Source organism: Chanodichthys erythropterus, chromosome 16 (assembly GCF_024489055.1).
Source record: "Chanodichthys erythropterus isolate Z2021 chromosome 16, ASM2448905v1, whole genome shotgun sequence".
Classification (NCBI taxonomy): domain Eukaryota; kingdom Metazoa; phylum Chordata; class Actinopteri; order Cypriniformes; family Xenocyprididae; genus Chanodichthys; species Chanodichthys erythropterus.
Genome location: NC_090236.1, coordinates 39,736,322 through 39,840,524, shown reverse-complemented (window position 1 = coordinate 39,840,524; position 104,203 = coordinate 39,736,322). Strand labels below are relative to the sequence as shown.

General features: G+C 39.3%; 5 protein-coding genes across 10 annotated transcripts; 3 read left to right on the top strand and 2 right to left on the bottom strand.

The window, feature by feature from the left end:
* Window positions 1-16,217: 16,217 nt before the first annotated feature.
* LOC137003681 (uncharacterized) lies at window positions 16,218-19,037 on the top strand. Of its 2 annotated transcripts, none has more exons than XM_067363919.1 (7): window positions 16,218-16,292; window positions 16,422-16,534; window positions 16,714-16,828; window positions 16,926-17,246; window positions 17,358-17,456; window positions 18,240-18,383; window positions 18,532-19,037. In XM_067363919.1, the coding sequence occupies exons 2-7, from the start codon at window positions 16,477-16,479 to the stop codon at window positions 18,710-18,712; spliced, it is 918 nt and encodes a 305-aa protein (XP_067220020.1). In that variant the 5' UTR covers window positions 16,218-16,292; window positions 16,422-16,476; the 3' UTR covers window positions 18,713-19,037. The 2 variants fall into 2 exon arrangements, with proteins under 2 accessions (XP_067220020.1, XP_067220021.1); XM_067363920.1 differs by having other exon boundaries at window positions 16,219-16,292; window positions 16,387-16,534.
* A 10,315-nt stretch (window positions 19,038-29,352) lies between these two features.
* On the top strand, window positions 29,353-49,976 carry LOC137002986 (NLR family CARD domain-containing protein 3-like). Of its 2 annotated transcripts, XM_067362979.1 has the most exons (9): window positions 29,353-29,546; window positions 30,149-30,262; window positions 30,487-30,548; window positions 32,468-32,558; window positions 32,661-34,451; window positions 34,993-35,166; window positions 36,494-36,667; window positions 42,768-42,814; window positions 49,282-49,976. In XM_067362979.1, the coding sequence occupies exons 1-9, from the start codon at window positions 29,497-29,499 to the stop codon at window positions 49,806-49,808; spliced, it is 3,030 nt and encodes a 1,009-aa protein (XP_067219080.1). In that variant the 5' UTR covers window positions 29,353-29,496; the 3' UTR covers window positions 49,809-49,976. The 2 variants fall into 2 exon arrangements, with proteins under 2 accessions (XP_067219080.1, XP_067219081.1); XM_067362980.1 differs by lacking the exons at window positions 29,353-29,546; window positions 30,487-30,548 and having other exon boundaries at window positions 30,174-30,262.
* A 190-nt stretch (window positions 49,977-50,166) lies between these two features.
* On the bottom strand, window positions 50,167-51,279 carry si:ch211-122l24.6 (uncharacterized protein LOC557261 homolog). Its single transcript, XM_067364100.1, has 3 exons — window positions 51,270-51,279; window positions 50,993-51,149; window positions 50,167-50,899 (listed from the first exon to the last, which is right to left on the bottom strand). The coding sequence occupies exons 1-3, from the start codon at window positions 51,277-51,279 to the stop codon at window positions 50,644-50,646; spliced, it is 423 nt and encodes a 140-aa protein (XP_067220201.1). The 3' UTR covers window positions 50,167-50,643.
* A 771-nt stretch (window positions 51,280-52,050) lies between these two features.
* Window positions 52,051-95,186, bottom strand: LOC137002987 (phosphatase and actin regulator 1). Of its 4 annotated transcripts, none has more exons than XM_067362983.1 (13): window positions 94,939-95,186; window positions 67,185-67,334; window positions 64,096-64,251; window positions 63,901-64,005; window positions 63,240-63,437; window positions 61,179-61,377; window positions 58,756-58,934; window positions 58,199-58,355; window positions 58,059-58,114; window positions 56,003-56,064; window positions 55,768-55,908; window positions 55,003-55,079; window positions 52,051-53,410 (listed from the first exon to the last, which is right to left on the bottom strand). In XM_067362983.1, exons 1-13 carry the CDS (start codon window positions 95,171-95,173, stop codon window positions 53,395-53,397), a joined length of 1,731 nt encoding a protein of 576 aa, XP_067219084.1. In that variant the 5' UTR covers window positions 95,174-95,186; the 3' UTR covers window positions 52,051-53,394. The 4 variants fall into 4 exon arrangements, with proteins under 4 accessions (XP_067219084.1, XP_067219082.1, XP_067219085.1 ...); XM_067362981.1 differs by lacking the exon at window positions 94,939-95,186 and adding an exon at window positions 69,513-69,777; XM_067362984.1 differs by lacking the exon at window positions 94,939-95,186 and adding an exon at window positions 69,513-69,777 and having other exon boundaries at window positions 64,096-64,176.
* Window positions 95,187-96,392: 1,206 nt separating this feature from the next.
* On the top strand, window positions 96,393-102,934 carry LOC137002902 (NAD-dependent protein deacylase sirtuin-5, mitochondrial). Its single transcript, XM_067362838.1, has 9 exons — window positions 96,393-96,491; window positions 96,867-96,969; window positions 97,300-97,433; window positions 98,836-99,061; window positions 99,232-99,319; window positions 99,472-99,525; window positions 100,878-101,001; window positions 101,113-101,228; window positions 102,447-102,934. The coding sequence occupies exons 2-9, from the start codon at window positions 96,882-96,884 to the stop codon at window positions 102,517-102,519; spliced, it is 903 nt and encodes a 300-aa protein (XP_067218939.1). The 5' UTR covers window positions 96,393-96,491; window positions 96,867-96,881; the 3' UTR covers window positions 102,520-102,934.
* Window positions 102,935-104,203: the final 1,269 nt, after the last annotated feature.

Here is a 104,203-nt window from a genome sequence, read left to right as displayed (position 1 = left end):
TTGACGTGAAAATCTCTTCTGGTTAATTTCTTCAGTTCAAGTTCAGACATGAGTAAAAACATGAACACAGTGCGAAGCTGCTTTATTGTTGAAATTAAAGTTATAATTGAAATACATATTCCTGAGATTGATGAACTCTGGCACAATTATGCTGTTTTTCCAGTTTTGCTGTTTTGAAGCAATAAAAAGCACTATATCATTAAATGAGACTTGAAGATAGGGTCAAATCTGCAGATCTGTTGCATATCCATATCTCTATTATGCTCCTTTATCATCTTAGATCTAGTTAGATCTAGTTTCTAGAGTACATTTGACGTAGACGATAACATGAAAGAGCAAAAGAATACTGAAAAGATATGGGTGCCTCTAAATTCAAAGAATATTATATAAAATAAAGGAATATATATTACACTAATTACTTTTCTACCTACCGGCAATGGGGGTTGTTGTTTTAAAGGAATTAAATAATTATTAAGTATTAAAGGGATTAAGGGAATAAATAAAAGTAAATTATAAGTTCTACTTCAGTTGTGTAGGCCTAATCAATTTAAACTATTTGCAAATATGGTTTTAAAATATGCACGTTCACTCCTACTGATATCTGATCTGTCGCAAACGCAAAAGGTTTCTTGTCTCGTCACATTTAGTTACGAGTTACAAATCAAATGTAAATGATATCATATTTTACATTCAAAACGGTGACATTTTTTTTAAAAAAGTTGAGTTGCCTGCATCCCTGGATATTACTGTCGGTCATTCAGCATTTCTCTCGTAAAACAGTTAAATATTAAAGTCTGCGTGAACCGGAAGTTGCAAACAACTTTTCTCCAGTGACGTATTTCCAAGTGAAACAGAATATTGAATAAAGGGCAGAGTTTAGCACTCCTTCTCTCCATCTCTCGCTCATAGCAGACGAACGGTTGGAGAGGAGTGGTTTATGCGTTTTCAACCCAAGCCGTCAAACTGACGTTATCAGAGAAGGAACGCCATTCCAGACCGGAAGTAACTTTTCAGATTTTGATTAAAGATTACCGCGTCTGTGTTTTAACTTGCACGGATTAATTGTTTACCACAAGACAAGTAATATGCACTAATACTGCCACGCCTCTTTCACAGACAAAACTAAAGCGTTGTGCTGGAATTCATACTCGTCTTCTGTTAGACCCGCCTTCTTTGATTTGATTGGCCATCTCACTAGTGCTGACAGAGCGACAAGCATCATAATCTGAAAACCACGCCCACCAGGGGGGAAAAACAATCCAACAGTCTCCATTGACTTTATATAGCGTGAGGCTGCCTCTTTGTAATTTCTGACTTATAACAAAAAACAGAACAATGTCTAAAAGCTGCTATGTGACATGGTGTGCAAAAAAACAAGCTAAAAAACCCCAGAACTAAGTTTTTATTAGCTGTCGACCCCCAAAAAAACTAATGTTTAAGGACACAAAAGTGGATAGTGAGACAGCACAACGGGTCATATTACTATATGAACTACATTGGAGCGGGACGTATTCAGCAACAGGTGAAATGATTATTTGACAGTTAAAAATAATGAATGTTTTTTTTCTTTGTTTGTTTAGCATAACCTTATGTTCCCCTCCAATGTAGTTCTTAAAGTAATAGGACCCGTTGCGCTGTCTCACTGCCTGTATCCACTTTGGTGCAGCCCCGGTGTGGGTGTGGCCTATTGAAACAGAGCAACCTAAAAACTTCTGAAACTTTTTGTCCTCCAGATTACAAACAGAGCTGCACGTAACGAAAAATATCAAATATTGAGGGACATTTTGGCAATTTTTAATTTTTGGGGAGACTTTGAGGAGTTCCTTTAAATGTCTATGGTGGCTATATATCTAACATATACTCTACATTTCATAAAAGATATGCATCATATGTTCTACATTTAAAATTTATAATAAACAACTACTATACACAGTGTAAAAAAACAGGCCTAACTTAGTTTAACATTTAGTTAGCCTGCTATTTAGCACAAGCATAAACTATAGTGGGAACAGAGCGAGAAGTCTCGCGTACCACCGTGATATGATTCATGAGTTGGGACTTGGGAGAGAATGGGTTTCTTGTTTTTTAGTATAGTACTTATAAATTATTTAGCCCTAATTTACTCATTATACTCACTAAAATAATAGGATAAGACAAATAAAATGAGAAAATATAAATTCTATAATTTATTTGTATTTTATGGTTATACTTCATTGCATTTGGTTGTCACAAAGAAATTAATAATACCAAAAAGCAAATTTTATTCTGGGGTCCTAAAGGATGGTTCTAAACATGACAGGCGTCCATTACTCAAAAAAGGTTGAGATTCACTGCCATCTAATGTCAGAGGAGTGAATTTGCACGTTTACTCGGCTCATCGCCAGTGAAAATCGCTTGGGTAGGAACACAAAAAACGCCGCGATAAACGTGTGCGATATTCGTCCCGGTGTGTACAGGCCTTTAGAATACTGATCCTTCATTAATGAATAACAACACAGGAACAAATGAGTAATGCATTATTAAAACTGTAGTAACTACTATTAACTAACAAGAAACTCTGATGAATGAATTAGTAAGTAATAGTGCTCAGTTGAAGGTAGCTCACTATTAGTTAATCAGTAACTACTGTTTTTTCATTCCTCAGAGAACTACTAATAACTACTATATACAGGTACTGTCACGGTAGGAAATCCATTGTTTCCTCCGTGTCATGTTTTGTGTTGTTGTTGTACTCACGTAGTCTCCATGTGCTCGTTTGGTTGATTGTTGTCACCTGTGTGTTGATTGTCTCGCTCCAGCTGATCCTCATCTCCACTCAGCTACATATACTCACTCATCTCTCTGTCTGTTGTCAGATCCACATTCATGTCTCCACTGCCTAGTTGGTTTACCGTCTTCCGTGTTCGTGTGCTGGATTGTATTCGTGTTGTCGTCTTCGTGTCAGTGTTCCGGTCTGTTCCTGGTTTCATCCATTGACCGTCTTCACCTTCACCTGCGACTTCACCATCCAGCTCTTCTCACGCCACCGTAGACCTTCGTTGCCATTGCCTACATTCTGGACTCTGATTTCAATAAACTTCTTCTGATTGCCTGCAATTGCTTCCTCCTCTTTTACCAGCCGTCACAGTAGGATCTGACCATCATGGAAGCAGCAGGCGATCGCTCCCCATCTCATCTAGAGGAGTTTTTGCAGAGAGCCGTTGATCGCATGGATCACCAAGACAAGGCGATAGATGAGATGGGTCGAGCTTTCCAAGCAATGGTGACGAAGGTGTCCGAGCTCGCTCTCCAGGCTCAGCGACAACAACAACCGCCACCCGCTGCGCCTCCCACGCCACCCACACCGCCGATCGTCTCCGGAGGGATTTCCCAGTCCGAACCACGCCTCCCCATCCCTGAGAAATATGCGGGTGAGCCAAAGTTTTGTCGATCATTTCTGTCTCATTGTTCTCTGCACTTCGCCCTGCAGCCCCGCACGTTTCACACCGAGGAAATGAAGGTGGCATTCGTCTTGTCACTACTGACGGGGAGGGCTGCCCTCTGGGGGACGGCGGTGTGGGAAAACCAAGACAGCTGCTGTGCCTCGTTCCACGCCCTTTCGGAGGAGATGAGACGGGTCTTCGACCGCTCCGTCGCCGGGAGGGAGGCGGCTAGACTTCTCACGGACCTACGTCAGGAAGACAGGTCCGTAGCCGACTATTCTATTGAGTTCCGCACCCTGGCGGCGGAGTGTAAGTGGAACGAAGAGGCGCAGTGGGATCACTTCCTGCATGGGTTGGCTGACCGCATCCAACAGGAGATCCGCGCCGTCGAGCTCCCCACTTCTCTCAATGGCCTGATCGACCTCACCATCAGAGTAGACAACCGACTCGACCAAGCCGCCAGACGGAGGGGGAGAGCAGTTCTCGCGACCAGACCGGAGGCTCAGCGTCAGCGCTCAGAGGTTGCGGTCAGCCCACCGGGAGATCTTGAACCCATGCAGGTGGGGCGAGCTCGGCTCTCCCGGGAGGAGAGGATCAGGCGGAGATCCCTGGGACTATGTTTATACTGCGGCAGCCAAGAACATCACATCCAGCGCTGTCCGGTAAAAGACCAAGCCCGATAGTAAAACGGAGGCTACTATCGGGTGGGATCTCTGCCAGGAAGACCTCATCTACATCGACACTCCTTCCGGTGAGTCTACGGTGGTCCACCCACGCACTTGATCATCACGCTTTGTTGGATTCTGGGGCAGAGGGTAGTTTTATGGACTGTAAGTTGGCTACTAAACTCAACATTCCTCTCACCTCCCTCAAACACCCCATTGCACCTTTTGCACTCAACGGACACAGACTGCAAGTCATCACACAGACCACTGTACCGGTTTCTTTCATCACATCTGGCAACCATACGGAGGAGATTTCATTTTACATCACGGACTCACCTCAATCCCCCATTGTTCTAGGTCACACCTGGCTCCAGAAACACAACCCCAGGATCGATTGGCGCCTCGGATCGGTGGTTAGCTGGAGCGAGGAGTGTCATTTGTCTTGTCTTTTGTCTGCTGGTGTTAATGTTTCTGAGTCTGTGTTTCAGGGGGAAGCAGTGGATTTGGCTAACGTGCCCGCGGAGTACCACGACCTGAAGGAGGTGTTCAGTAAGTCTCGGGCTGATTCTCTTCCTCCTCATCGTCCCTATGACTGTGCGATAGAGTTATTGCCAGGAACTTCTCCGCCTAAGGGCAAGTTATATTCTTTGTCTATTCCAGAGACGGCGGCCATGGAGAAATATATATCCAGTTCTCTAGCAACGGGGTTCATCCGCCCTTCTTCTTCTCCAGCGGGGGCGGGGTTCTTTTTTGTGGGAAAGAAGGACGGATCCTTGCGACCTTGCATTGACTACCGAGGGCTGAACAACATAACGGTAAAGAATACCTATCCTTTGCCGCTTATGTCTTCAGCTTTATGTCTTCAGCTTTTGAGAGGTTGCAGGGAGCGTCCGTTTTCACTAAATTGGACTTACGTAATGCTTATCATTTGGTCCGTATCAGGGAGGGGGATGAGTGGAAGACTGCCTTTAACACCCCTAGAGGCCATTTTGAGTACTGCGTGATGCCTTTCGGGCTAACGAACTCGCCGGCAGTCTTCCAAGCACTCGTCAATGACGTGTTGCGAGACATGGTCGATCTGTTCATATATGTTTACCTGGATGACATATTGATTTTTTCTTCGTCTCTCCAGGAACACGTGCAACACGTACGACGAGTGCTTCTGCGGTTGCTAGAGAATGGATTGTTTGTCAAGGCGGAGAAATGCGTTTTTCATGCACAGTCTGTTTCCTTTCTAGGACACATCATTTCGACTGAGGGTGTTCGCATGGATCCTGAGAAGGTTAAGGCTGTGGTAGATTGGCCATCCCCAGAGTCTCGCAAGGCCCTGCAGAGATTTCTGGGGTTCGCCAATTTTTACCGGCGTTTCATTCGCAATTTCAGCCAACTAGCCGCTCCTCTGACCGCCTTGACCTCCCCTAGTTTGACGTTCAGGTGGTCAAGCGCAGCCGAGGCTGCGTTTGCCAAACTGAAAAGCTGCTTTGTTTCAGCTCCCATTCTCGTCACCCCTGATCGCTCACATCAATTCATAGTGGAGGTCGACGCATCAGAGGTGGGGGTAGGAGCAGTGTTGTCCCAACGCGCATCCTCAGACGGAAAGGTGCATCCTTGCGCGTATTATTCTCACCGTTTATCTCCTGCAGAGGTTAATTATGACATTGGCAATCGAGAGTTGTTGGCAGTCAAACTTGCACTGGAAGAATGGCGTCACTGGCTTGAAGGGTCGGGTGTACCTTTCATTGTATGGACGGACCATAAGAATCTCGAATACATCAGAACCGCCAAAAGACTTAACTCCAGGCAGGCTCGGTGGGCATTGTTTTTCGGTCGTTTCGATTTTACACTTTCTTACCGGCCGGGTTCCAAAAACATCAAACCCGATGCTTTATCCCGTCTTTTTGAGCGTTCCGATCGTACTGCTACTCCCGAGCCCATTTTACCGGGGACCATCATTATCTCCGCGCTCAGATGGGAGGTCGAATCGAAGGTGTTGACTGCCTTAGAAGGGGTAACGCCCCCGACTCGTTGCCCACCGAACCGATTGTTTGTGCCGGAGGGGTTACGGTCAGACGTTCTCCAGTGGGGTCATTGTTCCAGTGTTGCTTGTCACCCAGGGGTTAGTAGAACTAGGTTTCTAGTCAAGCAACGATTTTGGTGGCCTGGTATGGCTCGTGACGTCCACGACTTCGTCTTGGCTTGTTCAGTTTGCGCTATTGGTAAGACTTCCAATCGACCTCCAGATGGGTTACTCTTACCGCTGTCTGTCCCTTCGAGACCCTGGTCCCACATTTCGCTAGATTTCATTACCGCCCTCCCGCCCTCTAAGGGCAATACGGTGATTTTAACCGTAGTGGACCGGTTCTCGAAGGCGACTCATTTTATTCCCTTGCCCAAATTACCTTCAGCCAAGGAAACAGCGGTAGCTGTCATTGACCACGTCTTCCGTATACATGGCCTTCCGACAGACGTGGTTTCTGACAGGGGTCCCCAATTTGTGTCCAAATTTTGGCGAGAATTTTGTAAATTGTTAGGAGCGACTGTTAGTCTTTCTTCCGGGTTCCATCCCCAGAGCAATGGTCAAACCGAGCGAGCCAATCAGGATGTCGAAAGGGTTTTGCGATGTTTGGCTTCCAATAATCCTTCGTCCTGGTGTCAGCAACTCTCAATTGTGGAGTACGCACACAATTCTTTACCAGTGTCATCTACGGGCATGTCTCCATTTAAGTGTAGTTTAGGGTACCAACCACCTAATTTTGTCAGTACGGAATCCGAGGTTTCGGTCCCCTCCGCACACGCACTAGTCCAGAGGTGTCACCGCACATGGACCAGAGCTCGCAGAGCTCTGCTCCAGGCTAGGTCGCGCACCAAGGCTAAGGCCGATCGCCACCGGTCGAAGCCTCCCCGTTACGTCGTCGGTCAAAGAGTGTGGCTTTCTACCCAGAATATTCAGATGCGTTCCGTTTCGAATAAGCTTGCTCCCAAATTTATTGGCCCGTTTTCTGTTACCAAAATCATTAATCCGGTAACAGTGCGTCTTAGCCTTCCTCCGGCGTACAGGAGGGTTCATCCCGTGTTCCATGTGTCCAAAATTAAACCGGTGATTTTTTCCCGTCTTAACCCGCCTGCCCCGGTTCCCCCCCCGCCTCGTATCGTTAATGGGGAAACCACATATTTGGTTAATCGTATTCTGGACTCTAGACGGAGGGGACGCGGATTTCAGTACTTGGTGGATTGGGAAGGTTACGGTCCGGAGGAGAGAAGGTGGGTTCCTGCTCGGGACATACTGGATCACCGCCTTATTGATGATTACAATCTACAGGTAAAGCAGGCTGGGAACGTCAGGTGACGTCCTAGGGGAGGGGGTACTGTCACGGTAGGAAATCCATTGTTTCCTCCGTGTCATGTTTTGTGTTGTTGTTGTACTCACGTAGTCTCCATGTGCTCGTTTGGTTGATTGTTGTCACCTGTGTGTTGATTGTCTCGCTCCAGCTGATCCTCATCTCCACTCAGCTACATATACTCACTCATCTCTCTGTCTGTTGTCAGATCCACATTCATGTCTCCACTGCCTAGTTGGTTTACCGTCTTCCGTGTTCGTGTGCTGGATTGTATTCGTGTTGTCGTCTTCGTGTCAGTGTTCCGGTCTGTTCCTGGTTTCATCCATTGACCGTCTTCACCTTCACCTGCGACTTCACCATCCAGCTCTTCTCACGCCACCGTAGACCTTCGTTGCCATTGCCTACATTCTGGACTCTGATTTCAATAAACTTCTTCTGATTGCCTGCAATTGCTTCCTCCTCTTTTACCAGCCGTCACAGGTTCATAATTAACATGAATGATGCATAATGTATAATTAAATAAAACTAATTATCTGGATCAGTATTCTAAAGTGAAGATCATGGTAAAACAATAGCAATTACTTGAGTGTTACCAAATACATCAGAAGGAATTACTGTACAAAACTGTACAAAAACCTCCAAAGTAGGCCAAGACACCTGGGCCAAAGAAAGTAACCTGGGCGGAACGGAGCAAAACTGATCCTAAAAGTATAAATATGTCTGCTGGACCCTGAATAGTTGCCTAAAACAAACCGCAAAATCAACAGTGAAGCCCTTCGCCGAGCCACACACTACAAAACCGGTGTTTTACAACACCTGGAGAGTATGTGAGAAATACTCTACCAACACCTCCAGAGCCTGCTGGACCCACGTTCTGGTCAGACCTGGTCCAGATGGTGAAGAACTGTCTGAAGGCAAGTAAAGACAAGTTTGAGAAGCTTCTCCACCCAGAGGTCTCTGAGGATCATGCTGAGCCACAGGTCAAAAGGGAGCATTGACCAGACACTAGATATACACACCTGCGTTATGTGGAGATGAGCTGGAGAGAGAGGCTCAAGATGGTAGAGAGGAGAAGAAAAGACAGGTGAGAAGTTTAGCTTATTAAGCCTGGACCCGATTACAAGATAAGGGCTATAACGTAGATCAAAACATGGGTCCTACAACTGCAAACCCTGCTGCGCTGCCCTTCAAGAGCTGCCTGAAGAAACAGAACGATGATGAGGCTGAACCCTCAACGTCACATGATACATGAACACAGTCTCGCTTAAACTGGCTTTGTGAAACATTTGTGAAGAAAAGGAAATGCAAACTTTGCACAAAGTTGAAAAGGTGCAGGTGTGAAGAAAAAGTGCTTTAAAAAGAAAAAAAAGCTGTGATCACATTTACAAAAATACTTTCCTTTCTGTTAACCCCCCTCCCCCCAACAATAAAAAATAAAGTAAAAACAAAAATTGTGTTTTCCAAAGAGATACATTTTAAATCCTGTTTTATTTGCATTCTTTACTGTATTTTTATGAAGTAAATTTCAAGACACTTCTTTATAAACTAATTTTCTAAGTAAATACAGTCGTTTTCATTACAGTATGAACAACTGAACATTTTGAGGAAAAAGCTGAACTGAGACGTTTACAGTCATTTCCATATTTGCAGTACGTTTGTCTACGACGTCCTTTTGTTTTTGATTTTCATGAAACAAGGAAGTTCACATGATCAATCGATGTTTGTTTTTTGTGACTTAATGTTCAAACTCAGTCCTAATCCTGTAGGATTCCCACAACTAATAGGATAATCTGGACTCAATCCTGATGCAGTTATAATAGGCTAAATAACATGAAGCATATAAAGCATTTTAAACAGGTTAACTGTTTCAGACAGATCTTAATCCGTCTAAGCATCTTTTTAAGGGGACAGGATGACAGTGCTGTTCATCTTCTGCTGTCTGAGAAAAAGAGAACAAATAATGTTGAACAATCTCTGCTCTTTCTGATAGGCTTATACATTTAAATCAGTCTTTGTTATCATTTTTAATAGGCTACTGTTGCATTGATTTTTCAGTCTTACCGTTGAAGTTTCGTGAGCTTCTTGACCTTTTCACTCACCCAGTAGAGGCCAGCGTGAACGCACAACTCACCCTCAGTTGTGTTGAAACTGTGCCAAGACAGGTTTAGAAACAGCATTAAAAATGCATATAAGACAACAACATAGATTTTTTACATTTTTATCTAACATATACTTACATGACTGCTGTGACACAAGGAAGATTTTGTTTTTGAAATCTGAATCCTGTTATAGGTACCCTGATTTTCTTGGTGGAGACAGATCTGCAGCATTCAAAAGGGCTTTCTCCATCTAATAAATAGAGGAGTTTGATTAGATTTCTGTAAGTCAGACACCACACAGATTCATTTACAAGTTCAGCATCTTAAATACTCACTCATCTCCATGATCATCACTGACATAATGACAGCAATGGCAGCGAGACTCTTCATCATCTTCTGGTTGAGCTGCAAAGTACAAATACCCCAAGTCAGTGAGGAAATATTGTACTGCAGGTTTTGCTTATTCTTGCCTTATTCTTGCCTTGGTGTACCAGTAAAAAGTCAGGAAATCAGTCAATCACAGTTCTTTCCTTTGATGATGTTACTGTAGCACAGAAGCATGGAGTATGTGTGTGTACTGTTCATATCATAAGCTTTTCAAAGAATACGGAAAGCGGAACCACTTGGAAGGCGACCATTTGTTTATATAAAGCATATACATTTATATTTGTTTAGAAAATGACCGATTGTTTACTAGATAAGACTTTTATTCCTCGTCTGGTATCGTTTAAAGCTCTTTGAAGCTGCACTGAAACTGACATTTGGACCTCCAACCGTTTGGAGTCCATTGAAGACCAATATATGGAGAATAATCCTGGAATGTTTTCATCAAAAACCTTAATTTATTTTTGACTGAAGAAAGAAAGACATGAACATCTTGGATGACATGGAGGTGAGTAAATTATCAGGAAATTTTTATTTGAAAGTGAACTAATCCTTTAATTTACCACACATCTGTGGTGTAGTAGATTGTCTGCTTTGGATGGACATAAACGGCTGGTGGATTGGTCATTTATCTCCATCCAAAATGGACAAACTATGCCAAAGATGTGTGGTAAGTTAACTATTTAACTTTAGTTTACTTGGGTTACTCCACTGTAAAAAAATAAAAATAAATAAATCTGGTAAGTTGCTGGCAAGTGACAACAGCTACAATGCCACAGGTTACAAGGCAACATTTTTGTTAGGTTCACTAATAAAGAGCCCATGAGGCTGAACTTCTTGTCTCTGTTGCCACGGATTTGTAAAGTAACTGTCTGGCTCTGAGACAATTTACACCAACCATTTTGTGAAGCTCGACTGTACAGAGACTTTCTAATGCTGACCTAGAGGCAAGAGAAATTAATATTGTTTTCGATATTATTATTTGTAGCTATAAAACTTGCTATTTACTACAGACATCCGAAACAAAACAACAATCAATCTCAACGCAAGAGAACAAGCAATGCTTTAATCTGTATATAAACGTGCATGTAAAGAGCGCTAGTTAAACAAGCTCAGTCATTTGAACTTTACCAAAACTTCAGTTGCATGCAGGAATTTAACTCTATCCTAAATGTATATTAGCAACAATAACTCACTTTATTGGATGCACGCGCACTTACATTGCAACGGAGATCGGCTCGCATCTCTTCTTCACACTTTCACTTTACTGCGTCATTTCAAAGGGCAACAAGTCTTAAAGGGGCCGTACATGTTTGGAGTTAGATTTGATGCATTATCCCAATTAAAAAAAGATTGAGATTCACAAATAACCATAAAGAGATCCACAAAAATTAATCAAATTAACAAATAATTATCAGTTTAACTGGTTTATGTCACACACACACAACTCCTGGCATTCATTTGTGAATCACTTCTGTGCATTTGTAGATCCCAAAATGAGGATTTTATATGGGAGTTTGTTTCTGCCACTAAATAAAAAAATAAAAAAGGTAATTGCAACTTTTTATCTCACAATTCTGACTTCTTTTCTTATAATTACGAGATATGAACTTGCAATACTGACTTTCTCAAAATTGTGAGATTTCTGATTTTAACACGCAAGTGCGACATTAAATATCTCACAATTTTGACTTTAGAGCTCAAAATTGCAAGTTTATCTCACATAGTAAAGTCAGAATTGTGAGATATTTAATGTCGCAATTGCGTGTTAAAATCAGAAATCTCACAATTATACCTTTTTTATTTTTTATTCAGTGGCAGAAACAAGCTTCCATAATTTTGAAACATTTCTAGCATTAAGACAAGCGACAAATCCACAAATAATAAACTCCACCCACCGTCTACTTTAGCCAATCAGATAAAAGTCATCATGGCACACTCTTGTTCCAACTATTTGCTTTACAATCAGGGTCTTGCCCTGGAATAACTTTGCTCATTGATCTGCATTGGCTACAATAAGAAGTATAATGCCCATAAAACTGGTACAGAAAACGAAAAGCATCAATATGTAGCTGACTAATGAATAATTGGATTCAATCTTGTGATAAACTTTGTGAGTTTGTGTAATATGTGAATTTACTGTCACTGCCGTGGCACACATTCGTTTATTATTTCTTAGCACCATCTTGTGGCAGTTTGGTGTAACAACAAAGAATATTGGCTGCGTTTATACTTGGCATTAACATGCGATCTGCTGTTGGAAAATCCAGGATGCAAATATATTTTTGTGTTACCCACAGATATTGTGTCTGGGGTTGTTTCCTAAATCTATTCTAACATTTTCTCTATATATATTATATATTTGTCAGATCTAGTGGATATCTGATGCTTCCTCTCACAGTATAAACATCTCATTTCTGGGGCTTATAAAGCCTGATCAAGATTGATGTTTGAACTGAGCTTTAAAGGTTTGGGTCACAATGACAGTTTGACCAAACAAGTGTTAAAAGATAGGAAATGTGGTTTAAACAAAAGCTTCCCCTTTCACCACCCCATCAGCCCACATTTCTCGTGTCTCATATGCATCACGATCTAAGGGTTGGCCACAAAAAAAAAAAAAAAAAAAAAAAACATTTGCATGCAAAAGGATGCCGCAAACAGTCACTATTAGTTATTTAACTGATTTGCTATTATTTCCATCTTCCTTTTTTTTTTTTCTTTTTTTTTTCCCCCGTTTTCACCCAGATTCTTCTGTTTGGAAAACCCATTAACTTAAAATATTTACAAAATATTTTATAAAATTATTACAAGATTATTTATAACAATGTTTGGTTTGTTTTTCCTCAAACATTTTAAACATCTTGTAAAAACTAACTTATCTAAAAAGTCAAATAAAAAGATGTGCTGCATTCAAAGCAGAAACAGTTCGAGATAAACAGACACTTTCTTATGAACCTTTGAGCCACAGAGATCTGATATATACTGTACGTATCTGCTGTGAAACTGCAAAAGACCCTCAGATTGTGGTTGGAGAAAAAGAGCAGGACTCCATGACCTAGAAAATCAGGAAATACAGCGAGCAAATTCGTTCGTAAAGATGCTGTTAACACATTTGAAGTGTTGATTGTGTTTGATATCCTCCTTTCCAACTCTGATATCTAATTGTAATATAGTTTCTTTAGTACGGGTTAAATTTCACAATCACTGTGGTGCATCGATGAGAAGGCACAAAGTTCCATTATTTGCTTTTATTCAATGGTCAACATGTGGCTCAAAGTGTGTGGTTACTATAAAAGAACAACAATATTGACATCAGTAACAAGTATAAAACCTTCAAACACTAATACATTGCTGCATATAACAAGCAGGTTTCAACAATCCGGCTCTCTGATCGAGGTAAAGGATGTCAGTTGAAGTAGAACTTACTAGACCACAAGATGTTCCCTTTGATACCTCCTTTCCTCGGCTCATCCGAACACTCGAATACTTCCACTTGTATCTATAATTCATATTCCAGTCAATCTGCAAAATCTAGAAGGGATGGTACTCCTCTCTTTAAGGGGTAGAGATATGAAAGTCATATGGGAACATGTTTGCTAACTTGTGACCACAATAAAGTTCAACATGGCCTTCATCACCCAGTTGCTCTAACATCCCAACCAATGCTCGTACTCTCAATGTGAATTTATAAGATTAAGGACTTAAACCAATTTAGTGCAGTATCAGAAACACAAATACAGTCTCTAAATGGATGATTAAAAGAGATTGATCTACAGTCAAAAGTGGCACTGAGGTCAAGAAGAATCAAAATGGAAAGACAGCCAGAATCAGTGATTTACAAGTTATTGATGTCCTTAACTAAAGCTGTTTCAGTGCTGTGGAGTTTACAGAAGCCAGTTTGAATGGGTTCAAAAAGATTTTTTGCAGTAAGATGAGAGTGCCATTGAGAAGCAACAATTTGCTCTAAAAGTTTAGCAAGGAAGGAAAGAATTGAAATGGGACAGAAGTTATGAAGGTTATCAAAGTCCATGTGAGTTTTTTTTTTTTTTTTTTTTTTGGTACTGGGGTGTCAGGCTTGGTAGGAGAAAGAGAAATAGGAGAAAGAGGTACCAGAAAAAAAAAAATGTAAAGGAGAAACAGATGGAGTAGTAGTGATAATGCACTTACGAATATACTCAGTCTTGGTGTGAAGAAATTAAGACATTTATAACTACAAATGTGAACACATCCTAAGACAAAAAATGGTTATTTTAAGAATATTCACTGGAAGGTTCTTTGGGAAACCGCTGAGCAAATGTGACTGCTTATTAAAGCCTAACCAAAAGAAAATTAGTCCATTAAAACATACAAAACGATTGACATCGACAGAGAAAAAAAAAAAAAACATTAAACGCCAATGAAATGAGGATGAAGCAACAACCCATAAATTAATCATTTTTATGAATGATGATTTGCAGTCTCAGGTTGGGCATCTATTTCTGACCAGTGGAGATTATTATTATCACTGGAGATTATTATTATCTCAGCTTTTACTCCAGTCTGTGAATAAATAACAGCTCAGTCATGTCTTCCATGTCACCAGAAGTGTGAAGCAGGTAGGCGGTTTCCTCCTCGTTTATGAATACTATCGTCCAGGACGGTCAGATCAGTTCGGCCAGTCGACATGAGCAAGACCATGCTGATTTTCACAGTTGGTGATTGTAGGGTCTGTGGGCCTCATTTATTATGCGTACGCACAGATTTGATCTTAGAGTGTGTGTGTGTACGCTTAAATCCACGCCAACGCTCATATTTATACAAACGGTCTTTGACGTGGAAAAGTGCTTAGAGCCACGTCAGGGTCTGAGCAGACATACGCACTTTTCATTGTCAGATTACTGCAGGTTTTTAGAAATCTAAGCTATTCTTGCTGCTCATCATTCTAAATTAAACAATTCGGACAATGACTGAAACCATTCAGCTGCACACAAGTTCAAAATCATTTGTGATTTATAGATCTCACATCTGAAAGAGAGGATGACGCTCGTTTTCTGTGTGTATGTTCGTTCTATGAATCACACATCTGAGAAATGATCGTAAGATCAAGATTTCTTTGCAATCTTTTATAAATGAGGCCCCTTCAGTGTGCCCCAAGTCTCAGTGAATGAGGTTGTATGACGTGTGCTGTGGTGTGAAATAAAGTGAGAGAAAAGTTCAAGCGTGCAAATGTGGTTTTGGAGCTTCACCCTGTAGCTCTGCCACAGAACCGAGTGGTTTTGTGTTCATGTTGCCTTGTGTGAGAATGAAAAAAGAAAACTGAAATATTCAGTCAACGTAAAGGACTGTATCCCTTAAAAACAGTTGTATAAGTAAATGACAGATGCAAGTCTGTAAAAGGACAAAACATATTTATCACAAGAAAGACCTGCCTGATACAAATACAGGTTAAACTTTACTTTGACATTCTAGTAACTATACAGTAAGTAACTTGGCAATTACATGTCAGCTAGCAGTTATTAGAGGTTTAGACATTAAAAGTGGTAATTGAGGCCCACTCAGTCAAACCATTCACCTCTATTACAGTTCAGGCACATTATGTTTTCTGTTGTAAAACTAACTTTTTGCTATACTCTAAAAACAGCTCTCTATATTACACACATCATTCAAAACTAACAGGTCTTGTGTTTAATTTGGGAAACACTGCAATTTAAATGCCAATTAATGTTAATGCTTTTATTGCTTTACTTTTTGGCATAAACCCTTTTTAATTCCTGACAGCAAGAATATATACTGGTTGATTAATCACATACAAATAAATGTAATACGCAGATTATGTATATATGTTTTGAAAAATTATTTTGCAGTTTTTTCCATGGACCCTCTGTGGTACCTTCAACCTGCAGTACCACAAACCCCTGTATGAAAACCCTTGTAACCTAGCCAAAAGTTAGAAGAGTGGACGACAACCATTTTTAACATAAGTGACATGGCATCTGGCACACAGAATGGGCACCAACAACATTAGCATTACATTTAACATTCAGTGGTACATGCCACTCAGTTACAGATGTGCCACAAACTGATATTTTAAAAAAAAAAAAAAAAATTATATATATATATATATATATATATATATATATATATATATATACATTTATCTTTATTATTTTAATGTTTGCAGATGTGCTGTTTTTGTTTGTTTTTTATTTTGATGAAACAATGACTGTATTTTTCCATCATAAAGTCTGTACTGACCGATAGGAAGGAAGTGCTATTCTCATGCTGCACTTGAAAAAAAAAAACCCTCATATTATCACAATAACAAGTACACACAGTTCACACCCAGACAAGTAGAGCATCATCCACAACAGCAAAAGTTGCTTCTCTATATGTCTACTTCTGCAAGTAAGTTTCACTTTTTTAATTATGGAATTTATTTATTATTTTTCATTTCAGTTGACATTAATGTAATATAATGCTTTATTTGTGTGTGCCGCAGTTCTTTAACTGAATGTGCTGATGCTCTTCTGACAGATCTCCCTCAACACAGACCCTTCAGCTCAGCAGAGCTTCATTAGAAGAGAACAAGATGAAATTTACTCTGTTTACTGCGTTTCTTTTCTCTGTATGGATGAACGCTGCAGATGGTGAGATTTGACCATTTCAATTCATAATAAATATTGTGGTTTGACCTCAGTAACTTTCACTCGACTGAAAGCAGAAGTTGAGCTGATATTGTGTCTTTATGAGAGAGAACATGTGTGTTCATCTTACACTGAGAAAGTCATGATTATTTACTGAATATAATGATGTGCTTCTCCCATAGGTGATGTTCGTCCACCAGACTGCTGTCTTACTGTGTTAAACACCAGAGTACCATTTAAAATCATTGTGGATTATACCATACAAGAGCCACCAATATGTCCTATCAGAGCTGTAAGGCAAGTTCAAAATTAAAATAATCTATCATCTATATAAATGTGACATTTTTTTGGGATAATGAAATGAACATCAAGTATTATTTTGTTCCACATTCAGATTCTACACCAGGACAGGCTATTTTATTTGTTCAGATCCAGATAACTTCATGGTTAAGAAAGCAATGGCGATATTAAATAAGAGAATGACAAAAAAAACTTCCAAAAAATCTACTATAAACCTCTCTTATAAAAAAAAGTACAACAAAATTGATCACAGCTACAACTACAACACACAAAACACTGGACCAGAGACTGAGACCAGCGAATCAACCACGGATCATCCAGACTGCTGTCTCACTGTGACAAACACCAGAACAGAGGAAGATATCGTGGATTATCACATACAAGATTCATCTCTGTGTCCGATCAGAGCTGTGAGGCAAGATCAGAGTTATTATAATAGATCTCAATATGAAGTGTTACACAGATGCTGTAATAAACGGGTGGATAAATAAACAATGAGTTATTTATTTATTTATTTATTTTACAGGTTCCACACCATAAAAAATGAAATTATTTGTTCAGATCCAAGTGACAGCTGGGCAATACGTGTTATGAAGGCACTGACAAACGGAGCTTCCACTGAAAGGTTTGTGTTTCTTGCAACAACAACAAAGATGATCTCAACTATACAGTACTTACAACAATCACAACAACAGAGACTGAGACCAGCACAAGAGAAATCAAATCAATCTCAACTACAGCTAATCAAGTAATAAGAGATGTGGATGGAAAGAGTTCATTTTTAATTTATCATGTAACTTTTAATTATTTGAACTCTTCAGATATACTCAAACTGTTGGCTTGGTGTAACTTAACCTTCATTTCAGTGGAGATGATATTATAGCTTTATGAAAGAGTGTACATGTGTTTTCAGACTACAAAATAAGATTACTGATGTGCTTCGATAGAGGACGAACCTCCATTAAGATGCTGTAAACATGGACAGACAACAAAATACCAATAAATATGTATTATTGCATAATTATGTTCAGGCAAATTATGTTCTATCAAAGCTGTATAAGTTCACAGTTTCACAATATGAAGTTTTAAATATTGAATAAGATACTGAAAGGGTTTCATTAATTCCTCAACCTCATGCCGTTCCACACCTGTTAGACCTTCATTCATCTTCAGAACACAAATTAAGATATTTTTGATGAAATCCGACAGGTGTATGTCTCGTCCATAGACAGCAATATAATCAACACTTTCAAGGTCCAGAAAGGTACTAAAGACATTGTTAAACAGTCATGTGACTGCAGTGGTTCAACATTAATGAACCTTATGAAGAGACGAGAATACTTTTTGTGCGCCTTTATTCAACAATATCTTTTCTTTTGTGTCATTCTCCTATGCTGTTTATTTTTAGCTCTTTAGAGCAACATCTACGCTTGAAAGCAACATCTACAGCCAAAGACTGCTGCTCAACAGTAACGAAAAACAAACCAGCGTTTCATGAAATTGTGGACTACAGAGTTCAAGAAACACCGCTTTGCTCTGTCACAGCAGTACTGTAAGTTCAGGACTACAATTCCTGTTTACTTGGCCATAATATTTCAACCATTATCTGATAGCATTATCTATTTTTCTATTTGGACTCTTATTAAAATGTATGTTTTAAACTGCAATAAAACAATTTATACTCATTTGCTTATTTACAGATTCATAACTGCGGAGAACAACACAATCTGCTCTTCTCCGACAGAAGAATGGGTCCAGGATTACATACAGAACCTGAACAGAAGAAAAACACATGAACAAACAGACAAGAGAGAGTTTGCCATTAATAACTTTTGCGATCTTAAGGAACAAGTTGAAAATTTTTGTATCAAACAGCCTTAAAACTTTTTCTGCTTGAAAAGAACTGCTTTTTATGCCTGTATGATAATCCCAGGATGACTGAATGACTTCTCAGTCTAATAAATGAATAGGTTGATGGTAGTCAAAAAAATTAATCCATGCTTAACTAATGCAGATAATCATGTGTTAATGTATGACTCATGAAGAACTAAACCACTAATTAATGATTACTGCATCAGCAACTAATAAAGACTCTATATGATTAATAGATTATGTAATATATAAATTGTTATTAATTAATTGTGATTGTGTCATAATGTATTAATTCCTTAATAACATATTTTATTAACTAACAGTGTAAGTTGTATTAAATACCACAGTGGGTTACTTCAACTTCCAGTTGTCTGCTTTAATTAATCATTAACTAATGATTTGAAAATATATCATTATGTTATGACTTTACTTGTTGAGGCACATGACTATTAACTAACTGTTAAGTAATATGTCATTATGGTTTTGACATCTACACTAAGCCATGGATTTCAATTTCCAACTATCTACAACTGGATGTACAAAGCGAAGGAGAATGACACAGAAGAGAAGATATTGTTGAACAAAGTCGCTATTTCTCTTTTTTTTTTTCTTTGCGCACAAAAAGTATTCTCATTGCTTCATAACATTAAGGTTGAACCACTGCAGTCACATGACTGTTTTAACAATGTCTTTAATACTTTTCTGGACTACGGAGCCCCGGACATGACATGCAGGAAAAAAATAGTAGGCTAAATCGTGCTCACGATTTACTAATTCATTCCCTGGATTTACTAAAATGTGCACACTATTTACTATTAACTAGTAATCATGCACATGTTTTAGTAAATCGAGGGAACGAATTAGTAAATCGTGTGCACAATTTGAATTTTTTTCTTGCATGTCAGTACTGGACCTTGAAAGTGATGATTATATTGCTGTCTATGGAGGAGTCATTGATTTCATCAAAAATATCTTAATTTGTGTTCTGAAGATGAACGAAGGTCTTACAGGTGTGGAACGACGTGAGGGTGAGTAATTAATGACAGAAATTTAATTTTTTAATTTTTATTTTTATTTTTTTAGTTTCAGTTCTCTCTCTCTCTCTTTCTCTCTCTCACTCACTCACACACACACACACACACACACACACACACACACACACACACACACACACACACACAGTTTTATTGCTAAAATCGTGCTGACACTGACAGCTGTGCCAACAACATTTGATGCCATAACGCTCAAACTATTTATTTAATATATAAAAAAAATATCTAACATTTAAATGTTATGTTTTTTGTTACTCTGTCTCCTACTTTGTCTTTTCCTTATAGCATGGTCAGATTTGTCTGTAAGCATATTTTGGCATCTTTGTTTAGTCTCACCCAACACAAATGGATTTTAAAAAACTTGAGAGGTTAGTTTGTTACAACAAGGCTGCATAGGTCAACTGGAACCGGGAACACTTTCCATAACACTCGATGTACCCGATTTGGTTGCGAGTGCAGTGTGCTTTTTTGTGATAAAATATTGTGATAATTGATGGTTTTTCGCAGTGATTGGATTTTATAAATTTCTGAGCTTTGAATAGTTTGTCTGGATATGCCTGATGAAGGTCATGGGACCAAAATATTGTGATTAATAAAAATGTTTTGATACTTTTGTAAGCAATGATAATGTGCAGGACTTTCTTTTGATTTTAAATTATTTATCCTTTAAAAAATATCACTGGCAGGATGGAACATTACCTGAGAGGTAACAGGAAAATGCATCCAGTAAAACATCAAGATTAAGAATTAGGGTTATTTGCAGTATTAAGATGTAAAATGATGAAGAATTATTAAATGAAAAATATGAAGATAAAAATGAACACTAAATCCTTAAAACCTCAAACAGAGGTGTGTGATTGTACTTTGATGATATCATATACGAATCAGCTGTTTGAACGAATCGAATTAATGAATGAATGAATTTATGAATTAATGACTCAAAAAGTTATTCTTTCAGACATTTACCACCACCTACTGGCAGTTTTAGTTTCGTTTTTAGAGTATAATTTCATATTTCCATAGTAATAATAATAATAATAAAAAAACATTAAATGTATAGTTCACCCATGAAAATTCAGTCATCATTAACTCACCATCATGGTCCAAAAGATTGTGTAATAAATTCTAAATTCTATGTTGAACCAAATAAAATATTTTTTTGTAATATCTATTTGATGCTTTACACAATAATGACTTAAAATGATCTTTTGGGGATAATTTATCAGCCAAATGTGATTTGTGATTAATTGCCACATCAAGTAATTAATTAGATTAAACAATTTAATCGTGTTATAGGATAGTATTAATGGGTCAAGTATTGATGAAAAAGACACATGTTCAAGACTCGGCAGATCGGGTAAAGTTAGGCAGGTCATTCCACCAGCAGGGATATCTTGTGCATGTATGAATTGAAAAGTGACCTTATTTAAAAGTATTGTCATTAAATATTGAATATACTGATCCAATCAAAATCAATGTGAAACAGCTCATATGTGATAAAGGAGGATGACATGTAAGACTGAATGAGCTTCGGTTCTGCTGCTGTTCCCTGTGACTCCAGCACTGCCATCAAACACACACCTTTGAGCTCACGTTTATCATATTTCATGTGCACAAGATGGAGGAAATAATCTTCAAAAATGCAATGAGTACTTTTCAAGTACAAATAAAATTAAGCCGTAAATGTAGAGATTTTTCTTCAGAAATGTTATTAAATAAAAGTACAAGTATTGAGTTTCCATTGTACTTGAGTAAAGTACAACTACCCCACAATAACACTTAAAGCTACAGTTATGTTTATAGTTGTCCATTTTACAACAACCATAAACATAACTGCTCTGAAAGCATACAGCGCACACATGCAGAAACTGACTAGCTGAGGAAGTAAAACAAAAACACTGGAGGAACAGTGATCAGCTAAACCTAATACAGAAACAATACCCAAAAATAACCACAATGCTTATATTTATTTTAATCCAATTAAAATAATAAACTCAAAACACTTACAAACACTATTTAAAATGCTCTACAATTACCTGCAACACAGCCATCAGCCCCGGACTAATTTCTGAGATCAAATATCTACGTACATCTACTATCCACTATTATCTACATATACTTAGCCTTCCTGCTCACCCAGACCATGTCTGTGCACTAGCAAATGGACTGCAGGGTTCGGCCAAGACCAAAATATCAAACAAAACTGAGTCCCAAAGAAAATATACTACCCTAACAAATAAAGTCTAAACAAGAATAAAGGGACTGAACTGACTCCTTAACTAACCCAAAACAAAAGAAAATTAAGTAAAAGAAAATGAAGAAAAAAAAGTGACACCCAACCCATACGACTTCCTTTCTTGTCAAACAAATAGCCATTTTCGCTTTTCCAATAACAAAGTTAATAAGTTGTCCTTTCTTTTTCTTTTTTCCCCAAACTTAAAACCAAAAATGAAACCAACCTTAGAAAAAATAACCTTAAAATGCACAAACATATAATTAAGTATCAAAAATAGGCTTTAAGCCTATCACAGTGTACAAAACAATGAAAAATGGTTTCCCTCTGTACACAAAAATGACTTTTACTTTCAACAGCTGAATTAATTATGCTAACAAATTAGGGTGACCAGACGTCCCGTTTTTCCCGGGACAGTCCCGTATTTCAGCCCTATTTTTAGTGTCCCGACTTATTAAGAAAAAAATAATGTTTTGTCCCGTATTTCATCTTTCAACTGGGTGATGGAGTTCTGTCACACAAGAACAGCCTAATCAATTCGTCATAGAACAAAGTTACCATTCAATCACAATTCGTTATCGATTAGTGAAGGCGGGATAGGCGGAATCACGCTGAATAACACAGACCAGAAGCCTCTCTCTCACGCACTCTCTCTCTCTCTTTCGCGCGATCAGTTCTCCTTGCACCCGAATGGTCAAATGCACACATAGTTTTTCAAAATGTCCATCGTGTGGAGTATCTCACGTAAATACAGTCGGTTAAGTGGACGTAAACAGGTGGGTAAAAACAGGAAATGTGTCAGTAGCCTATATTACATCCATGGATTCGGTCTTAAAGGGACAGTAGCCTAATTAAATATTTGTCAGTATATTCAAATGTGAAAAAACAAGTTTAATCTCTGTCGTATTTGTTGTATTGTTTGTAACTTGTTTGTAAATTTCTTTTTATATAAAAATATATAACAAATATTTATATCTACACTGCCCTCCAAAAGTTTAGAAACGCCCTAGAAAAGTGGGGTTTTGGACAATATTGGCATGAATCCTTTTTAATTTGTGATAATTTTGCACAGGTAAGGGACAACACAAATTATAAAAACACATTTTATTACATAAACAGTCTATACATAGAAAAAAACTTAAATTTTTGATTCATCAAAATATCCAGCATTAGCAGCTATCTGACCTAAACTGGGTTCTAATTATTTCATTGTATTCTAAACTTAATTGGCAATCAATTGTTGAAGCTATTAAGGTGTGCTGACCCAAAAATCTTTTACAAACCTGGGCCAAGTTTAAACCAGTAACCAGGCATCACAGCTGGCAAAGGGGCATGTCTGACTTTGAATGAACACATGAAAATTATTATTGCTGGATAATGTCAAGTTACTGTAATGTATTTGCACCAAAAAATTATAAGGATTTATGCTGATATCGTCCAAAACCAGACTTTTCCAGGGGTGTTTTCAAACTCTTGGAGGGCAGTGTATATATATATATATAATATAGTGAAATAAAATTTCTTATATCATGGTCATATTGCGCACTCGTCCCGTATTCCACCATGAGAAATCTGGTCACCCTATAACAAATGCATTTACAGCAATAATACCGTGCAGTATCCTCCACTGCAAATCCCCATTTGATTTGGTCAATGGTAGCTTGTACAAACTTCACACAGGTTTACAATTAGTTTCAACCCCAAAATGAGCAGCCCATGGCGTTTCTACCCGCACTTTCAATTTTTCTTTGTTTAATACTTTAACACATAATTCATACAACTTTTTTTCCATTTATAGAACAAAAATCCAACCCCTCTAACCCTTTAGATGCCAGTAATTCATGAGAATGTTCCTCTTCTGTAAATGCTGGTAATATGTCCATACTTGGAAAAATGTCAGTCTCTTCAGGTTCAAAACGTCCACTATCAAAGTTCCTAATTAAAAATTTGTCTTCATCATTCAAAACTTCTTTTATATGGTCCAGAAAAAAAGTCACCATTCTCTGTGATGTGAGTGCCAAACACTGTGCCACAGCACTGACATTTTAAAACCCAATTCCAACCACATCCAGCAATTGTCTCAAAGTAATCATTTTTGCTGTTATTAGGATTTTTGTCATTGCAGGCATTATCTATCCAGTAACATCCAGCCTTGCACATTTAATTAAAGGTTCTTCAAATAACCAATGAAGTGATAGCATAGACATAGTCCTTATAGTTCTTACGAATGACCATGCCTTGAGGACACTGCGGTAGTACAAGAGAAGTCCATTTATGTCTCCTGTTTCATATTTAATCCAAAACAGATTTTTATTAAGTCCCAAACCTCCTGCTTTTTCCAAAATAAGACTTATTCCTGCTGTCCATGCATTACTTTTACCATACCAGAATTTTTGAATAAACTGTAATCTAAAAGCTGTTTTATGACTTTCTAGATGCATAAGACCCTGCCCACCCTCATCTCTTGTTAGATATAAAACATGTTGTGGTACCTAGTGCATCTTATTCCAAAAGAAGTTGACAATTAAGATTTGAATTCTTGATAAAAGACCCGCAGGTGGCTCAAGTACTGCCAGGCGATGCCATAAAGTTGCTGCTTCTAAATTGTTAATAATTAAGATACGTCCTCTATGACATTCTTGGCAAAAGCCACTTCCATTTTTGGAATTTTCCTTCAACCATCTCTAAAACCCCTTCCCAATTCTTCATAACAAAATGTTCCTTGCCTAAAAAAAATATATCCATAATATATCCATGTATTCATGGAACATTTGTTGAAGGCTTATATCTATATCAAGGTGGTACTGTGGATATTGCCACAGTGGGGCTTACTTGGAGCTGGCTGAGACTTGTATTTTGTGCTTTTGCATTTCCTATCATCCAAAACTGTAGTAATTAGTTTTACTATGTTTTGAACAGTCTTGTAAGATGGCCTTTGTGGGATGTACCCCACTATGCCCTTGCAGATTTATCCAATACGCCATGATGTTGACCCTAATACGTAAAGGTATCTCTCCTGTCTCAACCTGTAATGCAGATACTGGTGATGATTTAAAGGCTTAGTTCACCCAAAAATGAAAATTCTGTCATTACAGTTTTTTCCAATTGCTAACACACTAAAATGACATGCACAGCACAATTATTTAAACTGACACACAGAGAGCAAAACTTCTTCTCAAGTCTCCAAAAGTCTAAACACCTTTTCTGTTTTACACACATTTTGCATTTCAAAATAGCACTTTTTAAATTCACTAAATACAGTTCTCTGCATAAGACACAACAATCTGACATAAAGTCACATGTTTGCCATTTCAAAACACTGCCATTCAAAATGACACTACATGAGCTAATTGGCCAATTACATGTGCCACCTGGACAAACACCTCAGTGGTTAATTGTTAACACTTCAATCAGGATGTAAGCACTATGAAAAGACCACAGGTGAGAACCTTTTTTTTTTACAACAACAATGGAAGACATTGCAGAGAGAGGAAGAGGAAGAGGAAGAGGAAGAGGGAGGTTGAGAATAAGAGGGGGAGGAAGAGTGAGAGGTAGGGGTAGAGCAGGTAAAGGAGTTCATGGCCAAAGAAGACAAACACTTTCAAATGAAATCAGAGCAACCTTAGTAGATCATGTCATCAACCATGGGTTGACAATGCGTGAGGCTGGACAGAGAGTGCAGCCAAACTTGAGCCGTTTTACTGTCGCCTCTGTCATCCGGACCTTTAGACTGGAGAACAGGTATGGAACCAAAATTTCATGTAGTACACATGTAGTATACCCCATGTCATAGTGTATCAGTTGGGTGACACCTGTTTACTTAGTGTATGACATCAGCCATTCATGAACTGTACAAGTTTCCTGTACAATGTACTCTACTGTGGGGGAAAATATTTAGGCTGCATTGTCCAAGCCCTATATATATTTTTATTTTATTTTTTCTAAAGGACTGCGAGACGACACCATGGTGGAGGAAGGGGCCAAATGTTCACCGGGGTACAGGAAGCTGCCATTGTAAACTTGGTTTTGGAAAATAATGAAATCAGATTACGAGAAATTCAAAGCCACATCATCCAAGACAACACCTTATTCAACAACATTCAACGAGTTAGTCTGTCCACATTGGCTCGCATTATCAAGCGAAACCAAATCAGAATGAAACAACTTTATAAGGTGCCGTTTGAGAGAAACTCTCAAAGAAACAAAGATTTCAGACGAGCATATGTGGATGTAAGTACTATATTGACTGCAGTACACTACACACAACATTGTTTCCCAGTGTACTGGATAACACCATATTGAGTGATTTTTGTTCTTTGTTTTCAGGGAGTACTGGAAATGGATGCTCATGCAATCCCACATGAGTTCATCTTTATAGATGAGGCTGGGTTCAACCTAGCAAAGACCAGAAGAAGAGGGAGAAACCTCATTGGCCACAGAGCCATTATAGATGTTCCTGGCCAACGTGGTGGGAACATCACAATGTGTGCTGCCATCTCCAATATGCATGGTGTCCTCCACCGTCATGCCAAACTTGGACCATACAACACAGCCCATATTCTCACATTTCTGGACAGACTTCACAACGTTCTCATACCACCAGAGCGTATGAATGATGCAGACCATCAAAGAAACCGGTACGTTGTAGTATGGGACAACGTGAGCTTTCATCGTGCAGCCCCAGTCCAAAACTGGTTTGCTGACCACCCAACATTTCTCGTGCAATACCTCCCACCATACTCACCATTTCTGAACCCCATAGAAGAATTCTTTTCGGCATGGCGGTGGAAGGTATACGACCGGCAGCCCTTTGTGCGCATGCCTCTTGTGCAGGCCATGGAAGAGGCATGTGATGAGATTGATGTGGGTGCAATTCAGGGATGGATAAGGCACTCAAGGCGCTTCTTCCCTCGATGTCTGGCAAGGGAAGATATTGCCTGTGATGTTGACGAGGCGTTGTGGCCAGACCCGGCTGTGCGGCAAGATGCTGCCTAATTATTTTTCTTGCCTTTTTTTGTTTTTTGTTTTTTTTACTGTAATATTTTTTTTTCAGAAATTTTCTTTTTCAGTTTACTTTTTTTGTAAGAATATTTTTGTTCAGTCCCATGTAAATATATCTGCTGTGCTTATGTTGTACTGACTTGTTTACTGTATTGAAGGAAAAAAATAAAAATGTTGCAACAGCATGTGTGTGTATCTGCAAATATTTCTGTGCATGTGAACAATCTGATACATATTTTAGTATTATGGCAAAGCATACTAAAGATGGGTGTGCTTTTCATTATGCCCAACAGTGTGTAGGTGGTTAGGCAAAAATCTGGTAATATGAATGAAGTGTGTGCCATTTCATGCAAAAGTTTGATTTTGATAATGCTCTGTGTAGTTTCGGTTGCAGTGCTTGATTTTGCAGGATATATGAGGTATTTTGCAGTTTGGGTGTGTGGTTTTGTGAATTGTGTTAAGTGTTTTGATAAAACCAGACTAGTTTGAAAAATTGTGTGTTAACAATTGGAAAAAACTGTAATTACTCACCCTCATGACATTCCACACCTGTAAGACCTTCGTTAATCTTCAAAACACAAATTAAGATATTTTAGTTGAAATCTGATGGCTCAGTGAGGCCTTCATGGCCAGCAATGACATTTCCTCTCTCAAGATCCATTAATGTGCTAAAAACATATTTAAATCAGTTCATGTGAGTACAGTGGTTCAATATCAATATTATTAAGCGACGAGAATATTTTTGGTGCGCCAAAAAAAACTAAATAATGACTTACAAAGTGATGGCCAATTTCAACACACTGCTTCAGGAGGCTTCGGAGCGCTATGAATCAGCGTGTCGAATCAGCTGTTCTGAGTGCCAATGTCACGTGATTTCAGCCGTTGGCAGTTTTGACACGCGATCCGAATCATGATTCGACACAAAAGATTCATAACGCTCCGAAGCTTCCTGAAGCAGTGTTTTGAAATCGGCCATCACTATATAAGTCGTTGCTTTGTTTTTTTGGCGCACCAAAAATATTCTCATCGCTTTATAATATTAATATTGAGCCACTGTACTCACATGAACTGATTTAAATATGTTTTTAGTACCTTTATGGATCTTGAGAGAGGAAATGTCATTGCTCCCTATGCAGGTCTCACGGACCCAACTAAAAAATCTTAATTTGTGTTTCAAAGATTAACGAAGGTCTTACGGGTGTGGAACGACATGAGGGTAAGTAATAAATGACAGATTTTTCATTTTTGGGTGAACTACGCCTTTAAATGCTCTAGAACAAATCCGAAGTGCCTGTGCCTGTTCCACATCAAGCTTTTTTTGATTCTGATGCTGACATATATGCTAGGCAACCATAATCTAGTGCTGTTCTTAAAAGAGCCTGATAGAGGTTTATGAGTGATGTCCTCACACCATACGTCTCAACGTAACACAACAAAAGAGTGCTATCGATGTCATGAGAAATCAAGTCCCCCCAGGAATCAGGTCTCCTTTAGGACCCAGGCGTTAATGCCTGATCAGATGTTGTTATTGTGATGTAATAACTAATTTTACTATTGTATAATGTTTAAGTGCACAAACAACATGCTTGAAATATAAAATGAATAACTATATATTGCATAATGAAAGAAACTGGAAACACAACCATGCCTAAGAATGTCTTTTTTTTTTTTAAATGATAAGGATTGTTGCAACATACTATGATATGTAAAAGCAATCTAATATTAATATTACACAATATTATCAATGTGGTATAATAATACTAAATTAATTGTCATGCTAAGTACACACAAACATTAATTTCATTAATTTAAAACATGTAATTGAGAACTAACCAAGCCCTGGGTTGCGACAAATCTTACCCAATTGCTAATCAAAATTATCCTGTAAATAGAGCGACCTTTAACTTTCAGGAGGGGGGAAATCAAGACTGCAGCAACACTTTAACAGTATCCCATTCCATGGTAAAACCACAGACTTGGCAACACTGAAACTGAGCTAGTTGTCATTCCTTTTGGCAGGATTTGAGTCAGATTTGTGCTGGACATTTTTTTCGACTGGCAACCCATGATATGCCACTCTGGGGCCAGTTGCATAATCTTAGTCACTATATTGAGATTGTGCCTTAAGAACTAGTTTGACCAACTTGCAGTTAACCAAGGGGTAATCAGTGTAATTTTTCCAATTCAAATTACACCAGTCTACCTTTTTATGTAACAGACTTTAAAAAATTAGGGCCACTTTTCAAGAAAAACATTAGTGTCTTAACTTTTAAGACTAGTCTAAGTGGTTTATGCAACCAGCTCCTGGTCATAAAGTCTAAAGTCTAAAGTGCATTTGTGTTTACATGTGACTAACCTTATGTATTTGAGTGATCGTGATCTGTTTCTCCACGTCTCAACATCCATTTCAGCTGAGTTATGAAGACTGTTTGATTACTTTAGTTTTTGTGATTGTTTGTCACTTCCATCGGGAGTCAGCGGTGGAGATCAAACTGTTCAGATCCATTATGGATGACACACAAATATCCAGAAATCAAGATTGTTTTCCAGGATGCAGGTACTTTAACTAACATGTTAAATATCTTTTAATGTTATAGAGTGACTGTCTACAGAAAAAAAATATGTATTGTTCTGTATGTTTTTTTTTTAATTATTATTATTATAACATTTATTGATAACAATAAGCCTCCTTGAGTGCTTTTCATGAAAAAAAATGTGTTTTTTTTTTTTTTTGAGATCTTAAAGGTGCCATAGAGTTGAAAATTGAATTTACCTTGGCATAGTTGAATAACAAGAGTTCAGTACATGGAAATGACATAAAGTGAGTCTCTAAATACCATACTTTCGCGAGTAGACATGCTGCATGACAAGCACTTTGTAAAGATCCATTTTGAGGGTTATATTAGCTGTGTGAACTTTGTTTATGCAATGTATTGTAGAGTTGCGAGCTCGGGGGCGGGGAGCGCAAGGGGAAGCACGCTGAATCGGCGCATTTATAATGATTCACCAAAATAGGCAGTTAAAAAAAATAAATTTAAAAATTCTATGGGGTATTTTGAGCTTAAACTTCACAGACCTTAGACTTATATTACATCTTGTGAAAAAGCATTCTAGGGCATCTTTAAGATGATTGTAATCATAAATGATGTTCTGTTTTAGCTCAGTTCATCAGAGGAGATCAGATCCAGAGTCCAGCTGTGTGTCTATGAAGAGTGACACGTCTATGGATCAGCCAGTAAAGTTTAAGAGTGGAGATACACGGACTGGCCTCAGGTAAACATTTCTATAAAAATATGATTGTAGTGTGACATTTTATATTATCGTGTATTTTCTACAAGAGATTACATTCTTCTTGTGTTTTTTTTTTTTTTTTTTGTAGGTATTTTTATCTTTATTTTATAATGTAACATGCTTTAAGTTGATTTCTTCAATGATAAATAATTGAGTTGATGAATACAGTAATTTAAATTATTCACATTAATCTCCCTCTGTTTTAGCTCAGTTCATCAGAAGAGATCAGGGGCCGGTTGCATAAATCTATTTAAGACTAGTCTTACAAGTTAGTCGTCTATTTTTTTTCTTTAAGACTGGTATTTACTTTTTAAGTCGGTTGCATAAAATTTTAGATTGGTCTAATTTGAGACAAAAAAGTAAGACTGGTTCCCCCTTGGCTAACTTTCTCTTACAATCTATGTTGCCATAGAAACAAACTGTCAAAAGAAAAATATGCTCTAGATTCACAAAAGTGGCCCAACTTTGTCTTGCGATATGGCAAATTTTAATCTTTGGTTTTATGAAAGGGCAATAAGAAGAGAAAGAGTTTTCAAAGACCGTTCAAACCCATTGGAAGTACTTTGTGAAAAGGAACTGCTGGAGAAACTAAGATTTCCAAGACATACAATACAAGAACTAGCAATTGACTTGGCGGAGCATCTGAGGCCTGAAACTTCAAGAAATTTTAGCATCCCTCCACTGCTACAAGTATGTCTAGCTCTACGTTTCTTTGCCACAGGATGTTTTATAAATGCAGCTGCAGACTTAATTGGGGTACATAAGTCTACAGCATCAAGAATTATTCATCGGGTTGCTCATGCACTGTCAGGCAGACTTCCACTTTATCCGACTGATGTCTCTACCTTGAACAAGGTGAAGGCAGATTTTTTCAACATTGCTGGATTTCCAAATGTTGTAGGAGCCATTGATGGAACACACATTAGGATTCAAGCACCTTCAACTCATGAGCCATTGTTTGTTAATAGGAAAGGCTACCACAGTATTAATGTGCAGGCAATTTGTGATGCCAAACTGAGAGTGCTCAACTGTGTCGCTCGTTGGCCAGGATCAACCCATGACTCAAGAATTTTAGTGAATTCCCAAATTCATGATGCATTTGAGAGAGGAGAATTGCAGGGTGTGTTCTTGGGTGACTCTGGTTATCCACTAAAACCCTGGCTTCTAACACCCTTCTTGAACCCAGTCAGTGTGCCTCAAACTCGGTACAACACAGCCCATGCCAAAACAAGAAATGTTATTGAAAGGTGTTTTGGAGTCCTGAAACGAAGGTTTCATTGTCTGCATGCAGAGCTCAAAATGAAACCAGAAAGAGTCTGCAACATAATCTGTGCATGTGTTGTTTTGCACAACATGGCAAGGTAATAAGTTTTTAACTGTAATTAAAACACCTAGCTACATATTCCCCAATGATTATAAATTACATGAGTAAAAGATCACTTTCCTTTTAATAGAAATCTTGCACGGTAAAAATTGGTACTCAACCCAAAACAATAGTACAGTTTTTTTTTTTTTTTTAAATCAAGCAAAAACAATAACTATCGAAACATTGTTACTCACGAGACTGTTGAAGCGGAACTGATGCGACAGCGGTATCCTCCCCCGCTGCAGGTAACGTCCGCCCGGATACTCCGCTCTCCCTCCCCCCGGGGATTCCCCAAAACATCGGAGATTCCTCTCCATATATTTCAATTATCATTTCCGTTGTCCTTTTCAATTTAGGATTTGGTCCCCCACCTGTTGCAGGGTTTTTTCGCTTGAATATTTCCTTTTTTGCCTCTTGGACCATATTTTTAAAACGTTTCTGAACGTCTTTGACGGATCGCGAGACAGACGGGTTTACGCTGTTAACTTTTTCAGTTATTGTTGTCCACGCCTTGTTTTTTTTGCTATTGGCATTGTAGTCGCTAAATTTATTCATTAAAGTGGATTTGGAAGCATTGTATTCCTCCAAAATACAAATATTTTCAGCGAAGGAAAATTGTGACGAGCGCCCACTGTCGGCCATTTTGTTTAAGTTGTTCAGCGTCTTATTTTTCCCACAAAGCAATGCAATATAGACAGTCTTACTTAAGACTGCTGTGTGCTTATTTTATGCAACGATCTTTCTTCAGTGACTTTAGTTAGTCAGACTATTTCTAAGCCATTATCTTAAGACTGTGTCTATGTTTATGCAACCGGCCCCAGAACCAGAGTCCAGCTGTGTGTCTATGAAAAGTGACGTGTCTAAGGGTCAGCCAATAAATTTTAAGAGTGGAGATACACGGACAGTCCTCAGGTAAATCATTTCTATAACAGATATTTGAATTTGAATATATGATACAGAACTAGGCATTGTGGGTATTAAACCATGTAATAATGTGGAGTTTTTATTTTACAGATATAAAGCCTCCAGCCTCAACACATTTAGATCAAACCTGAGGAAGAAGTTTCAGTGTCTGAATGAAGGAACAGCAACGCAGGGAAACCCAACACTCCTGAATGAGATCTACACTGAACTCTACATCACAGAGAGTGAGAGTGGAGAGATCAATAATGAGCATGAGGTGAGACAGATTGAGACACAATCCAGGAGAGAAGCAACAGAGGACACACCAATCAAATGCAATGACATCTTTAGACCTTTACCTGGACAAGACAAACCCATCAGAACTGTGCTGACAAAGGGAGTCGCTGGCATTGGAAAAACAGTCTCTGTGCAGAAGTTCATCCTGGACTGGGCTGAAGGGAAAGAGAATCAGGACGTCCAGCTCATATTTCCACTTCCTTTCAGAGAGCTCAACTTGATGAAGGACAAAACACTCAGTCTTTCAGATCTTCTTCATGTCTTTTTCCCTGAAACCAAAGAAATGGAAATATCCAGTGATGAATATAAAGTGTTGTTCATCTTTGATGGTCTGGATGAGTGTCGTCTATCTCTGAACTTTCAGAGCAAAGTGAAACTGTGCAATATATCTGAATCAGCCACAGTGGACGAGCTGCTGATGAACCTCATTGTGGGGAATCTGCTTCCCTCTGCTCTCATCTGGATCACCTCCAGACCAGCAGCAGCTGATCTCGTCCCCTCTGAGTGTGTCCATCGAGTGACAGAGGTACGAGGCTTCAATGAGCCACAGAAGGAGGAATACTTCAGGAAGAGAATCAGTGATCAGAGTCTGGCCGACAGGATCATCTCGCACCTGAAGTCATCGAGGAGTCTCTTTATTATGTGTCACATCCCAGTGTTCTGCTGGATCTCAGCCACTGTTCTAGAGAAGATGTTGAGTGAAGCAGAGAGAGGAGAGATTCCCAAGACTCTCACTCAAATGTACACACACTTCCTGATCATTCAGTCCAACATCAAACATGAGAAGGACTATCAGAAGAAAGTGAGAGACGAAGACATGATTCTCAAACTGGGGAAACTGGCTTTTCAGCAGCTTGTGAAAGGCAACCTGATCTTCTATGAGGAAGACCTGAGAGAATGTGGCATTGATGTGGCAGAAGCATCGGTGTACTCAGGATTGTGCACTCAGATCTTCAGAGAGGAGTTGGGCTTGTATCAGGGGAAAGTCTTCTGCTTTGTTCATTTGAGCATCCAGGAACATCTAGCAGCTCTATATGCACACATTTACTGTACAAACAAGAAAAGAAATGTGTTTGAGAAAGCTAAACAAAGTCTCTTTTCTAAAATTTCAAACCAGAAGAAATATCATTCATTATCTGAGCTGCATCAGAGAGCTGTGAGTGAGGCTTTACAGAGTAAGAATGGACTTCTGGACCTTTTCCTGCGTTTCCTTCTGGGTCACTCATTGGAGTCCAATCAGACTCTCTTACGAGAACTACTGACACAGACAGGAAGATGCTCCTACAACAAAGAGGAAACAGTTCAGTACATCAAACAGAAGATCAGGGAGAATCCCTCTCCAGAGAGATCCATTAATCTGTTCCACTGTCTGAATGAACTGGGTGATGATTCACTGATGCAGGAGATCCAGCATTATCTGAAATCTGAAAAAATAAGAGAAACCAAACTCTCCTCTTCACAGTGGTCAGCTCTGGTTTATGTGTTGCTGACATCAGAGGAGAAGATGGATGTCTTTTATCTAAAACAGTTTATTGGAGAACAAATTACAGCAGATGAAGTCCTTCAGAAGCTGCTGCCTGTGGTTAAAGAATCCAGATCAGCTCAGTAAGAAACACTGACAACAATCACTCCACTTTCAAAACATGATCACATTTATGAATTTAGTGTGTTCTGTTTTGTAGTTTGATGATAAAGCAAATAGAAGAGTGTAGTGCATTAAATGTAAAAATCTATTAAATGCAGTTTAATAAAATATTAGTGTGATGCATTAAAAATTAGACAAGGTGACTCGTTTGTATAAATTTTTTTTAGACATTACACATTTAGATATAAACACTAGTCATACAAACCTCAACAATGGTGACAGCAAAATATTCAGATAAACAGACCAACTCAACAAAATAAGCTCTTAAAAAGTCACAAGAAAAATGACAGCAAAAATAAAAGCAGAAAAATTTAAGATAATTCAGCTTCATAACTTCACTACAGCATAAAGCTTTTAATTGATTGTTACCATTGATGAGTTTCATGTGCTGTTTGTTGATGTCTGTGAGTCTAAATAATACAGTAGTTAATAACTTTTTGCTCTTTGCATGTTTTTAACATCTGATAAACCCATTATATCACTGTTTTGTATTCTACACAGGCTACAGTCCTGTAATCTCACCGCTCATTCCTGTGAGAGTTTGTCGTCAGCTTTACAATCCTCAAACATGTTCCTGGGAGAGCTGGACCTGAGTAACAATGACCTGCATGATTCAGGAGTGAAGCTTCTTTCTGATGGACTGAAGAGTCCAAAATGTCAACTGCAGATACTGAGGTAAATGGTTTTCCATGAAATCACAAAAAACTACCATTAAATTTTGTCATTAAATGTGACATCTGCTCTCAAACAAGAGACAAAACAAAATTTGCAGGAATGTGATTTTAACCCCATGATGTCTGCATTTTCCAACCCGATAAGTGACTCGGAAAATTTGTTAGGGTGGGGAGATGAGTAGACAGTAAGATGATGGAAATCATGACATGGCCTGAAACAATTACTACAGATACTGCAAAATACTGTGTTTTCAAACACCCTTGTATCTTAGCCAAGCTCCAAAATTACCACCATACCCCAAATGGCAATTATATGAAATAGCGTTACTTGTCAGTTGGACGGCAATTTTTTTAAGAATTCTAACAATGCATGGCTGAGAGAATGGGATATGGCTTATTATGATTATCAAATAATGAAGGTTGCTATGTATTTCTATAAATATACATTCCAAAATGTTGTATGCTTCAGAGTGAAGCGAGGCTTTGTATTTATTTACACACGAGAAGCTCATGATCCTGTTTTCAGCATGTCAGTGCAGCTCAATTCACAGTAAATACTGAAAACTCCTGCAAGTGAGTTTGGGCCACTAATAACATGGACGTGAAAAAAAAAATAATATATATATATATATATATATATATATATATATATATATATATATATATATATATATATATATATATATATATATTCCATTTTTCCAATTTTGTCTTCTAAGCAATTGTGAAGCATTAATGTGTCTCACTATTTGTTATTAGCTCCCTGTTGTTTTCTGTTAAAAAAAGAGCTTTAGTTTTTTTTAATTAAAAGTTATTTAATAAAGTTTTTAAAGGTATTTAAGAGAAATTAATAAAGAATTTATTAGCACTGCATTTGGACTATTTGTAAACAATATTTTATTGTAAAATATGCACAAATTCCCTCAAAGGACTTTGTCAATGTTTTTTGTGTCATCATATTCAATTAAAAATTTAATGAATCATGTTAACTATATTTTCAATTGAAAAAAAAAAATGACATTTGAAAAAAGTAGTTTTTTTTTAAGTTTTTTTAAATGGTTAAACATAAATAATGCCTGCTGAATAGCTGAAATAGATAGAAATGATTGAAAAAAAATTCTATAATGCACAGAAGTATAAATGTCTGTTGATTTCACTACATTAGTAAAAGTAAATGAATACTTTTCCTCTAGTACATTTCCACAGACACTTTTGTTAATTTTGTGTCTGAATTTACAGAAAATACCTGCAAATGCAAAAGTGTGTGATAGTGACTGATCTGATTGTCAAACTAATATCATGTTTGCTGTTGCTGTGTGTCTTTGTAGGCTGTCTGGCTGTATGGTGACAGAAAAAGGCTGTGGTTATGTTTCTTCAGCTCTGAGTTCAAACCCCTCACACCTGAGAGAGCTGGATCTGAGCTACAATCACCCAGGAGATTCAGGTGTCAAGCTTCTTTCTGACAAACTCAACCATCCAAACTACAGACTGGACAAACTCAAGTAAGTCAAGCTGGATTAGTTTTGTAACAAGCTTAGTTTTAGTTATACCTCAGAGATATTCAGTGCTTGAATCTGATTGATTGACGAACATTTTAAGGTGTGCAATTATTTTCCAGTAAACACACAGCTACAGTTGTTCTAAGCAGGTCTTGACTGCTTTTACAGTTCAATTTCACTTTGCAAAAATATTGAAAAATTATATCAAAGGTCTGTACAACCTACAACAAAACAACTAAAACCCACAAAGAAAATGATCAAGCAAATAATCTAACAAACAACAGGATAAAAATTACAAATTATTTCCATGATTTTACCACAAAATTATTATTTTATTATCTGTTTAAAGCACACACTTTCTCCTAGGGCTGTCGTGTGAAAGAATGTGTTTGCAGGGATTTTGTGTGGCTCAAAATCACAATATTTATAATAAAACACGGATTCATTTATGAATGAAACAAGGGGTCTCATTCACTAAGCGTGTGTATGCAAAAATGTGTGTGTGAAATCTGTGTACGAATGTTTTCACAAACAAATCATGATTCATCAACATTTGCTCTAAAATGAATTATAAAATTATATAAAAAAAAAAGGTGAAATGCAAAAATCACATTCATAAATATGTGACTTGACCTGAAGAAGGACAGATGAAGATATTCGCAAACGCTCAATCAATATCTATTTAGGCTTGTTCAGTGCGAATCTATGGTGCCTCTGTACTAATCACAATACAGAGTATTGAGCAGGACAGAGTAGAGACCTGAGCGGGACGGATATGTTACCTTCTCCCGCCCACAACATTCATGTTTTGTCCAGCTCCCAGTTTGAAGTAAAGTGTAGCCTAGCCACAACCTATAATGCTTCTGATATTATAAATAATAGATTATTCACAAACCATTGTTAATTTAACATAAAAGCAGGCACAGGCTATGTGTACATGGTTTGGCATGGCGGAATGTGCGCAAAGAGCTCTCCCTTTATAATCGCTAAAAAGCTGACATCTCAGTTCATCGCGATCTCACAAATCTCTGTTATAATCAATGAAGCTGACTGCACAATAAATCTTTCAAAATGTCTACACTTTGTTATAATTTGAGGATTCACCAGCAGAATGCAGCACTGAGCAAAATCTCTGGCGTTTTGAGCAGTGGATGGATTCTTACATATATCTTATTGGCCATTGTGTTTAAGAAATTAACAGATATGTCTGTGATTGGCTACATTGCTCAACGCTGCAAAATCATGTTATAAATCAAAACTCTGTCTATGCTTGCACCTGTAAATAATTTTTATTTTACTTTAGTTCTTTAGTACTTTAGTGCAACAAATGAATAACAATTTAGCAACCCGCATTTCACCATCAAATCTTGTCTCACGGCGCATTCTGTTGCATCAGGTCCTGTGGGAGTGTTGGTCTCTAGAGTCTTAAAGAGGACCTATTGTTTGCCTTTTTTGCATGATGTCATTTAACTCTATAAGACCTGAAGGCATTTTTAGAGTTTTTTTTTTTTTTTTTCTGAGCAACATACACGAAAGTAAAGATTCATAACTCCAAATCTATAGCAAGGAGAGTCAAACGGTTGGTTATATACAGTATATCAATAGAACACACATTGTTGGCTAAAAGTTTTGTTCGTGAGATTTACTACAATGATAATAGCGGGAGGATATAAAACTCTGACAGCATTGCATCGATCACATACAGTTTTACAACATAAACCCTGCTCAGGTTGCATTATTTCTTGAAGAACGATGATGGAGAGCAGATTATTCTTCAGAAGAAATGTGATGCAGTTCCAACCACATCCCGCCTCTTTTCCTAGTTTCAGTTATCCGGGAGTGACGTGGTGATGCCCTAATAAGATGGCTGCAGCCTCATTTTCTCTAAAAAAATGCTTTTCAGAAATTCAACGTGTGACGTCATGGATACTACGTCTATATTTTTTTTACAGTCTATAGGTACTTCTCAGCATTCGTTAAAGGGTTATTTCACCCAAAAAGGAAAATTCTGTCATTAATTACTCACCCTCATGCCTCCACACCCGTAAGACCTTCGTTAATCTTCAGAACACAAATTAAGATATTTTAGTTGAAATCCGATGGCTCAGTGAGGCCTGCATAGCCAGCAATTTCCTCTTTCAAGATCCATAAAGCTACTAAAAACATTATTAAATAAGTTCATGTGAGTACAGTGGTTCAATATTAATATTATAAAGCAACGAGAATATTTTTGGTGCGGCAAAAAAAACAAAATAACGTCTTATTTAGTGATGGTCGATTTCAAAACACTGCTTTAGGAAGATTCGGGGCATTATGAATCAGCGTATCGAATCATGATTCGGATCGTGGGTTGAACCGCCCTAACAGCTGAAATCACGTGACTTTGGCGCTCCGAACAGCTGCTGATTCGACACACTTATTCATAACGCTTCGAAGCTTCCTGAAGCAGTGTTTTGAAATCGACCATCATTAAATAAGTCGTTATTTCGGGTTTTTTTTGGCGCACCAAAAATATTCTCATGGCTTTATAATATTAATATTGAACCACTGTACGCACATGAATTGATTTAGATATGTTTTTAGTACATTAATGGATCTTGAGAGAGGAAATGTCATTGCTCCCTATGCAGGCCTCACGGAGCCATCGGATTTCAACTAAAATATCTTAATTTGTGTTCTGAAGATGAACGAAGGTCTTACAGGTGTGGAACGACATGAGGGTGAGTAATTAATGACATCATTTTCATTTTTGGGTGAACTAACCCTTTAAGAGTTTATCAAAATGGTTAGTTACATTAAAAATCTGAGTTTCTAAGCTTCAAAATGATACCTATTTTGTGTTATTCCACATTGGAAAACGAGCATGGATGGTTCTGGGAACATTGGATACACATTGCATCCCGGAAAGATGTTTCTAGCCAAGTATGTTACATCATTCTCTGAGTTATATCTTGTGATCAACGCAATAGATTGTTGATTTTGGGCTAATTTTAATCATGAGAATCTGCTGTATATAATGATTTTCTACATTCTGTCCGTTTCATGAAGTTATGAGTAAAAACGGCATGTGAAATCTACATATTTGTATTCAGTTAGCGGCTGTGCTGTTTTTGTTGTAAACGCATATTACTCAGAATCATTGGAGGGTGAAAACAATACAATAGGAGCATGTTGGAGGCTTGTTCTGAATGTGTAAAGTCTCTGATTTTGTATGCTAAAAGAATTATTGTGTTACCTATTTGGTTTAAGTTTATATTGGCTCTTAAACAGAGACACACAAACGCAAGCACTGACGCTCCCGTAAGTCTTAAAGGTTTAAGTCACAGATGTCCCCAGAATGTGTCTGTGAAGTTTCAGCTCTAAATACCCCACAGATCATTTATTGTGCATGTTGTAAATACCCATTTTGATTGCAAGCAAAAACATGCTGTCTTTTAATGCATGTTTCTTTAATGAGCTGCTGCTCCCCGCCCCCCTATCCAGAATAATGTCTTGAATAATCTGCCAAATACTAACAACATCTGCTTGGTATTGATTGTCATCTATATCGCAATTACTGTACAAAATTCCCTCCTCACGCATGTGCAAGTCAAACTTGTCTTATCTGGTGCATGCAAAAAGTTTTGTTTCGGCTACTTCCAGTAGCAGAGTTATATGTTATATGAGTTTTCTGGCTTTGTTTATTCCTTAAAAGTCTGCTTTTCCCTGTGTGGTATTGCTGTGCATTAATAACTCTGCAAGTAATACAATTTATTATCATTGTAGATGTGTTTGTAAGGAACCCCTCACTCGCCCAAAAATGGAATCTGACGGCCTGGGCGAAGGTTTGTCTTTTCAGCGCCCCTGTGACGTTCACTTAATTTCACTCGTTTAATCTGACTCCAATTTCAAATGATTATTACTCTTAGGTTGTGTTTTAAATTAGAAATTAATAATTTGTTATGTATTAATTTAGATATTTGATTTATCGATGGTATCTCGTATTTTCAATTAATCGTTCATTACGGACCCATATCACTTAGAAAAGTCACTTAGGCCGATTGTGTGCATTTCACGATCACAAACTCGCTAGTTCTGATTCTGAGGGTGCAGAGTTACTAATGCATTTGAGTCGAACCGCCACATGCTTGATCATACAAAAACTGTTTTCTTAGTCGCAATACTGCAACTTGCCAAGCCAGTTGATAGACAAAAAATCAAAAAGCCCCATAATGTGCTCCTTTCACTGAGCCTTTAGTTTTAATCTATCCTGACGCAGATTTGCGGAAATTTGGAATCCAATAATCTACTGGTCATAATGATTTCAGAAGAATTCAGGGTAAATCAAATATAACATTTTATTTGTCAAGTAAATAAGTATCATGTCAATTTCATAGTTGGACAATTAGAAGCCAATTCAGAAACGATAAATGCATAACATTGAAATGCACATGCACACAGTGGTGGGTTAGTGTTTTAAGACACTTTTTGGGGGAGAGGAGTGGGTTTCATCCTGTAGATGTTGCGAGGGCAGTTTAGGGCTAGGTGTTGTCCTTTGAGATCTTCTCTCCAGATGAGTTTTATTGCTTTATTGCAGGATGCCTGATCTCAGTTTTTGTCTAGCAGGAAAATCAATTCTTACATGTTTCAGAGTGTTTCATAGCACAATTCAGTTGATTTTACCTCAAAAGTATTATTGTGTCAATATACATGCCGTAATGCCCTCATATTAATCATTAGTTTATTTGTTTATTTGATTCGTTGAATATGTGAGCATTAAGGAATAAACAGTTCTTCTTCATTATGAAAGTTTATTATTTGCATTATTTGAAAGTTAATTAAAGCTATATCAGTTAAACTTCTAATTTAAGGTTTTCTGAGCGCACACATCAGAAGCACACGCACAGAAAGCTGTCTGTCAGACGACACATCTCTTGAGTAATAATTAAACTAACTTCTCTTTCACGTTTTGTTGTGCTTAAACTGTCAAATACACACAAGGTTATGCAAAATTCACATAAACACAGTTGGTTATGTCTGAACAGCAGGGGGAAAAAATCGCATGTGTATAGATGTGTGTATTAAAGTGACAGCACCTCTTGAAAAAAATAATTAAAAAGTGAGCATCTTTTGCGGCTGCTTGCCATCCTCTGTGGTTGGCTTGTCAGAATTGCTGTATAACAATATTGCGGTTATCAAGCTTTCACCCAAACAAAAGCACACATACAGTAAGAGACACTCTCTCACACAAACAGAAACATATATGCGCACAGAAAGTTGTTGTCAGCGCTGCCTTGCGACTTTCAGTAAAATAGTTTCCAAACTTATTTAGTATGACTGAAAAAGTGACTGATTTCACTGATTTCTAGCTCTCCTCAAGGGGTGTTGGTCAAAACTCAGTATCCAATCAGCATCATCCAAAGGAGGTTTATTTGTTCTTAACATAATGCTGATTTTCATCCAGGCTGAACACAACACATTGTGTATTTACATATGCAGGAATATATATAGGTTTGTGTAAATGTGTTTTGTTCTACAATAGAAAGAGAAAAAAGTCTCAAGTAGCCTATTATCCAAACACATTATTTACATGAACATAATCTTTGATCAATTTAATGCATTCTTGCTGTATACATTTTTTTTAAATACAAAAATCATACTAATTCTGAACTATTGAACGGTAGAATATAATGAAATGTTTAATAAAACTGAACAATGACCAATTCTAACCACATCAGAACATTAATTAGACCATAAATCAATCCTCTGGGATACATCAGTAGATCTCTGCATGATCTCTGAACTTCTGGATCTTCTCCTCTTTCCATCATCATGGTCTCCAGCATTACAGAGTCATGATTTAATAGAAGTTTCCAATTCGGATGCTGTGGCCTGGATGTTTATTGTTCCAGCATCTAAAGTGAGAAGAAAACAACAGTTAATGTGTAAATATAAAAAATCACAACAACGGTTGTCCCAAGTGCAAAGTATACGCTTGTGTTTTCCTACTGTTAGGACATTTCCACATTATATTTTCACTACCATTTTGATGAATTTTAATAGAAAATTCAGAAATCACCTCAAATCTAAGAAGCTTGCTTGTGACACTGTGTGTGTTTTCTAGTGTGGATCATGGAGGAGAGATCAGGATTACAGCAGGAATACGCAAATGTAAGTCCACACACACACACACACACACACACACACACACACACACACACACACACACACACACACACACACACAAACGCTGTAGCTGTTCATGTTGTTTACATGTACATGTTGAGAAGCAAATTCTCTTTTTAATGATTTTCGTGATTGCTTCTCAAATCTCTGAGGTCTAAATGGGATTTACAAATCCCTGTGGAATTTAATTGAGTTGAAAATGTTGTTAATGGTGACAAAGAACATGAGTGTGAAGTTTGTACCATTTCATTTTGCTCTCAAAAAGCTGGTCTAGTAAAATGAAGTTGGTGTAACATCTGGAGAAAGCAGGCTGAGACGCAGGTCTAAATACAGGGGTTTTGTGAGATATTCTGTGTGCAGTTATATGGTTGGGACACCAATGGCCTAATTCTTCGGTCAGAAAGAACTGCAGCTACTCCAGAGTGAAAGTGGTTGATCTAATTTATTGTGTGGATATGCACATCAATGTGGTTTAGAGTTATAAACGCACAGCAATACCACACAAGGAAAAGCAGATTTTCATGGAATAAACGAAGCCAGGAAACTCCGTATAACTCGGCTACTGCACGCTGCTGTCTGAACAAGTCTGAACAAGTATAACTCGCGCACGCGTGATAAGGGAATTCTTACAATATAATGAATAATATTGTGCTGCCCTCTAGTGACAGAATAGGGAATTTTGTACAGCCGCCCCACAAATTTACATAGGAAATTTGTAATTTCACAAAATGTCCCAACTCTACTACTATTGCTACAAGTTAATCTTTAGGCATTTCGGGTAATACAATAAGTTTAGCAACAGGGCGGACATATGTATTGCCCTTGATGTCCACTTCTGCCGCTCTTATGGCGCCGTCATCGCTTGGTAGGACTCTGGTTACCTTACCGACTGGCCACTGGGCTCTGGGAAGTTGAGAGTCCGCAATCGATACAACCTGATCGGCTGCTAGGTTTGATGTGATGTCCTGCCACTTCTGTCAAAGCTGAAGACTGGGTAGGTAGTTTCTGAGGAACTGAGTCCAGAAGTGATCGGCAATCACTTGACTGTGTCTGTAGTGACGCCGTCCAAGTAGATTACTGGGCCCATACACAGCCTGAGGTAGGGAAGCGTCCCGCCGCCCCATAAGCAACAAATTTGGGGTAATAGGGTCTGGATCCGCTATATCAGACGACACGTACCCCAGTGGTTTTGAATTTAGGATGCCTTCCACTTCAGTCAACACTGTGATGAGGACCTCCTCTGGGACAATATGATCCTTTAGAACAACTTGGAGTGAGGACTTAACAGATTTAATTTCCTTCTCCTATGCTCCACCGAAATGCGGTGCATGAGGTGGATTGAATTGAAAGGCAATCTTTTGTTTTGCTAGTTGCTCTTGAAAGGATGCTCCCATTTCGGCAAAGGCTTCAGAAAGCTCGCGCTCTCCCCCCCTGAAGTTGGTGCCTCTGTCGCAGATGAGCTCAAAAGGCTTTCCTCTCCTTAGTATGAAGCGTCTAAGGGCTAATAAAAAGGAATCTGCATCCATGCTACATAACAAGTCGAGATGTATGCATCTTGTAGTGAGACATTTAAATATTATGCCCCATCTCTTTTCCTGCCGTCTGCCAATTTTAACCATGTAGGGACCAAAACAGTCCACCCCTGTTGACCAGAACGGAGGCTGGTTAATCCTCAGATGGGAAGCTGGTAGGTCTGCCATTTTTGGTACAACAGGCTTGCCACACCATTTCCTACATTCCGTGCATTGTCTCTGGTGCTTTTTAATAGCTTGACGGCCTCTGAGAACCCAATAAATTCGTCTTAACTCTGCAAATACTCTTTCAGGACCGGCGTGCATTAGGCGGTTATCAAAATCTTGAATTAACAGCTTTGTTATGGGGTGTTCTGGTGCCAGTACAATAGGGTGCAGTGCATCCTCTGGCAAGATTGCAGCTTTGCGTAATCTACCATCAATTCTAATCAGACCAAGATCAGGGTCTAATGCTGGAGCAAGAGACTTCAATCGGCTACTTGAATGCACAGGTTTACTGGCTTTAAGAGTGTGCACTTCCTCAGGGAAACTTTCATTCTGTGCACGTCTGAGTACAGCAGTTTCAGTCTCTATGTGTTCTGTGGCAGACAAAGGGGGAGCTGCCGCCCCATGCATAGACTGATATGTGGTCATGATGAGGTCGTCCCAAGATTTGCAATCATCTACATTAGGTAAAGAAGTGTGACTGATTGAGACGTTACCACAAAATGATGCTTTACGGAGTTCTTCTGAATCTTCAGTTGGCACTGAAGGGTGGATTGGCCAGTGGTCTGGAGATTGGCATAGAAATGCTGGACCTTGATTCCATCTGCAAGGCTGAGACAGATCTATGAGGGTCTTACCACGGGTGATATCATCAGCGGGATTGTTATCAGAGTCCACATATTTCCAATTATCATGCCCCACAAGGTCTTGGATCTCTGCGACTCGCGTGCCCACGAACACTTTATAATTGCATGACTCAGACTGTATCCAATGTAATACGGTTGTTGAGTCTGACCACATAACTGTCTGTCTGATGTTAAGTGTAAGTTCAGAGTTAAGTGTTTTGGCAAGCTGAGATCCAGACAATGCTGCACAGAGTTCAAGGCGTGGCATGGAGAGTTGCTTTTTGGGTGTCACCTTTGACCTCGCCATGATGAATGCAACCTGGATATCATCACCTGTTTCCACCCGTAGATAAGCTACAGAGCCATATGCCTTCTCTGAGGCATCACAGAAGACATGCATATCAATAATGGAGGAGGTGTTGTTGCATGCTGGTGTGTAACACCTAGGCAGTATTATTCTCTGTAAATTAGGAAGCTCTTCTTCCCAAGCATGCCATTCTGAGAAAAGGTCAGCTGGTAGTGGTTCATCCCAACTTCCAACCCTCTTCCATAATGTTTGTACCATTATTTTGGCCCTGGTGGTAAAGGGGATGATGCATCCGAGTGGGTCATACTGGCTTGCCAGTATGCGATATACATTTCTCATTGAGCTTTCCCCGATTGTTGACACAGGCCTGTGCTTATAGCCTAAAGTGTCCTGGGAACAGTGCCACACTAGGCCGAGGGTCGACTCTTGCGGGTCAGTTTTATTAGCAGAAAGCCACCGCTCACAGCCCACTGATTTGGCTTCAGCAGGTAGATGCGCAATCACATCAGGAACATTACTAGCCCACTGCCTTATGTCGAAGCCACCAGCTGCTAATAATGCTCTCATTTTGTTTATAAGTTGCTTAGCATGATGCTGAGAATGAAGGGACTGTAAGCAGTTGTCCACATAGAAAGACTGCTGGACAGACTCAACTACATCTTCATTGCCCACGCTGTTATCTCTGACATGTCTCTGGAGGGCATATGTAGTGCAGCATGGACTACAAGTTGTCCCAAACGGTAACACTCTCCATTCATAGATGTCTGGGGTGCGATCTCTTTCCATGTCTCTCCAGAGAAAGCGGAGCAGTGGCTGGTCTTCAGGTAGCAGTCTGATTTGGTGAAACATGGCTCTTATGTCTCCACTTATGGCAACAACATGCTCTCTGAACCTGAGTAAGACTCCCAACAGTGGTGGACCGAGAGTGGGACCAGGTAGTAGATTATCATTTAGGTTCATTTGCTTATAGGTGAAAGAGCAATTAAAGACCACCCGGGCTTTGTCATTGTGGAGTACAATGTGGTGAGGAACGTACCATGAGTCACTGGAATGGGCTGCTTCCGGGTTAGTTATTCGTACTGCGTAACCAGCTTCCTCAAGTTTGTGTATCTCTTTGTTATACACGTTTGCCAGGTCAGGATTATTAGTGAGGCGACGTTCTGTAGCTCTTAAAAGAGCCATGACAGCAGTGGGTGGTGCCTGAAGTTTAGCAGTGTCTTGCTTGTGAAGTAGTGGGGTAGCATAGCGGGTTGTACCATCAACTGTAACACGTACCGTTTTCTCCTCCAACATGGCAAGTGCAGCTTTATCTTGTCTGGAGCGGACTATTTCTTTCTCATTTCTTTGTGGCAGTATGTCAAGCTGCCACAACCGCTCAACATGTTGACGTAACTCTTGTGTAGGAGAAAGGAATGCCATGTGGAGGCATGAGCTTAGGTTTGAGGGTTGCTGGAGAACGGTTGTTGGCCCTTGAACTGTCCAGCCAAGAAGTGTGTGTACCGCTATAGGGCTACCAAGCGGACCCATACGGATTGGGCAGTTTGGTGTGATCAGCTGTGGATAATCTGATCATATGAGTAGCAAAGGCTGCACTTTATTGAATACTGGCAATGGAATTGCCCTGAGGTGTCCATATCTCCTCTTCAGTGCGTCTGCAGGACAGGACTGCTCAGCAAGATTGAGATCTGCGGCTGTGAATGCATTCTGAATCTGGTGTTTAACATTTAGGTGTGACAGAGCAGATACCTCGAAGGAGACTGCGGTTCCTCTTAGCTGAACAAGTTTGTGTCTGATCGTTCGAAGAGTCAAAGTTTCCTCAGATCCTTTCAAGCCCAGATGTTTGACTGCTGCTGGCAAGATGATCGTTCTTTCAGACCCATCGTCCAACACTGCATGCGTGTCCAGGAACCTTTTACCACTGCGAAGTCTTACTGGGACAACTTTCAGCATTACTCTGCCTGAATGAATGGCCTGATCCAAGTAAACCTGAGAAGTTGTTGTGCTCAATGTGAGTATGCTTTGGTTTTCTGCAGTAACTGCAACTTCATGTAGAACAGGTAGATGGTGTCCTCCACAGGTAGAGCAAGTTTTCTTGAGCGTGCAGCTGTCTTGTTTGTGACCTCGTCCACATCTCCAGCATTTATTGTGCTCCTTAATCCAGCTTCCTCTTTGAGTGTGGTTCAACTTGCAAAAAGCTACACATGCATTGAGGTAGTGTTCATGGTTGTTGCAGTATGGACAGAAGGGCTTAAAGCGATCCCGCTTTTTAGCTGTAGCTGCCATTTTAGCGACTGTGGGGGAGCTGGAGGGCAAATTGAAGGCTTTAGTTTCTTCACTGCCTGTGAGAATTGTGGCAGCCTTGGCTTTGGGATGAGAAACAAGTTTCTGCTCTCAACGAAAGGGTTCTGTATGCACTGGACCTGTTACACGTCTGGATATCTGAATGGCCTGAGACTTCCTTTCCAACCACTCTGCAAATTCTAGCAATGTGTAGCTACCGCTAACAATAATGTGCTGGTTGAGACAGTATTCTATGAATGAGTCTCTATAGCTGACAGGCAGTTTGGTCAGTAGAGTGTCAACGTGAGAACCACACTGCAGTTCATATCTAGAGGGACCATCCATTGTGTTCAACATGCCCACCAGTGTGTTAACAGCTGCCGCAAAGTCTTCAAATCCCTGTGCATCACCTGGTCGAATAGCTGGTACATTGAGGATAGTTCTCAGCTCGCTCTGAATTAACTGTCTGGGTTGACTGTATCGATGTTCGAGAGCCTGCATAGCACTGGTGTAAGGAAATGGGCTGTTGACATACCTCTTAGCAACCTGGTAAGCGGCGGGAAGATGTAAATTATCCAAGAGCACTTGATACTTATAGTCCTCAGTTAAATGTCTGTGTGGGCCAAGGATGCTGTCCAGTCCTTTCTTGAGCATAAGGAAATCACTCTCTTTCCCTGAGGAGAAGACTGCCAGCTTTGGTTTGGGTATACCATAGGATGAAGCAATGGCCATTTCTATCAGTCCAGGCGTCACAGAATTGACAGGATAATAAGTCTGTGGTTGTGGTCCAGGCCAAGGAAGTGGAGGCAGAGATAATGGTAGATAAGGGCGTTGGGGATGCACTGCTGGTTGCGCTGACACAGGCTGAACTGGAGCTGGCACCATCTGCGGGTATTGTGGCTGCAGTGAGGCTGGCGCAGATTGTACAGCAACTGGTTGACGTTGGGGTTGAACATAAGGTGTTAACTTTAAAAATGATATAGTTTTTAAAGGGGCAGTTCATCACTGTGATGACAAAACGCTGATAAATAATTACAGACTCCATGAAATACAGTGATTTGCCTTTTCTATCAAGCGCATCATTGGTTGATTGGTAACAGACCTGACAGTTGAGCAGAACTGATGAAGCTTTAAGATTTCCGATAAGAATCCTAAATCAAGTTCAGATTTGCTTCTGTAATACAAATTGTGAAAAAAGTTCATTTGTGAGCTCTTAACTTAAGATAAAAAGTATCTGTAATGGATCCATACGATTGCAAAGCATGTTGGGAACTAAAAATCCACTGCCCAGTTTCAGTTCATTCAACACAAATAAATGAAGTAAACTTCAGTTTTACATATTTAACTGGATTTTACACAATTAAATTAGGACAAAATGTCCATAATTGTGTGGTTTTAACTAATTAAGTACATTAAACAAGCAGCAGAAATTATGTTTACAGTGTAGATGAAAGATATGACAGATTGATAATTCCTGATTTTGATGTGTTTTATCTCCATCAGATTCCCATCGGCTCACTCTGGATCTGAACACAGTGAATAAACTCCTCCTCCTGTCTGAGAGCAACACAGTGATTACTGACACTGGCACACTGCAGTCGTATCCTGATCATCCAGACAGATTTGATTGTGTGTCTCAGGTGTTGTGTAGAGAGAGTGTGAGTGATCGACGCTGTTACTGGGAGATTGAGTGGAGTGGAGAAGATGTGTATATATCAGTGTCATATAAGAGCATCAGCAGGATGGGAGTGAGTTATGAGTGTGTGTTTGGATCTAATGATCAGTCCTGGAGTTTGATCTGCTCTCCTGAAAGATACTCATTCATACACAATAATAGAGAGACTGAACTCCCTGTAAAGCCCATCAGCAGTAGAATAGGAGTGTTTGTGGATCACAGTGCAGGAACTCTGTCCTTCTACAGCGTCTCTGGAGACACAATGATCCTCATCCACACAGTCCAGACCACATTCACTCAACCGCTCTATCCTGGGTTTTATGTTGGTTATGAATCATCAGTGAAACTTTGTTGATGAATCATTACAGACTGTAGAGAGATTCTACCCATAATGCTTTGAGCTCATGATTAATCTCATGAATCAGTGACAGTGAGATGATGACTTTGTTTCTTCAGTCGAACACAAATGATGATTTTTAACTCCAACCGCTGCCGTCTGTCAGTCAAATAATGCTAGTGGATGGGAACTTCTACAATAACAGTAAATAAAACTTGCTTAGACAAATCCAAATTAAACCCTGCGGCTCGTGACGACACATTGATGTCCTAAGACACGAAACGATCGGTTTGTGCGAGAAACCGTTGATAAACTGATCGCGCTCTGACAGCGGCAGTGATGTCTCGCGCATATACTTCAATGAGAGCGAGACATCACTGCCGCTGAAAGAGCGCGATCAGACCAAACGAATCGAGTGATGAATGCCGTTGGACATAGTGGTGTTTTAGAGGTAAAAAATGATATAAATACTGTTCGGTTTATCGAACAAACCGATCGTTTCGTGTCTTAGGACATCAATGTGTCGTCACGAGCCGCAGGGTTTAATTTGGATTTGTCTAAGCAAGTTTTATTTACTCTTATAGTCCAAGTTCCCGCTGACTTGCACTGACAGACGGCAGCGGTTGCAGTTAAAAATCATCATTTGTGTTCTACTGAAGAAACAAAGACACCTACATCTTGGATGCGCTGGGGGTAAGCAGATAAACATCAAATTTTCATTTTTGGTTGAACTATCCCTTTAAAAGACAAAACCCATTTGAGAGAGAGAGTTAACAGAACACACTAGAGACGAAACAAACACCTGCTGAATACTTCTGATCTGCACTTACTTATCAAACTGACATATAGATATTCAAGAATTCTGCAAAAATTCATAGTTTATAACCTCAAGAAACCCCTCAAAGTTGATGGCGCCACATTGATGAGTGTCTGCAGCGTCAAACATCGCTCTGCGCTGCTCAGGAGAACAGTCCACCTGAAAGATCTCCAGCAGCTCCTCGCTGTCCCAGAGTTCATGATGGAAACGAGAGAGATTATTAATACTTATTTTATTCAAATAATCTGATCTATTAGTGACTTGTGGAGAATTAAAGCTTGTGATGTTAGTGAGTGCTGCCCCCTAGAGCTGAAATGTGTTACACACTCAAGGGTCAGTCCTGAACACATCTCCGTCTGGGAACTGAAAGTAAGAGTTCACTTACAGGGCACAGAAGTGGAGAAGATATTTGTAATCTTCGGTAACAACCTCAAAATGAAATCTAAGGTTCAAGATGTCTCTAGAAGTCCACTGGGAGTATTTCTCCTTCAGCTTCTCAACCACTCCTCTCCAGTAACGTCTGTACACTGAAGAACCCACAGCTTAGACCTATGATGGGACTCTAGATCTGCATTGGTTGCAAAACAGAAAGTGTGAGGCAAACTTCTAAATGTCTTTAAAGGATTAGTTCACTTTCAAATAAAAATTTCCTGATCATTTACTCACCTCCATGTCATATAGGATGTTCATGTCTTTCTTAAGTCGAAAAGAAATGAAAGTTTTTGATAAAAACATTCCAGGACTTTTCTCCATATAGTGGACTTCACTGGCCTCCAGACGGTTGAAGGTCAAAATTAGTTTTAATGCAGCTTCAAAGGGCTTTAAACGATACCAGATGAAAAAAAATACAACTGTATATGCTTTATAAACAAAATATGTGTATTCTTCAAAAAGCTTATGTTTTTTCAGGGGGAAAATATGTTTTATAGCATTTAAAAACGAAGTGAAGTGTTATATTAATCAATATTGCCCTCGAACAAAAAGCTATTCACATTTTACAAACAAGAATTCTTATTTGAAATGTTGTAATTTATTTATATTGCTTGTTTTTGATATTTTCTTCAATAAATATAAGAAAATTAAATAAAGCCGAGACCATACACTGGCTTATTGTTAATGTTATGATACGATGATGATGACAATTATTGTTACTGTTGTTTTTTTTCAAGAATTTAATAATAATGAAAAAATTAAGCAAGGAAAACATCCTTAGCTTATTAAATAAGTTTTAATTACTCTAATTACTAAAATCTGTAAATTCAATAAACACTTTGTAATAAACTGAACTCTATTTCCTAAGCTAATGCAGTTGTTTTCAGAAGTTTACAGTCATTTCCATATTTTTCTGTATAGACTATGAATGAATGTTATCCAGTGTGATTTCAGAATGTTTCATCGAAGGTCACATGATCAATGCCAATCTGCTCGTACATTTGATTGACTCTTGGTAAAATATTTCCAAACATTTCTAAGTATGAAAATACATAAAACACCTGGATGATTTGGATCTTTATAATTTTTGGTGTTCACACACACACACACACACACACAGTTGCTGTAAATAAGGTCAGTTTTATTGCTGAAATCTCTCGGCCGCCACTGACAGCTGTGTCACATGATGCTGGTCAGGACGGGGCGCTGCACCCTCGTATAAAGTCATGCAATTTCTACAAAGTTTTCAAAATCACAGCATTGTTAAAAAGATGATTTGGCTCCTTGAAAAGTTCAATCTTTCCACGTGAGTTCAGTTCGGTGACGGATGTTTGTTTTTTGTGCCTTAATGTTCAAGATTCCTACAACTAATATCATAATCTGGACTCAATCCTGATGCAAACAAACTGAAGTGTTTTCAGACTGGATTTTCCTGACAATCTCAGGGGATCAATAATTCAAACGAATCACAAATTAAATGAAAACACACTGAGCGAACTGTTAAAGTACAAGCAGAATATGAGTGTAGCTTGAAAACAGAATCAAAGAAGAATCTGAATGTTGATTTGTGGGTGATCTGTCCCTTCAAGCCTGTTATTGATCAGATTATAACTTCTGTCAGCATCTGAACCTGCTGTCCGTCATAATTCAACTGTGACGTTTATTAAAGATAAATTCAGAGCAGATATATGCATGTGTGACTGCGCTCAAAGGATCTTCTAGTGTTTGATTCTACAATAAACAGTAAAAAGCATGTTAAAATCATTTTACTTAAAAATAAATATCAATCAAAAATGCTGCACAATCATAAAGATGATGACGACCTTCAGGTCATGATGATGAATTCAAAACAGACAAAGATCAACAAAACAAAGAAGAATGCAAACGATGAGAAGTTACTATAAAAACAGTATAAAATAACTCGATAAATGAGAAGATCATACACGAGTCAGTTCTCGAACGCACAATAAAATGCTTCATATAAACATCATGGACTCCAGTTTTCCCTGTGGATCGTGATCAGTCTCGCTATGGATGAATCTTGGAGTAAATGACGCGTGTGAAGCAGCAGGAAAACCCTGCAGACAGCAGCACAATGAATCTGTCCACATGGATAGTCTGTAAAAGCGTTCGCTGGGCTCTCGTCTCACACATGAAGCCCACCGCGCGCGAATGCAGTCAGTGCAACAGTGAGCCCTGCTGGCAGGAAGTGCTTGAAAGTGCTGGACGTGCCGCCGCTCTCAGCCTGAGTATCAGCTCTCCTCCTCTGATGATGGACTGAAGGTGATGGATGGCCGCGGCGCCGCAGACGTCCGTCCGGCTGTTGACAGGAGCATCAGGCAGCGGCACTCTTCTCTACGGCCGATGAAACCTGAACAAACACAAACACACAGAGTAAGACATCTTCACCTGTGTTCATACTCTTCAGCCTCAATACAAATGATCACTGTAGAGTTTATAGAAATACACAAATTAGGGCTGTCAAAGAAAATGCACATCATCTGTTTGCCGGTGTTAAAAATTATTAATGCAATTAACACTGAATCCATCAGTGTATTACTGCCCTCCACAGGTCAAAGTTTGAACTAATTATTATATACTTGCACTAGCACTATAAGGAGAAAAATCCTGGAATGTTTTAATCAATAACCTTAATTTCTTTTTGACTGAAGAAAGAAAGACATAAACATCTTGGATGACATAGGGGTGGGTAAATTATCAGGAAATTTTAATTTGAAAGTGAACTAATCCTTTAAATGGCTTTTCTGGGGTGAATATGATGTTACATGACATTGTTCTCAAGCTGTTTTATTGACATCTTTCTGAGATTACAAGACACATGATACAGATTTCATTAAGTTGTTCTGTATCTTTCAACATTTATTACTCACCCTCATGTCATTCCACACCTGTAAGACCTTCGTTCATCTTCAGAACACAAATTAAGATATTTTTGATGAAATTCGATGGCTCAGTGAGGTCTGCATAGCCAGCAAGATAATTAACACTTTCAATGCCCAGAAAACTACTAAAGTTATATTTAAATCAGTTCATGTGACTACAGTGGTTCAACCTTAATGTTATGAAGCGATGAGAATAGTTTTTGTGTGCCAAAAAAACGAAATAATGACTTTTCAACAATATAGTGATGGGTGATTTCAAAACACTGCTTCATGAAGCTTTACAAATTTTTTGTTTCAAATCAGTGGTTCGGAGCGCCAAATTCACCTGATTTCAGTAAACGAGGCTTCGTAACATCATAAGTGTTTCGAAATTTTAATAGTTCACGTGTCTTTGGCAGTTTGATACACGATCCGAACCACTGATTCGAAACAAAGTTTTGTAAAGCTTCATAAAGCAATGTGTTTTGAAATCGTCCATCACTAGATATTGTTGAATAAAGTCATTATTTTGTTTATTTGGCACACAAAAAGTATTCTCATCGCTTCATACCATTAAGGTTGAACCACTGTAGTCACATGACCTGTTTTTAGTAGTTTTCTGGGTAATTAAAGTGTTAATTATTTTGCTGTCAATGCAGGCCTCACTGAGCCATCGGATTTCATCAAAAATATCTTAATTTTTGTTCTGAAGATGAACGAAGGTCTTACAGGTGTGGAACGACATGAGGGTGAATAATTAATGATAGAAATTTCAGTTTTGGGTGAGCTAACCCTTTAGCTATCCCCCAATTAAAATTGATATACTTTAACCAAGTCCTATTTTTTAAGCCTATTAAATGTTAGCTTTCAGTTATCTTGTGATATTGAATGGTTAATCACATTTCAACCCCAAAAATGAAGGAATAAATCTGTATCCTGCTCCTTGGATCGCCACTTTATCATGGTGGGGTGAGGCTTTGACTGTTTTATGCCACAGTTCACAGTATCCGGCCTTCTGAGAGGCCCTAGATGGGGAACATGAAGCTCATGCACACGTGTGTCTGGTGTTGATATGCTTCACCTGGTCAGATGGCGGCTGGACTCGTGCACCTCCATCTCATTGCTCTTGAAATCATTCAGCTCTTTCCTGATGGCGGCCTGCAGCGGCACACACAAGAGTTCATTTACGATTACATTCATTCAGCAAACACTTACAAATGAGGAACACAACAAGCAATTCGTCCTAAAGAGGCCGTAAACACAAGAAGTGCTAGAAATGCAATGTTTTTTTAGTACAAGCTTTTACAGCGAGGGATGCAGTAATAGTGAGGGCATTTTGTTAGTTCACGTTGGGATGTTTCAGTACAGTTTAAATCCCTGTCGTGGTGATGAGGTTCGGTTATCCCTTCGTTTATATAATGGGGCATCATTGCATAACACAAGCTCAGAGTTTTCATCTGAACAGGTGCACGTGTCCCTCAATGTGACTCGAACTCAATCATGTTTATTAAAGCATGATCTCTCACTGGACTAGACGTGATGGGTGACAGGTGACTCATCATCACTTCAGCTCAAACATGTTACTCACTATTATCCATTCACTTTGATTTACTCTTATATTACTCATTATTTCAGCAGCACGCAACAGCAAAACTGTAATTGAAGTTTGATTTAGCTGAAAAGAAGGAGCTACAAATAATGTTTAGTGAAGTTTTGTTCATGAATCGACTGAAAACAGCACAGACTAAAGCATCTCAGTTCTTCAAATGAGAAAGCGATATGGTCAACACATGATTTGGCCCTCCGAAACCGAAACACTCGTGTGACCAGAGTCCTTCAAACTCGCCTTGTCGGCCGCAGTCAGTCGCGTCCAGGGTTTGTCCGTGCGTCTGTCGTAATCCTGAGCGTCCGCCACCTCCACATAATCGTTGAAGCGGATGAGGATCTTGGCTCGCCGTAACTCCTCCACCGTGGGCCTCTGACTCAGCTGAAACACATTCACACAGGTTCAGATGCTGAGCGAGAGAGACACACACACACACACACACACACTCACGCATGGCATCACGCTCCCATCATACCTTGCGTGAGAGTCGGCGTCTGATCTCTCTCTTCTCCTCCATCTGCTCCTGCTCATTACGAGCTGCGGGACAGAAAAAAAAATCATGAGCAACAGACTGGAACACCGTGTCCTAATCAAACACGACACGGGATAAAAGCCGTCTTTCTAATGTTAATCGTAGTTTTTGCCCGGACCAGACGAGACTGACGGCGATATGCAACTATTCTATTTTAGAAACAGTTTTGATTTCTAAATATAAAATCTAATTAAAAATATTAACAATACCTATAATAGTCTATCAATGGTACTCAAACAACACTGCTTCAGTCACTCAGTATGTATTTTTAATAATGATAAAAAGGTGTAATATTTACGAATTTGATCATGTTTTTATCATTTGGTTGCGAGTGCAGTGCGCTTGCAGAGACTCCGCCCACACGCTCTTCTGATTGGCTGTGATTTTGGACTGATTTGGTTGCGAGTGCAGCAAGCTTATAGATAGACTCCGCCCACACACTCTTCTGGTTGGCTAATTTTGGATTGATTTTGTTGCAAGTGTAGTGCACTTACAGAGAGACTCCGCCCACACGCTCTCTTCTGATTGGCTGATTTTGGATTTATTTTGTTGCAAGTGGAGTGCACTTACAGAGAGACTCCGCCCACACACTTTTCTGATTGGCTGATTTTGGATTGATTTTGTTGCAAGTGTAGTGCACTTACAGAGAGACTCCGCCCACACACTCTTCTGATTGGCTGATTTTGGATTGATTTTGTTGCAAGTGTAGTGCACTTACAGAGAGACTCCGCCCACACGCTCTCTTCTGATTGGCTGATTTTGGATTGATTTTGTTGCAAGTGTAGTGCACTTACAGAGAGACTCCGCCCACACACTCTTCTGATTGGCTGTGATTTTGGATTGATTTTGTTGCAAGTGTAGTGCACTTACAGAGAGACTCCGCCCACATGCTCTCTTCTGATTGGCTGATTTTGGATTGATTTTGTTGCAAGTGTAGTGCACTTACAGAGAGACTCCGCCCACACACTCTTCTGTTTGGCTGATTTTGGATTGATTTTGTTGCGAGTGTAGTGCACTTACAGAGAGACTCCGCCCACAAGTTCTTCTGATTGGCTGATTTTGGATTGATTTTGTTGCAAGTGTAGTGTACTTACAGAGAGACTCCGCCCACACACTCTTCTGATTGGCTGATTTTGGATTGATTTTGTTGCAAGTGTAGTGCACTTACAGAGAGACTCCGCCCACACGCTCTCTTCTGATTGGCTGATTTTGGATTGATTTTGTTGCAAGTATAGTGCACTTACAGAGAGACTCCGCCCACACACTCTTCTGATTGGCTGTGATTTTGGATTGATTTTGTTGCAAGTGTAGTGCACTTACAGAGAGACTCCGCCCACACACTCTTCTGATTGGCTGTGATTTTGGATTGATTTTGTTGCAAGTGTAGTGCACTTACAGAGAGACTCCGCCCACATGCTCTTCTGATTGGCTGATTTTGGATTGATTTTGTTGCGAGTGTAGTGCACTTACAGAGAGACTCCGCCCACATGCTCTCTTCTGATTGGCTGATTTTGGATTGATTTTGTTGCAAGTGTAGTGCACTTACAGAGAGACTCCGCCCACATGCTCTTCTGATTGGCTGATTTTGGATTGATTTTGTTGCGAGTGTAGTGCACTTACAGAGAGACTCCGCCCACACGCTCTCTTCTGATTGGCTGATTTTGGATTGATTTTGTTGCGAGTGTAGTGCACTTACAGAGAGACTCCGCCCACACGCTCCTCTGATTGGCTGTGATTTTGGATTGATTTTGTTGCGAGTGCAGTGCGCTTATAGAGAGACTCCGCCCACATGCTTTTCTGATTGGCTGATTTTGGATTGATTTTGTTGTGAGTACAGTGCGCTTATAGAGAGACTCCGCCCACATGCTCTTCTGATTGGCTGTGATGTATGAATGCATCTGGTGTGGACAGACAAACTGCTTGTCGCTACTCTTATCGCAGCGTGTCTGGTTAGGACACAGTGTAAGTATCTGTCTAGCGATCAGTGAACATGACTCACGTTTGAGGATGTTCCTCTGCTCCAGCTCCTCAGCCGTGGGTCTCTGGCTCAGTCTCCTGTTGAACACACACACGTTCAGCTCCGACAAACATTTGTTTTAAACTCAAACACGTTTTATTTATACGCGTGTGTGTGTGTACCGTGTGAGTTTGGTGCCGATGAGTTGTCTGGACTGCAGTCGCTCCTCGTCCGTCTGAACAGGTAAGATGTTCTTCTCCTGCAGTTCTCTCTGAGACGGCCTGTTACTCAGCTTCACTGCCAGAGAGTCCTTCCTCAAGATCTTCAGCGCCAGTGTGCCTACAAACACACACACGATAACCACACCAGCGGACGGTATCGCTCTGTTTATTCTAAGCATGTACTGCAGTTTTGTCGTCTGTCTCTTTAAATGCTCGACCTCTTTAAAGCGGGATGGATTCTGATTGTCAATGTTTTTATTGATCATCAGCTGGAAAAATTTGTTCTGAAAGTGATTCCAACAATATGGTTTCTCTGTAATTACAATTATAGTTTTGCTGTAGACTTTGCTATTCTTTCACATTTAGAATTATTTCTATAACAATATCTATCTTATTGCTAATAGTCTGTGACACAACGACTGCTTCATTTCTAAATGAGAACTAGGTCAAGCTAATCAATCTGTCATAACCCATCATTACAACCAGCGGACACAAACTGCTTTAGTTTCAGGACTAACTTGTAAAGACAGAATCGTCGTCCTCCTCCTCATCGTCATCCTCGTCCTGCTCTTCATCCTTATACATGCTGGGCAGATCCTCGTAGTCGGATTCGTTGGGGATGTTCTCTTTATCGTCGTCACAGTCGATCACCACCGCAGGGAGAGGAGAGCCGTACTGACCCGCGTGAACCGCAGAGCTGCCGGACCACAACACGCCATCAGTCATGTGACACACATCAGCTGACATGCTATAGAAAGTCACTTAACCTGTTGCCTTAAAATAAACTTCATTTCTAAGTTACATTGACAATTGCAAGATATTAAAACAATAAAATGTATTGTGGTCACTTTTTTATGTTGGAATAACTTAAGATGATTAAATTTCTATTACAGAACAATGTAAAGCAACTTAACTTAAAACTAACAAGTTTTGGTAACCCAAACTTTTAAGACTTCATAGGACTTATTCTCAGCTACATGTGCTATGTTGACTCCCAGAGTGCATTGCAACAGGAAGAAATTAAGCAATTGCTTTCTTTTACTACTTTCTGGCTTATATGACTTCAAAAAACATTTTAATGAATCAATAACAATTTATAGTCAACTTATGTAACATTTTCAGTTCAATAGTCAAGATGACTTTGGAAAACGAGTGAACACAACTAAAGAGAAAGATAACTGCAGTTATATGTAAGTATTCATGTGAATATATATGTCTGAATTCACAGTATTTATTAGTAGGCAAAAAAATATCTGGGATGACCTACTACTTCTGACTAGTACTTCCTACTACTCTAGTCACAAAGTAATTACTAATTCAAAAGCAGTACCTACTCAGAGAGTGTGTGATTTCAGACGCAGTCACTTGCTTAATTCCTGACTGAATCCGTGTTTTGAACAAATCAGTTGAGTTAATGATTCAATTACCCATTCATAGAGACAGTGTTTTGCCACCAGCTGCTTTTAGTTTCATATTTAAATAATAAAAAAAAAAATCAATTGTAATTTCAGTGAAAATGCATCTGAATGCTCCTTCAGATTTTTTTCCCCCAAAACATATTTCAGTAATCAATAATCAGCATGAATTAGGTATCATTCGTAAGCGTAAACACTTAAAATTCATCTTGTGAAAACCGATTTGAAATTGGACATTGTGTTACCATGGAAAAGGTATTTTTAAACATTTTATTTGGCTCCTCCTAGTGGACAGTCTCATGTTTCACTGTTTCACAAATTAATGCACTTTTTCAATCAAATCTTTTTCTAATATTGATAAAACAGTTGGAAAGGTCTGAGACTAGAGGTTCCATATTTGGTCACCATTTTGTGACAGAAGTGAATGAAGATCAGATGGAATGTGGGTGTCGCCTGGTGGCTGTTTTTGGTAAAGCGCCTAAAAACACAGAAACCTCAACTTCAAATTTGCATCACAAGTAGGTTAGACATGTGGCTTTGATTTTATAGCAATTTTACAGTGAAAAATGTTAGTGTTAAAATACAAAATGTATATTTTGTATCAAATTAAAAATGTTTAGTACAACACATTTGCTTTTCTACAGTTTCATTTTGAGTCTGTATTCAGAAGCATTCATTAATTATAGCCATTTAAGTTTACATAGTGCATTTTCACATCTATACTCAAAAGTGTAGATTTGACACAACAGGCTAAATGTAAGAATTTGACAAAAGATGATGCACACATTTTATAAGGCTAGAAAAGAACTGCCCTTATAAAGATAAAAATGTCCCTGGAAATCATTTTTGCCACTACTGTGAACTAACCAATGCACAGAATATGACAATCTTTGAGTCAGCTGACCATGACAGACCACACTCAGAAAAATATTCTCCAATTAAATATACTCTAATTTTCTGTGACAAAATCACAGAAAATATGGAGATTGTTTCCTGTCAGTATGAGTAAATAAGCGTGGTTGTGTGTCTCCAGCTGTAATGTGTCTTCAGTACTGGGTCAGACCTCAGCAGCGCTGGTGAAGTGGGCCGTGAGTCTACGGTGAGCTGTAAGCTGGGTCAGTGAGGCACTGTGACCTCATTCAGACACACCGGGAGCTTCATCTATTCCAATATGCAAATGCTTTCATAACGACATGGCCTAATTATATAAATGAAGACAAACTGATCAACATGATTCATATTCAAAATGGTAAGTGAGCGCTGCTTTGTTTACGGTGTGTATATTCACACTCCAAAGCTGGAGAATCTCACGCAGCCAAAATGAGGATTGTCAGTAACGGTGTTCAGCATTACATTGTTCAAACCGGAGTCGACACTGATGGAGAGACTCAGGAAGAAGTTACAACTTTTAGGATGTTTCTGAATGGTTAGTGGATAAATTGATGTAGTTGATTCAACTCATCTCTTCCATCATAACCTGCAGTGGTTTCAGCAGTATCGTGAGCTCTGTGTATAAGCACACGCACCTCTCCAGTCTCTGCATGGCGAGCGCCAGCGTCTTCTGCAGCTCGTCGATGATGCGGCTGGACTGGTGAACGCCGCCATACTGCAGCTGCAGCGGGTGACCGTACTGGCTGAACGAGGAGGAGGAGGAGGTGGGCGGCACATAGATCATGACCTTCTTGGGAGGTAGAGGAGGAGACGGCTTTCCCTGCAGACACGAGTCTGGACACAACAGAGACAGACAGCTCACATCTACATCATGAAATCTAAAGAAAACTAGGAACATAATTCTCTTTTTAATGCACCATTATAGTGATAGAGCAACATGTTTTATTCAAACATATAAACAGCTATTAGGGCCGATTCGATACCATCTATCGGCATACTTGGGTGCGGATATGATATGTATTGAGATTTTTAAAAATTGCAATTCTTGTGATTCGATATTGCAATGTATTGTTTTTTTTCTGGGTTTTTTTAACACTAGACCATAGGGAAAAGTTGAATCATACACTTATATAGATTGTACATGATGTATAAGATGAGTCATATTTACTTTTATTTCAGAAGTGTCATTCATTACAGTAGGCTATTATGTTCTCTTAAAGGGTTAGTTTACCCAAAAATGAAAATAATGTCATTTATTACTCACCCTCATGCCATTCCACACCCATAGAACACAAATTAAGATATTTTTGATGAAATCCGATGGCTCAGTGAGGCCTGAGCAATGACATTTCCTCTCTCAAGATCCATTAATGTACTAAAAACATATTTAAATCAGTTCATGTGAGTACAGTGGTTCAATATTAATATTTCAAAACACTGCTTCAGGAAGCTTCGGAGCATAATGAATCAGCGTGTCGAATCAGCTGTTCTGAGTGCCAAAGTCACGTGATTTCAGCAGTTTGGCGGTTTGACACGCAATCCGAATCATGATTCGACACAAAAGATTCATAACGCTCCGAAGCTTCCTGAAGCAGTGTTTTGAAATCGGCCATCACTATATAAGTCATTATTTTGTTTTTTTGGCGCACCAAAAATATTCTCGTGGCTTTATAATATTAATATTGCACCACTGTACTCACATGAACTGATTTAAATATGTTTATAGTACATTAATGGATCTTGAGAGAGGAAATGTCATTGCTGGCTATGCAGGCCTCACTGAGCTATCGGATTTCAGAACACAAATTTAGATATATTTGATGAAGATGAATGAAGGTCTTACGGGTGTGGAACGAAATGAGGGTGAGTAATAAATTATATTATTTTCATTTTGGGTGAACTAACCCTTTAAATAAATGATTCAATGACAAATACATTTTAACAGTCATTTGTCGCCAGTCATTATTTGAAGCGCCTTTTCAAAAGGTGATAACTGAGACATCAGTGTTTATATTTGAACTATAAACATTTATCCCACTATGATAATTTGAACTATTGTATCACAGAAATAACAACAGCTCTCTCTGGATCAGAGGCAGCGCCAACACAGATCTGAATGTTGTGATATGATTTTGTCAAAGGTTAAATAGATGAATTGTTGTCATTTGAGATCACAATCTTTTAAAGATTAATATTGCAGCTGTACTGTCTTATCTCTCTCAGCATTGATATCTGACGCAAAGTGTATATGAGAAGCGCTTTTTAGTGCATTTACTATATTAATATTCATGAAGTGAGACATTGCTATTAAAGGTTACAGCGCTTCTCCCACACATCCCACCAGAACTGTTTTCAGAACAGTTTAAATCTATTTGTGGCGGTCAATGTTGATATTGTGGAGGGCCGCACAAATAAATCAATGAAAAGCTGTGTAGTCTCGCTTTCTCTCGTCCGCTTGAAAGGGATTTTACAAAAGAGGGTAACTTCTGTCCACCTCGTCTATAAGCAAGAACTAAAATAGAGTAATTTAATTCGATTTATTACTGATTCTTTAATTAACATTAACAAAAAAAATCACATTCAGATTTATTCTCCAAGCCCTTATAGCTATTTTAGCTCCTTTCACTCCACAACATATCCTCTAAAATTAAAGAAGGGTTCATTTTTGAACGTTTTAAATTTTAAATGTGTGTCACCTGTGCTGTGATTGGTCAGTCTGGAGAAGGGCTTCGGTGGCAGAGCGGGAGGCTGTTTATGGATGAGCTGAGGTTTGGCAGGGGGTTCCTGAAGGTCACCATGGAAGGTGATTGTTTTCTTGGGAGGAAGCGTTAGAGACTTGAGTGTGTTGTCCTGAGCACATACTCCATCCAGAGATGCACGGAAGTCCATGGCGGCTGAAACAAAAGTTTCAAAACTATATATGAGGAAGAAGAGCATCACTCCCATGAGAAACTAACGTCCTACTAACTTTGAGAGGGAACAGGACGAGCACTGAGCTGGACGCAGCAGAACAAAGCACATTATTCAGCTCATGAAGCGCTTCATTATCTGAGCTAAGCTCATTAAAAAGAGCCGTTAGCTAAAGCAGCCCTTTCATGCTATTTCAGCGCTTTTATGTGCTTTAATCATCTTGACATAGTGAGGTAGAAACACACAACATCTGAATCCTAATCATCACGTGACTCTTACTGCAGGACTAAGCTGATGTCCTTCAGTAACCCTGTGCTGAGCTTTACATGACCCATTTTTACAGTATCAGCATCAGATATGGGTTTTGTGATATTGGATCCAGTGATATGCAATGAATGTTTTTAAAAACCTGTCAGGAAACAACAAAAGTGTTGATGAGACACTCACCAGTCCTCTGTCTGTCTGTGAGCTCTGATGTCCGGTCACAGTCTGACCCTGATGGCAGCCCGTTCTCCAGCCGGCCGTCCTGCATCATTCCCGGGACCCTGGAGTCTAACGGAGCACAAACCGTTTCCTTAGGTCAACTTTTATTTCTAAAATCACGCCATCTGGGAGAGATCTGAAGTAATTACAGATAGCAACCTTTCTCAAAGATCTCCTTCAGCACTCCTCGCTTGATCAGCTCCTCTCGGCTCTGACGCACAGACATCTTCCTCTCCAGCGCTGGAAACACAGATGAAGAGCGTGAGATGAACATCACGTCTGACGAGAGACCTTCTGAGGAGCCACTGCGACCATCTGTGTGAAGAGAGCTCTGATTATCTGATCCCACACCCAGACGTGAATGACTCCTCAGATCATGTGTGTGGTTGAGGAGAGTCAGCTGATGATTTACTAAGTCATCACATGCACCGTTTTCATCTGCTGGACCAGAAAACAGTACAAAGATCTCAGTAACTGTGATCCCTATGCAGTGAATACTACAGTACATCCACTGAAAATCAAATCTAAGTATGTGATATGATATGTTGCTAGCTGATCTAGAGTCAGTATGGGTCATGTGAGGTTATATATGCTTTAATCTAGACTACACTGATCAATAACACATATGCAAACTTTTTTTTAAATATTTTGTTTAAAGGATAATCTGTTTCAGGGTTGAAAAAGCAGATGTTTTCAAATCTTGAGCTCAGCAGCTCCTGAACGCTGACTGGGATTCTGGGAATCTATCATTATTTAAATATTCTAATTAATTGTCACAATGCATACATTTACATAGAACATTTGATTCTGCATTTTACATGAATGACACACTTGATCATTTTACCACAATCATTTCTCAGTTTTGTGCTATAACAACTAAATCTGCATGCGTTTTCATTCATTTCTCCTAATATTAGATTGATGACGCATTATCATTCTGCGCAGTTTTGACTGGTTTCACGTTGCTCTCGCCACTCGTGTCAGTCTGTTTCAGAAGTGACTCCAGTATTCACATCATTTACTGGATTCACTCCTGTTTGAACACAGATGAAACTGCAGAAACACTGCACACAGATCAGTCAGCCTGGATTTCAGAAATCAATTTGCTGCCAGACGTAAACACGTCTATCGTACATCCCCTATTGTAAGGACCTCATTTTGACCCCGCCGTGCATAACAACTACTGCCCATCTCTAAACTTACTTTCATTTAAAAAAAAAGTTGCAGTTTACTTATACCTGGATAATTTTAATATTCCAGACCCATTGGAATCTGGTTTTAGAGCATTGCATAGCACTGAATGACAATTCTGGATCTTCTGATATCCTGATTCTTTTAGATTTGAGTGCCGCATTTGACACCATCGATCATAATTGACCCTTCGCAAAGACCCGTCCCCATTAGTTACTGTTGCTTTGTCGACAACACGCAGTGAAAAATACGAAAAGAGGACACTGACAACACATCGACAGACAAGGAAGAGCAGGTTACTTATGATATTAGACAAATTTTTTAAAGAAATTTGAACAATAATGTGTCGTGACAGATCTCTGTAGTGCATCAGCTCAAGCGGCTCATGAAACGATCATCTCTTCCTACTAGTTTATTAATAGCATCAAATAAACATGAATGAACATCAGAAGGAATGTTGTTTAAAACGTGGAAAGATGTAAATATACACATTTTTCAAGTTAAAGTCCACCAAGGTTAATCTTCTAACTCCTGACTGCTTAGTCGGACAAAATGGCAGATTCGGTGTTATGACTGGTTAGATCGCTTGTCAATCAAACTCCCGGCGAAGGGTCGATTAAAGGGGAGGATTTTCTCTGTAAATATCGGGTCATTCACTTCACCCTCCGCGCCTATCCACTGTGGTGTTTCACACAAGAGAACACGACAGCGAACAACTCATTTGCAGCCACTTCCATTTTTTAGGGATGCTAAATGCTATAAGACTTCTGGGATTTGATCGAGTCGCAATCATGACGCAGTGTTTTCCAACGACATTTGAAAGTTCAACAAATGGAAACCAGATGTCGGGTATGGTGGGTGGGCAGGGATGATGTATCGAGACCAATCAGACACTGTTTTACTGCTTGGATTGGATCGATCGCTCAGATTGACAGGTCTTAATTTAACATGCGCTATAGAATAGGAGCCACAGCTGAAACTGATCATCACTCATCAATCAGGATCTTATTACTTGTTACTTATTCTATGTAATTATGAATATTTTTATGATTTGTGGCGTTTACACATGTAAGCAGTTCTTATATTCAGTAAAACACGTTTGAAGGTTTTTGGACATTTGATAAAAAGGCTACCATGGTTTCAAATGCCATAATGTTTGATTGCTTTGAGATATCAACACAAAATATGGCCCAGATGCAGTTGACATGATTGTGAACAAGTCCAAACTTCATTTTATGACCTGGCATATATATACACTTTCTAACAGTCATTATGTCAAGCAAGAATAATAAAATAATTCAATAAATTGCACACATTTTTCTGGGGTTTTCTCAGCAGTGTTGTAACATAAGAACCTCCAAACATGATCAAAATAAATTTTCTTCAAAATTTGAAAGGTTTTCAATCAAAGAGACCATATACTTGAGGATACCTTATTATAAGCCATTACTTTTAAGTATGCCACATGAAATGACATGAAATCATTAAAAATGCCTTCAGGGTGTAAGGGGTTAAGAGTGACCGTCAGCAGAGCTTACAGATCACCTATATAAAGCTAGAATGATCGGGATCTGCAAAAATCCTGATTGAGGCATCCCTAATATTTTTATTACAGATTTTACACCAATTTGCCAGGAAGTGACGATTTTGTTCTCTTGAACACATGGGGTGGAAATGCTGCTTTATTCACAAATGTTTGACGCCTTATTCCAATTTTGTCATAATTTGCATCTTTGGATGGAAACACAATGACTAACAAAAGACAAAACAGACAAAAAACAACTTCTGAAATACATTTGCCGTTCTTGCCAGATGCAGCATTTGCAGATGTTATATAAACCCAATTATTTGCATGACTGACAGCTTTCCTGTAGCTCAAACAACAGAGCATTACTCTAGCAACACCAAGGCCATGGGTTCAATTCCCAGTGAATGCGTCAACTTTCAAATCAAATTCATTCCTTGAATGCAACACTTTGGATACGAGAGTCAGTCCAATACTTGAATGTAAATTGTATTATTCATGTATTTTACACAGAATATATTGAGGTGTTTACCTGTTGACCTCTGCTTGAACTTCTCGCTCTTGTTCTTCCTCCACTTCCAGGGCTTGAAGAGGCGTCCCAGAGTGGCGAACTTGCTCCTGCAGTGGACGGGCGGCACCAGGGACTCGGAGCGCATGGAGGCCAATTTCTCCACCTCCTCTGCTGTGGAGGAACACAGAGGCTCAAAATGGTGCAGCTTCACTCCATTTCTGCTTCAGCCTGTCACTGTTTCTCTACGGACCGCACATTGTGTGCCATTTCTGTGCTTACTGGAAGTGTTTAAACTGCAGCGCGTGTAATGCAGGCCAAAAGTAGGTCAAATACATTGGTGACGCACAGTCCCTACTGACACACATCACACACACTTATACTAGCAGAGAGTATCATCACAGCTCAACCTGAGCGTATGAAGACCAGGGTCATGTGAACATGTGATGAGCTGCGATGAAGGACATGTTTCCAGCACGTGCTGATCACAGGGGTATTTATAGTTCCACCCTAATCATATTAACACACGTGTGACGTAAATTAATCAAAGAGGAATTAAATGGAAAGGATTAAACCTGCGGATTTAATATGATGTCACATTTGCTCATGGTCTGACTGTATGATCTGCACTAAAAGAGCTCAAAACGACACTACAAAACCAGAACAATCACATTATAGCCAATGAAGCCGACTGGAAAAACAGCCCTAAACAGAAGCCTTTCATCTTAAAGTGTGGTCATGTGGTCTGTTTTAAAGTTGAACTGTTTGATGGTGTTTTAAAAACACAAAAGTCACCATGAAACCAAAATTGACAATTCTTGTTTTTTATGGAATATTGCAGTATTTATTATAAATGATTTATCCGTTCCTCGTAATCTTGAGTCAGAATAACGTCTTGCAGACGTATGACCCGTCACTAACATGACATCCACCAAAAGCAAACCACAACCATCCAATCAATTCCCCACAAACAAAATCAAGCCCCGCCCTACATTTGTAGTGACAAATTGGGACCCACCCAGGAACCCCCCCCCATGCGATCCCATTGGTTCAAATTGCTTTTAATAATTACTCTCTTTAGCATCTGATTACAATTCCTACAAATGATAAATGTTGTTTCAACTACATTATAATAACATTTATGTCTGTATTAGTTAGCTTATTTACTAGCATAGCATACCTTGATAGCTTAATTTAAACATGCATTTTCACTTACCCTACATGTATTCACAATCATCTTTAATGTAATTATGTGTTAAATTAAGCATTAAATGTCCAAATATTTCAGTTATAAATAAAACAAATTAAAGATGTTCAATTATACGCTTAATAGTCTATTATTATTATTAGCAGTTAATCAAGTGTAAGAAATTGCGTTCAGTTGCACTAATTTGTTCTCTTACACATTTTATAGTAAGCTATATTAATTAATATAATGCGTATATACTTCGGATAAACATTAACTTATAGTTTGTGGAGACGGGATTTTGAGTCATGACACCGTTTCACTCGGATATACGTCACAATAGATACGACTAAAAGTGCTTCCGAAATCGCGTACTAAGTATGTACATGTGAATTTGAGCTTACTTCGTGACCGTTAAAAAAAGTATGTTATATAGTATAAATGGGGGTAGTAAGTAATCTTCAATCTTCATCCATTGTGTTTATCACGTGACCCACCGGCATCAGTTACGTCACCTCAACTCCATTCATAAATCCAGGTACTTTTCGTCTGTTTTCCCGAATACTATGAATTCGGACATACTACTACTCTGTTGGCGTAGTTTTTTTCTCATACTATATAGTCGAGAAGTATTCGATTACGGATGCGCTTTGTATCAACTTCCGTTCTATTTCATGCGGACTTTAACCTCAGAATAGCATTGTTCGCACATCCTGATTTACTGTTTGTCGCGAAATGTCTGAAATTTTTTGAGAATTTACAACGATTGAGTTGGCCAATGAAATCAACTGTGGGCGGGGTTTGCTGGTTTGAAGGTGGAAAAAAAAAAAACCACACTAAAAATATGTCTACAGAGACAAACAACTGAAAAACAGCAAAAACGAGTCAATTTTTGGCACGTTTACACATGACAACTGAAGATTCAGATCCAACAATCCAACTTGACACGCCTTATTAAAAACGCAACGCTCGTGGCGCTATACGCGACGCACGTGTACATGAATACAGCAGAAGCCGAACGCAAGACGCGTCCTGGGTGAACGCGACGCAACATCTCATCAGCCGAAACGCACATATGCATTCTGATGTAGCCAAACAATTACACCAGAGTGACAGCGTTCTAGTTTTTGACGCGCTAAACGCATGAACGCGCGCTGTTTACTCACCTTCCTGCGCGTGGCTGCCGCGGCTGCAGTTGCTGCATATGTGTTTGATCTCCTTGCCAATGTGGCAGTGAATCATAAAGGGCATGTTGTTGTGATGCTGCTGCTGTGGATTCTTATTCTCCTTCCTGTAATTCAGAGACATCATCCTGGCCAGGCTGAAGCCCTTGTTCTTCGGCTTCTCCATCCCCTTCCCCGCGGGCGCGTTGTTGCCCCAGATGCCGTGCATGACTGTATGATCCACCACGGACATGATGGTGGAGATGATGATGATGGTGATGATGAGCGCGTATCTGAGCAGGACTGAGCGCGCGCTCTGAGAATCAAGCTCGGCGGAGGCGCGCAGTCAGTGTACGCCGGTCATTACGCCCCCTCTAGACTACACACTGGAACTGCAGGCAGAGCCATCAGGTGCAGTGCAGGACTGTGTCTCAAATCACAGTGAGCTAAGTTTGATGCACAGCCAATGGAACGCTGCAGTGATGTCGAGCTCACATGTGAATATCACACACACACACACACACACTTTACCAGCTGGATTAGTGAAGCCACTGCGACGTTTGCCTCCACACAAAAACACAAACATGTTCAGCATAATAGTCCGACTCCTACTGTTTCTGCAGTATGTGAAGTCTCAGTATGCATTTGCTGAACTGTGCAGTAAACAACACACTACTGTATCCCACAGTGCAATGTACTTGACCTGACCTTCAATTTCTAGTGTGAAGAATGAACTGGAAGTATTATTTGACCACCATAAGTAAAGACATTTTACACAAAACTTAATAAAAATGCAAAATAATATGATCTATTGTTTTAATTAAAGGTGCCCTAGAATCAGAATTTGAATTTACCTTGGCATAGTTGAATAACAAGAGTTCAGTACATGGAAATGACATACAGTGAGTCTCAAAATCCATTGTTTCCTCCTTCTTATGTAAATCTTATTTGTTTAAAAGACTTCCGGAAAACACTCGGATCTCAACATAACACCGACTGTTACGTAACAGTCGGGATCATTAATATGTATGACCCCAATATTTGCATAATGCCAGCCCATTTGACGCATTAGACAAGGAAAGGCAGTATTAACGGCTGGATCTGTGCACAGACTAGGTAAGCAAGCAAGAACAACAGCGAAAAATGGCAGATGGAGCAATAATAACTGACATGATCCATGATATCATGACATTTTTAGTGATATTTGTAAATTGTCTTTCTAAATGTTTCATTAGCATGTTGCTAATGTACTGTTAAATGTGGTTAAAGTTACCATAATTTCTTACTGTATTCACAGAGACAAGAGAGTCGTTGCTATTTTCATTTTTAAACACGTGCAGTCTGTATAATTCATAAACACAACTTCATTCTTTATAAATCTCTCCAACAGTGTAGCATTAGCCGTTAGCCACAGAGCACAGCCTCAAACTCACACAGAATCAAACGTAACCATCTAAATAAATACTTTACTCACATAATTCGAAGCATGCATACAGTATGCATGACGAACATCTTGTAAAGATCCATTTGAAGGTTATATTAGCTATGTAAACTTTGTTTAAGCAATGTATAGTCGAGAGCTCGTGGGGCAGAGGAAGCGCATCTCTTAAAGGGGCCGTGCTGAAAAAATCAGTGCATAGTTAACGATGCCCCAAAATAGGCAGTTAAAAAAATTAATTAAAAAAAATCTATGGGGTATTTTGAGCTGAAACTTCACAGACACATTCAGGGGACACCTTAGACTTATATTACATCTTGTAAAAAAACAATCTAGGGCACCTTTAAACATATGTAATGAGCTCATGTGACATCAATGTTGCAAAAAATGAAAGTATGAAAACAGTTTAAATTTAATGTAAATCAAATGTACTGAACTTTTAAAAATTTATATTAAATATATATTTTAAAAAATAATTTTTACTCTAAAACTTATTTAAAATCAAAGCCATATGTCTAACCAAGTTGTGTTCCAAATTGAAGTTGATATCACAAATATTAAAGTCCCCATGAGATTATGTTTAGGCGTTGTACCAAAAATAGCCACCGGGTGTCATTTCTTTTTAATTATTATTATTATTATTATTTTTTTTTGATGCATTCTCCTGTAACAAATTGATAAATTTCTGTCCAAATATCACTAATGTATCACAAAACAGACACAGAATATGGAAGCTTGAGATTTAAACCTTTCTGACGATGTGTTTTGTCAAGATTAGGAAAGTTTTGACTATAAAGTAGTTAAAATAATTTTTGAAATATGAAACATGACAACGCCCACTAGGGGGAGGAGCCTGCTAAAAGGATTTAAAGTAGGGTACAAGGCACACCTTAAGAAAAATTTTGCTTTTCACTACTCTCAAAGTATATGATTGCAGGAAAAATATATGTTTGTATTGGACATTGATGGAGCAACATATTTTGTGTGAAAAAAAAAAAAAAAAAAAAATTAATTTTGTTTAAAAATCTTATAAATGTATGAGGTGGTGAGGGGGGCATTTTTTTTACCCCACACATGGGGTAAAAGGCCCCCCAGCATGGGGTAAAAGGCACACAGTATTATTCATACAAATACTTAAGCTAAAATAATATGTTTTTAATAATGACTAGGTTAATACTTGTTCAAAATAATAACTTTAATTAGCAAGGTGTGTACTATTTTCTGTTTATTTTGATAAATAAAAGAATTCATTTTTGTTCAGTAAATATATTGTCATTAAAATAGGCCTATGCGATATATATTTTAATATAAAATATAAAAGTAGATTTTAAAAATACAGAAACAAAATTATTTTAAAAAGCAAAGATTCTGAAAGCATTGAAGGAGATCATATAATAGCCTATTTAATATAGATTTACAGTAGTAACAATAAATTATATTTTATTTTGATATGATTAATATATTTTAAAATAAGATTGTTTCATTATAAATATGGGTATTATTTCTAAGATGAATACCCAATTTGATAATATGATATTTGCCATCTGAATCTAACCATGTCACATCAAGAAATGGAAAAGTCAGTCAGCTATTCATTACCATGTTAATTATTGTGCCTTTTGCCCCAACAGCAGGGGTGCTTTTTACCCCAAATACCATACTTTTACATATTCACCCGTTATTAAAAAACTGTTGCTTGAATTACCTTGAACAAAATCATTAAGAAGACCTTTTTCTGAAAATACAAACATTAATTTAATGGATTCTCATTTGTTACTTAAATCAACAACATTTTAAAAAACATCAAATATTAGATCAAACTTCCTCAGAATCAACTTTGCACTGCTGCCCGCGATCGCGTCAAGGATCAGACAAATTTGGACATGCATTTTGAAAAACAAATGTTTAGGAAAGTGCTGCGACAAGTTTTTATGCCATCTAGTGGTTTAGAGGGAAATAAAATCAAAGGCGCCTTTAGCCCCTTCGTACCTTACTGTTTACTGTTTATAGTAACACAATGTCCAATTTCAAAATGGTTTTCACAGGATGAGTGCTTTCGAATGATACCTAATTTATGATGATTACTAAAATATGTGATACAAAAAAAGGCAATAAAATAAAATCCGCACCAGGCGGTGACAGTTAAGGGGTTAAAGTTGTGATGAAACAGAAGTAGTTACAGATCACCGTATTGTGACATACGACAGAGTATTGACACAGAATAAATGTGGGGGAGGAATGATTGTTTGCGCTTGGTTGTTACTTTGGGATGTGGGTGTGGCCATCAAGAGTGTATGCAAATGAGCGTGAGCTAGCAGAGGCGGGGCTTAAGCGCACTAATGATAGGAGAATCCTGCATACGTCTCTAGAGAGAAGACTGACGCTTTACCGGATATGATTAAACATTATGAGGTCACAAAAACCCGGTCAGGGTGTAGCATATTGTTTGTGACAATAAAATGACAGTAAATGTTATTAAAAGACAATAAAAATTTCGATTGCCAATCTTGGTCACCGTTTGCACCTTTCGTCAGTGTGTGTGCAGTAGATCTCATCGTCAGAGACACACAAGCTGCACTGAAGAGGTGCTAAATGCCACATAAGCACATCCTCAGAAAATAAAATCAGCCCATCCATGACTCAACAAAACCTGCAGAGCATGAAGGTATGATTCACCGCTGAGTCACCGTCTCGTACATCTACATGAGCTCTTCAGAGATTTCAGCAAAAGGCTGCTTTCAATGCAGGGACGTCAGCGGCTGAACCCTGACTGTCCACGCATGCAGACGAAGAGATTTAATCACAGTTAATTACATGCATTACTGTTTTTTCAAATGTCAGAGTCTGGTGCACTAGTAAGGTGCCTATGCTGGCAGTGTTTTGAGGCTTCATGGGTGTGTGCTGTTCCTGAAGGCTGGCTGTAGTGTCATCGCGATACTGGAATTTCTAACCTCAAAAAATATGCCTGAAAAAGTATAGATATATTCGATTCCACAGGGAAAAATCGCCACAGCATTGACTAAGTCTACCTATGCAGATTGTGCACTTAGAAGGACTTAATCGCAGTAAGATGTTTACAAGTTTACAACCTCTTCACTGCCGTTTACATGTAATTTTCATTATACTGATTATTTACTAAGATTTGTGGTAATTTTTCACATTCATATGGATCCCCGCACATGACATGCAGGAAAAAAATAGTAGGCTAAATTGTGCTCACGATTTAGCATATCAAGGAAATGAAATAGTAAATCGTGCGCACAATTTAGCATATCGAGGGAACGAAATAGTAAATAGTGTGCACGATTTAGCAAATCAAGAGAAACAAAATAGTAAATCGTGCTCATGATTTGGCATATCGAGGGAACAAAATAGTAAATCATGCTCATGATTTAGCATATCGAGGGAACAAAACAGTAAATAGTGTGCACAAATTAGTTAATCAAGGGAACAAATTAGTGAATCGTGCTTACAATTTAGCAAATCGAGGGAACAAAATAGTAAATCATGCTCATGATTTAGCATATCAAGAGAACAAAATAGTAAATTGTGCGCACAATTTATTAAATCAAGAGAACAAAATAGTAAATCGTGCTCATGATTTAGCAAATCGAGGGAACAAAATAGTAAATCATGCTCATGATTTAGCAAATCGTGGGAACAAATTAGTGAATCGTGCTTACAATTTAGCAAATCGAGAGATCAAAATAGTAAATCGTGCTCATGATTTAGCATATCAAGAGAACAAAATAGTAAATTGTGCGCACAATTTAGCAAATCAAGAGAAACAAAATAGTAAATCGTGCTCATGATTTGGCATATCGAGGGAACAAAATAGTAAATCATGCTCATGATTTAGCATATCGAGGGAACAAAACAGTAAATAGTGTGCACAAATTAGTTAATCAAGGGAACAAATTAGTGAATCGTGCTTACAATTTAGCAAATCGAGGGAACAAAATAGTAAATCATGCTCATGATTTAGCATATCAAGAGAACAAAATAGTAAATTGTGCGCACAATTTAGTAAATCAAGAAAACAAAATAGTAAATCGTGCTCATGATTTAGCAAATCGAGGGAACAAAATAGTAAATCATGCTCATGATTTAGCAAATCGAGGGAACAAAACAGTAAATAGTGTGCACGATTTAGCAAATCGAGGGAACAAAATAGTAAACTTGCTCATGATTTAGCAAATCGTGGGAACAAATTAGTGAATCGTGCTTACAATTTAGCAAATCGAGAGATCAAAATAGTAAATCATGCTCATGATTTAGCAAATCGAGGGAACAAAATAGTAAATCATGCTCATGATTTAGCAAATCGAGGGAACAAAACAGTAAATAGTGTACACGATTTAGCAAATCGAGGGAACAAAATAGTAAACTTGCTCATGATTTAGCAAATCGAGGGAACAAAATAGTAAATCATGCTCATGATTTAGCAAATCGAGGGAACAAAACAGTAAATAGTGTGCACGATTTAGCAAATTGAGGGAACAAAATAGTAAATCATGCTCATGATTTAGCAAATCGAGGGAACAAAACAGTAAATAATGTGCACGATTTAGCAAATCGAGGGAACAAATTAGTGAATCGTGCTCATGATTTAGCATATCAAGAGAACAAAATAGTAAATTGTGCGCACAATTTAGTAAATCAAGAGAACAAAATAGTAAATCATGCTCATGATTTAGCAAATCGAGGGAACAAAACAGTAAATAGTGTGCACGATTTAGCAAATCGAGGGGACAAAATAGTAAATCATGCTCATGATTTAGCATATCGAGGGAACAAAACAGTAAATAGTGTGCACGATTTAGCAAATCGAGGGGACAAAATAGTAAATCATGCTCATGATTTAGCATATCGAGGGAACAAAACAGTAAATAGTGTGCACGATTTAGCAAATCGTGGGAACAAATTAGTGAATCGTGCTTACAATTTAGCAAATCGAGAGATCAAAATAGTAAATCATGCTCATGATTTAGCATATCAAGAGAACAAAATAGTAAATTGTGCGCACAATTTAGTAAATCAAGAGAACAAAATAGTAAATCGTGCTCATGATTTAGCATATCAAGAGAACAAAATAGTAAATTGTGCGCACAATTTAGTAAATCAAGAGAACAAAATAGTAAATCGTGCTCATGATTTAGCATATCAAGAGAACAAAATAGTAAATTGTGCGCACAATTTAGCAAATCGAGGGAACAAAACAGTAAATAGTGTACACGATTTAGCAAATCGAGGGAACAAAATAGTAAACTTGCTCATGATTTAGCAAATCGAGGGAACAAAATAGTAAATCATGCTCATGATTTAGCAAATCGAGGGAACAAAACAGTAAATAGTGTGCACGATTTAGCAAATTGAGGGAACAAAATAGTAAATCATGCTCATGATTTAGCAAATCGAGGGAACAAAACAGTAAATAGTGTGCACGATTTAGCAAATCGAGGGAACAAATTAGTGAATCGTGCTCATGATTTAGCATATCAAGAGAACAAAATAGTAAATTGTGCGCACAATTTAGTAAATCAAGAGAACAAAATAGTAAATCATGCTCATGATTTAGCAAATCGAGGGAACAAAACAGTAAATAGTGTGCACGATTTAGCAAATCGAGGGGACAAAATAGTAAATCATGCTCATGATTTAGCAAATCGAGGGAACAAAACAGTAAATAGTGTGCACGATTTAGCAAATCGAGGGGACAAAATAGTAAATCATGCTCATGATTTAGCAAATCGAGGGAACAAAATAGTAAATCATGTTCATGATTTAGCAAATCGAGGGAACAAAACAGTAAATGATGTGCACGATTTAGCAAATCGAGGGAACAAAATAGTAAATCATGCTCATGATTTAGCATATCGAGGGAACGAATTAGTAAATAGTGTGCACGATTTAGCAAATCGAGGGAACAAAACAGTAAATAATGTGCAAGATTTAGCAAATCAAGGGAAACAAAATAGTCAATCATGCTCATGAATTAGCATATCGAGGGAACAAAACAGTAAATAATGTGCACGATTTAGCAAATCGAGGGAACAAAATAGTAAATCATGCTCATGATTTAGCATATCGAGGGAACAAATTAGTGAATCGTGCTCACAATTTAGCAAATCGAGGGAACGAATTAGTGAATCGTGCTCATGATTTAGCATATCGAGGGAACAAAACAGTAAATAGTGCGCACGATTTAGCAAATCGAGGGAACAAAATAGTGAATCGTGCTCACAAATTAGCAAATCGAGGGAACGAATTAGTAAATCATGCTCATGATTTAGCATATCAAGAGAACAAAATAGTAAATCGTGCTCATGATTTAGCAAATCGAGGGAACAAAACAGTCGAAACACAAGCAAAAAAGGAGCAGAAACAAGCGATAAAAGCATTGCTTATGCATGTTGTAGTCTTTGAAAAAAACAAGATTTTCTCAGATTTTTGTTTATAATGCTGCTTTTTTTATGAAACTTACCCATATTCAAAAAAATAATGCATGAAGCTAGAATAATTTTTTTTTTTTTGGTTTGTTTCGCTGAAAATCTGAGACTGTTCTTTCTTCTGATATATTGCATGTTCAGATATTCATACAACAAAATATTCTAGGGGCCATTAAAGTTTCGTGAAAATTATCAAAAACGCTACCAGTGGCTGGCAACTTTTTTAAAAGATGCTGGCAGGGAAAGAGTCAATCTATTGACGTCACATGCAAAACACATTTCTATGGACATATTGGATTTTTTTGGGACGTATCTAAAATGATTTCCACTTTCAATCATGGTCATCAACATGAACTCAGTTTCTTCAGCAGCTCAAAATAAATTGTTGAGATCAAAATCAGCATATGCCATATTTTTTACTATGATTATGAGTTTCAACCAGAGGACTGGACAAAAACCTGTGGCAACAGTGTAAAAGTAGCCTAATTCAGTGGAAAAACAACACTGTGTGTGAGAAACACTAATTGCATGAGTTGCATTTCAAATCCTTCACTCATTATGAGGATGCGTCTCAGTTCAGGTGGTGCTGTAGACAGACACAGTTACATCAGCAGACACGTGCAGCAGACCATGAATAACGAACACACTCATCTCTAGTTAACTGCTAGATAATTCTCCTATCCGTAGGCTGCTGAAATACATCAGCTCTGACCTCTCGTTTCTGTCTTAATCTCATTTCGTGGTATTTGGGATGATAACTACATTGCGTAACACTGAAGCTGTATAAGGCACTCTGAGTGATTGAGTGCTGCTGAGATATGAAGGAGGCCTGAGGAAGAGTGATGTGCTCCAATCAGGACAGTCATGCATCCGGCCTCAGTTCACCAACATCAAAGAGCGCTGAGAGTCCAGAAGAGCTGCGCGTCACTGCACTGCTGTAGGGTTTACTTTACCACACAGTAATACATTTCACTGTTTTGCTGTTTGAATATGAAAAAGCTCTGCAAAAATCCCTCCAGCAAGAGTTATTCTCTATATCGGTGTCAGTGTTTCTGAACTCCCTGAAACGTTAGTAGTGTGTTGAAACTGGCGGTTATGGTAAGGGACGGGACATTTCATATTGTGCTTTTCAGAAGGACGGGCTTCATAGAGATAGACTGGGAAGAGAGGAGCTGCAACAATGGAGAATATGAGGAAAATAAACAACTTTCAAGCATGAAAACCTATTTTAGTAGAGCACAAAAACAACATCAACACTTAACTAATGTCTTATTAGTTTGGAAGGACATAAGGGCAAGAAAATTATGCCAGAATTGTCATTTTTGGGTGAACTATCCCTTTAACATCTGTGTTTGTTTCCATTGCAGTCACATGAACAGAGATTATCATGTGGCTCTGAGCACTTCAGCTGTACTCCAGTGTAACGTCATGCTTGCGTAATGCCATCTTCGCTCTCGGTCAGCACAGATTCATTTATGAATAAGAGTCTCGCCTCGAGCAGCGCTGATGATTCTTTGGGTCTTTACTTTTGGATTTCAGTCCTGACCTTTAGATGTATTCGATGAATCAGTGAGATGCAGAACATGACCTTGGGAAAAGAGTGAGGCATGATGCAGATGTCTTTTCTCTTTAGGGTGTTCCAAGAACAAATCCACCAGAAGTCATTTGTTTTCATTTACAATGAAGGCAACATGAGAGATGTCATTGCTGACGTGTGGCCGTGTCCAGTGATGTCAGCACTTCTGAAAAAAACAGCATGACACTGTGTCCTAACCAGATGTGCTGCAATATATAATATGATTCTAGCAACATGCAGTTCGTCTGTCAACAACAGACACATCAAAATCAATCAGAAATCACAGCCAATCAGAAGAGAGCATGGGCGGAGTCTCTCTGCAAGCGCACTGCACTCGCAACCAAATCAATCAAAAATCACAGCCAATCAGAACAGTGTGTGGGCGGAATCTCCATGCAAGCGCACTGCACTTGCAACCAAATCAATCCAAAATCACAGCCAATCAGAAGACTATGTGGGCGGAGTCACTCTGTAAGCACACTGCACACATAACCAAATCAATCCAAAATCACAGCCAATCAGAAGAGAGTGTGGGCGGAGTCTCTCTGCAAGCGCACTACACTCGCAACCAAATCAATCAAAAATCACAGCCAATCAGAAGATAGCGGGGGCGGAGTCTCTCTGCAAGCGCACTGCACTCGCAACCAAATCAATCCAAAATCACAGCCAATCAGAAGATAGCGGGGGCGGAGTCTCTCTGCAAGCGCACTACACTCGCAACCAAATCAATCAAATATCACAGCCAATCAGAAGAGAGTGTGGGCGGAGTCTCTCTGCAAGCTCACTGCACTCGCAACCAAATCAATCCAAAATCACAGCCAATCAGAAGAGCGTGTGGGCGGAGTCTCTCTGCAAGTGCAGTGCACTCGCAACCAAATCAATCCAAAATCACAGCCAATCAGAAGATAGCGGGGGCGGAGTCTCTCTGCAAGCACACTACACTCGCAACCAAATCAATCAAAAATCACAGCCAATCAGAAGATAGCGGGGGCGGAGCCTCTCTGCAAGCACACTGCACTCGCAACCAAATAAATCAAAAATCACAGCCAATCAGAAGAGCGTGTGGGCGGAGTCTCTCTGCAAGTGCAGTGCACTCGCAACCAAATCAATCCAAAATCACAGCCAATCAGAAGATAGCGGGGGCGGAGTCTCTCTGCAAGCACACTGCACTCGCAACCAAATAAATCCAAAATCACAGCCAATCAGAAGAGTGTGTGGGCGGAGTCTCTCTGCAAGTGCAGTGCACTCGCAACCAAATCAATCCAAAATCACAGCCAATCAGAAGATAGCGGGGGCGGAGTCTCTCTGCAAGCACACTACACTCGCAACCAAATCAATCAAAAATCACAGCCAATCAGAAGATAGCGGGGGCGGATTCTCTCTGCAAGCGCACTGCACTCGCAACCAAATCAATCCAAAATCACAGCCAATCAGAAGATAGCGGGGGCGGAGTCTCTCTGCAAGCACACTACACTCGCAACCAAATCAATCAAAAATCACAGCCAATCAGAAGAGAGCGTGGGCGGAGTCTCTCTGCAAACGCACTGCATTCGCAACCAAATCAATCCAAAATCACAGCCAATTAGAAGAACATGTAAGTGGAGTCACTCTATAAGCACACTGCACACATAACCAAATCAATCCAAAATCACAGCCAATCAGAACAGCATGTGGGCGGAGTATCTCTATAAGGACACTGCACACATAACCAAATCAATCCAAAATCACAGCCAATCAGAAGAGCGTGTGGGCGGAGTCTCTCTATAAGCACACTGCACACATAACCAAATCAATCCAAAATCACAGCCAATAAAAAGACCATGTGGGCGGAGTCTCTCTATAAGCACACTGCACTAGCAACCAAATCAATGCACAATCATAGCCAATCAGAAGAGAGCGTGGGCGGAGCGTGCACACTGCACTCGCAACCAAATCAATATTAAATCACAGCCAATCAGAAAAGCATGTGGGTGGAGTCTCTCTATAAACACACTGCACACATAACCAAATCAATCTAAAATCATAGCCAATCAGAACAGCGTGTGGGCGGAGTCTCTCTGCAAGCACACTGCACTCGCAACCAAATCAATCATAACCAAATCAATCTAAAATCACAGCCAATCAGAACAGTGTGTGGGCGGAGTCTCTCTATAAGCACACTGCACACATAACCAAATCAATCCAAAATCACAGCCAATCAGAACAGCGTGTGGGCGGAGTCTCTCTGCAAGCACACTGCACTCGCAACCAAATCAATCATAAACAAATCAATCTAAAATCACAGCCAATCAGAACAGCGTGGGGGCGGAGTCTCTCTGCAAGCACACTGCACTCGCAACCAAATCAATCATAAACAAATCAATCTAAAATCACAGCCAATCAGAACAGTGTGTGGGCGGAGTCTCTCTATAAGCACACTGCACACATAACCAAATCAATCCAAAATCACAGCCAATCAGAACAGCGTGTGGGCGGAGTCTCTCTGCAAGCACACTGCACTTGCAACCAAATCAATCATAAACAAATCAATCTAAAATCACAGCCAATCAGAACAGCGTGGGGGCGGAGTCTCTCTGCAAGCACACTGCACTCGCAACCAAATCAATCATAAACAAATCAATCTAAAATCACAGCCAATCAGAAAAGTGTGTGGGCGGAGTCTCTCTATAAGCACACTGCACACATAACCAAATCAATCTAAAATCACAGCCAATCAGAACAGCGTGTGGGCGGAGTCTCTCTGCAAGCACACTGCACTCGCAACCAAATCAATCATAAACAAATCAATCTAAAATCACAGCCAATCAGAACAGTGTGTGGGCGGAGTCTCTCTATAAGCACACTGCACACATAACCAAATCAATCCAAAATCACAGCCAATCAGAAAAGCATGTGGGCGGAGTCTCTCTATAAGCACACTGCACACATAACCAAATCAATCTAAAATCACAGCCAATCAGAACAGCGTGTGGGCGGAGTCTCTCTGCAAGCACACTGAACACATAACCAAATCAATCCAAAATCACAGCCAATCAGAAGAGCGTGTGGGCGGAGTCTCTCTATAAGCACACTGCACACATAACCAAATCAATCTAAAATCATAGCCAATCAGAACAGTGTGTGGGCGGAGTCTCTCTATAAGCACACTGCACACATAACCAAATCAATCCAAAATCACAGCCAATCAGAAAAGCATGTGGGCGGAGTCTCTCTATAAGCACACTGCACACATAACCAAATAAATCAAAAATCACAGCCAATCAGACGAGAGTGTGGGCGGAGGCTCTCTGCAAGCGCACTGCACTCGCAACCAAATCAATCCAAAATCACAGCCAATCAGAGGAGCGTGTGGGCGGAGTCTCTCTGCAAGTGCAGTGCACTCGCAACCAAATCAATCCAAAATCACAGCCAATCAGAAGATAGCGGGGGCGGAGTCTCTCTGCAAGCACACTACACTCGCAACCAAATCAATCAAAAATCACAGCCAATCAGAAGATAGCGGGGGCGGAGTCTCTCTGCAAGCGCACTGCACTCGCAACCAAATCAATCCAAAATCACAGCCAATCAGAAGATAGCGGGGGCGGAGTCTCTCAGCAAGCGCACTACACTCGCAACCAAATCAATCAAAAATCACAGCCAATCAGAAGAGAGTGTGGGCGGAGTCTCTCTGCAAGCTCACTGCACTCGCAACCAAATCAATCCAAAATCACAGCCAATCAGAAGAGCGTGTGGGCGGAGTCTCTCTGCAAGTGCAGTGCACTCGCAACCAAATCAATCCAAAATCACAGCCAATCAGAAGATAGCGGGGGCGGAGTCTCTCTGCAAGCACACTACACTCGCAACCAAATCAATAAAAAATCACAGCCAATCAGAAGATAGCGGGGGCGGAGTCTCTCTGCAAGCACACTGCACTCGCAACCAAATAAATCCAAAATCACAGCCAATCAGAAGAGCGTGTGGGCGGAGTCTCTCTGCAAGTGCAGTGCACTCGCAACCAAATCAATCCAAAATCACAGCCAATCAGAAGATAGCGGGGGCGGAGTCTCTCTGCAAGCACACTACACTCGCAACCAAATCAATCAAAAATCACAGCCAATCAGAAGATAGCGGGGGCGGATTCTCTCTGCAAGCGCACTGCACTCGCAACCAAATCAATCCAAAATCCCAGCCAATCAGAAGATAGCGGGGGCGGAGTCTCTCTGCAAGCACACTACACTCGCAACCAAATCAATCAAAAATCACAGCCAATCAGAAGAGAGCGTGGGCGGAGTCTCTCTGCAAACGCACTGCATTCGCAACCAAATCAATCCAAAATCACAGCCAATTAGAAGAACATGTAAGTGGAGTCACTCTATAAGCACACTGCACACATAACCAAATCAATCCAAAATCACAGCCAATCAGAACAGCATGTGGGCGGAGTATCTCTATAAGGACACTGCACACATAACCAAATCAATCCAAAATCACAGCCAATCAGAAGAGCGTGTGGGCGGAGTCTCTCTATAAGCACACTGCACACATAACCAAATCAATCCAAAATCACAGCCAATAAAAAGACCATGTGGGCGGAGTCTCTCTATAAGCACACTGCACTCGCAACCAAATCAATCATAAACAAATCAATCTAAAATCACAGCCAATCAGAACAGCATGTGGGCGGAGTCTCTCTATAAGCACACTGCACACATAACCAAATCAATCCAAAATCACAGCCAATCAGAACAGCGTGGGGGCGGAGTCTCTCTGCAAGCACACTGCACTCGCAACCAAATCAATCATAAACAAATCAATCTAAAATCACAGCCAATCAGAACAGTGTGTGGGCGGAGTCTCTCTATAAGCACACTGCACACATAACCAAATCAATCCAAAATCACAGCCAATCAGAACAGCGTGTGGGCGGAGTCTCTCTGCAAGCACACTGCACTCGCAACCAAATCAATCATAAACAAATCAATCTAAAATCACAGCCAATCAGAACAGCGTGGGGGCGGAGTCTCTCTGCAAGCACACTGCACTCGCAACCAAATCAATCATAAACAAATCAATCTAAAATCACAGCCAATCAGAAAAGTGTGTGGGCGGAGTCTCTCTATAAGCACACTGCACACATAACCAAATCAATCTAAAATCACAGCCAATCAGAACAGCGTGTGGGCGGAGTCTCTCTGCAAGCACACTGCACTCGCAACCAAATCAATCATAAACAAATCAATCTAAAATCACAGCCAATCAGAACAGTGTGTGGGCGGAGTCTCTCTATAAGCACACTCCACACATAACCAAATCAATCCAAAATCACAGCCAATCAGAAAAGCATGTGGGCGGAGTCTCTCTATAAGCACACTGCACACATAACCAAATCAATCTAAAATCACAGCCAATCAGAACAGCGTGTGGGCGGAGTCTCTCTGCAAGCACACTGAACACATAACCAAATCAATCCAAAATCACAGCCAATCAGAAGAGCGTGTGGGCGGAGTCTCTCTATAAGCACACTGCACACATAACCAAATCAATCTAAAATCATAGCCAATCAGAACAGTGTGTGGGCGGAGTCTCTCTATAAGCACACTGCACACATAACCAAATCAATCCAAAATCACAGCCAATCAGAAAAGCATGTGGGCGGAGTCTCTCTATAAGCACACTGCACACATAACCAAATAAATCAAAAATCACAGCCAATCAGACGAGAGTGTGGGCGGAGGCTCTCTGCAAGCGCACTGCACTCGCAACCAAATCAATCCAAAATCACAGCCAATCAGAGGAGCGTGTGGGCGGAGTCTCTCTGCAAGTGCAGTGCACTCGCAACCAAATCAATCCAAAATCACAGCCAATCAGAAGATAGCGGGGGCGGAGTCTCTCTGCAAGCACACTACACTCGCAACCAAATCAATCAAAAATCACAGCCAATCAGAAGATAGCGGGGGCGGAGTCTCTCTGCAAGCGCACTGCACTCGCAACCAAATCAATCCAAAATCACAGCCAATCAGAAGATAGCGGGGGCGGAGTCTCTCTGCAAGCGCACTACACTCGCAACCAAATCAATCAAAAATCACAGCCAATCAGAAGAGAGTGTGGGCGGAGTCTCTCTGCAAGCTCACTGCACTCGCAACCAAATCAATCCAAAATCACAGCCAATCAGAAGAGCGTGTGGGCGGAGTCTCTCTGCAAGTGCAGTGCACTCGCAACCAAATCAATCCAAAATCACAGCCAATCAGAAGATAGCGGGGGCGGAGTCTCTCTGCAAGCACACTACACTCGCAACCAAATCAATCAAAAATCACAGCCAATCAGAAGATAGCGGGGGCGGAGTCTCTCTGCAAGCACACTGCACTCGCAACCAAATAAATCCAAAATCACAGCCAACCAGAAGAGCGTGTGGGCGGAGTCTCTCTGCAAGTGCAGTGCACTCGCAACCAAATCAATCCAAAATCACAGCCAATCAGAAGATAGCGGGGGCGGAGTCTCTCTGCAAGCACACTACACTCGCAACCAAATCAATCAAAAATCACAGCCAATCAGAAGATAGCGGGGGCGGATTCTCTCTGCAAGCGCACTGCACTCGCAACCAAATCAATCCAAAATCACAGCCAATCAGAAGATAGCGGGGGCGGAGTCTCTCTGCAAGCACACTACACTCGCAACCAAATCAATCAAAAATCACAGCCAATCAGAAGAGAGCGTGGGCGGAGTCTCTCTGCAAACGCACTGCATTCGCAACCAAATCAATCCAAAATCACAGCCAATTAGAAGAACATGTAAGTGGAGTCACTCTATAAGCACACTGCACACATAACCAAATCAATCCAAAATCACAGCCAATCAGAACAGCATGTGGGCGGAGTATCTCTATAAGGACACTGCACACATAACCAAATCAATCCAAAATCACAGCCAATCAGAAGAGCGTGTGGGCGGAGTCTCTCTATAAGCACACTGCACACATAACCAAATCAATCCAAAATCACAGCCAATAAAAAGACCATGTGGGCGGAGTCTCTCTATAAGCACACTGCACTCGCAACCAAATCAATGCACAATCATAGCCAATCAGAAGAGAGCGTGGGCGGAGCGTGCACACTGCACTCGCAACCAAATCAATATTAAATCACAGCCAATCAGAAAAGCATGTGGGTGGAGTCTCTCTATAAACACACTGCACACATAACCAAATCAATCTAAAATCATAGCCAATCAGAACAGCGTGTGGGCGGAGTCTCTCTGCAAGCACACTGCACTCGCAACCAAATCAATCATAACCAAATCAATCTAAAATCACAGCCAATCAGAACAGTGTGTGGGCGGAGTCTCTCTATAAGCACACTGCACACATAACCAAATCAATCCAAAATCACAGCCAATCAGAACAGCGTGTGGGCGGAGTCTCTCTGCAAGCACACTGCACTCGCAACCAAATCAATCATAAACAAATCAATCTAAAATCACAGCCAATCAGAACAGCGTGGGGGCGGAGTCTCTCTGCAAGCACACTGCACTCGCAACCAAATCAATCATAAACAAATCAATCTAAAATCACAGCCAATCAGAACAGTGTGTGGGCGGAGTCTCTCTATAAGCACACTGCACACATAACCAAATCAATCCAAAATCACAGCCAATCAGAACAGCGTGTGGGCGGAGTCTCTCTGCAAGCACACTGCACTCGCAACCAAATCAATCATAAACAAATCAATCTAAAATCACAGCCAATCAGAACAGCGTGGGGGCGGAGTCTCTCTGCAAGCACACTGCACTCGCAACCAAATCAATCATAAACAAATCAATCTAAAATCACAGCCAATCAGAACAGTGTGTGGGCGGAGTCTCTCTATAAGCACACTGCACACATAACCAAATCAATCCAAAATCACAGCCAATCAGAAAAGCATGTGGGCGGAGTCTCTCTATAAGCACACTGCACACATAACCAAATCAATCTAAAATCACAGCCAATCAGAACAGCGTGTGGGCGGAGTCTCTCTGCAAGCACACTGAACACATAACCAAATCAATCCAAAATCACAGCCAATCAGAAGAGCGTGTGGGCGGAGTCTCTCTATAAGCACACTGCACACATAACCAAATCAATCTAAAATCATAGCCAATCAGAACAGTGTGTGGGCGGAGTCTCTCTATAAGCACACTGCACACATAACCAAATCAATCCAAAATCACAGCCAATCAGAAAAGCATGTGGGCGGAGTCTCTCTATAAGCACACTGCACACATAACCAAATAAATCAAAAATCACAGCCAATCAGACGAGAGTGTGGGCGGAGGCTCTCTGCAAGCGCACTGCACTCGCAACCAAATCAATCCAAAATCACAGCCAATCAGAGGAGCGTGTGGGCGGAGTCTCTCTGCAAGTGCAGTGCACTCGCAACCAAATCAATCCAAAATCACAGCCAATCAGAAGATAGCGGGGGCGGAGTCTCTCTGCAAGCACACTACACTCGCAACCAAATCAATCAAAAATCACAGCCAATCAGAAGATAGCGGGGGCGGAGTCTCTCTGCAAGCGCACTGCACTCGCAACCAAATCAATCCAAAATCACAGCCAATCAGAAGATAGCGGGGGCGGAGTCTCTCTGCAAGCGCACTACACTCGCAACCAAATCAATCAAAAATCACAGCCAATCAGAAGAGAGTGTGGGCGGAGTCTCTCTGCAAGCTCACTGCACTCGCAACCAAATCAATCCAAAATCACAGCCAATCAGAAGAGCGTGTGGGCGGAGTCTCTCTGCAAGTGCAGTGCACTCGCAACCAAATCAATCCAAAATCACAGCCAATCAGAAGATAGCGGGGGCAGAGTCTCTCTGCAAGCACACTACACTCGCAACCAAATCAATAAAAAATCACAGCCAATCAGAAGATAGCGGGGGCGGAGTCTCTCTGCAAGCACACTGCAATCGCAACCAAATAAATCCAAAATCACAGCCAATCAGAAGAGCGTGTGGGCGGAGTCTCTCTGCAAGTGCAGTGCACTCGTAACCAAATCAATCCAAAATCACAGCCAATCAGAAGATAGCGGGGGCGGAGTCTCTCTGCAAGCACACTACACTCGCAACCAAATCAATCAAAAATCACAGCCAATCAGAAGATAGCGGGGGCGGATTCTCTCTGCAAGCGCACTGCACTCGCAACCAAATCAATCCAAAATCACAGCCAATCAGAAGATAGCGGGGGCGGAGTCTCTCTGCAAGCACACTACACTCGCAACCAAATCAATCAAAAATCACAGCCAATCAGAAGAGAGCGTGGGCGGAGTCTCTCTGCAAACGCACTGCATTCGCAACCAAATCAATCCAAAATCACAGCCAATTAGAAGAACATGTAAGTGGAGTCACTCTATAAGCACACTGCACACATAACCAAATCAATCCAAAATCACAGCCAATCAGAACAGCATGTGGGCGGAGTATCTCTATAAGGACACTGCACACATAACCAAATCAATCCAAAATCACAGCCAATCAGAAGAGCGTGTGGGCGGAGTCTCTCTATAAGCACACTGCACACATAACCAAATCAATCCAAAATCACAGCCAATAAAAAGACCATGTGGGCGGAGTCTCTCTATAAGCACACTGCACTCGCAACCAAATCAATGCACAATCATAGCCAATCAGAAGAGAGCGTGGGCGGAGCGTGCACACTGCACTCGCAACCAAATCAATATTAAATCACAGCCAATCAGAAAAGCATGTGGGTGGAGTCTCTCTATAAACACACTGCACACATAACCAAATCAATCTAAAATCATAGCCAATCAGAACAGCGTGTGGGCGGAGTCTCTCTGCAAGCACACTGCACACATAACCAAATCAATCATAACCAAATCAATCTAAAATCACAGCTAATCAGAACAGTGTGTGGGCGGAGTCTCTCTATAAGCACACTGCACACATAACCAAATCAATCCAAAATCACAGCCAATCAGAACAGCGTGTGGGCGGAGTCTCTCTGCAAGCACACTGCACTCGCAACCAAATCAATCATAAACAAATCAATCTAAAATCACAGCCAATCAGAACAGCGTGGGGGCGGAGTCTCTCTGCAAGCACACTGCACTCGCAACCAAATCAATCATAAACAAATCAATCTAAAATCACAGCCAATCAGAACAGTGTGTGGGCGGAGTCTCTCTATAAGCACACTGCACACATAACCAAATCAATCCAAAATCACAGCCAATCAGAACAGCGTGTGGGCGGAGTCTCTCTGCAAGCACACTGCACTCGCAACCAAATCAATCATAAACAAATCAATCTAAAATCACAGCCAATCAGAACAGCGTGGGGGCGGAGTCTCTCTGCAAGCACACTGCACTCGCAACCAAATCAATCATAAACAAATCAATCTAAAATCACAGCCAATCAGAACAGTGTGTGGGCGGAGTCTCTCTATAAGCACACTGCACACATAACCAAATCAATCTAAAATCAGAGACAATCAGAACAGCGTGTGGGCGGAGTCTCTCTGCAAGCACACTGCACTCGCAACCAAATCAATCATAAACAAATCAATCTAAAATCACAGCCAATCAGAACAGCGTGTGGGCGGAGTCTCTCTGCAAGCACACTGCACTCGCAACCAAATCAATCATAAACAAATCAATCTAAAATCACAGCCAATCAGAACAGCGTGTGGGCGGAGTCTCTCTGCAAGCACACTGCACACATAACCAAATCAATCCAAAATCACAGCCAATCAGAAGAGCGTGTGGGCGGAGTCTCTCTATAAGCACACTGCACACATAACCAAATCAATCTAAAATCATAGCCAATCAGAACAGTGTGTGGGCGGAGTCTCTCTATAAGCACACTGCACACATAACCAAATCAATCTAAAATCACAGCCAATCAGAACAGCGTGGGGGCGGAGTCTCTCTGCAAGCACACTGCACACATAACCAAATCAATCTAAAATCACAGCCAATCAGAAGAGCGTGTGGGCGGAGTGAAACAATCTTTTTCACACTTGTTTATTTACAGTTTGAACATTTTTCTTTCCTTTAATTTATTTTGAGGATCTGAGGTGAATTATCCATTGTCACTTTCAGTACGGCTATAAATGATATTCAAACTCACATTAGAGTCTTTTAACATTAAAGAAACGGAGTTTATCGTGTGTTGCAGCATGTCTAGTTAGGACACAGTGTTGTGCTATCATGGATTCTTCAACAGACTGGTCTCTACAGAAGCATTTTCCCATCGATTGGAAACTTTCTAGGGATGTCTTGAAATGGTTTAGTTATATTTGTAACTAAAAAATGAATTTCACCATTTGGGGTTAACTTCCAAAGATCGAATTAATGATGCACCAACATAATGTGACGATATGTACTAAAGTAACTGATGTATAAATGTATATGGTTTAAAGTGTGTAGGCCTTCCATCATGTGTATCTTCTGAGGATGTCATGGCGTCTCCAGCGCTCAGCTTTACGGACACACTGTCCAGCGGCGCACAGACACGCTTCTCGCTTTAATTGGATATTAAAGTGGGGCGATAGAGAAATCCTCTCATTAATTTCTGCCATGTGTGCCGGCGGCTCTGAGGGAGTTATGTCATTATAATCTGTGCCGAAGCTCGTTTCCAGCCGTACAGATCTGAGATTCACTGCAGGTCACGCGCATTACATGCAGCCAGCCAATGGGGAACGTTTTCTCGAAGTTATGAACAAATGTTCTTCCTGTAGAGTTAATATAACCCTCATTCAGAGTTATCTGGTCTTTATTAATGTTCTCAAAATGCTCAATTAAACACATATCTTTCTTCTATTCCTCTTTTGTTCAGAGTTTTGAGAGGATAATTAAAAGCACCAGAACTGTCCTGATCCATCATGCACATTCATCTCATCTTAAATGTTCCAGATTTCTCCGGCTATTGAAAACGCACGTTGAGACAAATAATCAAAAGACTCTGAGTACTGTGACCGTACTGAGCTTCCTGATGTGTATCTTAGTGATGAAGGATGTGAAAGTGACCCACATTAACAGGCAATTCGTTAGTGTCTGTACCAACACTGAAGAGTCATGTGACACAGTACACAATGAAGCACATTAGCGACATCTAGTGGACTGTCTCATTCACTACAGTGTGTCAAATGACAGACTTGTGAATGAAAACCAGCCCTGTATTTTGTATAGCACATTTCATTATATATTAGAGCTGCATAATTCTGGATAAATTGAGAATCATGATTTGTTTGTTTAAAAGAGAGATTTTAGAATGTATTTCAGAATTTTCATGTGTTTTGGAACATTCAGAGAACACTGAAAAGTAACGTTCCGATAATGTTTCAAGAATGATCAAACGAATGTTCCTTTAAAGGGGTCCTTGATTTCATTTTTTTAACTTTAGTTAGTGTGTAATGTTGCTGTTTGAGCAAAAACAACATCTGCAAGGTTACGACGCTCAAAGTTCAATGCAAAGGGAGATATTTTCTTTTACAGAAATTATATTTAAAGGATTAGTTCACTTTCAAAAGAAAATTAGCCCAAGCAGATGGCGGTCTGGCAGAATCTAAATATTTGACTTCATAAATTGTTAAATATGTATATTTTATTTTTTACAAATGCATCATTTCGCTTCAGAAGGCATTTATTACCGCCCCCCCCAGCCACCCAATGGCCCGATGGCCAATCCGCTCATGATGGAGACACTTTCTTCAGCTCATACTCATTGATCACGTTCACTGCCATTATAAAGCTAAGAATGCGTCAGGATATTTATTAATATATCTCAGATTATGTTCATCAGAAAGAAAAGAGTCATATACACTTAGGATGGCTTGAGGGTGAATAAAGCTTGGGCTAATTTTCATTTGAAAGTGAACTAATCCTATAAAGACTACAACAAATGGCTGGTAGGGACTACAACGAGCTTCTTCCTGGGTTGGTGTCATCACTAACCCTAAAATTTACATAAACCCCGCCCCTGAGAACGCACAACAAAGGGGGCGGGGCCATGTTGGGCTGCTTTAGAGAAGAGGAAGAGTTGTTGTAGTAGAGTGTTGTTGTCATGCCGTCATTTTACGCCAAACTGCTTCACAAACGAGGGTCAATTCAACACAAAAGATGAACATGACGGCACATGCTAGTGGATGAGTTGAATCAACTCCACAGCAACTACATCAATTTATCCACTAACCATTCAGAAACGTCTAAAAGTTGTAACTTCTTCCTGAGTCTCTCCATCAGTGTCGACTCCGGTTTGAACAATGTAAGGCTGAACACCATTACTGACAATCCTCATTTTGGCTGCGTGAGATTCTCCAGCTTTGTTGTTGTTGAGCTGTTAAAGCTCCGCCCTCTTCTGGAAAGCGAATAAATGGATAATAACTACTGTGTGAATATATTCTGCTCACGTACTTGAAAGCTGCTGTTGGGTCATTGCTTTATGGAGAGCTTACGACATACTAGCTACCTTCTGCCTTAAAGGGCCAGTTCACCCAAAATTCAAACATCAAATATTTTAAAGAATGCTGGTAAGCCAGTTTCTGGTCCACAGTATGAAAAACAAAAATATGATGTAAGTCAATGAAGACTGAATACCAACATTCTTCAAAATATTGTCAAAGAGACTCAAATATGTTGAGGGTCAGTAAATGTTGACAGAATTTTTGTGAGTGAACAAACTAGCTAGTTACTACATTCAAGTTAAGAAAGAACTTACAAATGGCTGGTGAATCTTTAACAAAGTCCATTTAAGACAAGTCATTTCACTCGGCGGCCATCTTTAAAACGCCTCTCAGGTATTCAAGTGCAGCTCCTATCTCTCTGAATGGGGAAACATCAAATTCTCCAAAGATGTTTGTCAAGCTTTCGATTCAATTTCATATTTGAAATCACCAATGAAATCTGACAACAACTGTCTCATACATTTTGTTTTTAAACACTCGAATCATGAGAAAAAACTGTATTTTTCAGGCTGGATCAAGCTAATGCGCAGTCTTAAATGTGCGTCTCTTGTGTCTCATTTCGGAGGCACACGTCTGACTGTTTCTATAGGAACCGGAGCTTCTAATGGCCGCTGCAGTTACTTTACCAATCGGCAATTGGCTCTTATATTTGAAGGCGGGATTTATTCCGCCATATTGCGCGTTGCACTTTCTCCCATTCAAAACAATATGAGTGACGCGTCTTGTGTTATTACAGTGCTTCCCACACATAGACTTTACTTGGGCGGGCCGCCCAGGTATATTAACGGCCGCCCAAATATATTTGGAGACACATTTTTGCTTTTTATTATTTTTATCCTCTTATACTTTTGTATCCGCCCAAGATAATGAAACCATCCGCGATCAGTTAACTAGTGGAGAATCACCCCTTGCCCTACGTGTTTTGTACCTGCTCGTTATGTGTGCGTAACTGTTTACTCCCGCTAACATTCCCACGTGTGCTGTAGAGATGCGGTGGATATTTCACAAAGAGCGCTGCGTGTTGCAAAGTCACAAGGCGGCGCTGTTGCGCGTTCTACTGGTTCGCGCAACAAAATTTCAGGCTGCTTCAAAGTGATTCTCAATCAATGAAAATCGCAGATTTATGCCAAACGATTGCTAATGAACTCAATTTGATGAATTATGATAATATATACTTTATGGCCTTTATATAAATTGTTTTAGATGGTTGTAAGAATGCATATTTTATCTCTCATCTGAAGGATCATCCCGCAATAGTACAGACATTTCAAAATAAGAATCCCGGTGTATTTCGGGCTCATTTATAAAAGTATATTAAAAGTCACGCGCTAAGTTTTTTTTTTCTTCTTCTGGGCATTATTGCTTTTTTTGGTTACACAATAAATTGTATTTAATTTGATTTCCGTTTAATTCATAGTAAATTATTGTATTCTCCCCCACAGGAAGAAAAGACTAAGAACTTTATGTGACATGTATTCATTATATAAATTTTACTAGTAAAATCTGTGTCCCATTCACTGACTATATGACATAGAGAGAACTCTACAATTTTTAATGCTGTAATTTTGCACAATTTACAGTGCATAATAATGCATAAAATTAGTATGTAATTAAATGTAATAGTAGGCTATGTAATTAAAATTTATTTCAATAAATAAAAATACGGTTAAAAATCACACATTGTTTGTTGTTTGTCACATGTAGTAGACCGTTTTTGTGCCGTGGGTAATAGGAGGATTTTCCACTACCATCAGTATATTTCAAACCCGTGGGAAGCACTGTATTCTATAGTCTTTCTCAAAACGTTAGTAAACATTATTTACACTCTTATTATTATTTTCCTGAATTCTTGTTTTTTAAATGTTAGCTTTGTCTTGTTTCAGAACATTCAGAGATCATTTAAAATTAATGTTTTCCATATAACATGCAATTTGTCTCCCTATTAATGTTAGCATAAGCAAAATAAAAGCTTTTAAAACATTTAAATAATAAGTTACATGTTTTTGAATGCTAAGAGAAGGTTAAAGGCAACGTTAGCAAAACATTCTGAATGTATTTTTGTTTGCTGGTATGGAATCAGTAAATAATAATCTTGCAGTTTCTAGTTCTTCAGGTTGGTGACAGAGTTGATCATTAATGGAAACACACTGCTCTGTGTGATTATCCGCAGGGTGGAACTGTAAGTGCACTAGATCCGCTCTCATGACACCTGCACTACTTCACAACCCCTTCACGTCCACATCTGATGATCCTGCAGGAACACACTGCAATATTACGCCAAAGACACACATGAATACACACACAAACCTCTCGATAACTTCATCTCGATCGCTTAATGCAGTATCACAGTTATCACACATCGCCTCGTGCTTTAGTACTGACTCAGCTGAAAATAATGGCGGGTCACCATGGCAACACGAGATGCTGCTCCTGCTGCTGAGCCTCATCTTAAACCAGCACAGTGTCGATAACGAGCGCGTTCTCGCGTGTGTCCGTGAGAAGTTGCCAGCTGTTGTTGTTTTGTGTCTCTACCTGTGCGGAGGCTGACGGATCGCCCTGTGTGGCGGAGGAACGGCGCCCTGCGCGCGGCATCATCCTCCAGAGAGGCCGCCATCGCCCTCCATCTGCGGCCACTGCTGCACCGGGACGGACACAGAGCTGCTGGTGTCGGTGAACGGCTCCGCTGAAGCCGAGAGCTGCTCCTCGAGAGACGCGCGGATCCTCCAGTGGGCGCGCGAGAGCTCGGCTCACACACGGCAGTCGTCATCGTGTGTTGTTTTAAAGAAATATTTCAGAATATATGATAATCTGGTCATTTTAAAGACTGGTAACTGATATACTAATAGAAATAAATTCCATTATTATACAAGAAATTGTTATTTAAAAAAAAACCGTTATTCTGCGATCGTGACCACGTGATTGGTCAATCCCGACCAGCGCTGAGAAAAGTATCAGATATCACGTGATCGCGCTGCCGCGATTCAGCGGTTCTTGAAGTTGTAATTTAATTTTAATAAAATAAATTAAGAAAAGGGAGTCGGGACCCCCAGGGGCCACAAGGGAGCGCCAGGGGTCCGTGGAAAAGTCTAGAAAAAATAAAAATAAGATTAAACTAACTAAATAATTACATACATTTGATAATAATAATAATAATTAAAATAAATATGCAGAAAATTGTTTAAATTAATAAATAAATTATAATTAATAAAATAATTATAAATAAATTAGGCTAAATAAATTGATTAAATAAATAAAATTTGTATTGAAATTAAATAAAATTATATTTACATAAATGCATTTGATAAAATTAAATAAATAAAATTTAATTATCAGTGTAAAAAATGTCAAATAAATAAATAATAAATTAATAGATTTTATTGAAATAATTTGATAAAACTTACAGTACAAGTATTGTAATAAAAACTAGATATCTTATATAATTATATTATTCTTTGTTTACAAATAATAATATAATTGAAGAATGACTGACAAGTGTTGTGGACTGAATATGGAGTTTTTCGACTTTTTATGTCATAATTATAATTTACAAAAGAAATGGGCTTAATTAAGTGTTGACTCAAGTAAACCCCACTTTAACTTTTTCAAACAAGAATTGAAGATGTATTTAAATACAATTTCAACTTCTGTTAACAAGAAAGCAATGAAAACATACGTAATTTGTGCCATGTTTAATATTCTTCCTTAATATATTTGTTTCTTTATTTATTTGTCCTCTTTTCTTTTCTTTTCTCTAATTTTTTGGATTATTAGTTTCTTACATGTTTCTTCTGTTTACTATTGAACCATAATTTATTTTGTATTTGAAATATTGTTTATATTTTTTGTATGTACCGACTTGTTCTGTTTGTTAATATTGCAATAAAAAAGAAAGAAAAAAGAAAGAAAGAAAAGTGTTGACTCTGCAGTCTCGTTATCTTCCTCTAGAGGGCGCTGACCTCGAGCCACAGCATCACCATAGAGACTGACGCGCTTTGAGTCACGTTTGCACACTTTACGACATGTTTACGTAGTTTACGGTAGGAGGACGCCCGAAAAGTGCTTTTTCTCGTGTAACTTAGATAAAGGTACTATTATTAAAGTTATTATGATATTTTCTGATGAATGTATATCAGTGTGTGGATCACGAGCAGCAGTCGATCATTTCAGCTCGCTGTCAAAGATCTGAAGCGTTCAAATGAGGCTCTTCTGATGTTGTTTATCGCGATCATTGATTAGACTGAATTTGTTGTGATGCGATCATGATTGATTTATTGTTTGTGGATCAACTTGTGCTTTTTACCGGATTTATAATTGGTTTGATATTGGATCTAGTGTTGTGTTTAATGCTAGAATGCTTCACTGAATAACTTAACTTGATCAATAAAAACTTTTGTTACGTTAGAATCGCACATAATCTGACTTTGAAAACAGATTGATATACATATGTGTGTGTTTGACAGGCTAGAGATCAATAAATGATCGTGAATCAGCTGATGTTGAGGGCAGCAGTGGCTCACTGCGGGAGATGGACAGCTGTCAATCAACTCACCCGGACCAACTCAGGTGCGTTTAATATGACCCTAAACATTGACCTACTTATTAACATTTGTTCAGGCCTTAAAAAGGTCTTAAATACCTTTTCAGATACATTTTCAGTATCTGAAGTGCTGATAGTGATCAGTAGTCGTAGTGCTGATACTGATGTGAGAGACTCTTTTCCACGTGTGGCGTTTCACCCTAGCAACGCCCTGGAAACCACTTTCACAAACTTACCATAGAATTGTGACTGTGAAAAGATGTGCTTTTGTGTAAAAACCAGCAGTATGTTTTTGCTATGAAGCAGGTGTATATGTTGATGTGTAGTTAAGAGGCTGTGTGTGTGTGTGTGTGTAGATATGGCTGAGTTTCGGGAGGTTTTCTCGAAGGCCCGTCACATTGCCGTCATCACTGGAGCAGGAGTGAGCGCGGAGAGCGGCGTACCGACTATCAGAGGAGCTGAAGGACGCTGGAGGACCTGGAAAACACAGGTCTCACACACACACACAGACACACTGATACACACACACACACACAGACTCACTTACACACTAGGGCTGGGTATCCATTTCTTGATTTTAATCGATTTTCATTTTTATGAACCGATATTGATTCTTAAATCCCAAGAATCGATTAGTCTAGTCTGTTTTCAGTTGATGAATGAGCAGAATATGTAGCTCCTCCCATCCAATAAATCTCAATAATCTTTGTTACTTGTGATATGAAGCAAAGTCTCAGATTTCAAATGACGTCCATCTTATTATGAGATTCAAAAAATAAACACCGTTTTGGCGCTGTTTAATGTGGCGTGACGGATCGCTTTAGCGCCTCAGTTAAAGAGAAGCATGTGATCATCCTCTCCTCCGCTTTAATACAGTTACAGCGAAATAAATGTGAATGAACATCTGAAGGTATGTTAAAATATACAGTACAACTTACTGAAATCCGTATCATGTCTCGTGTAATCGCTCAATCAGTGCTTCAACCTCGGAAAGACGTCAATAAAACTTAAACAATGTCACGTAACGTCACATTTACCTCAGAAAAACCTATTCAGTGACCATAAACTCATTAGTCAGATAGAAAAGTGAACTCTAGAAAGCAGCATTCTGATAAATATAGCTATACACAGTTTCATATTCATTTTAATTTTTAATGTTTTTCAATATTTCATGCATGTTTGAATAAATCAGTCATGACAGCCACGATTTAAATGTTTATATTTCAAAAAACCGAATTGGAGTAGAAATATGATTATGTAATTCTAAACTTTATTTATAATAAAAACATCATTGAGTGTAATTTAAGTGTTTGTATATAAATAAGTTAATTTAAACTTCAGTATTATTATAGTAGTACTAACTGACTCTCATGTGTAGTTTACAGCATTAGTGAGAGATTTTTTTCCTCTAGAAAATTTGCCATGTACTGAAACTGAAATACTACATCCAAAATAATCGATATAGAATCGAAATCGGAATCGAATCGAATCATGAAATTCTGTCAATACCCAGCCCTATCTCTTACACACACAAACTCACTCTTTCACACACACACACACACACTCAAAAACATTTTGTAGAATGATCATTTTTGACCCGGAACACCAGAAGTGTAACAAGGTGCGGGAGAAAAAAAAACAAAAAAAAGTGCAAAAATATCAAACAATTTAGTGAAGTTGTTATACCCTGTGTGAGCAAATTCAGTTGGTATTAGTCCAATGGGATTTAATTAACTAGCATTTTCAGGAAAAAGAAGATCCTCTCTAGGTCAAAATGAACAGAGCACAGCATTAGAGCAGCTTTGATCTCCTCTCAGTGGCACAATCTCCAGACATGTGACCTGAGCGCATTACTCCAGTGTTGAACACCGTCTCTGTGTCTGTCTCCGCAGGATCTGGCCACGCCCGGGAGTTTCTGGCGTCACCCCAGCAGGGTGTGGGAGTTCTACCACTACCGGCGGGAGCTGGCTCTGAACGCCCAGCCCAGCGCCGCTCACAGAGCCATCGCCGAGTGCGAGGCGCGGCTCAGCCGTCAGGGCCGCTCGCTGGTGGTGATCACGCAGAACATCGACGAGCTGCACCAGCGCGCCGGATCCAAGAGCGTGCTGGAGGTCCACGGTGAAGATACTCATAAAGACTTCACTTGTTTGAATCAGCGTTTTTGAACAAATTCCTTGAGTGAATGATTCAATGACTCACTGATAAATACTTCACTTGTTTCATTACTGGATCAATCAGTGTTTTTGAACGAATCTCTTGAATGACAGATTTGTGGTTTCTGTCTGTAGGTAACCAGTTTCACACCAGATGTGTGAGCTGTGGAGATGTGGAGGTCAATCACAAGAGCCCCATCTGTCCATCACTGGAGGGCAAAGGGTAGGTCACGATCAAGTCCTGTCATCATTTACTCACCCAGCAGACCCATGTGAATCAGCACAATGAGCAGCTCCGTTAATAATGCAGAACCAGATGACTGTGAAGATGATTCAGTGATGTGAGGTCAACTGTCACTCTTCATTTTCTTTCAGGTCACCTGACCCTGATGTCCCTGACGCGCTCATACCTGTCAAAGATCTGCCCAGGTATCCCACCAACACACTGACCCTATCAAATACCTCTGATTTTTACTTTTATTTTTGTATCATTTTAAGTTTTATGGACTCTGTTTGAATGGTTAAATTAATTAGACATGCCTTTCTTTTCTAAAATTTAATGGAAATCATGAAACTTACACAATTTGACAACAATTTAATTAAAGTTTAACAAAAATTTAATTATTAGGTCTCTATGAAATTCCCCAAATTCTGTTTTATGTTTTCCATTTCAAGTTTTCTATCATTTTTACTGGAAATGTGTCTCTAGTTAATGGAAATCATGAATCTTAAACTTTTAATAAATTGTTAAATTGTATAACAAAAATTGCATTTTTAGGGCCCTATGAAATACATTTTGTCTTTCTCAAATTTTATTTTATTTTTCCCAAATTTTGTGTTTTCCTTGTTTTTTCTGGTTCTATTTTAATAGATTAATTAAATCGTAATAAAAATTCTGCATTATGTTTTTACATTTTTAGGGATTTATGATTTAATACAAATTAATTATCAAAAATGGGGATAATCAAATGAAGGCATAAAACATTAACAATTTAATTTTTAAAAATTTAATCAAGTAAAAATAGAGGTTTACTGTTAAAATTAAAACAGAGAGAGCTGTGAGTGTGTGTGTATCTTTCTCAGATAAAATGCTGCTAAAGAGACTAACAAAAATTGCATTTTTAGGGCCTTATGAAATACCTTTTTTTTTCTCAAATTCCGTTTTATTTTTCCCAAATTCTGTGTTTTCCGTGTTTTTCTGGTTCTATTTTAAAGGATTAATTACATTTTTATAATCAATTTTTTCAGAAAATCATCATTTAATACAACAAAAACGGGGATAATCAAATGAAAGCATAAAACATTAACAATTTAATTAATTTTTAAATATGTAATCGAGTAAAAATAGAGGTCTACTGTTAAAATTAAAACATGATTACTACTTCATGCATTGATAATTATTGAATTATTATTACTTTGACAGGTACATTTTACTGTACAATTGTAATATATTCCTGTCATAATTTCTTCAAGTTAAACCAAACTTTATTTTTGGTGGGACAGTTTTCTAAACTTTTATTCTGGCAGGTTGTGGTGAAGAGCTGTGAATGTGTGTATCTTTCTCAGATAAAATGCTGCCAAATAGACTCTCAGAGCAGCTCTGGAGATGAAATATTTGTGCTCACAGAGTAAGATGCAGACGAGCGTCACGTGCTTGAGTTCATGTAGCAGAGCAAACTGAGCCAGACTTCAGATTTACACTGCAGTTTCCCATATTTTCTGCATCATTATCACACACATCACAGAGATCCAGCGGCTCATGTGAGGTGTTTCTGCCACAGGTGTGACGAGAAGGGCTGTGACGGCCTGCTGCGGCCTCACGTCATCTGGTTCGGAGAGACTCTGGACTCGCACATCCTCACTAAAGTGGAGAAGGAGCTGGACACGTGCGACCTCTGTCTGGTGGTCAGTTTCAGATCAAATATCAGTCACTTCTGAGTGCTTCTGCTGAGCGAGCTGAACGCGGTTCGTAGAGTCTGAAGTCCCGTCAGCTCTGTGTTCCTGTCTGTCCCTCAGGTCGGCACGTCCTCTGTCGTGTATCCGGCAGCCTTGTTCGGCCCGCAGGTGGCGTCCCGTGGCGTTCCAGTGGCCGAATTCAACACTAAGGTGACACGAAATACACCACGCTTCAGGTGAGTGCATGAACAGGATGAAACATCCCACAGTTTACACTTGAACAGAGAAAACTAAACAGTAATTTCACATGGTATAATGGACAGCGATCAGGAACCTCAGCTGCTTAACACATGAATGCTTACTAAACCAATAAAACATGGACATGAAAAATAGTGCGCTTAACTGTAGTGAATGTGCACTTGTAGTGTACTTTAAATCTTAAAAGTAGATAATAACAGTAAATCATTCATAATTACATGCAACTAACCCTAAACTACTCCCTAACCCTATAATAAGTGCATTAATATTACTCATTATCATGTTTAACTACACAGACATCTTAAAATGAAGTTACTGTAGATTTGTTTTAAAAATATATAAGACAATATAATATTAATGATGCATATGAGTTTATTTCCATATTTTGTAATGTTTTATTAGTGTATGTTCTTTTAATACTGTTTAATTCTGATATAAAGGCCACTTAAGTAGATCATACTTTCATGACTCTTGTAAAGTGCATAAATGTAAATGATTGTTTTATATTATTACAAAGTGCACTTTTTAAAATCTTGAGTGTTAAAATTTTGCATTAGTTCAACACATCAAAAGAAATGAACTTTTTTAAAGCATGATAAAAGATTTTTAAAAGAGATGTAAAGTTATAATTTGAACTGTAGTGTGTTGATATTAATTTAAAGTTAATATATTATAAAGGTGCTAAAGAGGATGTTTTGTTTTATACATTTTTGCAATATTACTTGAAACTGTCTTTACTAACTGATAAAAGACTATTTATTAGGTGCGCTGGAAGGAATAATATTAATATACATCATCTGTGCACGAGGTAGGGCCTTAAAAACATCAGCCAATCGTTTACGCGATCATCGATTGGCCCTCTGGCTTGTCAATCACTGCCGTGACGTTCAATTCAAATACATGGCGCACAAGTTTCAATAGAATTGACATTAAAGTATATTTAATTTACCATAAACGCTTGTCATTAAATTCAGCAGTAACTTTCAACATATTTCAGAGACAATAGAATTATGAAATTACATTTTAAGATGTACTTAAAGGGACAGTTCACCCAAAAATGAAAATTCTGTCATCACTTACTCCACCAACCACCAATTTCTTCTAAACCTGTACGAGTTTATTTCTTCTGCTGAACACAAAAGAAGATATTTTAAAGAATCTCGTTAATCAAACAGTTGACTTCCATCTGGTTGCAGGTTTCACTTCCCGGGCCGCTGCGCAGAGACGCTTCCTGCCGCACTGGCGCGGCACGAGTCTGAGCTCATCTGATGCTCACCGGATCGGCTGGAGCTGAACGTGTTGTCGAGTTTGAGCGGAAATAGAATAATGTCTGATTAACTTCTCTGCTTTTGATACATGAACTGTTTTATATAAACTGGAAATGGGCCAAAGTAACCGCACATGAATGTGTGTTTGTGCTGTTGAAAGTTTCCCATGTGCCTTCTCTTTCTCAAAGGGCTGCTTGTATTAATCACTGCCGATGAGAGGCTGTGTCTGGAGCGACTCTTCAGTCTGTCTGCTTGACTCATAGGGGATAAAGCAACATGACGTGTCTGAGCTTATATCAGAGGACATGATGTTTATAGCATGAAATTGGGATACAGTGCTTTACTCTTCCAGTGTTTGCCTTCATATTATTCCAGTAGTTTCATCAGTAAACAGCAGTGAATAAAAGCATTTTTCCACTGGCTGTGTGTGGATTATATCTGTGACTCCTCCTGCAAACTCATACACTACATTCATAAAATATATAAAACCACTTTTGTTCTTATCATAAGCATTTTTACAATCAACTACTTTACACCATTACATTTTTATAAGTGATGTTTCCACCATTTTTGTATTTTTTTGAAATTAATCCTTTTATTCAGCATTAAATTGATCAAAAGCGACAGTATATAATGTTACAAAATATTATTTTTCAAATAAATACTTTCTATTCATCAAAGAATTCTTAAAGAGGACATAATGACCCTTTTACAAGATGTAATATAAGTCTCTGGTGTCCCCAGAATGTGTCTGTGAAGTTTCAGCTCAAAATCCCCCACAGATCATTTATTATAGCTTGTCAAATTTGGGTGTGAGCAAAAACACGCCGTTTTTGTGTGTGTCCCTTTAAATGCAAATGAGCTGCTGCTCCCGCCCCTTTTCCAGAAGAGGGCGGAGCTTTAACAGCTCAACAACAACAAAGCTGGAGAATCTCACGCAGTCAAAATGAGGAAAGTGTTCAGCCTTACATTGTTCAAACCGGAGTCGACACTGATGGAGAGACTCAGGAAGAAGTTACAACTTTTAGACGTTTCTGAATGGTTAGTGAATAAATTGATGTAGTTGCTGTGGAGTTGATTCAACTCATCCACTAGCATGTGCCGTCATGTTCATCTTTTGTGTTGAATTGATCCTCGTTTGTGAAGCAGTTCGGCGTAAAATGACGGCATGACAACAACACTCGACTACAACAACTCTTCCTCTTCTCTAAAGCAGCCCAACATGGCTCCGCCCCCTTTGTTCAGTGTTCTCGGGGGCGGGGTTTATGTAAATTTGGGGGTTTGTGATGTCACCAACCCAGGAAGAAGCTCGATGTAGTCCTTAAAAGTGATTTCTGTAAAAGAAAATATTTCTCTTTGCATTGAACTTTGAGCGTCGTAACTTTGCAGATGTTGTTTATGATCAAACAGCAACATTACACACTAACTAAAGTTAAAAAAGTGAAATCATAACCATGAACAATACTACTAAAGCATTTATTAATCTCAACATTTGCTAAGATCAAAAGTTGTATCTGTTAACATTAGTTCATGCAGTAATTGCACTGTGAACTAACATGAACATGAACATTTTATTAATATTACTGTAACAAAGGTTAATTAATGCTGTAATATACACTAATGTTAACAAATGAAACATTTTATGTTTTTAACATATTGTTACCAAGTATATAATAATAAGTTCA

Bases quoted from the DNA above. Each gene is read 5' to 3' on its own strand.
- LOC137002986 (XM_067362979.1), top strand. From the start codon at position 29,497: ATGGATGACACACAAATATCCAGAAATCAAGATTGTTTTCCAGGATGC. The intron at 35,167-36,493 runs GTAAATGGTTTT...GTGTCTTTGTAG, and splicing joins TGTCAACTGCAGATACTGAG to GCTGTCTGGCTGTATGGTGA. The intron at 36,668-42,767 runs GTAAGTCAAGCT...TGTGTTTTCTAG, and splicing joins TACAGACTGGACAAACTCAA to TGTGGATCATGGAGGAGAGA.
- LOC137003681 (XM_067363919.1), top strand. From the start codon at position 16,477: ATGAAATTTACTCTGTTTACTGCGTTTCTTTTCTCTGTATGGATGAAC. The intron at 16,535-16,713 runs GTGAGATTTGAC...CTTCTCCCATAG, and splicing joins ATGGATGAACGCTGCAGATG to GTGATGTTCGTCCACCAGAC. The intron at 17,247-17,357 runs GCAAGATCAGAG...TTTATTTTACAG, and splicing joins TGTCCGATCAGAGCTGTGAG to GTTCCACACCATAAAAAATG.
- LOC137002902 (XM_067362838.1), top strand. From the start codon at position 96,882: ATGATCGTGAATCAGCTGATGTTGAGGGCAGCAGTGGCTCACTGCGGG. The intron at 99,320-99,471 runs GTAGGTCACGAT...ATTTTCTTTCAG, and splicing joins CCATCACTGGAGGGCAAAGG to GTCACCTGACCCTGATGTCC. The intron at 101,002-101,112 runs GTCAGTTTCAGA...TCTGTCCCTCAG, and splicing joins CGTGCGACCTCTGTCTGGTG to GTCGGCACGTCCTCTGTCGT.
- si:ch211-122l24.6 (XM_067364100.1), bottom strand. The intron at 50,900-50,992 runs GTAAGTGAACTC...GGGGGCAGCACT, and splicing joins CTTCTCCACTTCTGTGCCCT to CACTAACATCACAAGCTTTA.
- LOC137002987 (XM_067362981.1), bottom strand. From the start codon at position 69,762: ATGTCCGTGGTGGATCATACAGTCATGCACGGCATCTGGGGCAACAAC. The intron at 58,935-61,178 runs GTGCGTGTGCTT...GTGGTCCGGCAG, and splicing joins GCCATGCAGAGACTGGAGAG to CTCTGCGGTTCACGCGGGTC. The intron at 56,065-58,058 runs GTGAGTCATGTT...TCTGTCCCGCAG, and splicing joins GCAGAGGAACATCCTCAAAC to CTCGTAATGAGCAGGAGCAG.